At 48.8% G+C, this 140,564-nt stretch overlaps 2 protein-coding genes across 3 annotated transcripts in view; both read left to right on the top strand.

Annotated features, from left to right (window-relative positions):
• The window catches only part of ATP9A (ATPase phospholipid transporting 9A (putative)), a 45,083-nt gene extending 19 nt beyond the window's left edge, over positions 1-45,064 (top strand). The window contains exons 1-28 of one of the 2 annotated variants that reach the window (XM_058035980.1): positions 1-128; positions 5,989-6,133; positions 6,446-6,559; positions 7,975-8,083; positions 13,040-13,098; positions 13,953-14,004; positions 14,543-14,637; positions 14,952-15,032; positions 15,223-15,298; positions 17,324-17,400; positions 18,005-18,165; positions 18,839-18,981; positions 19,713-19,825; positions 21,753-21,962; positions 27,107-27,268; positions 30,667-30,759; positions 31,696-31,779; positions 32,020-32,190; positions 33,909-34,007; positions 34,263-34,352; positions 34,922-35,066; positions 35,574-35,638; positions 36,390-36,545; positions 36,895-36,959; positions 37,680-37,788; positions 39,030-39,087; positions 40,952-41,155; positions 42,305-45,064. The exon at positions 1-128 is cut by the window's left edge and continues 19 nt beyond it. In XM_058035980.1, the coding sequence (XP_057891963.1) occupies positions 61-128; positions 5,989-6,133; positions 6,446-6,559; positions 7,975-8,083; positions 13,040-13,098; positions 13,953-14,004; positions 14,543-14,637; positions 14,952-15,032; positions 15,223-15,298; positions 17,324-17,400; positions 18,005-18,165; positions 18,839-18,981; positions 19,713-19,825; positions 21,753-21,962; positions 27,107-27,268; positions 30,667-30,759; positions 31,696-31,779; positions 32,020-32,190; positions 33,909-34,007; positions 34,263-34,352; positions 34,922-35,066; positions 35,574-35,638; positions 36,390-36,545; positions 36,895-36,959; positions 37,680-37,788; positions 39,030-39,087; positions 40,952-41,155; positions 42,305-42,441 (3,141 nt within the window). In that variant the 5' untranslated portion in view covers positions 1-60 and the 3' untranslated portion in view covers positions 42,442-45,064. Of the gene's footprint in view, positions 129-5,988; positions 6,134-6,445; positions 6,560-7,974; positions 8,084-13,039; positions 13,099-13,952; positions 14,005-14,542; positions 14,638-14,951; positions 15,033-15,222; positions 15,299-17,323; positions 17,401-18,004; positions 18,166-18,838; positions 18,982-19,712; positions 19,826-21,749; positions 21,963-27,106; positions 27,269-30,666; positions 30,760-31,695; positions 31,780-32,019; positions 32,191-33,908; positions 34,008-34,262; positions 34,353-34,921; positions 35,067-35,573; positions 35,639-36,389; positions 36,546-36,894; positions 36,960-37,679; positions 37,789-39,029; positions 39,088-40,951; positions 41,156-42,304 lie in introns of both variants that reach the window. The other variant, XM_058035979.1, reaches the window with a different exon arrangement.
• A 16,913-nt stretch (positions 45,065-61,977) lies between these two features.
• Positions 61,978-108,011, top strand: NFATC2 (nuclear factor of activated T cells 2). Its single transcript, XM_058036528.1, has 10 exons — positions 61,978-62,137; positions 69,672-70,698; positions 72,045-72,213; positions 82,497-82,699; positions 84,509-84,681; positions 93,862-94,002; positions 104,269-104,324; positions 105,087-105,213; positions 106,532-107,224; positions 107,845-108,011. Exons 1-10 carry the CDS (start codon positions 61,978-61,980, stop codon positions 108,009-108,011), a joined length of 2,916 nt encoding a protein of 971 aa, XP_057892511.1.
• Positions 108,012-140,564: the final 32,553 nt, after the last annotated feature.

The raw sequence follows: 140,564 nt of genomic DNA, 5'->3' as shown, positions 1-140,564 counted from the left end.
CGGCCGGGCTGGGCGCTGCCGGCAGCCGGAGCATCCCCGCTCCGCCCCGCAGCCGCGGCCATGACCGACAACATCCCGCTGCAGCCGGTCCGGCAGAAGAAGCGCATGGACAGCAAGCACCGCGGCGGGTGAGCGGCAGCGCGATCGCGGGGCGGCGGCGGCGGGGCCGCGCTCGGGATGCGGGGACGGGGGCGGCGGCGGCGGCCCGATCCCGGGCGGGAGGAGGAGGAGGAGAGAAGGAGGAGGAGGAAGATGAGGATGAGGGGGAGCAGGCGGGAGGCGCTGACAGGTTGCTCCTGACGCCATTGCCGCGGCACGCCCGGCGCACGGCAGGATGCGGGCGGGCTGCGGGAGCGGGGACAGCCCCGGCCGGAGCGGCCCGGCCCGGCCCGGCCTGCAGCGCCGGCAGAGCGGGCACGGCGGGGCAGCAGCGCCCGGAGGGGCCGGGCCGGGCCGTGCCACCGCGGCCGTGTCACCGCCGCACCCGCCCGGCTCGGCTCGGCCCGGTTTATGCTTGTCATCGTCCATCCCCGCTGTGGAACCAGCCCGGGCTGGAGAATCCCCGGCCTCGGCTGGGAGGAGCGCAGGAGCATCCGTCGGCGGGGCGTGTAACAAAGGCCCGGCTCCCATTTACTGTATCAGCTCGGCAATACAATATCCTTGGTGGCGGTGTCGCCGTAGCCCGGGCGTGCGATGCGTCCCTAAAGGAGACGTAGGGAAGTGTTTATACCGGTGTGCCCATGCAGGAAGTTGAATAAGGAAAATGGTTTTCCAATAGTCTTCCATTACGAAACCGCACCGCTGTGCAGACAGGTTGGTTGGCACACAGCAGGGTGTACGTGGTATCCGAGTCACCTGGCTGTCAATTAGCACAGCATTTCATTCGTCCCTGGAGAATTTGGGGTTTTTAAATGTGGCGAGTGATGTTAGCAAAACAAACCAAAATATTGAAAGAAATCTTCGCTATTAGAGCAAGGGGAAATATACACGTTTGCCTTGTTTCTGTTTTTGGTTGTTAGTTTGCGTTCAGAGCCCTGTAACTGACATTGCTTACACAGCCCATTCAGCATTAGGTGTTTTCCTTGCTGTCGGGTTGTTGCTGGTGCTGTGGCAGTACCCAGGGCACGGAGGTGTGTGTGATGCAGCAGCAATCCCGGTGCCTGTGTCACATGCACCGCTGAGCAAGTGCCACAAGGTGCAGCCGCCACGGCCTTGCCTTTGGTGACGTGATTGAAGGGAGCAGGGAGAGGTGAGGGCCTGGGAAATTTCTCCAAGCTGCTCGAATGGATTCTGTTCCTGGAGTTCTGTAATCTCCAGCAGGAGCCTCCTGGGTGTTCAGTGTGGTTAGTGCTGCTAGCAGAGCCTGCCCTCAGCTAACCCGAGCCATGGGTCATTGCCTGGGGATCCTGCCTGATTAGCAGCCACTGAGAGGCTTTCCAGTGCTGGCAAAAATTCCAGCGGCACGGGAAGGAAGCTTGCCTAGGGCTTTTACTCAATAGCAGTTGAAATAAATTGGATTTGGGGTTTGTGTTCGGTGCAGTAATTGTTTGGGGGTGGGATTTGTCATACATGAGGAACCCTTGTTTTAGTGATGTGATCTCTTGGTGTTTGATCAAGCGATGGAGAACATTGAAGTCAAGCCAATCCAAACCAGTGTTAGAAACCATAGAACAAATCATCCAGCAAGTGGAGGGGTCGCTGGTGTCACAGCCTGGAAATCCTAGGCCATAATCAGGGCCTCTTTTCTTCTGTTCCTTCTGAGGAAAAACCCACACTAAAGCATCCAATTTATGTTCCTTGATGCGTATGAAAACCAGGATGGGCAAGTGTTGATGGGCTTCACTTTGCCATAGCCCCAGCTGGTTCCTACTCTGGGGGTCCCCCAGCAGTGGGAGTGACTTTTCAGACAGATTTTTGTTGGTGTGGTCTTCTGGAGTGGGGAGCAGATTTCTGGTCACGAATGTCTCTATAGAAATCTTGGTTTCTGTTAAAATAAAAGCAAGAAATGGCTAATTCACCTGTAGGGCAGGTGCCATCCAGCAAGGCTTTCATTTCCCTCAGTTTCTGGCATGCTTTGAAAGGAAGCCAGGGAGGAGCTGGCTCAGGAGCCTTGCAGAGATGAGTGATGGCTCAGACAGCTCAGGTCTGTGCTGGAGAGAAGCCACGAGCTTAAAGTGAGTGGGAGAGTGGGGATCTGTTCCTGAGCACAGCTTCAGAGGGGCTGCCGCCAAGGCTGAGCTCTGAATTCCCGTGCTGTGCCTTGAATTCAGCCCTGCTCATCCCGGGGCTTTGCAGCTCTCTGGGGCCCTGTGAGCACTGTGAGGAGGGAAGGAGGGAGGGATGGCAGAGCTGCAGCGGCCCTGGTGGGGTAGGAGCAAGCCCGAGCTGCCCAGGGCCCAGTCCTGCCAGGGAGGAGCTGCAGGTTCCCGGAGCTCCCCGGGTGCTCTGCTCAGCACATGACACAAATTCCCCCCTAAATAGCTGATGGTGTCAGTCCTCAGTCCTGCAGGCTCCTTTTAAAGCAGCAGACTGCTGTGCTCATGCAGCTGCTGTGTGGGAAAGGCCTGGCTCCAGAGCTGCAGGGGAAGGAGAGGGAAGGAGGAGCTTTGCAGGAACACTTGCTGAGGCTGTAAAGCCATTGTGCTGCCTGTGTACTCTGGCTCTGTTTAAAATGGCAAATTCCATCTCAGAGCCAACAGAGAGGGACGGCAGCTCCTGCCCTGGGAGAGCCTGTGTGGGTGTGCCTTGGCACGTGCAGCCTGGGGCTGGCTGCCTTCCCACAGCTGGGAATTGCAGGAATTGCAGCTCCCCTGCCCTTCCAGAGCCACACCAGCTGCATGGCCTGCAGAGGGAATGTTCCAGAATGTTCCACCTGCAGTGTCTCATGGGCAGGTGCATAAAAGGGCAAGGTGGTCATGCATGGCTCTGGTTTTCTTTAGCCGTGGAAAATTTATCTCCTCCTTTTGGAATGCTGTCACGTGGGGGTTGGTTTGTGTTGAAGGTGCCAGGCACGGCCCGTGAGGGTCACAGAAAGGAAATCTGAGAAATGGGCTCAGTTTAGAAGTGACTAAATATGCCAGTGAACATCAGCACCAATTTGACAAATGCCACCTCAGAACAGGTTTGGTTGTAGGTTTGCACACCTACAAAAGTGGCACTTTTTTCCTATTGGGTTTGTTTTACATGGGAGTATTTTTTATTTGATCTTCAAATACTTCTCTGTCAAACATTTATAAATAAAACCTGCTTCTTGCTAGTGCCTGTTCACCTGGCAAGTGGCAGTCACTCTGCTTGTTCCTGCCTCTTACATCACCACTGGGAATGTGTTTTTTGAGCAAACATAATCCCAGGTGAAGTGCAGAGCAGACCTGTTCTTCAGTTCCTCCTGTTCATTGGGATCCCTCTGCAGACCAAGGCAGCATCCCTTACAGGACTGAGCTTCAGGTACAGTTTGCGTCCTGAGAGATTCTTTGCAGTGGTTGTGACTCTGTTTGAGGATTTGTGAGTTTGTTTCCCATTGTTATTTTTGCCAAGTTACGATTTAAAATGTGAATTGCACGGTGCTATATAAGCTGTCCTCGTGTATTTTTCATGGTCTTTCTGCAAGGTGATGATTTTGAAAGTCCATTATATATCCTCACTTGATAGTTTTCTGTACTTTGGGGGTTATTGCAGGATTGTTCTTCAGTCCTTCAGCTGCAAAATGGAGAAGGAGAAGTGTTTAGGAAGGTGTTCCCAAACTATTACAGAAACTGTTTACATTTCTGTAACATTGTGATTCCTCCTCTTGGAAAGTGCACGTTCATTTTATCAGCGTTTCTCAGCAGCAATGTAAACTCCCAGCTGTTTTTCTAGATAATCTTTCCCTTTCCAGGATGCAGTCTTTAGATTTCATGATGGAAAACATTTTATTATTCCTGCTAATGCAAATAATTCTCTGCCAGAAATTTCCTCCTGTGCCACTACCTTTGCTCTGAGCAGAGAATTTTATAGTAATGAAGCCTCTTCCCTCATCATCTGCATCTGTAAGCTTGGGACTTAAAAACAGGGGTGGTAGCCAGAGAAACAGCAGATCACAGAACTACACAGTGCCTGCAGAACTCTTGCAGGGAGGAATAAATAAAGTAACTGGAAAAAGCTGACAGCTCCAGTCAAAAGGATTTGTTATTTAATGGGCACCAAAGCTAATCTGAAAACACGTTTGTATGTGCTCAGAGTACTTTGTTTCTGGTGCCCATATGAATAATTTTTCTTTTTTACATTAAGGTTGTTCAGTTTCCAGAGGAAAAAGGGAAAAGGAGAACTAATAACCTTATTGATTCTTCCCCAGTGAAGTTTAAGACATCACTGAAAAGTTTAAAAATAATTAAAAATTAAGGCAATTGGCTACCTTGGGGGAGTGATAAACATCTGCCTGGAAGAATGAGCACATGGTTCTGTGCTTGAGAAATTGCTCTGTTCTGACCAAAACTTCACTTTGAAGTGATTTCAGCAGTTCTTGGGCTGGCACTGGAGCAGTTATTGTGAACTAGCATTCCTGCTGGAGCAGGGTTTGGCTGGTGGATTGCTCTGAGCCCCCCCAGCACGGCACAGGAGGGAAATCGCGGTCACAGAGTGCTGAGGGTTAAACACCAGCGCTGGGGTTGAGTTGGTGCCTGCAGAACAAAAATCCTGGAACGTTTTTGGGGTAAGAGTCAGGATTTGCTGTCAGGATTTTCCTCCCTGACACAGGAGCTCCAGGGCTGTGATGGAATGGGATTCCTGAGAGCTGAGGAACCTCCCCAGTCCCAGTGTTGCAACCCAGTGCTGGTTGTAGTATTCTGTTCACTGGGAGTTTTTAAATTAAATATTTTACAGGAAGCTCGTGCTGTAAGGCTGTGGAGGAGACTCCCAGCAGAAATTCTGGATATTCTTTACTCTGGCATCCACGCTCCTGATATTTGCCTTCAAAACTTGCTGGGCAGGAAGTTTTCCTTTTGTTTGTTTAATTAGGTTTTCAGTTTGCTTTCCCTGTAATTCAGGAGCTTGCAAAAACTGGCTCCAGCCAGGCAGGGATTTCACAAACCTGTTATTTTTACTCAGCAGATTCTCCCATGCCCTTTCTTGCATATTCTTGGAGCTGCATTATTTTTAGGCTGTTTCTCAAGGCCTGGAGTAGCAGAGCATTTGTAAATTCCCATTCTTACAGCAACAAGTGTGTTTGTGGGGGAAATGCTGCAAGGGGTCACCCTGTTGTAAATATTATGATATAGGTGTGGGGCTATTTTGCTGTTGAGTACAATCCCTGTAAGAGGCCCAGCCTCAAAAATAAACAAAGGTAAATGGTTTCAGATGTCTGATTGCAAGGACTGACTGATTTTTCCTAACTGGAAAGCACATTGTGATGAAATAGGTTGTGTGGACACCAGATTTGCTCCCTTGGGTAAAGCTTCATTTTGGAGCCTTTTCACCTTTGTGAAGGAAGGAAAAAACACATTTTTCTCCCTTTTTTCTGTAGAGCATATCTATATTCTGTTGGAATCCAAATAACACCATTTATAGTAGCTTCTATTCCAATATATTTGGGATGCAAGCGGCTATTTGTCTTAGGTCTTCACCTGCAAACACAAAAGCAAACTGCAATTGAAAGGTATCCAGCTCATAAAATACATTTCTGTAGTAGAGTTTCTGAATTTCAGTGTTTAACACCAGTTTTGCTGTTTGTCTGGTCTTGGCAACCAGCTGCCTTTCAGTGTGGATTTAATACATAAATGGGGGGGGAAAGAATCTTCTAGGTTGTTTTTTAACAAGCAAAAATATTTTGCAGAGGTGACAAAAACGGAGAGTTTCAGAGGCAAGTGGTGATACAGTGGTTATATTTCTATAAATTGTGGTTGTGTGGCCCTGCCTGGGGAGCAGCTGGGGCAGGGGCTGCGTGCAGGGGAGGGTGTGTGTGACCCCAGGTGTGTCAGAAATGAGCTCATTAACCAGTGCCTGGTCCCTGTGCAGGTGCTGTGAGTGCCTGAGGTGCTGTGGCAGGAGGGACCCCCGGCCTCGCAGCGTCTGGCTCGGGCACCCAGAGAAGAGAGAGCAGAGGTACCCCCGCAATGTCATCAACAACCAGAAGTACAACTTCTTTACCTTCCTCCCTGGGGTAAGCATGGCTAAAGTTGCTTTTCGTCGTCCCACCCCACTGCTTTCCCCATTTTCAGTGGTTTTACAGGAGATAAGTGCAGAATCTGGAGCTGGAGAAAATGATGGGGTTGTGTTTGGTGGGGTTGATGCCAAGGCTGCCTCAGGGCAGCAGCAAACCAGACACAGAAGTGTCCTGAGTGTCCAGGACAGCTTTAAAACTGCCCCAAGTCAGCATTTAGTCACTAGGAAAGCATGCAGAAATGTTTCTGGTGGTTACTTCAACATGCATAACATCCTCCCTTCTCTTTTTGTCTGCTTTTTTTTTTTCTAGGTGTTGTTTAACCAGTTCAAATACTTCTTCAACCTTTATTTCTTGCTCTTGGCCTGCTCTCAGTTCGTGGTTGAGATGAGGCTTGGTGCACTTTACACATACTGGGTTCCTCTGGTAGGTCCTTCAAGGTTTATTTCTCCAAAAAGGTTTTGGTGTTTGACAAAATTTCTTGTGCTGCCTTTTCTGTGAGGTGTAAGTTTGCACCTTCAATCATATTTTTAACTTGCTTCCTGAGGCCTGTGCTGTGCATGTTGCAGGGTTTAGCTTTCAGTGAGATCCCTGGTAAAAGCCAGAAAGAGGAGGCAGCTTTGGGACACTGCTGATAAAATTCTATTTGTTTTAAAGCCTGGATCTCCATGAATGACACATGAGATGACACAGTCAGCTGGAACATGTGGGAATATTTTGGGATGATTGTTTGAAGGCTCTTCAAACAGCTGAAACCTAAGCTGGAAATAGCTGATGCTTTTTTAGTTTTATTTTGGAAAGCAGGCAGGAATTTCCAGGTAAATGAATGAATGCATTTCATTGCTATATTAATTAATTAGATCACACATTGGGATATGTGTAAGTACTAGAAACCTGCAGTTTCTAACATCACCTTGCTGCCTTCCTAAAGTTCCCTATTGACAGAGGTAATCAGTAGCTGGTTGCAGCTTTCAGCACAAGCTGTAAAAAGTTCATTTTCTGTGGTACTTGAGGAGTGTTTTAACTGTTTAGTCTGAGCTAATAGTCTCATGTAGAAACATGACTTTGTGATACCAAGCCCATAAAGAATTGGCTTGCATTAATTAATTATTTTTTATACAGTCAAGGATGTGATGCAGGCATTTCCTCATGGCAAGAGGAAATGAAATGACTGCTCAGATGTACAGAAGAGTAGGACTGAAGCCCTAATCAGGCAAACATGTAATTATACCATGAGCAGAGCACATAAATATCTTTAGAGTGTTATTTGTGTAGGTGGAGTGTCTATGTACATGCACATGAAGGCACATGCATCCTCTGTTTATCTGAATATATAAAAAGGGGCTTATACAGATTTCTGTGCACATTTCTGTACAAAGAACTCTCCCAGATGAGTTGTGCTGACTTCAGTGGCTCTGAGGTAGTGAGCACTGGGATATGAGGGGTCTGCCTTACCCTGGATTTCTCACTCTTAGTTACTCAGCTGTGGAGTGAAATGAGATCTGGTTCTTACATTACTCAGGTAAACTCCACAAAGGTTTTCTTGGGGATAAACTTTACAAAGACTTGCTAGGGGGATTACCTTTATAAAGATGTGCTTGGAGAGAGCACCATGATAAAACTGGAAGTTTCTTAAGCAGCAAGTGTGTTTTCAAGCAGCTGGTGTGGGTCTGGCACTGGGGATTGCACAGCAGCACATCTCAGTGCACTGATTCAGGAGCATCAGCCAGAGCAAGGAAATGCAGATTGTTGCATTGGCACTGATGAATTTGGCTGTTGCTGGAGGCAGCTGTGATTTCTCCCTGACCCTTTGCTCCCGTGTCTCCCCGTGCTGCTGGCAGGGGTTTGTGCTGGCTGTCACCGTGATCCGCGAGGCGGCCGAGGAGCTGCGCTGCTACATGAGGGACAAGGAGGTGAACTCGCAGATCTACAGCAAGCTCACAGCCAGAGGTCAGCCCCAGGCCGGGACTGCAGCCCTGCTGACAGCCAGAGTGCAGCCTGGGAGGGGGCTCGGGGTCCCAGGCACGTGGCTGTGTGGCCACGGAGCCCTGGCATGGGGGCTGCTCCTGGGGGGCTCCTCAGCAGGTCTGGTGGAGACTGGGTTTGCTCAGGGGTTCATGGGAGGGGCTGGGTGGGAAGGGACCCTAAAGATCACCCAGAGCCTCCCCATCCGTGGCAGGGACACCTCCCACTGTCCCAGGCTGCTCCCAGCCCCAGTGTGCAGCCTGGCCCTGGATCCAGAACAGCCACAGTTGCTCTGGGCACCCGTGCCAGGGCATCGCCACCCTACAGAGCCTAAAAAGACCCTAAAAATGATGAGGCGTGTGTTTGTCAGCAGCAAGTGCTGTGGTTCCTGAGGATGGCAGGGTCAGCTCCTGCATTTTCCATGTCCATCCCCCTGAGCTCCTTTGGAGCCCCCGTTTGGGAGAGAGCCCAGGCTGGGCTCAGCTGAGCCTGACCCGGCTCTGGCCATTGTTTCCAGCTGTGCTGTACCTAACAAAGACATTTAAATTCTCATTTGAGCAATCCAGTGCTGCCTCACTATGGAGTTACTCCTAATACCATGACAAAGATGCTGAGGCCAGGCTTCTGTTTCAAAAAGGGAATGAACTGAATTTGAGCAAGTTTTGGTTCTTTTCCGTTTCCAGTTTCTTAGTTATAAAAGTTTATACCTCTGAATTAAGATGCAGTGATGTAGGTGTAGAAAATATAATTGCTTAAGGCTGGATATATTTCACATGCCAGGAGTTATGAGGCAACTCCAAACTGGGGAGTTTGAGTTTCTGAATATTAAATCCCCTTTTAATAACATGTTCTTAGTACAACACTTAAAATGCTTGGCAACCAACAAAAGCCTCATCCAAGAGGGGTGTACTACATCTATTTAAAGATATAAAAGAGTTGCCTTCTGGATTCTATTCAATGATCTATAAGGGGCCTGACCTCTCCTTTAGTTCTTTTCATATTGCTATTACGTTTCCCATGAATGATTTCCCTCCCCCCAGTCCTTTAACTTCTCTAATTTTTGTGAAAGAAACCAAGGAGGATTGGCAGCTGGGCACTAGCTGAAAATCTCAAGCCACTGTATTTAACATGAGTTTTGTGCAGAAACAGGAATGAGACTGTAGTATAGTTTGGAGCAGAAAATATAATAGAAAATTATTTATGATTGTCACGTGGTTTGGGGGAGAAGGGTAATTTTCTGTCTCTCAGAAAATTCAGAACTCAATCTCAGAACTTAATTTTTTGGGAGAGCTGATCATCTTCTCCACTGATTAAAACCTCAGCTCCTCTGGGAATTACCTGGGAGCACGGAAGGGCCTGGTGAGGCTGGGGATGGAAATCTGGGGGTTGATTTATCTCACCCCTTTATACAAGGAGCTGGGTTTTCAAGGGAGAGTGTCACCATCTCAGAGGCAGAAGCAGCAAATACCAAAATAAATTTGGAACAGCTGATGTGAACAATTAATTTTCAATGTAGCTGACAGTAGGACTTGGGGTTTTTACAGGCTTTTCTTTTGTTGCTGCTGTAGAACAGCACAGGTCATGCTGCAGGGCTTGGCACAGCCCTGTGCTGAGACTAATGACAAAAACCTTCACCCTAAACCTTTTTTATCTTTTTACCCAGATGATCCATTTATGTTCCAAAATGACAAAACCAGCAGACTTCTGGAAAGATTTTTTTCTTTTTTTTTTTTTTTTAGTGGAAAGCTCTGCATTTAAAGGAGAGTTGTTTGGATTGTTATAAAAAATAATCAAATTTCAATCCCCTATTCATAAGCCACAAGCCTCCCTGTGTTCAGGGGTCTGTGTTCTGATGTGCTTGATGGAAAGCTCGAACTGTGCTTGCAAATTCCTGGCTTGTTTTTCTTCTCCTGCAGCCCCCCTCCCTGGGTAACACTGCATAATGGAGAGAAACTCCACAGAAAAGTGGGAAGGGACCTCCTACTGAGGGGTGCTACTTAGGATACAGATCACTGGCATTTACCAGCCATAAAAAAACCAATATTTTCCCAAACTCTGCGAGTCCTGCTCCACAGCATAAGGCTACAAAAGCCGAAAGTTTGGTGCAGCACATCAAACAAACCCACCCCTCTTCTTTTTTTTATGTTTTAGATGCATTTAACTTGTTTTAGTAAACCTCTGTTTGGATCTGTACTTCAGTGCAGCTTTGCAGATCTATTGTGAAATTTTGACGTAAATGCTCACAGGGTAAAAAGGAGAATCTTTTCTGGCAAATATATTTATTACTTGAAATTATCTGCTTCCTGGTACATCCATCATGCTGCAGATTTGGTGATAATTTCAAAAACCATAGCTTAAATTGGAGCAAACTGTTTGCATTTTATTGTTAACTTTCTTGTCTTTAAGGAAGATAAATCAGGGCGTAGCAGAGAATGAAACAAATACCAGACAAATTTTAACAATAGATTCTTTAGAATGAGAGATTAAGATTAGTTCCTTTTAAGAAGTGATAAACACCAATTTCTATTCTGATTAACTTAAGGAAGTACAAACTGAAAGTGATATAAATGCTGAATAAACCTGTGTGTATTTAGAGGAAACATTTCTAGTTGCACTTACAAAACCAGGAGTTTATAATTACAAATTACTTAAATAGAGCAGTTGTGGGAAATGGACCAGTTGTGCTTATTAGCTGGTTTTAAACATGCATGAGAAAACATCTGATGTTTAGGTGGCAGTTTCCCCACAGAAAGAAAAGGGAATTACAGAATTCCCAAGATCAAAATAAAACTAATTCAAGCAAGTTCTTTATGGGAGTCCTGAGTGAAAGGAAACATCTGGTCGTGGCCCTTCTTAGCAGGACGTGTGTGCACACTGCAGAGATGTCACCCACGGGGGCCAGGGAGGCTGCAGAAGCAGAATTAGCTACCTAAAAAGGGCATCTCATTTATCCAGGAGTTAGAAAAACGTGTGCTGCTTAGAAAGGTCCCCTCTTTGTTTTACCCTCCAACAGCTGAGGCTGGGAGGGTTCCTGAGCAAGACAAATCTGCTCCAGCTGCTTTGGGTTTTCTCAAATTGGAAAAATTTTACAGCAGATGATACTGTTTTCAGCATAATGATCCCAAAGGCTTTTATGTACTTAATGATAGGAAATCATCATGTTACAGCTTTGTCCAGGCATTAATTTCTCTTTTGCAGAATGATTTTTTACCTTGTTAAGGAAAACCTAAAAAAGTAAGTTTGCCTGAACCCTGCAGGTAGTGCTGCTTCTGCTGATAGTCACCAGATAAATCCTTGTGATCTTGGAGAGAATACAGAAAATATGGTTCAAGAAATCCACAGCTTTTCTGCACTTTGGGCCAGGAGTGGCTGTGCCTGTGTGGGGAGAGCACTCGGGCTTTTCCCCCCTCCCTTTGCACAGGAGAATATTCAAAAGCACTTTTTGTTGCTTTGTGAATAACCGTATTAAAAGGGGAGGAAGAGATGTTATCTGTCAGACCCTTTTAGTGTCATAGTACCTAACTTTGTATAGCCCATACACAAGACTGCCAGGGATGCTTTTTTTGATCCTCTTGGAGTGCAGCTTTTCTTTTCAGGCCCCAGCGTAATGGACTCTTAATCCCCGGTTTGCTTCCTGCCCCGGCAGAGATGTCTTTAGCCCAGCATTCGTTTTGTTTACCTTTTTTTTTTTTTTTTTTTTAAACCAAAAACCCTCACAAGGCAAACTCCAGAATCCATGAAAGACCTATGAGATATTTGTGAAATGGGCCATGACTGCTTATAATTTGTAGGAATAATTACAGCATGCAAGGAAGTCTGCATTTATTAGCAGCAGTGATGAAGCATGTTGTTAGGCACACAGTGTGTCACCAAAGCAGCAGGCTGCCCCAGCCCAGAATGGCTTTCATTGTTAATTTGGAGCAGAAACACTGAAGCATATCCTGAGAAGGATGCTAATGAAGGGACTGCCAGTAGTAAAATCCCAGTGACCTTTGTACTTTGTGCTAATTTCTATTCCCCCTCCCTTCCCCCTCCTGCTTTCCCCTGAGCTGCTATCTGGCCAGTTAGCCCGTGAATTTTGAGGTACAGTAGGAGTGTTGTCCGTGCCAGGGTGAGCTCCACGTGCCTCCCCCACTTCCACTCAAATCACAGCAGATTAAAGAGGCTTTTGTTGAAATATAACAGACACGTGGAGGCAGGGTTCAAATTAACTGATTATAAATCACTAGTTAGTCTGAGAAGCCAAATCTAGATCTGGCTAATGATTTGAAATTACTAGCCAATTGTTAAATTAATCCCCTGTTTTAAAGCAACTGGGAAATGTTTGACAGCTGCACAGGAATAAATATTTACATGATTTCTGTAGGACCTGTTCTCTGCTTGTTTGGCCAGTCCTGCAGGAGGCAGAGGAGAGGTGGCAGAGCTGAGCCAGGGACTGGAGCTGCAGCAGGGCAGGAAATGAGGCTGGAATTTGGAAGGACCATTGTACTTCCAGGCCTTGGCTTGAGAGTTGAGCTTTGCATTTCCAGGCACCTGAGGAAAAGGAGTTGGATTTGATGGTTCCCTGCTGTAGCTTTCTGTTCTTGCTCTGGCACCTGCCTGATGCTGAAGGTGTTTCTGAATTCATGGGTTAGGCAGTACCAAAAGGAGTTTAAGGAGTTGTTTCAGAGTTATGACTAAGGAGTGGCTGGGGCTTTCTGCAGCCCGGGCTGGTGTCTGGAGCTGTTACTGGAGGGGCTCCAGCCCTTTTTGGGAGAGTCACCCCTTAGTGGGGACAGTGGGCTCAGAAATCTTTCCAGGGCAGCATTGCCCAGTTCCTGTGGTGGAAACATTTCCCATTTTCAGCCCCACAGTGCAGGGGAAGGAAGGGAGGGGAGGAGCAGCACACAGCACCCAAACCCTGTCCTGCTCAGGTCTAACACCAACACCTTTCCTTTGCAGGGACTGTCAAGGTGAAGAGCTCTAACATACAAGTGGGTGACCTCATCATTGTGGAAAAGGTTTGTCTTTATATTCATCTTTCCTGTGTAAAGTTGGTTGTATTTTTTTTGCAAGACCATGGAAAATGAGATCTTTTGAATTCCTACTTACTTTACAATAGGCTTAGAATATCAGGTGTTGAACACAAGTTTAAGTATTTAATCACTTTATATCCCACCTCACCAATAACATCATGATCTTTACCAATGAGGGCAAATCTGTAGGTATGCCTCAAATCTATTTTTTTACTTATAGCAAGATAAATAGCTTCCCTATCCTTTCTGTGATTGTTGGACACAGGTTAAATACCTGGAACAAATGCAGCACCCAGGTGTTCCTTTGGGTATAAGCATTGCAGTTTTGGGAGACCAGGTGATCTGTTTGTAGATACTGATATATACAAGTATATTTCCTCCCTTGTACAACTTTTAATGTGTTTTTTTAAAATCCACTGATTTGATGTTTTCCCCACCCACTCTGTGCAAGAAGAGCCGTGACCTCTAAAACCATTAGTATGAAAATACTCAGTACAAAATGAGAAACTTGGTAGCTGCAGATTCCAGATACAACCTTTCTGCCAACATGGAACTCCTTGAAAGGAAACCAGCACTAGTTTAAGATTTCTTCATACTTCTAGAATTACTCTCCAGCCCTTTTGTAAACCTAACCCTTGGGTCTGGTCAGTGGGAGCTGGCACCAGTTATTATCGTGCACTTGGAATTCTGCAGGGAAGCGAGTTCAGGATTCAAAGCAAACTGAATCCCAGGCTCCAGGCTGACAAAGGAATCCTCTTTGTGCCTCTGCTGCTCTGGGGAAGGCGCTGCACACGCGTGCAGGGCTGCCTGCACAATAATGGCCTTTCTTCTCCCCCCAGAACCAGAGGGTCCCTGCTGACATGATCTTCCTGAGGACGTCGGAGAAGAATGGTAAACATCTGGAACCAATTGTCAAAATAGCCATTAACCTTTCACTGGTTGTTTGGAGAAAATTATCTTTTGGAAATGTGAAAGAAATAGATAATAGTAAAATTTTAGAGAGGGGGAACCCAAGTGGTTTTATGGACCACCACTTCTCAGGATGTTATACTCTGGTTTTGTTTGCTAATCAAAGAATGTAGGGGTTGAGTCCAGGGTAAATGAATCTGGTTGCATTTTAGATATATTTACTTACTGTTCAGGCTTGCTTTGTTAAGTGTGGGATAAGGAAATATTTGATCAGAAGGGTTAGAGAACAGATTAATGGGAACATTTCAAGTGTCTTAAAAAAAGTATAGCACAGAGAATTCTGTGCTAGTGGAGGAAAAGGAATGTGGTGCAGGAACGTCATCGTTCCATTATTAACAAGTGCAAATCAGACCGTGTTTCCAGAGAAAGAAGGATGTGGGTGTCCTAGAGGGGAAGTTAACCCCTGTAGGTGTGCCTAGGGCAGAGGTGGCAGGATCCTGACTGCTGTTCCCCTCCCCAGGCTCCTGCTTCCTGCGCACGGACCAGCTGGACGGGGAGACCGACTGGAAGCTGCGGCTGCCCGTCACCTGCACCCAGCGCCTGCCCACGGCCTCTGTGAGCACCTGCCTGCCACTCTGTGCTTGGGAGCTCGGACAGGCTTTCCCTGAAAACCTGGGCATGCTGCAGCCCTGTTTACAGGCTGGGGGTTCTTTCCTGGGCACAGATAAGTCCCAGGAGTCTCTCAGGTGTCACCCCAGGAAATGCCCTGCTGCCCCAGGTGTGTTTTCTGGGGGACTCCTGGGCTGCAGTCAATTCTACACCACGCCAAGTAACTCTTGGAGCAGTATTCTGCTAAAACTCCTGTACCTTATTAAGCTGTGTCTGGCTCATAGGAGCTGATAGGGCTGATGGATGTGTCTGTTTGATAGGACCTGCTGCAAATCCGCTCCTACGTCTACGCAGAGGAGCCCAACATTGACATCCACAACTTCGTGGGGACCTTCACCAGGGTGAGTCTGCTGGCAGGGCCTGAAATCAACCACAGAGTCACCAGGGTTTATGAAAATTCTCCATCCTATAAGAAATCCCTCAGCCAGCTCACCCAGCATCCCTCCCCAAACACCTCTGTGGACTCCTCTCATCCTCTGCTCTTTTCCATTACTGACAAGTTTGTTTATTTTTCTCTTTTTCCCATTGTAGGAGGACAGTGACCCTCCAGTAAATGAAAGTTTAAGCATAGAAAACACCCTGTGGGCCAGCACAGTGATTGCATCAGGTAAGGTGGAGACCCATGTAAAATTGTTTTTAAGGGAATATGTTAACAATTTTTAAAGGTATTTCTGTGATGGAATAATAATTCTGTCAGTTGGAGAAATTAGCAGTTGGAATGAGGTTTCCCCCTTGTCCTAACACCTCTGGGGAGCTGAGCTGACATCTAATTGCCTCTTGGACATTCCTAGATGAGAAAGAAGTGAAGTGGCCTTTGGGGCCCTTCTTTAGCATCTAGGAGCAGAATAGCACTTAATTGCTCTGCACATTGACATCCTAATCTGTAACAGAAATGGTGTCAAATGGATTCTGGGAACAGAAGCTGAGATGAAAGATTTCCAGGTAAGTGCTGCCATTGAGTTTGTCCTATATACTCTTAAGAAAGGAAAGAAAATCAAGTCTTTGACAGATTTTGACTCATATGTACGATAAACTCCCGAGGCCTGAGATTAATCAATGCCCCCCTGTAGAGGCTTGTCAAAGTAAAAGCCTTGTTCCTCTCCTGCCCAGTGTGTTTGCTGGGCAGGAGCTGGAGGAGAGTGCAGTTCTGGAGTCCTGCTCCTGAGTTAAACTTGTCAAAGGGAGAGACTTGACAGTGCATTTGCAAATAGAATTTCAAAGGGTTTATGCAATTGAGTCTGTTTGAAATGGCCATAAACCAACTAGAAACACTCTTTTTTCACAGATCAATGTGTTTTCAAGCTTCTTCTAGTCCTGGCAGGTGCTTCCTCTCATTTTGACTGACTTACCAATACAATACTGGATTTTGTTTCTCCTGTGGTAATAACAAATAGCATGTTGTAGGTTATTTTTGTTAGGAGAAAATGTGGATATTATTTTTCTTCTGCTGTCGGGTTGTGGTGCCATCTCATGGGGCAGCCCCTGTAAGATGAAGCAGAGCAATGTGTCTTTCTCCATCTGCTGCAGGAGGGCTGGGTCTGACTCTGACTGTTTGCAGTGGATTTGGAGTAGCTGTGCCATCTGCTGATCTGAATTGTGATGATCTTACCACCACCTGCCATCTGGCTCCAAGGATTTGTTGTTGTTTTTGGGGGTGGTTTTTTAAAGGAATGTTTCTCAGCATATTTTTAGAAACCACCTCTCTTGAATCAGCCTTATTTAAAAATAAGTCACCTGCCGCTTGTTAAAACTGATCATTAGTGAGAGCAGGGGAACAGTGGAGTATAAAGTAGCAATGTATTGGCAGTAGTGCTTTTTTTAGAGTTGGTTTTCTCCATTTTTACAGACTCCTAACTCTGGGCAATAGCAGCTTTAAACTGTTGATGGTAGACAGCTTTTTCTTCATGGCTCTTTGCAAAGTCTTTAAGAGAAAACCCATAGGAACCCTGTATTTAATGGTGAATTATGTTTCTGCAAGAAGAAAATTGAGGACTTGGTTGCTCTCAGCTCTTTAGCAACTGTGGGACAGAGCATTCAAATTCACTGATGGGCTCCCAGCAGCTCCATCTGTTCCAGGAAGGTAGGAGTTGGTATGATTCACTTTTGGTAGGAACAGTATTTAGATAACACTTTAAGCAAATTGTAGATTTTAAAATAAGGTAATTCTGTTGTTAAGCTCTGGAATTAATTAGATTTGTTCTGATTGTTTCAACCTTTGCCAGTAAATACCCCTAGCCCAGAGCTGGTTTAATTTGGATACACAATGAAGGTTTGGTGGAAGGCAGCAACAAAGTGGAATTCCAAGTGGTGGGAGGAAATCCAAGAAATCCTCCATCACCACCAACTTTAATTTATAGTCTGGAGAGACAAGTGGATCAAAAGGGGGTCAGGGAAGGTAGAGCAGAGCTGGCTGCTCTTCCCATGAGCTGATGGACTCTGTGATGCAGCATCAAGTTCAACCCTGAGGCTGAATTACTGCCTGCGAGGATGTCTCCTGTTCCAGTCTGTGTTTGCATAGGTGTGGCGTTGCAGATTCCAGCTTTTTGAATTTCTGCTTGCTTCTGAAATTAGCCTGCTGAAAGTGCTCTCCACCTGAGGAGTGTTTTTATGGAGAAAACCTCTGTGTGTGCAGGTACTGTGGTGGGAGTTGTCCTCTACACGGGCAGGGAGCTGCGCAGTGTGATGAACACCTCCAACCCCAGAAGTAAGGTATGCTGAAGAAACAGGTTTGTAATAAATAACAAGGGGCAGAAACAGATCATTTTTTTACAAGGAGATCCTTCTAAATACTCTATATACACGCTCTAGGGACAATCTAATAGGAATAACTCATATTTTCCAGCCTGTGATTTAAGATAGTTACCAGAACAGAAGCTATTTCTCCTGGATTTCTGTAGGATTTTTTCATCCTATTATGCATATGTCATGACTTTTTTTTAAGGTTGTAAAACAATGTTTTGTATGTTTATAATGAGACAGTCCCTGTTAGAATAGAAAAGCTTTATTTTGCCGCATTTCTTCCATTGTAGCACAGCTAAGACACAGTGCAGGGGTGTTTATGCAGCTTTTGGCAGCATGAGCCCTCTCACACCTCTGCATCCTCTGCTGAGCTTCTGAGGGATGGAAATCTCACGTAATAAGCTGGCAAGAGTATTGATTATAAATTTCAATATGTTTGTAGTGTTTTGAAAGAAGAGAAGCTGACTAGTGGGAATGGCTCTTTGGATGGAGTGGCAGCTCACTTCCTGTGTGAATATTGCACTGAGCTGACACCTTCATCGGTGTGCCTGAAATCTGTCTCCTGCTCTTCTAGATTGGCCTCTTTGATTTGGAGGTGAACTGCCTCACCAAGATCCTGTTTGGGGCTCTGGTGGTGGTGTCCCTGGTCATGGTGGCCCTCCAGCACTTTGCAGGCCGTTGGTACCTGCAGATCATCAGGTTCCTGCTGCTGTTCTCAAACATCATTCCCATCAGGTGAGGGGACAGCTCCCAGCACAGCACTGCCTGCTCGGGCACCTGAGCTCTTACTGTTCCTCATTGCACAGCTCAGCCAGGCCAGAAGTAGAAATGAAGCTCAAACATAAGAATTGCTTTGTAGTTTCTGCTGAATTTGTTCAATTTATTAACCCATTCACTGGCTCAGACTGTGCATTAGGCATTTAAGTTCCCTTCTCTCAGTGTTTGAAATACTTGGTTACTGTGATTAGAACAGAGTAAAAAATGGAAAAGGAGGGTATTTTATACAGAATGTAGGGGAATGCATTTAGAGGGCAATGAAACTTTGGTATTAAATTGTACTGTGTTAGAAAGTAGATTAGTAGCTTTGGGTGCAGGACTGGGATTCATTTCAGTTCCATTTTTAATCTGCTCTCTGGTATCCATCACTGTCCTTACTCTGTCCACCTTCCCCTCAGATCATATCTGCTCTTCTCATTCAATTTTGCCTCTGTCTTTGAATGACAGTGTATGTAATTACATTGGCACCAGAGCACTAGCTTTCAACAAACTCCTGAAACTCTCCTTTGGCGCTCAGGTTCACTGTGGAACTCGTTGTCCTTTCATTGCACTGTGGCAATTCACAAAGATTTTTTCCAAAGTTTACCTGGTGATAATTTTTATTTTCCTTTTTCTCTTTCCTCCTGTGCAGTTTACGTGTGAATCTGGACATGGGGAAGATTGTGTACAGCTGGGTGATCCGCAGAGATTCCAAAATCCCTGGCACTGTGGTTCGGTCCAGCACCATCCCTGAGCAGCTGGGGAGGATTTCCTATTTGCTTACAGACAAAACAGGTACTGGTGCAGAAAATACAGCTTTGAGTCATGGCATGTTGTTTGGATTCTGTTATGTTTTTGGCCAGGAAAAGAGGATAATGTGAGATTTCTTTGGACTGGAAGAAATATGCATTTCCTGTTACTTTGACGATATGATTTAATCAGGTTTTGAAAAAAAAGTTGTGCTTTTTTTTGTTCTGAATATGTTATAATTAAGGTAGGACAGGAATATTATACTACTTGAAGGAATACTTAAAGCACACTATTACAACAAAGCTGAGGGTAAAAATAAAATTAAAATCAACTTTTTAGAGCTGGTTTTCAAAGGCAGGTTAAGATAACTCATATAGGCAGAAGCTGTCTGCTGCTGCCCTTACACTTTTGAAGCTGAGCTTGAATTAAAGGCCTGAGCTGTGATAAAAAGCTTGGTCTGACATAAAATCCTGGTCCCACTGAAGTAGCTTCCAATTTTTTTGGTTCCAGTGGGACCAGAACTGTGCCTGCAGCTCCTGTTGGCATTGACTGTGGGGTGAATCTCACTGTTATTTATACACCCCCAGTTCCCAGGAGAATGAACCCTCAGGTCTGTTGATTTTGGGTTTTTTGCCAGCCCTGGCTGTGCTGGGAGTGCTGCAGTGATGGGTTCAGCTGCTGGCCCACGTTCAGGTTTGTGTGCTGGGGGCACAGCAGGGACAGGAGGTGTGCTGGGCAGGGGGTGTTGATCCCACCCCATGGTGCTGTTTTCCCAGGGACTCTCACCCAGAATGAGATGGTTTTCAAGAGGCTCCACCTGGGAACGGTGGCCTACGGCCTGGACTCCATGGATGAGGTGCAGAGCCACATATTCAGCATTTACACACAGGTACAACCAGCTGTATTCCCTGGCTCCCTCTGCCCAAAATTCTGCATCACTGCACCAGTGGGGAATTCATGTGGTAGGGATCTGCTTATGAGCTGCTTTTGGGAAAGCCTGAAGGTCACTGGATGCTTAATTCATAAATAATCTCATGATTGCTCATTGTGTTCTGTGGGTTGTTCCACATCATGTGCAAGTGGGTCCTGTTGCTGAGGTCTGAGTCTAAAATAACTTTTATTTCAACATCCAGCTATCTCTTTTCTTTCTTCTTCTAGCATTTAGTTCTTCTCTTGTGTTGAGACCCTTAAATGACAGAACTGTATTAAAAAAAAAAAACAAAAAACCCTCAGACTTCAGCTTTATTTGCCTTCATTTTATACTGAATGTCTAGAGAAAACTTGGCTACTGATGAATTATTTGCCAAAGTGCCCAGTATTTGTCAGGACCCTTTGGGTGACTGACTAGTCCAGTGTGTGAGCAGTGACTGCACTTCAGCTGAGGGTTTGCTGTTGGATTTTGGCAGCAGTGCTGATGGGCAGTGATACTAAATTTGAAGATCTTATGGGTCCTAATCACTAGTGTGGAAAATAACATGTGGAATTAGCCTGGTAATGGATATATGTCTCATAAAACTTTCATAATTACCAAGTGAGATTCCTTATAATGAGAAGCATTTGCTGGCAATGATTCATTTTGAACTGTAGTTCTTATTCTTTGCTCTTATTTTTACCATGTTGTGGCCCTTTGACCTGGAAGTGAAACTTTTGTCCTCTTGACACTAAAGGTTAACAGAGCAGGAAACTGGATCACTGTGTGTCCCTTCTTCAAGTGGGATAATTTAGTAATTGTGCAATTATCTGAAGACTCCTATTCTGATACTAAAAATAGTATTAAAAAATAAATGAATGTAATTAAGATTTTCTAGCTCCATACCAGTCATCTGTTTTGTGTTTGCACCAATTATATTCTCTTGCACATGAAACCCAAGTGACTCTAAATTTCCCAAACCACTGGTCTTTTGTGGAGTAAAAAAGTGGTTTCGCTGAGTCTTTTGAGGCTGGTGTGTCCCCTTTTGGTGGATTTGCAGCTAAGGGGCTTTTTCTTGGTGTGCCGTCCCAAAACTTCAATCTTTTGGGGCCCATCAGGAGCAATGCTCCAGGAGGAGCACTGAGGTGTTCCCAGGGTACACTTCTGGGACACTCCTGAATGGCCTGAGTGAGGGGTGGTACTGCAATGCTGTGAGGGCCCCGACAAAGGAGGAATGATGAGGAGGACTCCATCAATATCAGAAAGCTAATTAATTACTTTATTATACTGTATTATGCTATACATCTAAAACTGAATCTGCCAAGCTCTCAACCCTGCACACACTGCCCAGAATCTCGTGACTGTCCCCACACACACACTTGGCCCTGACAGGCCAAGGAAACAAAACACCATGACTTTGGGTAAACAATCTCCATGTTGCGTTCCTCTTTGGCCCAAACACAGGCATAGCAAATGATAAGAATTGTGTTTTCTTTCTCTGAGGTTCAGAGAATGCAAAACCCAGAAATATTCTTGGGAAGAATTGTGCCTTGCTCTTATCTGTGAAGAGAATGTGGGGCTGCAGGGTGGGAAGAGTGTGCCTGGTCTGTGGAGACACGGACCTGCACAAACTGATCCCAAATGTCATTTTTCCCCCCAGTAAGAGCATGCCTGGTCAGTGGGGACACAGACCTATACAAACTGATCCCAAATGTCATTTTTCCCCCCAGTAGGAGCATGCCTGGTCTGTGGGGACACAGGCCTGTACAAACTGATCCCAAATGTCATTTTTCCCCCCAGTAAGGGCGTGCGTGGTCTGTGGGGACACGGGCCTGCGCAGTCCGTACAAGCCGATCCCAAATGTAATTTTTCCCTCAGTAAGAGCGTGTTGTGTGTCCCCCAGCAGGCACAGGACCCCCCGGCCGTGAAGGGGCTGTCTCTGGCCACCAAGGTGCGGCGCAGCATGAGCAGCCGCGTGCACGAGGCCGTCAAGGCCATCGCGCTGTGCCACAACGTCACCCCCGTCTACGAGAGCAACGGCGTCACCGACCAGGCCGAGGCCGAGCGCCACTACGAGGACTCCTGCAGGGTGTACCAGGCCTCCAGCCCCGACGAGGTCAGTCACAATGTCCCTGTGACCCCGCTGGCTGCAAAAACCCCATGGTTCCTTGGGGAAGGGCTCAGGGTTAGTGAAGGGCATAATATTGTAATGTGTTTGTTGCTCTGATAAGCTGGGAATAGGCTGTCAGTGCACTCTCAGCTGTTCTGCCTCTCTGCCTGAAGCTCCAGGCTGGTATCTGGCTGTTCTGTAAGCCTCTGCATCACAGAATTTTGTCCCTGTTTCTGCACCTTTTGTCCTAGATATATTTCATTTTGACTCTGGGACTCCCTTTGAGCAGGTTTGGTAAATTATGAGCAATCTTATCTCGTTTGGGGGAGGACAGCTTGTGGAAGAGGGTTGCAATGCTCCCTCAGCTCAGCTGTGCGAGGTGTGTGACCTTCCAGACCAGGGAGAAGCTGGGAATCGCTGTAACCATGGCACATCCCACGTGCAGGTGGGCAGAGCCAGTGCCCAGGTTAGTTCTGGGGAGGGAGTGAAGTGCACAGGGTTATTGGAGAGCAAAGCCGTGCCCTGCCATTCTCTGCCAGCTCCCAGTGCAGCCAGGGCTGTGCAGGTGGCACAGTGGGGAGAAGCTTTGGAGCTCTCCAGACACTCACTGGAGACCTTTACTGAGCATTTGGGAAATCACGTTCAATTCAGCACTTACAGTTTAAATGCTGTTTGCTACCCTCTGCAAAATCTGGGAAATATAATTATAGTGTTGTTTCCTTCTGTGACAAAGACAGGAGGAATAAAATGTGGTTTCATATATTGGTTATGCTTCTTGGATACACCTTTTAGTGCAACAAAAGTAACACATTTTGCTTTCTATCAATATATATAATTACATTTGCTCTGTGCTGGAGAGACACTGAAGTTTGAGATTTCCCCTGAGAACCCCACTGACAGTGTGAGATCAAATCACCCTTTTGACTACATTCAAAGGGCTTTTCCACGTATTGCCTCAGCCAAACCAGCTTTGCCTCTGCTAATAACCTTCCCACCTTTGCCATCACAAGAGAAGCTGGCTTGCCTCATTGCTGGAGAAATGGAATTCAATGCACTCGTTGGAAGCCCAACTGAGTGAGGATTTTGGGGCTGTTGTGCTGCTGAAAGACTGGCGCAGAGCTGGTTTGCACATTTACATACATTCAGAATTTCCCTATGGTGTTTTTCTCCCACAGTAGGCAATTCATTTGTTTCATATATATTTATATATATTAATTTTCTTCTGTTTGTTGTGCAAAGGCTGCATTTCTGCAGTGCCCCTGCATGGCTGGGCTGCAGTGAGGTGCCAGCAGCACCTCCTCCCTGGGCAGGGTGTGGGTGTCCTGTCCCACGTGGCTGGGGCAGGGTTGCTCTCCCCTGACAAGGCAGTGTACAGAAAGCAACTGCCTTTGCACTGAAACGAGTTCTGAATAATTTCCAGATGGTCATTTTTGTGATCTGCATCTAAGTTTTTTTTTTCTCCTAAAGCATTTACAGGCTATTTTTGCACAGATTTCTGTTTATTTACATGTATACTGTGGTATATGGTGAAGTCAGTGATTTTTCTTTTACTTTTCCTCTTTATACTGTTCTGTCTTTAAAATATTTACACAGCAATTTGTCTGAAATACCCAGGGGATATTGTTTATTTGTTTTACTATAGCATTATAACTAATCCTTCCAAGATTATTGTTTAAATTCTTTTTTCTTTTCTTAAGTAGAGAATTACAGCAGGTTCAGAAATCAGATATGCTTTGCTGCACCGAGGAAATCTTGTCTGTAGGTCTTGGATATACAAATATTATTTAGCCGTGCTCTGTATGTCATCCTAGATGGTACAAAATGCAGGAGCTACACAAGTGGAGCCCTTGAGAAGGGAGTAATGCTGTTAAATAACATTCCCTGTAGGGGAATGGCTTTGGACTCCTGTTAAAGCCAGCCTTTGAAATCCTATATCAATAAAATATTGCCATGGCAGGGAAGGTCAGTTTATGAAATGAGTACAAAAACTTGTATTCTCTTTACTTTAACAGCAAGGGTAATTTCTACCAGTTGGCATAGGATTCATTTCCTGTAACAGAAAGCAGGATTTCCTAAATTTGTTTCCTGTGCACGCTGCCATTTAGAAGTCTTGAAGTATCTTTATTCAGGTATCAGTTACAGCCTTGGGGCTCTGCGAGCCAGTTGTCAGTTGTAGCCATACAGTAACTAACAGGGGAAATGAAATAGATATAATCTGATCAGAGATAAGAGGGCTGGGATTCCTGGGCAAACAGTCTTTAACCCTGACAAGGGCGGCAGCTGCCAGGACATGAAAGGGTGTGGGATCGATTGGTCTCTGCCTGCTGTCTGCCTGCCTAGGCAACCCAGGGGGGGCCCTGCAGAGCAGCTCATGGCACACAAGGATCAATTTGTCTCTTTAGAATGAAATTTATTAGTCGATACTCACTTCAGTGGTGGCTTGGGTAATTTAATTGTCGGGGAGAGCAGAGTTGGAGGGTACTGTGCTGGGCTGCTGGGGCTGCTGTGCTTTGAAATGCTCACATCTGTATCAGGCCTGTCCTGGCTGGAGCTGCAAATGCTGGCAGGGACTTCATTGTTTTCCCTCATCAGTGAGCATGGGCTCCCTTTAAGGTGTTCGAGGGATTTCAAGCCTGCTTGTAATTCTCCTTCCTCTAAGCTGTAAATACACTTTTGCATCTTGAATATTTCTCATCTTTCTGCTGTGGCTGAGAGCTCTGCCCCCTTGAGTTTTACAGGGGGCAGAGCAAACCTGTTCTGTCTGACCTGGAGCTGGGATGTGCTCCCCAGCCCAGCCCAGTGCCCAGACATGGCAGGAGAGCTGGCAGTGCTTCTGGTGCCACGGGTGCTGGTGTCCCCTGTGCCATGGGTGCTGGTGTCCCCTGATGCCATGGGTGCTGGTGTCCCCTGGTGCCATGGGTGCTGGTGTCCTCTGGTGCCATGGGTGCTGGTGTCCTCTGGTGCCATGGGTGCTGGTGTCCCCTGTGCCATGGGTGCTGGTGTCCCCTGGTGCCATGGGTGCTGGTGTCCCCTGTGCCACGGGTGCTGGTGTCCCCTGGTGCCATGGGTGCTGGTGTCCCCTGTGCCACCTCCGATGTGCTGCCCATCCATTTGCCCCTCTGCATGAGGCTTTGCTTTCAGAGCTGTATGGGATGGCAGGGAAGGAGAGAGGAGGTGTCTGTGCAGAGGAGATCTTTACCAGGCTGGAGCAGAGGTTTGTAGCCGAGGCATTTGGAGCTCACCAGCACAGGCAGAACAGCCAGGGCTGTTCACACACTGAACGTCATGCAGCATCATGCTGGCAATAATTCCCAATAATTATTTATTAACCAGAGCATTAGAAAGCCAAGCTCCATCTCTGCTCTGGGAGGCTGCTCTAGGACGATTATCTAACTGCACACTTTAATGCACTGAGGATGGCTTGAAGAAACTTTTGAGAAAGATAAGCTTGAAAGAGCCTTTGATTTGTCGTAATCTTTGGGAGTAAGCCTGCACAAACTTGTTAATGTTAAGCCAAATATTGATTCAAAATGACTTAAAGGTCTTTCAAGGCAAAGCCAACTCAATTACATTTTTTTTTTTAATCTGACAATTTAAGACTACTTTATGAACGGAAAAGTTTGGTTTAGGGTTCTCTTTTAAGCTTTTGGATGAAAAGGAGCCAAGTTCACAAAAGCTTCTTCAGTTAGTCCCAAATGTATCAATTAATTAATAAAATCTCAACGCAGTGCAAGTATTTACAGGTTCTGATTTCATTTGTATCTCTGGTATGGGATTTTCCAAAATCAATTCCATTTTTAACTGAGGTATTTGTGGTCGCTTGTGGCAGTAGAGGCAGAACCTGAAAGGCAGAAGGGATAATTAACCTTCAAGTCGACAGCAACCATGTGCCCAGCACTCTTGTGCCTTTGAAAATGTCACTGTAAAACACTTCCAGTATTTCATGTCTGTTTAGGGAAAGTATCCCTTGATCCTTTCTGGGGGCCAGTGATAGATGGGCTTGTGTCAGCTGCTGCTCCATCTGTTACTGCCCAGACAGCTTCTGGAGCTAAATCTCAGCAAGCTCAGGCTGAGATGGATGTGTCAGCTGAGCTGGGCACTCTAGGGGAAGCAAAATAAAGGCTTTGGTTTGGGTGCAATTGAGTGAAAGCTTGCAGAGAACTCAGTTTTTTAGGTCCTGAAATAGAGGCTGCAATCAAAATGATGCCCACCTCAGTTCAGTTAAACCTTGAACAATCTGGGTTTTTTTGGGGGGCGTTTTTTGGTTTTTTTAATGTTTAGGGAGAAGGGTTCTCTGCTAAGAAGTGTCAGAGCCAGCCTTCAGCTGTCTTGCTGATCACTGCAAAATTGCTGAAATTTGTTGATGAGCTGTTACTGCTGAACATACAGAGAATACCACAGAGCTCATTTTGTTTGGGTTTTTTTAATATGAATTTTTAATGTGCTGCATTAGTGTCTCTGGCTTTGAAATTGTAAATCCAGGCTGAATGTGTTGTTTTGAATTCTTAATTTAATAGACAGCAAGCTGGGAAATGGCTCTTTCCAAAAGTAAGTGTTTGTAAAGGGGTTTCCCTGATGTCCCCATGGAGGTTTGGGCACCCTAGGGCTGGGTGAGGATTGCAGTGCCTGCCCCATGCTGAGGGCTGTCCTTTGGAATGAAATCATGGAATCATTTAGATTGGAAAAGCTCTCCCAGCCCATTGTGTCCAAACTCTGCCCAGTGCCCCCTTGTGCCCAGCCCAGAGCTCTGAGTGCCACCTCCAGGAATCGGCGACACCTCCAGGGATGGGCACTCCAACCCTCCCTGGGCAGCCCCTGCCAAGGCCTGAGCACCCTTTCCATGGGGAGATTCCTGGTGTCCAGTGGCATGTGGCAGTCAAAGGCAGGAGGGGACCATGGACACATGGGCAGTGCCACAGCAGCATCAGACATGGGCTGGGCTGCCCAAAGCCTGGCAGGAAAACTGGGGATTAAATGGGGGAAAAGCCACTGGGAAAGCCATGGAGGAGCACCTGTGTTTGTCAGTGGATGTGTTTGATAGCACTGCTAATGACTGGTGAATTAATGACTGGTGAGTTCTCTGCAGCCACCTGCTAGCCCTGCCCTCGGGAGCTGTGGCAGGAGCCCTCACCACGCCCTTCTCCTCTCAGGTGGCCCTGGTGCAGTGGACAGAGAGCGTGGGCCTGACCCTGGTGGGCAGAGACCAGTCCTCAGTGCAGCTGAGGAGCCCAGGGGGGCACATCCTCAACTTCACCATCCTGCAGATCTTCCCCTTCACCTACGAGAGCAAGCGCATGGGCATCATCGTGCGGGTAAGGGCTGCCAGTGCCGGGCACCTGGGGCCAGCCACACCTGGGGGCAGCCACACCTGAGGCAGCCACACCTGGGGCTCACCTGGGCTGGCCTCCTGCTCTGGGGTGTCACCAGAGCACAGTGGGACAGCCCGCCAGGGCTGGGCTATCGGCAAGGCAATCCTCTCCCTCCCTGGGCAGCACGAGGGGAAACACTTGGAAGGCTCTGGAAAAGGAACATGTGGCCAGGAGCAGGGATGGCAGGGCAAGGGGGATGAGAGGCTGAGCTGGTACAAAGTAATCACTGTGCTAAATCTGGGAGTTCAGAGAGCCACAGGGTGCACTGAACAGGCACTGAGTGTTCCCACAAGCACCTTGGGCTGCAGGGGATACCTGCAGCAAGTGCAGCGTGTATGCAGTGCAGCAAGAGTAAATTCTTCAAATCAACTACTTCTATAATGAAAATTATGGGAACACTCTGGGCAATCTTTTCATGGCCTAGAATAAAAATATTATTACTAGAAAAGGGAGGACTAAAGAACCTCCCTCCCCACTGCTTTTATTGCAAGTGTGAACTTTTGGTGAAATGCTCTTTTATTGAAGGTGTAAGAGGTGGACAAACCATCAAAACCAGGGTGAGCTTCATTAAATTGTGGTTTTATGCTCAACAGAAGTGAATGCCCTGAAATTTTTCTTATTATGAATGTAAGAGTGTTCCTTTTTCTTTCCCCTTCTTTGGTTTGAAGTTTATTCCTTTTAGATTACCTATTATTTCTCTTCTCCTCCCTCTAGGAATAAAAAGGCATCTAGTTTGTATTTCTCTGTTTGATTTTGCCATTTGTATTTTCGGCAGAAGCAGCAAAACTCCCACTTGTGGTCAGTGGGAGCAACATCAGGCCTAGATCCTGACTGTCAATACCTTTAAAGGAGCATTGGTCCCTCTCTGTGAATTGTCTTTGTTTTGTAGCCGTTCGGCGGCTCCAAGCCACTAAAATCAGCTCTGTGTGTGCCTTGTGCAGAATTAGGGTTGAGTAGCAGACCTTGACTGCCTGGGTATTGCTTTGCCACATTTCTGTATATTCCAAAATCGTATCTTCAAGCAGAGTTTTAATTTCCATTTTAAAAAAGGTATTTATAAATAGATAGTTTTTAAGTAAATTTTGCTTTAATTAGACATTTATTTGTGATTGTGTAGGCACTCCATTTGGTTTGATCCACAGCTTGAAGGGTGTTCACCTTTTCAGTGCATCTCCTAAACCGTGCTGCCTATTTAAAAAACAGAATGAAGCATCCCAAAGAAAAAACCCCCAGGGAGGGAGATGAAGCTGCCCCCAGCACTGCAGTGAGCGAGACCCAAAGGGAAACATTCCTGCTCACCTGCACAGGGATTGCCTGTCCTTACAAACTGCAATTTTCAGGCCCTTGAGAGAATGTGAGGATTTTGCCAGGCCTCCTGCCCAGCCTGGGGACAGTGTGAGCAGTTCCTGTGTCCAGCCCAGCAGTGCTGGCCCTGCAGGCAGCATCTCCCTGCACATCCTGTCTGCTGTGCCCCTAGGAAATGATCTCCTTCAACACAGCTTCCAGTCAATAAAGCAATAGTTAATAGTGAAAACAAGTGGCAGATGCTGCCTGCTTTGGGATATTTTTACAATATCTGAGTGTTTCCTTGCACTCAACTGTCATTTCTGTACCTGATTATTTCAGTTCTGAGAAATCCTGTTCTACCCAAGCAGCCTCCTCACCATAGTGTGCACTGACTTATCTCCCTCTTTGAAGAAGGCCTGTTTGTTTGACCACAATATTTTCCATTCTTCGTTTGCTTTGTTTTTTTCCCCTTACCCATGTGGAATGATCTTTGTTGTAGAGCAGAGATAGTGCAATTGTCATATCTGGAATTGAAAAGGAGCCTTTGAACTGTGGCCAGAGGCAGACCATGGTGGAAAAAGATGCTTCCCCAAAACAATGTAACTGGCAAATCTGTGTGCAGATTTATAGAGTGATCTTGCCATGATCTGAGAACGCACTAACCTCCTCCTGAACTCGGGCAGAGGAAGTGACTAATGCAAGGAGATAGCTGATACAGTATTTATATTGGACAAAAAATCTAAACTATCTTAAGCCAGCTCTGCAGCACGGGAAGTGCAGTCTTTATTCAGCTTCCTACAGAGATGTTGTTAGACACTCTTTAATCAAATAATTTCATAGATAAACCTTTACCTTTGGCTACTGCCAGAAGTGGTGTGTTTTATTTAAACAGATTCTGGTTGTTTTGGAAGAGTGACACCCATTTTCCTCTGGGGATGTGGGATGTGTATCACTCTGTGAGGGCTGGATGTTCCAGGACATTGAAAACCACACTTGGACTCAGTTATGAGCATCTTCCTTGTGAATATCTCTGTGAGCTTGGCAAAGATATTCAGCAAAGGAGCTTCATTATCCTTGGCTGCTTCTTCATTTCCTCAGCAAAGACACTTTATTTCTTTGCAGTTTTAGTGTCCACATCAGGTGCTACGTTTTGCCAATTTTTCTTTTTTTACTATGGATTTAAACTCTGTTTTGCCAGTGCCACAGAACCTGGGGCTTTTAACCTATCCATGTGTGAGAACCTCCACCAAGTTAATTTCTGTAACGGTGGAACAGACTGACCCAAATATTAGGTGAGAGAATGAAGTGTCCACTTTGCTTTTCTTATTCCTGAAGTTCTTTGGTCCCTTCATTCACAGCTATTTATTTCAGACCTTCCTGGGCTTTTTGGTTTTGCATTTTAAGTTTGTTTTCCTCCTGTCCCTGGTGGCTGTCAAGGTTTACAGAGCAGTTTGTTCCTTGCTCATAGTTTTGTCTCCTTTGAGGAAATTGCCAGTGTTTCCATTAGCTTGTAGTACTCAGAGCTGTGGCCTCCTTGCGTATCTGCCTGCTTAGAAGGGACCTTTTAATTTGTGGTAATGTAAATATGCTTTGCTTGCAGCCTATAAACTCCTTGTATCAGATAAGGCAGGCAGCAGTCTAAGCTTTCTGTGGCAAGCACGAGCTTTAATTATGCATATTCCATGTGGTGTAACAGAGCAGGTAAATCACAGTGATTTTTACTCTGCTAAGCTTTGTGCATCTGTCCTGTTGTTCAGGTAAGCAGGGAGTCAGGTTTCAAGGTGAGGGCTTGAGGTTATTCTGGAGGCACAGGCACTCAGGGCTGTCTGGGCAGGGTCTGTCTGTGTGGAGATGCTGGTTAAAAGCTGATCCCCCTTGTCTAAAGCAGGAATTCCTGCTGGGAGGAGCTGGGTGGGCATCTCCTCCTGGCCCCAGAGCAGGAGCTGAGCTGGTGGCCCTTCACTGCCCCGAGCAGACAGCTCTGTGCCTGCTGTGCTGAGAATTCCTGGCCCACTTTGCCCCCCAGCTGTGTGAGTGCTGTGTTGTGTCTGCAGGATGAATCCACAGGAGAGATCACGTTCTACATGAAGGGGGCAGACGTGGTGATGGCTGGCATCGTGCAGTACAACGACTGGCTGGAGGAGGAGGTACGGGGGGCTGCTCTGCTCTGCTCTGCTCCAGGCCACTGCAGCAGGGCTCAAATGTCCAACTCACTGCTGAAAGGGCTGCAAGACAGAAGGTTCTGATCCTGGCAGTTCCTTGGATGAGTCCTCAGCCAGATACACCCACAGGAACAAGGGTGTCAGTGGCGAGTTCAGCATAGTTAATGTGGAATAAGTCCTGGGAATAAAATGGGTTTGGCTCAAAACTGACTGACACCCACCAGATTTGTCCTGGGCTTGATTCTGTGTTTGGATCTGTTTTGGCCTGAAGGGTCTGATTTCAAAACTACATTTGGCAGCTTTGTGCTGGGGTGTGTTTGTCAGGTTAGCAGTAATGGTGGCACAGAGTTCATGGAATCCCAGAATGGGTTGGGTTGGGTTGGGTTGGGAGGGACCTTGAATCTCATCCCATTGCACCCCTTGCCATGGGCAGGGATACCTTCCACTATCCCAGGCTGCTGCAAGCCCTGTCCAGCCTGGCTGGGACACTTCCAGGGATCCAGGGGCATCCTCAAAAGTAGCTTCACTTACTGATTCTCCGGTGTTCAGAGAAATAATAATAATATCTTAATAATATATTTGGCTTATTTTAAGGAGTTGGTTGCCAAAGATGTGAAGTCTACAAACCCCCTTTTTACTTAGACACAGAGAAAATCCAATCAGTGGGGTTGGTTTTGCCCCCCTGGTGTATCAGTCAGGACATTTTTCTTCCTGACCACTGGACTAGGTCACAAACCACTGTAGCTCCCTTCTTTCCTCTCAAGTTTATCATGCACTTTATCAGATATTGCAGACTCACTGGGGTTGCTCAAATGGGATGGTTATTTTCTTAACCTGCTATCTTACACTGCCATCTCCACGCTGCTGTGCATAAATCATTTCAGTGCAGTTTATGGTTTACAATGTGATCCTTCTTTGCAGTGTGGTAACATGGCTCGGGAAGGCCTCAGGGTTCTTGTCGTGGCCAAGAAGTCTCTGACAGAAGAGCAGTACCAAGACTTTGAAGTAAGTTTTTATTTGTTTTTAAACAGTCACTGGAGTGATTCTCACAAAACTCTTGTGATAATGCTGCCTTCTCACCTCCCAACTCTCTGCTAGAATTGCTGTTCTGAAGTGTCTTGATATTCTTTTTATCAAAGTTGCTTTTCAAGTGATAGGTATGAAGTGTTTATCCCAGGAAGACCCTCCAAAGCAGTTCCTGAATCCTGAATAACCAGAATATAACCCAGGCAACTGTGTCCCCAGGCACGCTATGTCCAGGCCAAGCTGAGTGTCCACGACCGCTCCCTGAAGGTGGCCACGGTCATCGAGAGCCTGGAGATGGAGATGGAGCTGCTGTGTCTCACTGGGGTGGAGGACCAGCTGCAGACGGACGTCAGGCCCACGCTGGAGACGCTGAGGAACGCTGGCATTAAGGTCTGCCTGGCCCAGGGCTGCTCCAGCAGGGGCACTGAGACCCTCTGGAGCGCGTGGCACTGTCCCACGGGCAGTGCATTACATGCTGGGGGGCCCTATGAGGGTTTTAAACATCACTGTGGGAACAGAACGTGCTGCAGGTGGTAAATCTTAACACATGAGTGTGGCACCTCTGGTGCTTTTCATCTCTTCCTGCACAGAAAGGAATGGGGTGGGCACAAGGAGGGTCCAACAGGAGATTTAGGGGCAGTTCTTCTTTCAGGGAGTTGCATGAAACAAGGCAGGTTTGGGCTGTGTTTGCTTTGTGCTGCATGAACCCCTGTGCTGGGTTTGGAGCTGTGGATATCCACATTTCAGTAGCCACTAGAGGGGAGTCTGAGCCAAGAGAATCAGGGACTGGAATTTTTTTTTCCAGCTTTCTGGGCATCTGTGACTCCACACCTACAGCCCAGCTGTGAGGGAGCTGCTGTGGTGCCTGTGTAGGTTCTCTCTCTGAAAAATTTGTCAGGCTTGCAAAAGGGGGAAAAAAGTGGATTAAGTATTCAGATTTGGGTAAGCAAAGTAGGTGAAAGGTCCTGGTTGTGGTTTCTCTGCTTTAAGTTGCAAAGTGAGCAAAAATCCAAAGCTGTGCTGTGAATGCAAAGCAGGGCTGTGTGTTGGGGGCTGAGGTAGGACAGGGAATTCAATACTTGGGATGAACTTCCAAAAGTGCTTTTTGTTTGGGGCCACCCCTGTAAACAACAGAGACTTCAGCAGAGAGGTGAGACCAGGGGAATCAGAGCTCCTCAGTGATGTTGGAGTCCTGGCCCAGCACTCCAAAGAGTTTTCCTGCTTCCCTTTCTCCTCACCTTGGCTGGAGCTGGAGGTGTGGGATGTGCTGAGCACCCCTTGCACTGCAGTGTTCTTCAGGGCATTGCATGTGAGGAGTAAATCCAGAGTGGAGGAGGTCTTGCAGTTCATGACTGTCTTGTTAGGATCAAATCTCTTTCCAACCTCAGATTATTTAACAAATGAATGAGTCTTTGTGTAGGTTTTTTTGTTGATGTTTTGGGATTTTCTTAAGGTTTTTGTATTTTTCATTAAATATTCTTGGGCAGTGTCTTAAAAGAATAAAAACACCAGTGGAAAAAACCAAACTCACTGTGATATATTTACACTGGAGAAGGAATTCCCAGCCATTGCTGCTGACATTGCTTTCTAACTCCCTCCCCTCACCAGCACAAAATAAAAGGAGCAGTGTAGATTTAAAAAAAAAAAAAATAAAAAAACCCTCAAGCAAGTTAGTGTGTTCCAGACGTACACATCAGCACTGAGCTAACCCCAGTTGCATCATCCACATTTCAGGCTGGGCCAGGAGGGATCTTTCTGCAGCAGGGCCCGGTTGAGAAATGGCCGGGGAGGGACACATTAACACACAAATACACATTTTTTTACTTGCATTTCATGGGTTTATCAGCAGAATCTTGAAATATTGCAGGTGGGAAAAATGTTACCCAGAGTTTGTAACTTCCTTTGTGTCTCAGCCTCTGTAAGAGCTTTGCTTTCTTCCGCCTGTGAGAATTTTCTTGCGTGTTTTAAAATAGGGGTTTTTAGAAGAATAATTTGTACGTGTATTTTAACAGTCCTTTTATAAACCTGAAGGGGCAGATGGTACTTGCAGAGGTCCTGCAGACGTGGTTGTTGAGCTTCACTTAACACATGAAATGTTTGGATTTTAGGTGTGGATGCTGACAGGGGATAAGCTGGAGACAGCCACGTGTACGGCCAAGAACGCTCATCTGGTGACACGGACCCAGGACATCCATATATTCAGACTAGTGAGTGACACCCACAGGCCCTGCCTCAAGGGGCCCAGGCTCTGGGACGGGAGGGCTGTGAGATCACAATTGTTTTCCAGCAGGGTATTTTTATTCTTTTGCCCCAACTTTCTACCCTGACTTTTCATTTCTGTGACTGCTGCCCTGACTCAGTGTGCTGCCTGTCCTGGCTGTGTCACTTTTGATCCCTATGGGGCCCTTTGCTGTTTTCTCGCCCCAGTGGAGCACACCTTGCTCAGTTCCATCCTCCCCCAGGTGACAAACCGAGGAGAAGCCCACCTGGAGCTGAACGCCTTCCGCCGCAAGCACGACTGTGCCCTGGTCATCTCGGGGGACTCACTGGAGGTACTGATGCCCCAAGTGTCAGCTTTCATATTTTCCAGATTCTGCACTGCATGGTGTGTAACTCTGAACTGCATATAAAGTGCTAGCCAGTCTATATGCAGTTTATATGCTAGCCTCACAGCTCAGTCACACAAAACAATCCTTTTCCAGCCCCAAAGCCAATGCAGCTTCAGGCCCAAAAAGTGTAAACAGCAGGGAATTGAGAAGAGTAATCTGGGAGGATGGGACTGCTTAACCTGGAGCTGGAATTAGACAATTAATCACAATATGGAAATGGATCAAAACTTATCAAAGTTTGAAAAGTTGTGACTCAGGGTCCATCTTGGGCAGAGCCATGGCCAGGCTCTTGTGCTACCCAAGGTGTGTCCTTTGAAGGCCTTTTAATAAATCCCTACATTATTAGAGTATTTATTGAAATAGTTTATTTAGTTTATTTATAGTTTAGTTTATTAAATCCCTGCTGTCTAGGCTCTGTTCTAGGTAGCCTCTCAAGGCAGCAGTAGGGTGGGCTGGGGAGAGGCTGGTGCCCGCAGAGCAGGTGTAACCCAGTGTGTGCTGCGTGTACCCAGGTGTGCCTCAAGTACTACGAGTGCGAGTTCATGGAGCTGGCGTGCCAGTGCCCTGCCGTGGTGTGCTGCCGCTGCGCCCCCACGCAGAAGGCGCAGATCGTGCGGCTGCTGCAGGAGAGGACGGGCAAGCTCACCTGTGCCGTGGGTGAGTCACAGCAGGGCCGCGCGCACGGGAATCTCCTCTCTGGGTGAACTCTCACTCATCTCACACCCCTGGAGATGGTTGATTTAGGGAGTGGTGGTTCTGTGGGGTCACAGAGAAAATGATCGAAATCTTGCGTGTGGAAATTCAATACCAAACTCCTCGTCACCCTTTCAGGTGGCATCTCTGCAAAGCAGAGCTTGAACCTGATCAGGTGAAGTGCCACTGTTAATCTGAGCTGTGTTTCAGCATTGTAGATGTAATGGTGCCACTTGCTTTCAGCATTGGAGATGTAATGGTACCATCTGGGACTGAGATACATCAATCACTGATCTGGGGCTCCATTAAAACAAAACTTAAGAGCTTGAATTCATGATTTCTGTTTAAAATCTTGCTTTTGTTGACTGGGTTAAGTGTTATAATATTCCAGTGTGGTGCAGATGACTTTGGTGGGGTTGCAGGTTGCCCCTGTTGCTTAACTCCCAGTTTTGTTTGTGCTCTGCCCTGCAGGTGATGGAGGGAATGATGTTAGCATGATTCAGGAGGCTGACTGTGGTGTTGGAGTTGAAGGAAAGGTGAGATTACCTCATCTTTAATGAGAATTTCTGTGGCCAGTTTTCAGGCAACTCTTAAATGAATCCTCAGATATTTGTGCAAGAAAGGGAACAAGCTCCCACAAGAATCATCATCAGACCAGTAGCCCTATAATGAGAAATAATTTGGCTGTAAAGGAGACTACCGGTAAAGGGAGTTAAAGTTCATTATTTGGTTCTTGACAGAATCCCTGAATTTGTTCTCTCATGGTTAGTTTTGGGGGTTTTTGATGCTCCAGGTGCTGGAGTTATAATTACACTGATAAGATATACCCCACATGCACAATTAAAAACTGCTCACATTAGTTTGCAAAACAAACTCTGGGTTGGAGCTCTGATTCCTGCACCTGGGGCTGTGTGGAGCTGCAGGACTGGATTGGCAGCAGCAGACACTCTCCTTGCAGCGAGCCAAAATTGTGTGAACTTTTGAGACTGAGAATTTGTTCAGCACTGACTTGATAGGAGTGTCACGTTAACATGTGTGTTGTGAATCAGAATCCAGAGCTGCTTAGAATTGGAGGCCAAGGTTCAAATGGGAATTCTCCTCATATTTTTGCTCCTTGCTTAAAACCCACAGTGGAAGGAGAAGTACTGAGGCAATGCTCTCCCTCACCTAGCATAGTGCAAATATTCCTGGAAATTCTGTCAGTGATAACTCAATAATAATAACACAATATTCTTTGTTTCCAGTGCTGAATGATCTCACTGTGCCTTTCCTTGCCCTTGTTCCCAGGAAGGGAAGCAGGCATCACTGGCAGCTGATTTCTCCATCACTCAGTTCAAGCACCTGGGCCGTTTGCTCATGGTCCATGGAAGGAACAGCTACAAGAGGTCTGCAGCCCTCAGCCAGTTTGTGATCCACAGGAGCCTCTGCATCAGCACCATGCAGGTAAAGGGGCTGCCAGGAGGGGCTTTCCAAAAGAGGTGGAGAAGCCAAATCATGAAGGAAAGGTCCTGTGTCTCATTTGCTATGCTGCTATTTCTTCTCCTGAAAATTTTCATGGGTTAGGACTTGAAATTGTTACTTTGATATGAAAGCACATGAGAAAATTCCTGGTGTTGGACAAATACCAGCAACTGCTCCAAAGGAATAGAAGAGGTTGATGTTCCATTAGTCTGTCATTATTTCAGGAGTTGGGAGAACCTACTGCAAGAATGTTCCAGTTTGAACAGTGTATTTTTAGGCTGTTACTTTTACTGCAGTATCTCAGTGCCTAAAAAGCTCATTTCTTTTCTAGGCTGTTTTCTCATCAGTGTTTTACTTTGCATCAGTTCCTCTCTACCAAGGCTTCCTCATCATTGGGTAAGAGCTCATTTTTACTGGTAATGAGGAGAACCTCTGCACAGTGAACACTTTTGGGCTGATGAACATGCAAGCCATGCACATCTCCACTCTGCTTCAGGAGCTGGGTGCGAGCCTTGTCCCCTTCAGTGCAGACAAACCTTTCCAGCAGGATGGTTTGTCATGTTTGTGAAGCAGCCCATCCTCCAGGAATGTTCTCTTGGTCCCAGTAAAAGCAGAGGGGCAGCTGTTCTGGGCTGGTGTCTGCACAGCAGTGAGAGGCAGTGCCAGGAAGAGAGACAACCCAACCTTAGTTCCTGCCCAAAAACTCTCTAAAACAGGGCATTGCAGCTGTAATCCCAGCATGGCTTCTTATATTTTCAAGTACATAATTTAAAAACCAGCAAATTCATCTCCATTGCCTTCTGATGCAAACAGAATCACACCTGAGCTCTAGAGCAGACTTTGGATGGGCGCAGGTCAATCCTTGGCTCCATAAGAACCCACGGCAATATTTGAACCAGTCACTTTTGTCTGAGTGTTCCTGATCAAAACTCACTCAAAAAGCCAATCCTGATGGCTTTTCCCTACCTGCAAAACTCTGGTGTGCTCCATTTGCTAGTTTTTATAATGTGTACATTATTGGCTACTTAAAGAATATGGTATTTCCTTTCTGGAGCCTAGCATTTGTTTGCTCATGTCTACCTGAGATAATTTACTGATTTCCTGCCTTCTTCCCAGGTACTCCACAATTTACACCATGTTTCCTGTGTTTTCTCTTGTCCTGGACAAGGATGTGAAATCTGAAGTTGCAATGTTGTACCCAGAGCTCTACAAAGATCTTCTTAAGGTGTGTGAGATTCTTGTCTGTGTGTTTTGCTTTAAGGCAAGATCCTCATCTTGATTTGAAACTGTAAATGTGTAAAGTCAAATATATTGCCAGGAGATCCAGAACTTTTTCAGGCAAAATTGTGTTAAAGTCAAATTTGAATCCACATATAGAACCAGAATTTCTGGCAGTTGTTTATTGAATGCTGCATGAAATGCAATTTATTAAAAACGGCTGGGCAAGTAGAAGTTCCATTCTGTGGGAAATTCTGGGGATTTAATATTACCAATTTGTTCCATAATAAAGGGAAAAGAGAAATTGTTGGGGATTTGGCACTGTCCTGAGGCCAGAAAAGGGAAGAGGGGAAGGGATATGCTCATTTGATGGAGGCAGGGGCTTATCCCAGAGTTTCTGCAGTAGAAATTTGACTGCAGCATGATCTAAAGGTTTGCTTGCTGTGCCATTTTTGTAGCTTTAGCATCTATGTCAGGCCCCTCTCCTTAAACAAAGAAAACTTTATTTTATGTTTACCATAGAAATATGAGGAAGGTAGATCTTGCCTTAGGTTCCTTTTTAATTATTTTTTTCTTCCTCCCTGGAAAATGTTTTGAATAACTGGGGTATGCAGCCTGGGAACATCTTTCTTAGTTGGAGGAGAGGGTGGACTGAGTCTTCCCCAGCTCCTTTCCCTCAAGGATTGCTGTTAAACAGATACTCTGAGAAGCACTGCCTGTTTTTCCAGAGCCTCAATAAGTCTCCATCTGGTTTCACTTGGATGTTGTCTCTTATGTCATAAACCACTAATTCTTCAACCATCCTTAGGCCTGGTCTAAACATAGGGGGTTTTGTGCTGGTATAGCTGTGTTGGCTGGAGATGGGTTTTTAAAATCTATCTGCCTTCAATATGAGGGTGATTTGTGTGTGTCTAGAAATACAGTATTAAATGTATTCACATCGGTGTGCATACACACATCTTCTATTTCATGGTGATTCAACTCCTGAGGCATCTTTGCACTGGATTAATTGTGTGTGCACTGAGGGCCAGGTTGTGCTGGGGAGCCCTGAGCTACCACAGCCCCTCCATGCATACAGAAAAATGAGAATAAAGGGACACTACCTCAGCATTGCTTGATTTGTTTTATTTTCTTTTATTTTTTCCAAAGCACCTACCAGTTCTTTTATTGATTTCTAAGTTGATCAATAAGTGAATTTTCATAAAAGAAAACCCCAATGGAGCTTTGTCTTTTTTTTCCCCCACCCAGGGACGACCGTTGTCATACAAAACATTTTTAATCTGGGTCTTGATAAGCATTTATCAAGGTAAGAAATCAACTTCTGCTTGTGCCTTTAGATGTTGTAGTGTGTGTGGCTATCTGAGTTTTGGTATTGCAGAAGTCAAGTAAGCCATGAAATGAATTTCCCAAAGCATCCTTGCGGTGATGAATATATATTTTTTCGTCTCGGAAAATGTCGGTAGTGTTACCAAAGGAAAAAATTATCTAAACCCAAATATTGGCAGTAATTGGTCAATGCTGTGATGCAAAATTCAAACCATTGTGCCTCTTCCTATCTGAGCCATCCACTGTCACTCTGTGCAAGCTCCTTGCAGTGCTGTAGTTACCCCTCTCATATATATATAATAAAGCAGAGCTCATTACTCTCCCTCCCCTTCTTTTGGGAGAAGTTCTCCAATCTATGGATTTTATAGTTTTTTGTCAACACGGAAGATGCAGCCTCTGTAGCCTTCTGTATTTTATCCAAAAATGGAAGTGCCAAGAGTTCTGGTTGCTTCACAGGTATCTGTGATTCAGGGTCACAGCCGAACTCACGTTCCTGATCATATCTCATACACTCTAATTAGGCTGCTAAAGCAATTAAGTAAATGCCTTAATTAAAATGCATTTCAACAGTGGATGTAGTAATTTGGGTATGTATCTAAGAAGATATTTTCTTTCATTTTGTCTTTTTCTAAAATCAAGTGCCCTCAAATTCAAATGGTCTCTATAGGTATTAATCAGGGAGTTGTAGAAAATAGGTCAATAATGTGGAGCTAAAAGCTGAAGTGGCAAAATTCCCTGTTTTCTCTTTATCAACAAGAGTGAGAATAAGGAGTCAAAAGAAGCAGGTAATTCTTACAGATGTAATTAATGTTGCCATCCTCAGGAGGGAGTGAATCTAGGAGTGTAAAATCTCCATTAGCTTTATTTTCTGAAATCTATCACAGGCATCCTACAACAGGGATCAAGGGCTTGGGATGCTGAGTAACACAATGGCAAAGCCAAGGCATGGAGAGAACACTCCCAAGTGGTGGAAGGCTGCAGCCAGGGGGTGATGCATGGGGGGAAAGATTGCTCCTTGAGCTAAGAGCCCTCTCTGGTTACAGGCTTTGGTTAAAGTGACTTCACCAGTGCTGTGCTCAAGAACCAGCAAACAGCGGCCAAACAACGGGGCCAGTTGCTAGCAGAGATGAGCCCGACCAAAACTTGAGCAGCCCAAAAGTTTGGAAAGTTCACAGCTGGGTTTGAACTCTGTGGCTGGAGCTGGGTTCCCTCACAGGTTTTCCCTTCCGGAGGCGGCCGAGTGATGGATGTTGGTGTGGATTACTCATGCTGCTCACATGAGTTATTTGTGCAGGTGGCCTGCACAGCCCTGGCCAGGCAGCATCGGAGCACAAACAATGCCTCGTTAGCAGGGCTTTAATGGGATCCTCTTAGGGGAGGTGTAAAGGGGAGAGATCTCAGCTCAGGCAGCGCAAATTGAGCCTCACTTGTATCCACTGAGCTTTTCAACACTTGGCTGCCTCTTGGCATGAGGCAGTGTGGTAGGATATAGAAGAATTTGATATCTTTTAGCTTCTGAGTAGTGACCAAGTGCTTTTGTGGGAGAATAGGGTTTCATGATGTTAGAGATCTCCAGTTGCCAAAACAGCATGTATTAATTTCCTATCTCCATGTGTCTATGAACATGATAGACTGTTAGAAAACTTTGGGTACCTCTGCTGTAACTTTTCCCTGCCTTCTCATCAGTTCTGTCTCCTAAATAGTAACTGATTTGTTGTCATTACATTCATCAGGTTTCATGAAAAACAGCCTCAAGATAGGATTGTTTCAGCCTTTCCAGGACCTAACTGTGGGTTTGAGAGCTGAGCCTGGTGTTTGACTGAAATAGTTCCATTCCCTTGCAGGTAGCATCATCATGTATGGAGCTCTCCTCCTCTTTGAATCCGAATTTGTGCACATTGTTGCCATTTCCTTCACGTCCCTGATCCTCACCGAGCTGCTGATGGTGGCACTGACCATCCAGACGTGGCACTGGCTGATGATCGTGGCTGAGCTGCTCAGCCTCTCCTGCTACATCGCTTCCCTGGTCTTCTTGCACGAGTTCATTGGTGAGGTTTCACGCTCTCCTCCACTCAGTTCATGGCCTGGATGGTAACAGGACTGAGCTGAGCAGAAGGCTCTTGGTGGGGCCAACAGCAGGCACAGTGACAGTGGTGCCACAGTAAGCTCTGTGGGATTTGAAGGCATTTGGAAGATATTTTATGGGTTCTTCCCACAGCAAAATGCTAGAGAAGGTAAAGGTGGTCAGGAGGGAGTGCTGATACCCAATGAATCTCATCCATTCTTTGAGCTCCAGCACATGTCAGCTCTCTCATGTAGCAGTGACCTTTATTTCCATGTGGGAATTTGACATGAAAGGTTGAAGTCTCTGCTGTTGGATTGAAAGATTTGGTCTTTTAAACTGGGAGAAGGAGCTGCCTCCTAAAACTTACCTTATTGTATCTGTTCACTGGGACCATTCTCTTACGGGTTTGGTTGTTGGTGTTTTAGTTGCCTGAAGCAGAGCTAATTCTGTTCCCTGGCTAGAGGAAGAAGGGTGAGGAGTTCCAGATTCCCCCAGTAACTGTCGAGTTGCCAATATCAGACCCATGGGCTTGTTCAGTGTTCATTCAGGAGCCACAAGATGTCACTGCTTCTTCCATAAAGATCTTTCCTAACTGAAGACAACAGGGATAACTACCCCTGGCTGGATCTGTCTCTTGCATGTGGTTATTCCAGTTCCATTTTGAACGATGCTTTAGCTCTTTTTGTAAAGGTTCTGAGATGTTTTGGGTCAGGAGCTGTGTTTGCTGGGCTCAGCCAGGCAGCAGGGGCAGCTCCCAGAGCAGGAGGACACTCAGTGCTTGGCAGTGCCAGGAGGATGTCCCTGCTCCGGGTGGGGTTTGGGAGGGCAGTTACCTGTGAGAGCCACATTCCTTACACCCCACTGCTCAGCACATCTCTGCATCTTCTGGGGAAGAGCAGGGCAGAGGAGTGAGGAGCCAGGTATCCTATGAGCTTTGATCTTGGAGGTGGGGCAGCTTTAAGAATTGTGAAATTCTTAGAATGGCCTGGGTTGGAAGGGAGCTTAAAGATGATCTGGGTCCAGCCCCGTCCCACAGGCAGAAGGAAGCAGTGGGGTATTGAGCTGCATTTCCACACCCCTTCCCAGAAGGATCTCCCTGTGGCTTTGACTCCGTGCTCCTTTCTCCACACAGATGTTTACTTCATTGCCACCTTGTCGTTCCTGTGGAAGGTCACTGTCATCACCCTGGTGAGCTGCCTGCCCCTCTACGTCCTCAAGTACCTGAGACGGAGGTTTTCTCCCCCCAGCTACTCGAAGCTCACGTCCTAGGGCCGCTGCTGCTGGCACACAGAGACAGGCATTGCCCAGGGCCCCGAGACACCCCGGCTGCTCCCCAATGAACAGTCCTGTCCCTCAGGGCCCCGTGGTGATCTCTGATACCTGCTGCTGTGGTGAGGCACTTCCAGACTGCCCTGGACGGGACCCCAACACCACAAGGGACTGTTTGGAGGGTGGAGGCTCTGAGTTCATCCGGTTCTTGGCACTTTTGTTCTACTTAACTGGGGTCAAATGCATGGAACTGCGATGGCAATGGGTTTCTCTTGCATGGTTCAAAGTCTGTGGAAGCTGCTACCTGACCTTGGGATTTACATTTGACAATTTGAAGTGAATTTTTTAAGTGTCTACGCTGTCCTTTGCATTGTGTTACCTTTTGTTAAGTTTATGTTATTCGTCTTTTTTGATTCAAGTAGTTACATTCTTTTTACATCTTGGAAATCCCTTAATGTAGGTGATGCACTACACTGCTGACAGCTGATTCCTGATTTATGGCATGTTGTTTCCATAATGGGGCTCCAGCCTGTCGGATCTACACACACTGGAGAATCTGAGCGTGTCTGAGATTTTCCTTCCGTTAAAATGTGGTCACCCCAGTGATTTTGGAGGTATCCAACCATTGATAAAGACAGAAAAGTGGTAGCTCAAAACGAGAAAATTCAGTTTTGTTTAGCTTTCGTGCTTCCTCTTAAAAGGAGCAGTGACATAATAGTTTCACTCTGTATTTATTTGTGTAGGAGAAAATTATCTAAACTAAGGCAAATCCTCTTTGGAACAGAACTTTGCAGTTGATCATCCTTGAAATGTGTCGACAACGTGAGAAGAGTCTCGTACTGTTCTGCAGACAATGTGGCAGACGTGTCTTGAATCCTTGGAGACTGAAAGGAGAGGTCACAGAGCTGCTACTCCTCACAGCTCCATGAAATCTGTTTCCTGTTAGTGTGAAACTTTGAGGATGAGCTGCAAGTAAGCAGAGGCACTCCTAGGTGGATGTTTTAATGACATGCTCCCTGCAGAGAGGAAGTTTTTGGAGCCTTGCACTTGCTTGGCTCTAAAAACCAAACCTGAATCACAAGAGTGGGTTCATACAAAGGCATTAGGCTGAATGCAGAGCAAATTTATGTGTTTTTCGTTCTCAAAAATTAAACTCAGTGAGTTCTGTCATTATTATAATTATTTAGTCCACATTATAATTTCATGAGGAGAGCCACACATACTTGGGCTTCTCAGTAGGACAGAGACTTACAGGGACCTTTTAGAGCTGGGCTGGTGCATCAAGCACGGATGGGCTTTAAGAGGCAGCCATCCTTGTCTGAGGCTCCTCAGTCTGTGCTAAATTAGCTGCTTGCTGTCTTCTTCCCACATCAGAGAAACCACGGGCGGAGCTGGCACTGCTTGGGACCCTTGTTCCTTGGCTGCCCAGGGGGAGAGAGCCCAGGCTTGAGCTCCTGTCCCAAGGCAGAGCCAGGGCCTGAGCTCCTGTCCCAGACCAGAGCAGAGCCTGAGCTCCTGTCTCAGAGCAGGGCCAGGGCCTGAGCTCCTGTCCCAGAGCAGAGCCAGGCCCCCCTCTGGCAGTTGGGCTCACAAACTCCTGTGAATTAATTAATTAATGCCGTTTTGCCAGAAAGGTCCTTAAGGCTGTCTTCATCATGAGAGGATAGTGTTGGCCATGCCACTGCTCTGGAGTCCCCAGACAGCGTTTCACAGAATCATGGAATGGTTTGGGTTGGAAGGGACCTTAAAGCCCACCCAGTGCCACCCCTGCCATGGCAGGGACACCTTCCACTGTCCCAGGGTGCTCCCAGCCCTGTCCAGCCTGGCCTTGGGCACTGCCAGGGATCCAGGAGCAGCCACAGCTGCTCTGGGAGCTTGTGCCAGGATCTCACCTCCCTCCCAGGCAGAATTTCTTCCCAATATCCCATCCAGTTTGCTTTCATTAGTTTAAGTACAAGAAGCAAGAATTCCTCTTGGCCCCAGGTGGTGACTGGGCAGCCCAGTCCCCCTGGGCTCTGGTGCCCAGCCCTGCCCCTCTCCTGTGTGTTGGTAGCTCAATGTCCTGCAACAGCAACAGTGCCAAGCTACTGTGTGTAAATATTTGAGACATATAAATGGTAGAATTCACTGTTTCCTCAAGTCAATACAGTTTACACTGAGTGGACCATATTTGCAAACTATTAGCTTACACCAAGAAAGGGAGTGAACTGTGATTTCATTTGTATTTATTGAATCATAAGTTTAGTAGCAATTTAGTAGAGTTGATAGTGATCTAGAGCTGTGTTTTGGGGCGTGGATTATGTTCTTTGCAGTTTGTGTTTTTGCACAAGGTAGTAAATCCAGAAGTCATTTCTGCCTGGATATATACTACATCTTTTCAAAGCAGTCAGAGACTAAAACTGCCATCTAACAAACAGCAGGAAAGAGGAACACTTCTGTTTTTTAAGTTTAGCACTTTATGTTTGCAATCCATTTCTCATAAGTTATTTAAAAATGTTTTTAAAAGCAAAATTTAATACACATGTTCCTATTTACTGTACATTAAAATAAATGGATTCTCTGCTTGAAATTTCATCTTTTCCTCTAGTATGCTCATAATTTGTACTTTTGGGGAGTGAAGCATTATTTTATTCTTCTGTGCAGTATCTTGTTCGTGGCCTTAGTGTTCTTCCTATTCCTTTCTGTGTGGGTTATGTGCTGTAGCAGTTCATGTGTGACCTGTGTGCTTTGGGCTGCCCAGGTGCTGCCCCTGGCTGCCAGTGCAGTCTCACCGTGCTGAGCTGCTGAGGGTGAGGTTTTGTGGCACACTCTGCAGCAATTCCAGGTGTGTCACACCCTCCCCATCCCCTCACCTCTGCAGAGCTTGTCCTGTTCACCTCTGCAGACATTTGTTCAGCTCAGCTCGTGGGGCGGTGGAAACCCAACATTCCGTGTCCCACAGACTGTGCAGGGTCTGATCAGGGCTGTTTGAGGTGAGGGGTGCTCAGGACCGTCCCTGGTGTCCCTTGGGGTGAGCACTGTGTGCTGGGTGTTCTCCTGTGCTCCCAGAGCCGTCCCAGCCCAGCCCAGGACAGCCTGGGCCTCTGGAGCTGCCTGGGAGTGCTGCTGGGGGGAGCTGGCTTTGTCAGGGAGCCCCAGGTCAGGAATCCCTGCAGCTGCTCTGGGCTTTCTGTGGGGGAAAGCTGCTGCAGCTCTGCTGCCCCACGGGGCCCTGGTTTGCACAGCAGAGCTCTGCCCCAGCAGGGATGTGAGCCCTGCCTTGTGCAGCTCAGCGTCCTGAGCTGCTCCTGTGCCACTGGGCTCGTCCCACACTGTCTGGGGCCCATTTCAGCACGATGGGCTCTTTATTTATTATTAGTTATTTCATAAGTGTTAAACTCTATGATTTGCATGAAATCCTGTGGTTCACAGCTTTGCCAATATGGTCCATTACTACTGCCTATGACAACTTGTGTACTTATATGCCTTTGAGAACGGTTTTCATTGTTAAAATTGTTTAAAAACTCAGTGTTAAGTTAATTTAATTTTTAATGGGGAAATGGATTCTGGTGTCAAACTGGTATTTACTGTGATGCCGATGTTTTGTACCTGTCATCCAGCTAAACAACCTGTAAATATCCTGAGTCAAGAGAAACATGAATGCCAATTATTTATTGTTCTGTGGAGTTACATGTCGCAGATGTGTAAGACCTTCAAAGGGAATGTTGTAAAACAAGGTGGAAAAAATAAATTTTATGCAACTTCTTTACTTCATCCCTGTATGGTGCAACTGGTTAGTCCTGGCATGGGCAGTCCCAGATGTGTGGGGATTGTCAGGATGCAGGGAGGTTGTGCCTGTGGGTGGGAAATGCATCTCCAAGAGGTGATCAGAGCTGCTGTGTTAAATTCTTTCTAGAGCCAGCTTTGGTTTAACAGGAGTGGTCATTGCTGCTGGCAGCCCCTGCTGGGAATGAGCAGGGAATTGTCACTGAACACAGACTGGGAAGAGCAGGGGTGCAGCAGCATTAGGAGCAGCTCTTCTGGGCATGTTCTCATCCCTTGCACATTTGAATCCATGAGTGGCTCTGCACGAGGGCAGCCCCAGGAGCAGGACCAGGAGGAGAGGCAGGATTGAACACTGAATATTCTCCACAGGGAAAGCATCAATAATTGTGAGTACAAACACACTACAGCAATTTTCTACAAAAATGTAATAGAGCCATAAACACTCCTAAAAACAAGAAAATTAAGAGTGCAATTGGATAAAGTAAATCTCTGACGTGGGAGACTGTTGGAAGCAGTGATGAGCTATCCCTGGGATCACTGGCCATCTATGGAAGTGTTTCTTTTAGATTCTATAGGACACAGATGCCCTTTTTAATGACTAACTCTTTTTTGGTATAAATTAGTTAATGCAAATATTAAATAAACCATTTTTGTGATGTTTGCACACATCAAATGAATGGTCTAGACTCCAGAAATCACAGGAACAGACTTTGCTCCCAAGTGTTACCAATTTCCCACTCTAAATGGGTTACATAAGCCCTGGCTAGTGGTTCCTTTAATTTATGGACGGTTTCTTTTTAATGGTGAAACGTGTAATTAAAAAAAGCTAGAAATAGTTTTTCTAAACTTACTCTGGAAGGGAAGGAGAATTTCAGCAAATTTTTTTTTCACCCAAACATTGCATAATAGTAGAAATGTCAAAGATTTCCATGGGGTTTCATTTCATTCTTCATGTGGCTGTGGTCATGCAAGAAGTTTGAAGACTACAGGGGCTGGCAGATTTTTGGAAGATCACACATCCTGGGGTAAGTTTTCAGCCTGGGTTTACCAAAGAATGCCAGTGGCCTTGTTTTCCAAACTGGGGTTCTATTAGACACTGGTGTGTCTGGTTTTCCTTTTTCTGAGGAGAAAGAATAGGTGCTGGCTGGAACTGGGTGTCTCGCTCTGGCCCTGAGCCTGATCTGCACATGAACCATTTGGGGAGAGGAAAACCTCATTGAGCTGCTGTGTCCTCACCTTCAGCCCCTGCCTCTTCTCCCCTGCATTGCTGTGGCATTGAATAATTGCTGTGGCAGTAAATAATCATCTTACATCTGCACTAGAGGGAGGGAACTTCTCCTGTTCACCTTTCCCAGGTAGGAGAACCAGTGGTCTGGGCTGGCCCCACGGGCAGAGCACAGGAAGCAGAAAAATATTTCTTTTTGGTGATAAGATTTTCTCAGCACTTTAAACTTAGGAGTCAATCTTACAGGAAAGTTCCTTCTTCCACAGAGTATTCACATGTCTGGTTTTAAATGAGAAATGTGATTGCAGGCACCAAAAACCTTCTGACTGGGAGTGTTGATTATCCCCAATGCAAACATTTCAGCGGATTCTCTTCCGTGTCCTTCTGGAGCTGCAGATGCACATCACTCCTGTGCTGAGTGTGAAGGTGAGTGCCACGGGAGCTGTGGGGCTCTGTGTGCAGCAGGGAAGGCACGCAGCAACCCTGGGCAGTGCCAGCACCCAGTGCTGCTGCAGACCTGCTCAAGGGCACTTCCAAAGCTGGTGCCGAGGCCTCCTTAGGCCATGGGCATTTGATGGCCAAAACTCTGGGAGCTGTGGGGTCTCTGGGTTACATGGTGCATCTCTGAAATTTGCTGCTGTAATTAAAGCTGGAGATGATGAACTCTTGCAGCATCTGTGAGAAGAATGCCCTTCCCTCTGCTGCTCTTCCTCCCTTCGTGGCCAAGACCTGAGTGGGTTACAAAAAGGGCTCTAAAATCACTGCATTCCCTCCTTAAAGCCTTCCACTCTTGGCTTGCTGGAATTGTCCACGTAAGGCAGAATATTGTCTGCTCTTCAGATTCCCTCAGAAAGGAGGAGTAACAAGAACAAGCTGTGCAAAAGAATTTAACGCAGTAAAGATGGGGGTAATAGCCATTCTCATTTGTCCTTTTATGTGAAACAGATTTTGTGTTAAATGTACCCTCTGAGTAGCTTAACCACATCCAGAGCGTTGTTTAGCAGGGTGAGAGCAGAGTTACCCCCGGGATGAATTGAGGGCACGAGTGGAGGTGCCCAGTGAGCCCAGAGCACCCCTTGGTGGCCCTGGGACACGGGGCTGTCCTGCCCTGTGCTGCTGGCAGGCAGCAGATTCACTCCTGAGCCCCACATCTGCTCCACAGAGCTGTGCTGGAGCTGTGGCACTCCTGTGCCTGCCCTGTGCTGCCTCTGCTGCCTTTAAACCTCACCTCAGGTTCCTTCGGTGCACATTCCACCAACCTGGGACAAAAAGTGATGCAAATTGCTATTGAGCAGGACTCCTATTAAAAATAAAACAAATCAAATGCCCTGTGATGGTCTCACTGAGGCATTTCCCTGCTCCAGCAGCAATGTCACTGCCACGGGGAGAAGCTGTGCTCAGAAAAGCTCTGGGAAAGGCAAGGGATGGTGCCCACAGAGGCAGAACTCCACTGCACCTTTGTATTCTGAGATTAGGGTTTGGAATAAAAGGCACATTTATAAGGACCAGCATTGCCTCTGTCAGATTTTAATACCTGATTTTTCCTAGAGAGGCTCCAGAAGACAAATTCTGAGTGAAATCTCTGTTGGCAGCACTGACCCCTGAGGAGAGGAGCTCCCAAAGCAGATGGAATGTGAGCACAGAGTTGGTGTCTGCTGCAAGACCCGGGGCTGATGGAAAGGAACAGGTCACCCTCACCCACCCCTCGGGTTTTGCTCAAGCTGAACTCTTGCCAGTGCTAATTGCTGGAGCATGGAGCTGATCCTTACAGTGCTGTGCTCTCCATGAACCGCCTCCAAAGGAAAGGAAGCTCTGTGCTTGACAGGTGGGTGCCAGCATCCCTGGGTGTCCCCCAGGAGCCCAGAGCTGGTTCACCCAGCCCCAGCTCATCCTGCAGCAAAGCCAGGTGTTCACATCCCCCAAAGCTGCCACGCTTGGCTGGGCCCGGCCCAGTGCAGGGCTGTGTGGAGGCGGCAGGTAAGGACGAATTCCAGCCCCTGCACTCCATCACAGGCTGAGCTGTCAGCTCTGCTCACCCTGGGGCTCTCTGCCCCTCTGCATAACTGCATGCAGTTGGCTCCTAAAGAAACGGGGAGAGTAAATCTGAGGTGCTGAAAGAAATACTGCAGCAGAAATTACACTGTAGGGAAGGTTTTATACGTGTTGGGGTGAATTAATGAATGGGTTTGGGGTTTTTGGAAAGAAAAAAAACACAACAAACTTTGTGCACAAATACACAGTTTAAAATATATTCTCTTTCAAACGTCAGCTATTTTAACAACAGTGTAAATCAGATTTTACAGACCACATATTTCACGTATGAAGTTCATTAAATGTGTGAAATTCTAGATTAGCTGCCGGGTGTGGCCAGAGCCCCAGTAATGAATTGTAAATTCTGTTCAGGATATAATATCAGATTCCCTTGCCCTGGCGCTGATATGAAAGGACTAAAGGCACCTTTTCAAAACAGTCATAACCTTTCTTTATTGTCTTCATTTAGTTTAGCCATCATATGATATAATGAATGACTGCATCAGTGTTTCCATCCTGAACCTAATGCACAGGTGTTTAACCTCATTAATTTGTGGGGTTATTATTATTAAACCAACTTATGTCTCAATGTAACTGAAATAAATGCTATCAGTTTATGCACTGCCCTGCCAGGGGGTGGCTGGCTGTCTTTAGATTGGAGAATATCACTCTAAACTACAATTCCCTGGGAATTTATGTGAAACAAAACTGATTAATGAACGATGCTGTTCTCCTTCCATGGGAGAAAGGTACCAAAGGGAGCAGCTCTCCCTTGTGCTGCTGTGTGCAGTGACACTGAGGGACAGACCCCAGAGTGTCCAGCTCCACTGGGCAGGGCAGGCAGGACAGAAATACAGAAATCTGGGTGCAGCTTCAGGGCTGCCGTGGGTTCATCCAGCACCTCTGGACCTGCAGGGCCTGGCCTTGTAGTTTGCTCCTCTCCCCTTCCCTCCTGCACCATCCAAAGGGAAGGAGGAGCTTCACAAGCCAGTTCTAGTCCTGATATAACCAATAATGGGAATTTTCCAGGTAGCTGGGCCTGAAAATCCAGGGCTAAGAAGAAGAATTGACAGCTGTCTCTCATGGCTGTTGCTTGCAGACCTCTTCCCAAAGCAGAATGTCCAATGGTGGATGAAAAGCCAGCTCTCACTGGGAGGAAATTGGAGCAGCTCTGGTTCCAGACTTGAAGAGCTTCATGTGGGTGGATTCCCTGGGCCAGCGGAGCTCAGTGAAGATCCAACACTGTGTAACTCAGCCAAGAGAGTTGAGAAGAATGTCCTTCATTGAGAAGAGGTAATTTAGACAGGTGTACAGGTGATTTAGACAGTGCACGGGCAGGAATGAGCCCGAAGCAGCCCCAGGCTGTGAGGATGCTCCGGGGCTGCTCAGGAAGGGGCTGCAGGAGCCAGAACCTGGCACTGCTGGGGCTGCAGGAGCCAGGAGGGCAGTGAGGGCACAGCCCAGGGTGGGAATCCTGCTCAGCCCCGCTCTGCAGCACACACAGACGTGTGGAGGCTGCTCCGGGAGCCTCGGGTGCGAGGGACACTCGGGGAGAGCACTATTTACTTTGGAAGGGCCAGCAGCTTTTGTCAAAAATACTTATTGTTGCTGTGAGACTGAAATACCTTTTGCAAGTGGAAAACAGAGATGTCTCCATGAAGTCTCTGATGATAAAATCCAGGCAGCTGCCCCAATGGCCTGAGAGCACATCCTCAGGAAGCCTTGATGCCTTATCTCCCAAAGAGCATGAGAAATAATAATAGTCATTTTTTAAAATAATGGGTTGTATTGCCAAATGCCTGCGTGGAGCAGGGCAGGGAGGTTCATCCTCCAGCAGGGTGATGCTGTGGGCGGCTGCCAGGATGAGTCAGGGACCCCCCTGGGGCTGGGACCCCCAAGCCCCCTGGGCTCCTGCAGCTCTCCCTGGTCTCTCCTGCAGCTCTCCCTGGTCTCTCCTGCAGCTCTCCCTGTCTCTCCTGCAGCTCTCCCCGTATCTCCTGCAGCTCTCCCTGGTCTCTCCTGCAGCTCTCCCCGGGCTCCTGCAGCTCTCCCCGGCTCCTGCAGCTCTCCCTGTATCTCCTGCAGCTCTCCCCATATCTCCTGCAGCTCTCCCCGGTCTCTCCTGCAGTTCTCCCCGGCTCCTGCAGCTCTCCCCATATCTCCTGCAGCTCTCCCCGGGCTCCTGCAGCTCTCCCCGTATCTCCTGCAGCTCTCCCCGGGCTCCTGCAGCTCTCCCCGGTCTCTCCTGCAGCTCTCCCCGTATCTCCTGCAGCTCTCCCCATATCTCCTGAAGCTCTCCCCATATCTCCTGCAGCTCTCCCCGGTCTCTCCTGCAGCTCTCCCCGGGCTCCTGCAGCTCTCCCCGGTCTCTCCTGCAGCTCTCCCTGGGCTCCTGCAGCTCTCCCCGTATCTCCTGCAGCTCTCCCCGGTCTCTCCTGCAGCTCTCCCCGTATCTCCTGCAGCTCTCCCCGTATCTCCTGCAGCTCTCCCCGTATCTCCTGCAGCTCTCCCCGTATCTCCTGCAGCTCTCCCCGTATCTCCTGCAGCTCTCCCTGGTCTCTCCTGCAGCTCTCCCCGGCTCCTGCAGCTCTCCCCGGTCTCTCCTGCAGCTCTCCCCGTATCTCCTGCAGCTCTCCCCGGTCTCTCCTGCAGCTCTCCCCGTATCTCCTGCAGCTCTCCCCGGTCTCTCCTGCAGCTCTCCCCGGGCTCCTGCAGCTCTCCCCGTATCTCCTGCAGCTCTCCCCGTATCTCCTGCAGCTCTCCCCGGCTCCCGCAGCTCTCCCTGGCCGGGCACGGAGCTCCTTGCTCGGCCTCCTGGGCTGTGAGCCCGGGGTGAGCCCCAGCCGGGCTGTTCCCGGGGACAAGTTCAGCTCCCAAATCCTCGCCCCGAGCCGGAGCTGCTGGGGTCGGGGCCAGCAGAGGCATCTCTGCCCTGTCCCCAAAGCCAGGCACCTGCCGGGCACATCCCAGAGGGTGCCGGGGGCGTGGGGGGGAGCTGGCTCGGTTTTTGGGGGGTAGGGATGCGGTCCAGAATGTGCCCCTAAAAGGAAGAGGAAGTATTCTCCTAAAGAGGGAATAAATAGCTAAAAATATTAGCTATTAATAGCTCCCTACCTCCAAAAATAAAATCCCTTAGTGATACCAAAATAAGAAAGCAAAGGAAAGTCGGAGGTATTTGGCCTTCCTTTGAAAAAGGAAGCTAAAAATAACTATATATATATAAAAATCTCTCGTTTCTAGGGAAAGTCTCTGCCCCCGCATCCAGGCTGCACAGTTATATAAGACTTGAACCGCATCCCCCTCTCCTCCGGCCGCTCACAACGCGCGGGAGCCGCGGCCAGATGGAGAAAGGTTCCGTCAGGAAAGTTTAACTCAGCGGGGAAGCTGCAGCCAGTGGAGGACACGATTCTCTCGCTGAACTCTCCAAAAGCCTTGGAAATCTTACAGTTGTGTCATATGCTGGTTTGGGGAATGCTAGTCCGGAGGCAGCCGCCAGCCCTCTTTCACTTCTTTATTTATTTATTTCTCTTTTTTTTTTTTTTTTTTTCGCGTTGCACTGAGTTTAATTTGGGCAGCAGGATTCAGCAGTTTTAAGTTGGAAAAAACTTAGTGGAAGAAGATATTTTAGGAAAAGCCTGTCATGTGAACTAGCGGGAGCCGATCAACCCGGGCTATTAAAAGAAAGACATTGTATTTTTAAACGGCGCAGCCCAGGGCAGCCAACCTGCGTGCCCGGGGCCGGCAGCTCCGCGTGGGAGGCTCCAGGCCGAGCTTTCCGTCGGGGTGGCCCAAAATCCGCTCGGGATCCCCCTGGCCAGGTGCCCCTGGGCTGTGCCCCCCCCATCCTGCTCGCCCCCAGTTTGCCCTGCCCGGCTCCGTTCAGTGCCCCCGCTGCCCCAAGGCCCGTCCCCACTGCCCCCTGTGCTCCCCAGGGCAACTCTAACTGGGGGTACTGGGGGCACTGCCCAGGGCACAGCCAGGCTGAGCTAATCACTTATTTCTCCTGAATAGTATTTAATGAAAATCGGGGTTTTTTCTCCACACAAAGCAGCAGCTTTGGGAAACCTCGGTTTCCCTGAACTGTTCCCAAACAGGATTCCCGTGATTGCTGTCCAGCAGCGCTTCTGACTGTGCTGCTGCCGGCGGTGGATGCGCTCAGAGCCGGCGGGGAGCTCAGGTGTGCCCCCTGTGAGGGAGTGTCAGGTGTACCACCTGTGCGGGGATGCGGGGTGTCAGGTGTGATACCTGTGCTGGGGGGTGCGGGGGTCTCAGCTGTGCCACCTGTGCCAGAGTTTGGGGCTGTCAGGTGTGCCACCTGTGCGGGGATGCGGGGTGTCAGGTGTGATACCTGTGCGGGGGTGGAGGAGCTCAGGTGTGATACCTGTGCCGGGGGGTGCGGGGGTCTCAGGTGTGCCCCCTGTGCCAGGTGCGGGTGTTTCAGGTGTGATACCTGTGCCGGGGGGATGCCGGGGCTTTGCGGGACCTCGCCCGTGTTTCGAAGCTGCTCTCGGAGGGGGCTGTGAAGGGAAAAGGCTCCAGGTCCGAGCCTGAGGGTCCGGTGCGGCTTTCGGGCCGTGCCATGGCAGGGCTGAGCGGCAGCATCCTCACGGGACAGCGGCTCAGCGCTGCGGCCGGGCAGGAAAGGGCTCCGGGCCCCGGGGTGCGAGGGGTCCCGCTGCGGGGCTCGGGGCAGCCTGGCCGGAGGGGTCCCCGGACCGGTTGCATAACGGGGCCGGGGAAGGGATTTCCGCCCCGCCGTGTCCAAAGATGACAAAGGATAGGAAAGTGAGGTGCGCTGAGTTTCCCTGGGCTGCTGCAGTTGCTAGCCTGCAGGACAACAAACGCGAGCAGCAGAAAGTTTGATTGCGATACCTCCTTCGAGCGGGTTTGGGGAGCGAGGGAGCGAAGAATGGAAATGCGGGGCGGGCGCCAGGCAGCCCTCGGCCGTGACTCACCGGGGCTCCGCTGACCCCGGCCGCTCTCCCCGAGGGGCGCGGAGCTGCCCCTCCCGGGGAATCCTTTCTGTCTGTGACCCCGCATCCCGGCAGGAATGAGCTCCGCGCAAGTGCAGCCGCACGGAGACACCGAGCCGGAGAGAGGCAGATGCTCCTCACCCAGCGGTGAAAACCATACATTGTGAGACCGCCGCGGTTCATGACATCCCCGGCTTTATTTTCCTGTTTTCTTTTGCTTTATTTTCCTGTTTATACATCGGACATGCAAACACACACGGGTTGTCTTGGTTTCGGAGGCTTCCTTGGCTATTTCGTTCTTGCTAAGCTCCACGTGTATCAGTGGAAATCCATGGGGTTGCTCCTCTCCTAAATTGATCTAAAAATAGGAACAGAGAGAGGTCTGTGCAATGCCACCAAACAAATTCACCGATTCTTAATTTTTCTTTTCGTCTTTGTATGAAGAATTGAGCCAGTGGTAATTAGAAGCCAAAAGCGGTGCCAGTAACAAGATGGGTATTAATAGAGTGCTGCTGAATTTAAAAGACATTAAATATAAGCTGGGGACTTCGCTTTTCTGAATGATTTATTCAAAGGTAAATGCAGCAGCAGCCTGAGCTTGTCTCTGCTGGGAAGAAGGAAAACTTCTGCACAGAAGCCCCGTTGCTTTGAAAGGCTTTGCAGTTCCTGCAAGTTTTGTTTAAAAAGCACACACTGGGATTTTTAACATCATCCATATTTCTTTCTTACTCGCTCTCTAACTTTCTGCTCAACAATTAAGTGCTTGTGCTGCAGACTGAGAAAGCCGCAGAGCTGCCTTGGCCCGGAGCTGGGAGACGTCATGGATTCCTGAGTGTGAAGTTGCAGGAAAGCCCTCAGTTTGGGAGATGGAGCCGATCCAGGGGTTTCCATGGCACTGGGATAAACAGGAGGAAACAGTGAGGGAATCCCGTTATTTTACAGCATTCAAAGACTATAAACACTCGGAGCAGGGAAGGAAGTGGCCTTTCCCTCTCTAGTAACCCTCATCTCAGAGCAGAGAACTGACTTCACTTCAGGAACACGCTCAGCCCAGTTCGGATCCCTCTTTGCACCTCCAAACACTTACTGAGGAGGCGAGCAAGAGGGGTTCCCTCTGTCCGGGCGGCACTGCTTGAAGATGGTTTAAAGGCGATTTTTTCCCCTTTTTTTTTTTTTTAAATTTTTTTTTCTGCTATAGATTTTTTTTTTTTTTTTTTTTTAATTCCTGATGCAGCGAGAAACTGCCTGCAGGCTGGTACACTACCACCACATCATGAGGTCTATGGATCAAGGTAGGGTGTTGCGCTGTGCGTCCGGGCGCTGTGCGTGTGTCGCTCTGTCCTGCCGCGGCTCCGGCCCGCTGGCAGCCGGGTGGGCAGGAGGGGTTCGCGGCCAGGAGGGCCCTCGGGGAAGGGACCGGGCTGCCTTTAGGTTTGCTTTGCTTTGAAGAGATCCGCCACGGCGATACAAATCCGTCTGGAGCAGCGTCCTTTAAACTGCAGCCAGAGGGACTCTCCTCATCCAAGCCATCAGCCCGGAGTCTCGCTGACTAACGCGGCCGCTTAACCCTTGCGGCCCGGGGGCTGGGGCCGGGGGCGCTGCCGGGCCCGGCGGGGGCAGCGGCAGCCCGGCCGGGGCTGGGCTGGGCTGGGCTGGGCTGGGCTGGGCTGGGCCCGCCCGGGGTGCGCGGGGCCCGGCGGGGCCGGTGCCGCGGGCGGGGGCGCGGCCGGGCCGGGCGGGGGTCGGGGCTGGGGGCGGCGTGCGGGGTTGCGGAGGAGGCAAGAGTTAAGAGTTAAGGGCTGAGAGCTGAGAGCTGAGCGCGGCGAGAGGAGGAGCCTGCCCCGCTGTCAGGCACCGGGCGCTCCGCAGCGCGGCTGTTCCCCAGCCCGGGACGGGGCAGCCTTCGGGGATGCTGCGGCTCCCTCGGGCATCCTCCGCTGCGGCCCGGGGCAGGGCAGGGCAGGGCAGGGCTGGGTGCGGCGGAGGATGCTCGGTGCGGGGCAGCCCTGGCCGCCCGCAGCCCCGTCCCGCAGCGCAGCCGAGCAGCAGCGAGCCCGGCGCTCCCCGGGCGCTCGGAGCCGGGCGGGCTCGGCTGTGACAGCGCTGCCGGCGTGGAACAGGGGCACGAGGGGCAGGAGGGGCACCGGGGAAGGCTCTTCCATCGGGCCGCTCCGTCCCGCATTCCCCGTTCCCCCGCCCGCTGGCAGCGCCGCTCGGAGCTGAGTCAGAGGCGCGGAGGCTGAGCGGCTCCGGGGCACGGGGCAGCGCGGCACGGCCGCCTTGAGGGCCCTGGGGAGCCGCTGTTTGTTTTCCCCTGCCGGAGCGAGCTCCCCGGGCACCTGCCAAAACACACTCGTTAACACCTACACCCAAAGGGGATCGTCCGAGAGCTCCGATTCTCGGACAAGCCAATGGAAAGGCTCTCGAGTGGCTTTATACCGCCTCAGGATCAGGCCATCGCCCTGCCTCGTGTCTCCTCGGCTTTCTCCAGACAAAACTCCCTCTCTCCTGAGCGCTCCAGCTGCTCTTAGTCACTCTCACAACAGCCATGGAAGTTATTTTCTGCAGAGCAGCAAAGGGAACAGGAGAATCCGTGCTCCTGCCAGGGACCTCACCTGCTGCAGGACAGCAGCATCAGAGCTCAGGGCAGCACCACGACCACCACAGTGCTGGGCGGCTCTGCTCTCCCCAGGGCCCTGCAGTCACACCAAGAGGGAAAAGCATTAATTGTATTTTTTGTTTCCAGATGGAATATTTGAGACCACAGTAGCCAGGGGAGCAGTGCAATCAGTTGCACAGAGAGCCTTGAGATGCTCCAGAAAGAACGTGCTCCTGGGCCCAGAATGTATTTTTGCCTTATGCTTGCCCCTGTCAGTGGTGCAGCAGTGATTGGAGCAATCCCTGCCCCTGACTGTCCTCTGTGTCACAAGGCTGCTCCCAGCATTTCCACAAGGAAAAAGCAGCATGAAACTGCAAGGGGTTAATAATACATGGCATTTTTGGGATCAGTCTCTGCCTCTGGGAGGATTCCTGCACCCACAACAAAGTGTTGGAGTCTTACTAATGCAGGGTGTGTAAATGATGATGTGTTAATAATTTTAAGCCCTCATCCCCTTTTATGATTGGAGCAGGCTCGGGATGAGGAATGAGGGCTCTGCACAAACACCCTGCCAGCAAAAAGCTGCTTTGGTGGCTTTGCTCCCCGAGCTGGGCTTCAGCCAGGGCAGAGACCTTGCCTAGGTGCCCCTGGGTCCCTGTGCCACCCTGGGCTCCCAGGGCTGCCACTTGACCTTTCTCTCCACCAGCCTGTCCTGTGGGACAGCAGCCACAGCCAGCAAATGATTGCAGAGTCCTTCGTGCAGGGCAGGAATCACATTCACAGATGGGACCCTGTCAGAACTGGAGCACTCTTTTATAATATTCCAGCAGATATTCTAAGTGAAATTTCATCACTCATTTTTTAAAAAATAGCCAAGGATAATAATATCCTAGAACTTCTTTTCCACTACTGGTCTAATCTATTTTTTTATAAAAACTATGATATGTGCATTCCTTTGGTTTGCCCAGCAGACTTCAGAACTTAATGGGAGTGTGGAGATATGAGCAATTTTTCCATTGTCCTTTCTTGCCAAACCACTTTAAGCTTGAAATTGGGGGGTAATATCTCTGACTCAAGCTGACCCCAAAATTGAAAAGTAGCGTGTGTGCCCATGCCTCTCAAAGGAACTACCAGATATTTCTCTCTTCTCTCTCCCTCCTTTTTTTTTTTCTCTAATAACACTCCCCACTCTCCAGACCAAGCAACCAGTCACTCACAGGCTGAGCTCATTTTAAAGAGCTTGGATTAAGTCCATGTGCAAGTTTTAGTTGCCTGTTAAATTTCTAATGCCTGCCACATACACCATTAGAACACTTAGATTTTTAAGACAGCATTGACTCATATTTTCTTTGGGGTTTAGCAGCTAAATAGACATGCAGCTTTCTTAATCCACTTTCTCTACCTCTTTTTCTCTTAAAAAGTTTAATGTGACAGTATTGCAGTATTAGAGGTCCAGAGTAAATTATGTATCATGTGGGACAAATAATAATTAGCACAGACATTTCTGAGATCAAACAGAATTTCTTCACCTCAGAGCATGCTCTGCTCCCTTGCATTAGTGAAGTTATTGGTGCAGGGAACACGGGGCAGTACTAGTAGAGACTGAAAATAGAAAATGAGAAGTTACATTGGCAGTGCATTTAAACACTGAGAATGACGTGGAGCACTCTCTAACTCCCAGTCAGTATTACACTAGAAGTGCTCTCTGTAGCTCTGTTTTTGGATTCCCCGTCCCCCAGCACCTAGGTAGCCCAGAATTCACATTCTTCTGAAGTTTTATTGAAGTGCAGCCCTGCCAAGGGGCAGCACGGATCCAAGTATGTGGAAAAGGGCTGCTCCCGTGCTGCAGTTCCCTGAAATGGCAGCACAGTGATTTCCAGCCCTGCTCTGTGTGCAGCCTGCTGCAAGCATACGTGGCTGCAATTTCTGTTAATGCTGCCAAGGACAGGCTTTGCTTCAGTCCTTCAAACACCTTTTTGGCTCGTGAAAACAGCTTTATAGAAAAAGCCCAGAGCTAGGGCTGACTCCTGGATCCCAGGGTGGGTGCTGAGAGCATGAGCAGAGCTCCATGACCCTGGACACAGGAGAAATGCATGGAGGATCCTCGGGGAAAGGAAGGCTCTGATGTGAAAAAGATTGAGATTTAGGAACACCAAGCAGTATTTCTGTGTTTTGGGCACTGTACTGCAGCCTTTCACTCCAGCCCTAGTGAAAATCAAGCTTTGGGAAGCATTTGTCACATTGTTGGGGTTTTGTCTTTGATGTTTCTGAGTGTATATGCCGTGCTGAAGAGCCCACACTCTATTTAAGTCTAGGAGCTTCCCTGCCTTTCCTTCACCACTAATTATTAATGACAGACTGTGGGCAGTATTTGTCAGTTATGTAGTTATTAAAAGCTAAAACTTAATTTATAATGTTTTATTTTCACTGTGGGCTCAAACTCCACTCAGCCTTTGGAAAGCTCCACAAACTGCAGCTGTCGCTTGAGCTGGATTCTGCCGCTACCAACGCCTTCATGCCTCTCTAATATTTAGGCCAGATCTGTGTTTTGTGCGTTTGTAATATTTCTGCTGGAAATACCACACAGGTAGGTGCAAACCCAGCCCACAGAGCACTCCAACCCACATCTCAGTGCTCTCAGAGCACGTGGGAGCTCTGTTCCTGCAGGCTCTGAGCAGTGACCATATGGAGGGTGTCCTGGTGTGCCCTGCAGGGAGGAGCAGCAGGGACACTCTGCATTACAGCCTGGTGCCTCCTGCTCCCTGACATCTGTCAGGCTGGCTGCTGGGCAAAAATCCCCGAATCCTATAAGCTGAGCTAATTCCTGCGTTTCTCTGGCACTTTTCTCACTGCTGTCCTGTCACCCTCGCTCCTGGGCAGAGGCAGGACTGATGATTCTGTGTGTCAGCACTGACACGCTGCTCTTGGAAAGCAAAAGGTACAATTTCCATTTGTGGGGCATTACTAATCACAGGAGTAGCTGAGGAAAAATCTGAAGCTTCACATGGGAAGTAAAGGATGGGATAGAGCTTTAGCAGAAGTCAGGGTCATCTCCCCATGCCCTCCTGCCAATCACCTGTATCTCACTTGAAAAGCCCAAAGTTTTTGTGCCATTTCTTTCGGAGGCCAATCCAATTGATGCTCTCCAGTCGTGCTCCGTGTGGTGTCAGCTGTGAGGATGACAGCTCTCTTTAGTGCTAAGCCAAGATCAGCAAGTAGATTTTGCTTTTCTAATGAATTTTAAATAGAAGAGGCGATGATAAAAGGCCAGTGCTCAGCACAGGGTTAGGATCACTGGATAACAGATACAAACAATCCAGTTTAATAGATGTTTAAACAATTCAGAACAAGCCAGGCTGTCAGAGACAGCAGCACAGGTTCCCCAAAGAGCTGCCAGTGAACACCTCAGTGAACATTCTGTCTGCAGGCTCACCTGCCCTTTCTGACAGGCACTTCTCCCTATCCCCTGGCACCTTCCAGTAACAAATTAATGCCACAAGGCCTGACTGGTGTGAGTGCTGCCCACCTGGCCTGGTGCAGCCTCCCAGCAGGTTTGGCTGCTCAGCCCAGCCCTGTGTGGTGGTTCTGCTCACCCAGAGGTGCCCCAGGAGCTGCAGGGGGACCTGCCAGTCCTGGGCTTCTCCAGAACTCAGTGAAGGACCTGACTGCAAACTGCAGGGAAAGTCTGAGTTCTTGTCCTCTGGATGAGCACAGGATGGAGCAAAAGGGTGTGATGAGAATGATTTGTCATTACTTGGCTCGACACATTAATGAGAAAGGCAGTAGGTTATAAACCCCACTGCAGAGATTCTGGTTCATGTGTGCTTTAAAACAGACTTTCTGTGACCTTGCACAAGTAACGTAACTTAAAGATTTGTCTTGCAGTTAATGCTGCTGTGCTGACAGGCTTAGCAAATAAAAACAAGCTGAAGTAAACACCAAAATACTTTTAAAATTATCTTGGTCCTTCTGCCTTTGCCTCCCTGCCCTGTCTACAGACTGGGAGCATTTTTCAAACTCACAGACCTGATGACAGCCATCTGCACACTCATAAAGGGCAGCACACAGACAGGTAAGCGAGGGAACCGCAGCTGGCTGAGCACACAAACCAGGGTCCCCTGTCACCCACGAGCGAAGTCAGTGCTGCTGGTAGGGCTGTCCCAGGGGCAGGAGGCTGTCGGGGGCAGTGGCCAGCAGCCTGTGCAGGGCCGGGGCACACGGGATGAATGCAGTCAATGTGGTGGAGGCGCCTGGGGACGTGGGGGAGCTGGCAGCACCCGGCTGTGGTCAGCAGGGACCGCGGCGAGCGCCCATCCTCTGAAACGCTGTTTGTGAGCGAGGCAGGAGCAGAACAGAGCCCTTGTGCACGGCGGTCGGTGCCTGTAAAGGTGCCCCGGCTGGGAGAGGCTGTCCTGCGCTCACAGAGAGCACATGGCGCGGCGTGCGCGAAGCCCGCACAGGCAGGGACACTGCGGCCCTCCGGAGAGGGGCTGGGGCAGACAGCCGGGCACAGCGAACGAGGGGCACCAGGGCGGAGATGCTCGGCCAAGGGAGTTTGTGGAGCCCCCGAGCCGGGCCAGCCCCGTCATCCCGGTGCTGCTGCCGCGGGCGCGGGGCCCGTGCGGTGCTGCCGGGCCGGTGCCGGCTCCTCCCCGGGGGCGGCCCCGGCGCAGGTGGCTGCGAGGAGCAGGAAGCTGCCCCGCTGCCGCCCGTGCCGTGCTGTGCCGTGCTGTGCCGGGCCGGGCCGAGCCGTGCCGCCCGGGGCTCGCCGCCCGCACCCGCCGTCGGGGCAGCGCGCCCGCCGCAGCCTCCCCAGCCAGGGCATTTATTTCTTGGCGTTTCCTCGCGTTGTTCTCTCCGTTTCCCGCTGTGACCGCCCGGCTCTCGCTGCCGGAGGCTCCGCCGGGTCGCGGCTCTCGGGGCAGCCCCGCTCCCGGGCCGCCATGAGCGCCGCGGGCCCCGGGCCCGGCCCCGGCCCCGACCCCGGCCCGCAGGAGGGGGGCCCGGGGCTCGGCCCCGGCCCGGCCCGGCCGGACAGCCCGCAGGAGGAGCTCGACTTCTCCATCCTCTTCGACTACGACTACGACTACAAGCCGATCGAAGGTTGGTGAGGGGCCGCCCGGGCGCGGCGGAGCCCCCGGCAGCTCCTCGGGGCCGGCCCGGCAGGCGGGGCTGGGCCGCGGCCGTCGGTGCTGCTGGGCCGGCAGGTGCCTGCACCGAGCGGCTCGGTGTGAGCCGGGCTGGGGCCGAGCGGCTCGGTGTGAGCCGGGCTGGAGCCCAGCGGCTCGGTGTGAGCCGGGCTGCAGGGTCGGGCCGGCCGGGCACATCGCCGCTGTCCCCATGCCGTGCAGCCGGCAGGGCAGCGGAGGCGCTCGGCACAGCCCGGCCGGGCTCTCGCTGCCCCCGCACCGTGCCCAAGCAGCTCCCGGGCAGCCGGAGCGCTGGGGCGTGCAGCCCTCGGAGCTGCTATGAGCTCTGTGCAGCCCTCGGAGCCGCTGTCAGCTCTGTGCAGCCCTCGGAGCCGCTGTCAGCCCTGTGCTGCCCTCGGAGCTGCTGCCGGCCCTGTGCTGCCCTCGGAGCTGCTGTCAGCCCTGTGGTGCCCTCGGAGCTGCTGCCGGCCCTGTGCTGCCCTCGGAGCCGCTGCCCGCTCTGTGGTGCCCTCGGAGCCGCTGCCCGCTCTGTGCTGCCCTCGGAGCCGCTGCCAGCCTTGAGCCCGACCCGCCCGCAGCCGTGGCTCCAGCTTGGGGGCAAACAGCACCAGCTTAAGTTAAAATTGAGGAAAAAAAAAAAAGGAAAGCTTTGCAGGCTGTTCTGCTTTTCTGGGCTTATGCTGTGATACTTAAAAGAGCAGCGGCAAGTGTTCCCTGACTTTCTAAATTTTAGTTCGGTCTGTTGATGGTACTAAACAGGGATACTTCCCATAAAGTATAGATTTGTGTAAACAAGACAAAGCCGGGAGGACCCAGAGGAATGATTTGTTGGGATGTTGTCTCTAAGATACATTGGTTTGGGTTCTGCTCAGTGGAGAGCTGGTGTTTCCCCGGGGCATCTCAGAGATGTTGTGTTCCTCCGAAGGAGGAGACCTTTGAGCCCTGAGTCGTGGTGTCATCAGTGAAATGGAGACTTGTTGCTGAGTTTTATTCTCTCTGTCCTTGTTTGAGTGTACAAATGTGCACCAGCATCGAAGCTTACTGGGGATGGTCCATGCCATCAGGTGGACAAAGCTGAATTTTCTTTCAAGGTTTCATGTAGATCAAAAGAAGCTACAATAAATCCACGATGGGGAAGGGTTAATGGTTTTAATGAAAATACACTGAATGTCAGTGAAAGCTTCAGATGCTGGTGTGTTCACATCTTTACAGTACACAGTGCTGCTGTTAAGCTTTTAGTGGGAAGTTCTACAGAATATAATCATACGTAGGTGGGGGTAGAAAGTTTAATCTTCAAACCACATAAATGCAGAGCAGTGTGTGCTTGTTGTAGAAGTAACTTCCTTCTTGAGCCTGCTTTCTTCACTTTTGAATGACTGGAAACCATAATTAGTAGTAATTTTGTTCCAAAGATGGAAATCATTAGCATTAAAACAAAAAAAAAGATCCCAACCATATATATGAGCATTGTAATCTGGAGAACATTCTCCCTGGCTTTGAAAAGGCAGCAGCTCCAGTCTGTAAGCAATCCAGGATACATCCGCAAGCTTTAATGTACAAAAGATTAAAGCGTGTTTACACGAGAGCAGAAAATGGTCAATTTCTGAGCAAGGGCTTTGTCCACATGCTGCTGGTAACTGATGCTCATTGTTCATGTGCAGTCCTGGCCTCATCTGAACTGCACTTGGGCAAACAGTCCTGCGCAGAGCAGGATTCAAAGTGGAACCAAAACCAAAGGAGTGGGTCCCAGCTCTTCAGTCTGCTTCCTGCATTTGGTTCCTGCCTCCCAGCCTGGGCTGCTCCACACACTGCTCATGACACATCCTGAAATAACACATCTATAAGCATGCTAAAAGCGATTTTTGAAATTTAAAAAATGCAGGAAAATGTAAATTTGTGGCTCTAGGAATGGATTGGGGTGAACATTTATTCCTGATAAACAATTTTTTGAAAGGTTGGAATTTGGCAGTATTCATCCAAAGCTGTGTTTTAAAAGTAGGACCTATATCACAACTAGTTGTCATGGGGATGCCAGAATATCCTTCCTGAAAGTGCCTGGCATTCAGTAGTGCTTGTGTGTGCCATGGACTGATATAAAAGCAACAGGGAAATGAAGGGTCAACAAAAACCCTGCAGTCAATATTGTTAATATTAGATGTTCCTCTTGAAGCCAGCCATTTCCAAAAGCAGCAGTGCTGTTGAGAGTGCTTTTTACCTTTACTTGCCAGACTTTAATTAGCAATATTCTCAGGATTTGCAAACAAGAAACATCTGCTGAACTCAGGGGCCTGTCCAGGTGAACAGGATCTGGGAGTGTGGGCAAGGCATGCACTGCTTTCAAGGGGAAGCTGTGATTTCATTTGGCCATTGAGGATGCTTTCTGTGTCCTTTGAGCACAAAAGTGTGGGATGCATTCCCTGCAGAGTTCCTGTGCAGGTGTTGGTAGTGGTATCAGCGATAGCCCAAATTTCAGCTCGTTTCTGACATGCCAGGTGAGTTAATGAGCGTTTCCAAATGAGCTCCTGCAAACAGGGCTCCCAGAGGAGCGAGTTCTGATGGCTGCTGGGTGTGCTCTTCCCTCACACCTGTTGCTGGCTGCTGAGAGACAAAATGCTGAGCTGCAGACAGTGCTGTGCTCCAGCAGCTCCCTCGGGTTTGCTGTGGGATGATCTGCTGAGAGGTAAAGCTGCCACTTCATTTTTAATGCTTGAGCTCAGCCCTTCTGGGAGCTGATGCTCTGAGGGGTGTTCTGCAAATCCAAACAAAGCCTGTGTTTAAATAAGATTCCAGATGAAACCCTGCCCTGACAGCAGGTAAGCATGCAGATGGGAAGGAGTGTTTTCTGGAGGCTCAGGCCTTGCTGTAGCTGATTAGACTCTGAGTCTGCATCTGGTGATATGGATCTACAAGGCCTGTGTGTGTAGGGAGGGGAAGCAGGGAGCATCCATAAATATTAATATGCTTGTTTGTATGTAGACAGACTCCCAGGGACATTGCCACATCTTGTAGGTGTCAAGCCCTGAATAATTTGCCTCGTTCCTTTTTTTCTTCTCCCAGATGCAAAGCTATTAAAAGGAAAAAAAAAATTGAAAGTGCATGCAGTTGGGTCCTGGGGCTGGCTCAGGAACACAGGAGGCAGTGTTCAGCGCTGCCATAAGGAAACAAATATGCACATCTACCAGAGAATTCCAGATTTCACTCAGGAAACCAGCTCTCACTTGGAGCTTCCAAGCAGTTAGTGTAAATAACAGACAGCTCAGCTTTTGAAAAATGCAAAGAAGCTCTGGGCTGGCCATTCAAATGACAATAAGCAAGTTAATTAAAAAAAGCAAATGGACTCTTTTCCTTATGCAAATAAGGGACTCCAGTTCAATCCGGGAGCTGCAGCCAGCGGATGTGAGGTCAGAGCCCAGCTCGTGCCCCTGGCCTGCACAGGGCTATCTTTAGCTTTTCCTAGAGCGTGGTTTGGATAAACCCGGCGTGGAATGCAGCTGCTGGGTGGGCCTTTATTCCCTCATTTCATGCTAATTGTCACATTTGGCTGAGTGGTGGCTTTGAAGGCGCTGCCTTGTTTCAGACCAGCGCAGGGTGGCCGTCCCCAAGGCATGTGTGCTCACCCTGCTGTGGCCCTAGCCTTGGGCAGCCTCGGGAGCCTTTCCTTTCCACCATTTAGAGATGTGCGAAAGGCAGTTTGGTAAATCAAGGGTCACGTCCTTTGGAACTGAAATCCCTTGATCTCTTTCGCCTGTGGTTCAGCTCTCCCTGGGTTCCTGAGGGCACTCCTGAGGCTCTTCCCCTGGGGAGGCTGCCTGGCTTCCCCAGGGCTGCTGGGGCTGTGTCTGCACCCTCTCTGGGCCTGGCCAGAGGAGCTCTTTGGTGGTTATTTGCAGTACAGGAGCATCCAGGGCCTGCTGTGGTGAGAGGTACAGTCATGGGTGTAAGATCTGTGGGGAAAAGGGGCAGTGAGAGCTGGCAGCTTGTGGGCAGCTTGGGTGGGATCGCAGAGGGCTTGGGCATCACACTGCTCTGGGAAGAGGAGTGAGTGACACAGGGAAGGATGTTTGCTGACAGCAGAGCTGACTGAGAGCACGAGGAGGTGCCAGTGCTGCCTGGGTGTGAGACTCGCTTTCCTTTACCCCCCTGTGACAGCAGAAGGATCCTTTGGTACTGAATCGGAAGGTGAATCAGCAGTGAAACCTCGGGCTGGGAAATGCTTGAGTGCAGGGAGGGGGGAAGTGCTGGAGCTGCCTGTGCTGAGGGCTGTCTGTGAAACACCCATCAGAACAGCAGTGGAGAGAGCAGTGCTTTGCTGGAGTATTGCAGTCTGTGTTCTGGGGTGCTATATGCAGAAATGGATGAACTCTGGATGCTGGCGCAGCCTTGGGAGCAAAGCTTATCTCTGAGTTGCTTCATTCCTTGGAAAACACCTTTGCTGGGCTGATCCATGCCGTACCTGTTCTCTGTGAGGGCTCTCCCTCCCTGGGAGCCCAGCTGGAGGGTGGCAGGGCTGTTCCTGCCATCCCAGTGTGGCGGAGGGCCAGCACTGTGAGGTTTGCTGCCCTGAGCTCCTATCCAAGCTCACCTTGGCAGCTCAGGGAGAAGCTTGAGTGGTGCTGGGGCCATCTGCCTGGAGCCACTGCTGTGTCCTGGGCTCTGTGTCCCCATGGCAGCCGCAAGGGCAGGGAGAAAGCAGCCGAGCTGCTGGCCAGCATCCTGTGCCCTCACAAAGGCAGGGCTGGACGCTGCTCACAGAAGCAGCTGCTGGTGATGCTCCTCTCCCGGGGCTGCTGGCTCTGCCCTGCCCTTTCCTCGAGCAGATTCCTGACCTCAGCCGAGCTGGCCGGAGCGGAGCAGCCAGTCCCCTGCCGCTGAAGCAACAGGCGGCATTCCTGCTGATTTCCATGGAAGGGCGTTTATTTGTGGGAGCAGCCGTCGCTGTTTCAGCGCGGTGCCCGCATCCCTGCGCGGTGAGGTCAGAGCCGCTGCAGCATCCCCGGCGTTGCCGCGGGGACAGAGCCGTGGGCAGAGCAGCGGGACAGTGCCGGCATTGTACAGCCCCAGCCCAGCCCGTGAGTCAGGCCCGGCCTCTCCCGGCACGGCACGGCACGGCCCGGGCAGGGTGTGTGCCCCGCCGTGCCCACGGGCAGCGCTGACAGCTTGCCGTGCGGGCACAGTCAATAAACATCGCTGCTGCTGGAGCTGGGGGTGCTTGCTGGGCTGTGTCCCGCTGCCAGGGCAGGCTGCGGCTTGCTCCGTGTGTGTGTGTGTGTGTGAGCGTTGTTATTCACACCTGCAACGTGGGGCAGTGCCAGGCTGAAAGTGCTCTTTGGAACGCGCTGTTTCAGGGGGAAGCCGGGAAAACGTGGGCTGTCTGAAGCCCGGGTTTTGATGGGCTGTCACTGTGAGTAAGGGGTGTGTTCTTTATTCAGCAAACTTTTAAAATTACACATGCACATACAATACATTTGCGTTTCCCATAGCCAACATGAGCCTCCCCCAGCTGACTTTGCTGCTGGCTGTGTTGAGTTTTGGTTCTGTACCTGTTGTACCTGGCGCAGCTAATTCAGTTTAAGGTGTGGGGAGCAGCTTTAGCTGTGGGTGTGCTGCACAGGGAGCTGACAGGCTCACCTGCTCCTTGAGGTGAAGCTGCTCAGCCTGGAGAGGTTTCTGCTCCTGCTGGTGCACAAACCCTGCATCGAGCCTGGCGTCCAGCCTGGCCCTGCCCGGGGCTGGTTTTGCCCCTGGCATCAGCTGGAAAGGGGCTGGTTGTCCCCAGAGCATGCTTTGAGGCTGTGGGGGTGTGTTTCTCTGCTCAGCGTGCAGACATGACGAGTTCTGTTCAAAGGGAATCTCAGCAGCGATCTCGAGGCTCGATGTGTCAGACCTGAGTGATGGGGATGACACACTGCTCCTGAGTGCCAAAGCTCTGAAATCAACGGCGCTAAAAATACGTTTGGCTCGCAATTCAGTGACTCGTTGCTGTTTTCCTATCCCCAAACCAGCTGTGTGCTGGGATTAAAAGCCAGAGGGAACCTTAAGAAATGTGCAAGCTGGGCTGTCGTGTGCAGCTCCCCTCCTGTCCCAGCCATTCTGTGTGTTGGTTTGTTTGCTCCTCTTGGGGTTTCCCACTGAACACAAAGGCTCAGCAGTTCCTAAAAATGAACAGAAGCCCGCTGAAAATAAGTCAAAATCTCTCTGCATGTAGAAATTTCACTGGGAACTTCTGCTGCTTTTGCAGAAAGCACAGTCAGCTCCTGCCTGGCTTTCTGTGTGGTATTTTCTCATGGGAATTGCTGTCTAATGTCATGTAGGAGTTAGACAAAATGCTGGAGCAGTAATTTAAATATTTAAATGAAACCCTCTGCCTGTGACATGCACTGATCTGTGCCCAGAGTGAGCAGATAGGGTGAATTAATCCCAAATTGTGGAGCTGTTTTTGGTATTGCCTGCTGGAAACACTGAAATCTTTAAAAACATATACAAATCCTGGTAATGTTTTGCATGTTTTTGTGTCATGACAAATATTCTTCAGCTCCAGGGGCTGATGTCCATGGGAATGCCTGCCATGGCTCTGCTCTCTGGGATGCCATTGCACATCCTCAGGTGCTGGGACCAGGCTGGAGCTGGGCTCTGCAGTGCTGGTGGGAATTCTGTGTTCCCTGGAAGCATCCCTGTGCTCTGCAACCTGGGCAGAGTTTGCAAAATGGGAATCTCTGAAAATTGAGGGGTTTGGGTACCAGCAGAGAGGGAGCTCTACTGAACACTTGTTATTGTGTATTTTATAACCCCTGTCTGAAAATGTTCCCTGGGCTGAAATTGGAATGGGATTGCCCTTAACCACAGGGCTGGATTCTTCCTCCCTGTCTCTTCTCTAACAAATATTTGTGAATGTGTTTTCTGACTCACATGAAACCTGTCACCAAACTTGCTGTCATGATGCAGAGCCAAACAAATCATCACACAGAACTGACTTTTCAATGTAAGAGATTGAGCTCAGCTTGGGTTCGTGAAGCCTTTCCTGGCTGGGTTTGGCTGTGTAAGGAAGGTGTTTCTCCCTTCTCCAAAAGCTGTTCCTCGACATTTGGTTTTATGTAGACCTGTTTGGAAATGATTTTGTGATGTGCTGGTTTCAGTCCAGCTCCTGGTTGGCAAAATGTGACCAAGGTCACAGCACCCGGGGTGTCCTTGGCAGGAGGCTGTGGACAGAGGGGCTGACACGCTGCTCACCTGCCCAGGGGATCCCTCAGGTGAGGCTCAGGCTGGAGGTGTTTGCAGTGCTTCTGTCCATGCTGCACCTGCCCTGAGCACTTGAGCTTCCCTGGCTCTTAATCCAGTACTTCTCACAGGCATTAACTGCAGTGAAAAAGAATGAAATAATAAGCTAATATCAGATCACAACCGGTTTATAAGTATGCATTTTTTTAATCCGTGATTGCTCAGCTTCTGTAACAATATTTACAGTCTGAAAGAGACCCTTCTTTTTCCAGAAGAACCGACTCCACATAAAACCAACAGCCCACCCTCTGGAGTTACATACGCTCATGATGTCTTGGACTGTGGCCTCAAGCCATGCCCCCTGCCTTTTCCTAGCCTTGCTGCAGATCCCATGGGCAGATACGGACAGCCAGATAGCATAGGGCCAACACCTACAAACCCTGCCAGCGCTGCAGGGGCCGCTGCTCCGAGCCCTAGGATTGAAATAACTCCATATCATGAACTGATCCATTCGGGGGGGCCCTTCCGCAGCAGAGACACAGATGTTCTGTTGGCAGAACATCAGCCAAACTCAGCCACCACTAGCCCCAGGGTTACCCTGCCTGTCCCTGGCTTTGAGGGCTACAGAGAACCACTGTGTCTGAGCCCAGCTAGTAGCGGCTCCTCTGCAAGTTTCATTTCAGAGACAAATGTATCTCCTTGCACGTCTCCATGTGTTTCACCAAATAATGGTCCTAGTGATGACCTTTGTCCGCAGTTTCAAAACATCCATACTCATTATTCTCCTAGAACCTCTCCAATAATGTCACCACGAACAAGCACCACGGAGGAAGCCTGCTTGGGACGCCACTCACCATCTCCCTGTCCCAACTCAAGGTCCTCGTCGCCAGGTGCAAAGCGGAGGTTCTCTTGCACGGGGCTCTACGGCGCGCAGCTGCCCTGCTCCTCGCCCCGGCAGTCCCGGAGCCCCTCTCCGCAGCCCTCTCCCCGCCTGCCCCCGAGGGAGGACACCTCTGCAGCCACTTACACGCAGCTGGCCAGCGCTGCCCTTGCCATGGATGCTATGAGCAGCCTTCCCACGGATCCCTCCTGCGGCGTCCCCACCAAGATCTGGAAAACCAGCCCCGATCCTTCGCCCGTGGCTTCCCACAAAAACAGCATTCCGTGTCACGTCTTTCAGACTGTCGACTTCCACGGGCCTTGTGAGCAGGAGGACAGGAGAAACTCGGCCCCAGAATCCATTCTCTTGGTTCCTCCATCCTGGACGAAGCAGCTGGTGCCTGCCATACCAATCTGCAGGTATGTAATGCTTCCTGTGGGTGTCTTTTCCATGTTTTTTCATGGTTGGGTGTCCTCTGTCATGGCTGATGATGCCTAGGGAGGGTTTTCTTGGGCAGATCCTGCTGCAGGCCAGAGCTGAGCCCAGGGACAGCACTGGTTAATAGGAGCCTGGTCCATTAGGATTCTGAAAAGAAAAAGGGCTCTGAAGAAACATCACCAAAGAGGTTCATTGATAGCACAGTACACTATAAATTTCCAAATGATTTGTGTAAATAGATTGCAGACAGCCTTTGACAAAGGCTGAGCACTCTGGTGCCATCCTGCTGCTCTTAAAATTTGTAAAGTCACTTCTTAATGGAAATTTGTGATAAAAATGCTTTAAATAATGCCTGATTCTAAACAGAGCTCACTGCTCCAGGTCAGACTGAGCATTTGGTCAGCTCTGGTGACTTAGCATTGGTTGTCACTTTGTCAGTTGTCCCTTAGCCCAAATCTCAGCCCTCCGTTGTCTGGCTCTGTGGCATCTGCCAGGACCGAGGGTGCCAAGTGTGTGACTCTGCTCCCAGTCCCTGCTGGCACCCTGTCAGTGCCATCCTCCTGGCTCTGAGGTTGGCCCAGGGTGTTCCTGACCTGCTGAACATAAACTGTGGGTGCGAGAGCACAGGCTGTGACTTCCTTGGCTTGTCAGACCGGTCCTGGCAGCAGCCTGTGCTCACAGAGTGAGAGTGGCTTAAAATCCAGTGCAGGCTTTAGTTGTACCTTGCAGTGTATTCATGTCATGTCATAAACCCTTATGTATTTTCATAACAGGAAAACTAGTACCAGGTAAGAATGTTTAGCATTTTATTGATGCGCATTTTCATATTTATGGAAATCTTACAACTTGTTAATTTACACAACTGGTAGGTAGTGGCAAATGGAGTTAATATTTCACAATATGTATGCTGTGATCCAAATTGGAGACACACAGCAAAAGTTAGATAAAAGAGGGGGATCTTTTAATAAACAAAAGCTAGGTAAAGAGGGGGATCTTTTAATAAACAAAAGCTAGGTAAAAGAGGGGGGTCTTTGAAAAAAGAAGAGCTAGGTAAAAGAGGGGCTCTTTGAAAAAATGTAACTGCTACAGATATTTCTGTTTAAAGAACAGAAATATCTTACTCTCCCAGCAAGGAGATGGGCCCACAGAAGTTGCCTTCTCGGCAGAGCTTGCAGTCAGGTGTGAGCAGTCCAGCAGAAGCTCACGGGAGTTCAAGCAGACCCCTGAACGTTTCAGGTGGGGCGCTGGGAGGAAGGGGGGACCGGGCTTTGGGAAATGCGGTTCTCAGGAGTCTCCCTGTTGGTGTGTGACTGTCTCTGTGTCCCAGCCTGCCCGTGCAGTCCCTGCCTCCCCTGGAGTGGCCCCTGTGCAGCCAGTCTGGCCCCTACGAGCTGCGCATCGAGGTGCAGCCCAAGCCCCACCACCGCGCGCACTACGAGACCGAGGGCAGCCGCGGCGCCGTCAAGGCTCCCACCGGGGGCCACCCCGTGGTCCAGGTAAGGCCTGGGGGTCTCCTTCAGGAAAAGGGGGGGCAAGTTCATCTCTGAGATGCTCGCTGGGGGCTGGGCCTGAAAGAGGAGCGCCCTGTGAGCTTTTGGATGTGCTTAAAGGGTGTGAGCTGAGCCGCGGTGAAGTCCAGGACTTTGGGAAGGTTGGTTTGGATTGGCTTCTGAAAGCTCAGAAATGTGGGTGATGTATTTGCTGCTTTTTCTGGGCTGTATAAACCTCGTGTGATCCCCTGGCATGACTGTCATGAGGTGCCTGGGAAGTCACTGCTGAAGCAAGTGAGCAAAATTCAGGCTGCCATGGTGGAGAGAATGAATTCGTCCCCTTGCTGACCTGAGAGCTGAATGAGCTGAACCCTTCTTCTGTTTGGAGTGTGAACAGCTTTTCCTTCACCTTTCAAAGAGTGGTATAAAATACTGGCTGAGTAGCTGCAGCGTGGCCAAGTGGGGGCACATCAGTCATTTCCCTCATTTCCCCTGTTTTCAGCCCATGTTTCCTGAAGGAAAGCCAAAGCCAGGCTGGGGTCGGGGCTGTGCTGTGTCACTGGGAGAGTGCTGGAATGATGTGTGGAAGCTGAGCAGGTCAGCCACAGCTTCAGCCCTCACTAAACAAAGTTGGCTGCACCCCACAGATGTTCCTGACACACTCAGGGCTTGCAGGAACCAGGAAAACATTAACATTTATGTGTAATTTCAAGCATGTGATCAATACCACTAATTTCACTGGGTTGATTTGTGCTTAACTTCAAGCATATGTTCAGTATTCCCCTGCAGGCTCACCCCCTTTTAAAATCAAGCCATAAATTGTTAAATCAATGAATTTGTTTGCTTTGATGGAGCTGGACTTACATGTATGGCCTGGGTATTTGAGTAGAGGGTGCAGGGTAATAACAAACAGCAGTCCCATTTGCCATACCTCAGAAATGCAGGATTTTGGTTTGGGTCTGACAAGCTCACAGCCTCCTGTGGTGCGTTTGAAGCTGCCTAGAAGCAGGAATGATAGCAATCAGCACTTGCTCCTTTCTCAGTTTGGCTGCAACTACAGTATCACTTACCCTCCCCAGGTATTCCTATCAACAGGGTCCTTATTGCAGTGAAGGAGTTTTTGTGACATGGGCAAATAGAATTTGTTTCCTTCCTGCAATCAATATCAATCAAAGAGGCATTTAGATTTTCTGTTGAGGACAGGAACCAATATTGCTGGTTTTATCATAATTTGCCATCAAGCTTCAGGATCTAAAACTATAAATTCAAATGTCCACTTGAGTTCCCTGAGCAGATGTGCTTCTGCACAGCTGGGCCTGCATCTGGGGAAAATATGGACAGTTTCTTTCTGAAGGTTTCTTGTAAAGCTGGAAGTATTTGTTGAATTTGTGTTCACTTGAACATAACCAGGTTCATATGGATGCCAAGTAATGAGATAGTTGCACCTGTATGGTTTATGACATCTCAGACTGGGGGAGGCTAGTAAAATCCAGAGTTTTCATGTCAGAAGTTATTTGGCTTCAGGGGATCTTTTCTTTTCCCCCTCTCTTTCCTTCCTCTCTGTGAAGTTTAACTTTTGTCTTCTTGTTAGATGTAAACAGTATTTTTCTAAAATACAATCCCTTTTGAAACAAATCTGATTTTAAAAAAGCCTTCAATTAACCCTCCACGTGACTAATTACCCAGCTGAACCTGCTGGCAGAAGGGATATTGGCTGGTTTTTGCAGCACGGTGCTGCCCTGCAATATTTACTTTTTGGAAAATGCATTTTGCATGCAGATTTCTTCTTTTGGGTGCTCTGAAGCTGCAGACCAGCAGATCTCATATCCTCCAAGCCTTATCTTGTGGTTTATCTTTCTGATGCTGCTTCCTCTTCTTCACGTGTCACGGCTCGAGTTTGCGCTCCAGGCTCTGCCCTCCAAGCATGGCAGGAGAAGGGCTGGTGGTCAGAGCCTCAGGGCAGCTGGACACGGGGAGGGGGCATTGGCTGTGCCAGGAGCAGGGGGAGAAGCCCTGCAGGCCATGGAATGCTCACATGTCTCATTTCAGGCTGTGGAGAGTCCCGTGGAGGAGCACAGGCTCCCAGCTCAGGTGTTTGAGTCGCTCCTGGGAGGAGTTTACAGCCCGTGTTAACTGCAGGGAAGCTCAGGTTTTAGGGGTGTGAGTATCCCCAGGGTGTTAAGGTGCTGAGAATAGCCAGGAGATGCTTTGTAGCCAGGACAAAGCTGAAGTTTCCCTGCTCCTTCCATCCTGCAGGTCCCCCTGGTCACTGAGACCACAGAGGAGGGGGAGGCACGTTTGGTTCCCAGCTCTTTTCCCCAAAGCTGCTTATTTGTACCCAACTGCTCCAGTCAGGGCTGTGCAAGAGCCTGTCCATTGGGAAAGGCAGTGGCTGCTCCTGTGCAAAGAGCTGGGATAGAGGTGGCAGAGCAAGCACACCCTGGAGTGGAATGGCACAGGTTAAATTCCCACTGTTTACCTCGGTATAACATCCAAATGCAGAGCAGGGCTGCCAAACCCCAGTGCTCAGGTGAGGGCAGGGGCAGGCACAAGGACCCCCAGCCCCTCACCCCTGTGTGCCAGGCTCCCCTTGCTTCTCTCCAAGCAGGAAAGCTGTGCAGAGAGGGGCTCCTGTTCAGCACAGCCAGCCCAACGCTCCCCTGGGTTTAACTTTAAAAATTGTGGTGGCTTTCACTGCCTCTTTTTATTTTTCTTATTAAAAAGAAGCTGGAATGGCAGAGTTGTTAGTGGAGCTCACAGGAGCTGCTTTACAATAACAAACGTATGTTCCACTTTCCTTTTATATTTGAATTTTGCCGTCTGTGTTTTCTTGTGGTTTCGCAGTCAAAGGAGACATTGTTTCTTAGCCTGGGCTTCCCATGGGGCTCTGACTTTTAACTGTATGTGACTTCCAACATTCAGCTAGTTCATTGGTGTGTTAGTGAAACCAGAGCCTTTGATGGAAACTCAAAACCAAATCACAGCTCGTGGGGTGATTCGCACTCTCACACGTGGGGCGGGCTGGAGCTGAGCTGCTGAAACCCTGTCAGCCGGGGGGGTTTGCTGCCCAGGGCACATCCCAGAGCTGGGTTTGTCCTTTCCCCACCTTCCCCAGGCCCCTGGGCAGGGCAGGGCCAGGCCAGGCTGTGCTGGAGCTGCTGGTGCTGCACAGCATCTTTGTGCCACCTCTGGCCTGCTCTGGAGCTGGGCTTGGCTCCTGCAGGGGTTTGGTGTGACAGAGCACCTGCACCCTTCACACCTGATTTACTGCAGGGCTGCAGGGCTTGTTTGCTCTGTGGGATCCTTGCAGGGGCCTCTTGAGCTTTGAGCTCTGGGGCCTGGGTTTATTTACTGCTGCAGGGATTGATGTGCAGTGGCCAAACCAGAGATTTCAGCTGCATCTGGGAAATCCTCTTCAGAACCAGTATGCCGTCAAATGTGAGGGTAGGTCAGCAGCCCCATGCTGTGCTGCAAGCATGGCTGTACTTCTGAGTGGAGGTGAATGAAAAGCTCTCACTGAAACTTCTGAGCCTGATTGAGAATACATTGCTTTTGATGGAGAGGAGTTCAGGCAGAGGTGAGGGGAAGCAGCGTGTACCAGCTGGTTTGAGGGGGATGCCTGTGCTGTGCAGGTTTTGTGGGTCACAAATACTCCTGGAAGAGGCAGAACCAAGATTTAGTTATTCTTTGCTGTAGGTTCTCACTGCAGGACTGTGCATATGGACTCAGTGTGCTGTAAAGCAAAGCTGGAATTTCAGATGTGGGCACTTCCAGCACAGAGCTCACCCCATCCAGAGCCTGCTGGAGTATCCTCAGGAGGATTCACACAGGGTGGACAGTGTAAACTCCCACCAGAGCTCTCTGCTCACGGGCTTCCCTGCCCAGCTGAGCCCCCAGCTCTCCCTTGCTCTCTCAAGACTGATGTCTGTGCAGTTGGAAGTGCCCTTGTCACCGTGGCTGCTGTCAAGCTTTGTGCCACACCAGGCTGGCACAGAGGGATGCTCCTGGGGAAGGATGAGCTGAGTGTGGCAGAGGAAGGTGAGGTTTTAGAAAAGCTCTGCTTTGCCACCCTCTGCTCTGCTCCAGCTGGGCTGGGGCTGTTCTGACAGCTGGCAAGGGTCCAGCCTTGCTAACTGGTGCCAGAGCCCCGTGCTGAGGGACTCCCCCAGTGTGATTCTGTCAAAATCATCAAATTTTCACCCTCTGGTTTCCTGGTGGCACAGTGAGTTCTGTCGTGCTGGGGAGGTTTAGCTCCTTTGTCATGAGTGTGCATGGAAGTGCTTTAATGGCACAGTTGGTTTTCTTAGCCAGCTGTGAAGATGAGAGCTCCAAACCCTCCTCCCTGTACACGGACAGATGCATTGTGCCTCTTCTTTTAAACTCATCTGAGATAGCCAAAGCATCCTGAAAACAGGAGCAGCTCTTCGCAGGGGCAGGGAAACTGGAGCCCAGAGAGGAAACAACTTGCTTACGCTGTGGTGTGAGGTCAGTCAGGAGCAAACCCTCCTGACTGCTTTCTCCAGGGGCTGCTGTCTCTGTGTCCCAGACAGAGACATTAATTATTATTATATTATCCCCATCTGAAAGCAGAAACCCCAGTAAGACACTGGGAGTCTGGTTGTCATTTACTGTAAGGAACAGCAGAGCAAGTGAGATTCAACCCTTGGAATTTTGACTAAACTGTCACCAAAATAAGAAACACTTAAAAAACTGAGTATCAAAAAATTATAATTTAGCAGAATCAGATGTTCAAAGGATTGTCTGCAGAGGGTTTTTTAGACAGCTTTGGTAGGGAGCAAAAGAAACTAAGGCAAAGATTTCCTTCTGGTTTGCGTTCTTTTGCAGTGTCCCAAGTACATTAAATTGAACAAAACCATGTGAGAAGATTGGGCTTTGTTGCTCAATGTCAGCCCTAAGTGAAGCAGGCAGAGGAGCTGCTACATGATACAGTGGCTGGACGAGGTCTTTGTTGAATTCCTGACAGTTATTGATATGCCACTCTCCCTGAGACAATGCAGTGACATTTTCCATCTCGCTACGAGCATTGTTGAGCAAAGACCTCCGCAAGAAAATCCTTGTGGTCAGCGGGTATTAAAGATGGGGATTAACGACCCAAATCCGAGGCTGGAGCTGTTTGCAGCAGGCAGGGGGGACAGGAACGGGGCAGTTGGCCCGGAGCATCATCTCGGAGGGTCTGAAGGGCTCGGGGGCAGCCCTGGGGCCGGCTGGCGGTGCCGGAGCGGAGCAGGGCAGGCAGGGGGACCAGAGCATCATCTCGGAGGGTCTGAAGGGCTCGGGAGGAGCCCTGGGGCTGGTGCAGGGCCGGAGGGAGCAGGGCAGGCAGGGGGACCAGAGCACCATCTCGGAGGGTCTGAAGGGCTCGGGGGCAGCCCTGGGGCCGGCTGGCGGTGCCGGAGGGAGCAGGGCAGGCAGCCGGGACCCCGCAGCCCCGCTGGCCGGGCAGCCCCGCTCATGTCGGGCACGGCAGCAGGAAGGGAGCCCCGGAGGAAGCGATTTCTCACGGCTTTGTGCTCGCTGCTCGCCCGGCTCTGGGATGAGTGTGAATCACCGAGCTGGCCACACACATGCACATCCCCAGTGACTTCCAGGGGACTCAGCCGGGGATCCACGGTCACGGACCAAACCCGGCTTACCCTGAGCTCAGAGACCGGCGAGCCGAGCGCTTTCGAGCAGATAAAAGCCCCAACCCTAGAGAATCCATTCCCCACGTTTATACTTTGCTCCTGGCCACGGCTTGCCTTGTCTAGACAGGAAAGTGCTTTAAAGATGCAGCTTTGTCCATCCCAGGGAGAAAGACCGACAGGCAGAGCTCTGCTGGGGTGAAAGGGAAATACATGACTCCCTTGTACTCTCTAGAGCAGTCAGGCTCACACAGCTCTTACTGGGGCACTTCAAGCACACAGTACCAGCTGCAGATGCTGCTGCTTTCAGCGTGCAAAGCCAGCTCTGCACGGAGCATTTTGATGTGCAGCAGCCAAACCAGAAATCCCCGAGAAAATTTGGCTCTGCAGCCCAGCAGTGAAAAGGCAAAGCGTGCAATGCTGCAGGGAACTGAGGTGCTGCAGCTGCTGAGCGGTGCCTGCAGTGCCAGTTTGGGGTGCTGGCAGGACAGGGTCAGCATTCCCTGGCAGCATCCCCTGCAGCAGGACAGGCTGTGGTCACCATCCCCTGCAGCAGGGCGCAAGGCACCACAGGTTTCTCGCTGAGCTTTGGCTGCTCACCCTCTGCAGGACCTGGGAAATCACTGCCCCTCTCTGGCCTGGCTTCTGGGTAAGAATAAAAAAAGTTATTTATTTTCTATGAACCTCTCTTCTTCCCGCTAATAATGTAAATCTATATAAATTATAATAATATTTAAATTCAAGAAAGCATATCCTAGATTGAAAGATCTAAATTTCAAAATTGCACTGATTTCCCCCTGTATAGGTATGTTGTTGTCTACAGGCGATCACCTACAGATTCTTTAAAGAATTTGCCTTGCTTTCTGGCTCTGCTGTGAATGTATCCTTTGATTCCAGCACAACTGAGCCGTGTTGCAGCCTTCCCCTGTGCAGAGCTCTGCTCTTTGTGCAGCCCAGCACTGACCCTGTGTTTCACATCCCCCCGGGCAGGGGCACTGCCAGTGCATGGGTGCAGGATTTGGGTCATCTCTGCACTGGGCAGGGAATGGTTTAGAAGGGAATTGACACCTCTGGGTTTAAGTTCTGTGTATTTGGAGCTGGAGTCTCAGTTTGTGAGGAGACCTGAGTTTTGGAACCGGGCAGGAGAAGCGTTTCATGTGCCTGATGTGTGCTCCCGATGGCTGCAGTGCCAGGGCCATCACAGGGTGGTGTTGGGTGTGTGGCTGAACAAACTCAGCAGCAAGGGCACATCTGCTCGTTTTTGCATACAGAATTGCACAGGTGCCATCTGCAAATGACACTCAAATCCTCCCCTTTCCCAAATTTGACTGGTATTGATCCATGGGTGGAGTGCAGAATGAGTTTGATTTCTGCAGAGGTGAGATGATGCTTTTAATCGTGCCACACATTTCCATTTTGTTTAGAAACCCAATCATAGCAGCAAACCAAACAAGAAAAGTCTCCTTGTTTTTGGAATGATGTTATTTGTTTATCTGCCAAAGTGCTTTGCATTTCCTCAGGTCACAGACCAGCCTATGTCTGGCTGTGTTAATATTGTAGGAGTTAGGCAAAAGCAAAGTTTAAGAAAAATCTTTCAACTGAAAGAAATAGGATCTTAAAGTCCCAAAATAGAGTATGGAAAGGTACACATCATGTCTGGCTTCTCTTTCCCCTTGTGGCAAATGTGACTCAAAGGAGTTGGGTTTTTTCCAACTCGATCTGTATACAGTTTGGGGGAGTTTTATTGTGAATAGGTCACCTTATAATGCACAAAAATATTTCCTCCCAGAGTTCTGTATTCATAAATCTTTCTTGATCCTCACTCTCTTGAAACTGAAATCCAGATTTTGTTTTCTTCATGGAAAGAGAAGTGAGAAAGAGTGAAGGCACACCTTGGTGTGGGGCTGGTGCTCCCCTGACAGGGCTTGGAGGGAGCAGTTCTGATGAGCAGAACAACTCTGAAACACAGAGATTTTAGAGCAGCTTTGTTGTTGCTAAGGGAGGAAAAAAATTAATTTCAAAGTTAGAATTTTAAAAAGTATTTTAAATCTTCACTTCTCAAAGTTTGTTTAAGGGTCAAATTTATTCCACCTTTGCTTCTTCAAAGAAAAGATCAGTGCTTTGGTTAAATATTAAAGCAACTGCCTGGTGTAGTGGAGGTGAGTGTTTATTGACAGTGACAATCCTCAGCAGTTCAGTTTTAAGAAGAGCTATATCTCTGCAGCATGGCTCTGATGGGTTCTGTCATTCTAGCTCACAGAATTTTCTCTACACAAAAGCAGCACAGGTGTTCTGTCCCTGTTGAGCAGGGGGAGCATCACTATTCCCTGGTGCTGGTAAAGAGAGAGCTGCTGTGACATGACCCCAACTGTGCTAAATTGGTGGTGAAGATGAGTGTAAAACTCTGATTTTCAATTTCCTGGAGTGTTTCCCTGAGCTGTTCATCTCCGTTTTTTAATTCCTTAGTCATCCTGTTGTGTTCATAGCAAGTGAAAGGTAGATGGAAATGGTTATGGTAAATGATCACCTATATTAGCCCTGAAAATGCAGTCAATTAGCTCAAGGATAAACCCTTTTAAATGGGGACACTGGACTCTTTTACATATATTTTTTCTCTTTGTATTTGATTTTATAATGCTATTCTGATTTTACAATTACATCATCCCACAGCATTGCCATAATACCATAAATTACAAAAAAAGACCAAACTGATTTAAAATCTGGTTCTGTGGAGGATCAGGAGGCCTTTTACTGTGTGTTTTATGCCCCTGGGCCAGCAGATGATACAGACAGTGCCAATGAACAGGGAATCAATTCCTCTCTTCTTTAAGTCTGTATGCATTCATACAACACACACCCACAGACATGCACATTATTGGACAACCATGAGCAGTTTTGTCTTGGGAACTCATTCTGTACATGAGCAAACACACTTAAAATGACTTTTAAAGGTGGCCAGTATGAAACCCTGTGTATGTAGCCAGTTCTGTTGCAGCTGCTACTGACTGTGCTCACTGGGGGCAGATTCTCAGATTCAGATTGTAATTTATTATCTGCTTTCCTCCCTTTCAGCCTCCCACCCAGAACTCTGGGATTTTGTTCTGCGAGGGCAGAGGGGAGAGCAAAAGCTGCTTTGCTGTCACTGTAATAACCCCTCCTGTCCAAAGGATGCTCTCCTTGTTGTAGCTGGCTCCACCAAGAATTACTCTGTCAGGCATGACAATAAACACACTCAGTGCTCAAAAACTTCTCTTCCCTCACTCCTTGTGCAGACAGGATGGCTTTTGGTGATCCAAGGGCTTTGCTGAAGGCCAGGAAAGGCTGGATTTTGAAAGCCCTGTGCTTAGGGTGAGTTTCTCTGTGGCTCCCAGTGGATCTGGGCTGTGGATCAGCAGGGGCTGTTCCTCCATCAGTGCCTGTTCCCAGCAGATCTGTCATTTGGGCCTCTGTTTCTTTTCATCTCCCATCTGCTTTATCCATTTCTGAATGTGCCCGTGGCTGCTGCTGTATTTCTCACATTCCTGGCCATGCTGTGCCTCCAGTGCCAGCCCTGGTGCTCTGAGCCCGGCTCCCTGCTCCTGCCCTGGCTCCCAGAGGCAGCTGAGGGTTTGCACAGAGCCTCCTGCCCCATTCCCCTCCTGCCCATCTCCAGAACACTGCCAGTGAGGTGTGGGATGCTCTGGGCTGTGCCTGGGCTGGGCTCTGCAGTTTGCTCTACAAAACCAGGGCCTGGTGCCTTCAATGGAGCTGTTCATGGAGCTGTCCGTGCCAGGGCAGGCTGCTCACTCAGCCCTGCCTGGGGGTCTCTGGGGCACAGCCCCTGGCTTTGCTGCCTCCAGGATGTGTGCTGGGTGAGTGGTGGCTCTGCAGAGTGTCACTTACATCTGCCACACTGGAGGAAGGCTGCCAGCACTGCATTGATGCTGCATGTGGTCCCCTTCCAGGGGGGAATTAATCCTTCTGTGCAAGGATACCTCCTGCTGACTGGTGAAAAGAAAAAAAAAGGAAAAAAACCCTGGTTTGGCCATGAATACCATTAGCTTAATCTTCCTTTTCTCTGATCTTCCAGTACTATTTGCTTTGTATGGCTTCATCAAGGTTTTGTGTGTGGACAGAGTAATTGAAAACAAATTTAGCATGTCTCAGACCATAAAGATCCCTTTCAGCTCGATCCCTGGCTATGTGGTAGATAAATGTCTGGTTCTCATTTTTGGTTATGTGAGAAATTTAGAATGGTTTGATTTGTAATTTTGAACGTTAATAAGGAAGGAGAAATTTCGTTGTCTCTTGCTCTATGGAGGCATTCTGGTTTCCTTGCAGCAAATGGTGTTTATAAAAAAAAACAACAAGAAGACAGAATAATGTGTGTCCTTGAGGCCTAGAAACCCCAGGCTCTGAGGTCAGCTAAGCCATCCTTGTGCTGTTCAGTCCCAGACCCAAAATGCCATCTCTACCTGTACAGGTGCTGTTTTAGTACAGTGCCAGAGGAATGGTTGAAGGTGAACCAACACTGGGGGAAGGACGAGTTTCCAAGAGCAGTGAATCAGTGCAGATACCTACATTTATCTGCACATGTCTGCAAACCTCCTTGGTGTCCTGAAGGCCTTGCAGGCCCAGTGTGTGACAGCAGTTTCCATGTCTTGCCAGCTGCACGGCTACATGGAGAACAAGCCCCTGGGGCTGCAGATCTTCATTGGCACGGCGGACGAGCGCATCCTGAAGCCCCACGCCTTCTACCAGGTGCATCGCATCACCGGCAAAACCGTCACCACCACCAGCTACGAGAAGATCATTGGCAACACCAAGGTGCTAGAGATCCCCCTGGAGCCCAAAAACAACATGAAAGCAACGTAAGTAGATTTCTTTTTGTTAGCAAGGTTGAGGTGCATGGAGTTGGCGCTGAAGTTCTTTCTCTTTGGAAAGGAGATTAAAAGAATAGTGATCACTTAAAAGAATAGTGATGCTCTGGAGGGACTCCCCTTTCCAGCACGTTGGGGTGGTTTGTGAGGGCAAGATCCTTTTACAAAACCAGCTACAAGCACCTGGGTTAAAGCTGTTGGGAGAGTTCCCATCCAGCAGGTGACCATGCAGGCACTTCTGCTCAGTGTTCCAGTTTCTGCAGTGACTGTGCTGTAATCACAGAATGGTTTGGGTTGGAAGGGACCTTAAAGCCCATTGAGTGCCACCCCTGCCATGGCAGGGACACCTTCCACTGTCCCAGGCTCTCCAAGCTCTGTCCAACCTGGCCTTGGACACTTCAGGGATGGGACATCCAGTGTCTCACTAATTCATCATCTCACAGTCAGAATGGGTTTGCAGTGCACTCAGGAAAAGAAGACTCAAATCTCAGGTCCTTGTGCTTCAGGGACTCTGTGAGGAACAGGGCTGGGATGCATTTTACAACATTTAATGGAATACAAAGCATCTCTTCTGAACTCGGTCAAGTGCTCTGGCCATGAGAGCTCCTCTTGTAATAGGTTAACAGAAAAGCAAGTACAGGCACATCTTGTCTGTATTACTCCTTCCAGTTTTATGGAGGCAGAGGGATGAAGCGGGCACCAGTCTGAAAACTTCAGGCTTGAATGTGTGCCAGGCATGAGAGTGATTGCTCTGCAGAGAGAAGAGCTGTATCTCCATCCTTCAGAGGAGCCTGACAAAATTGGCAGAGCAGTTATGTTTTTAAGCCCCCCTACTTCATTGCAAAATCCACATTCTTTCTTCATATTTTTTTAGAAAATATACCTCATTCCTAACAAGGAACCCTGGAATAATAAACCCCTGCACATATGCAAGGGCAAGGAACAGTGTGGGTGTAGGAAGCAGCTTGGGGCTTATACCTCCCCAAACGTGATTTTAATTCATATCAAGAGAAGAGAAATGATGTGTTTTTAGAACTGATAACAAAATGGGCTGGCAGTGCCTGTTTAATAGCAGTGCTCACTGCCTGCTCTGAGAACTATTGCTGAGTTTGACAAATAATTGTCACATTTTCCTAACACAGGCGTGTTTGCAAGGTTACACTGGACTCTGGAGAAGCCAATCTGCACTTACACCAAATTTAAGTTGCAGTGCTGATTTAAGCAATCCTAATCCTTTCATTGCTGCTCAGCCCCATCCTGCTCCCTGCACCCTTCCTTTGTGCAGGGACACAACGAATGGGAGAATGTTCCCAGGCAAGGCAAGAGCAGATATTCAATGTCCCCGGGCTTTGGAGGATGGCACAGTGACCTGGGCCAGGCTGCAGCAGTCAGGAGGAGAGAGCAGTGTGGTCCCTGCTTTGGAGCTGAATTCCACGTGCCTGGCTGGTGCAGGCAGTGTGGATTCTGTACCCAGCTGCCTGAGCCGCTGTGATTGCCCACGGGTCTGAGCTGCCCTGCACGGGCGTGGGCAGGGAAGGGATGCTGGGCAGGCCCTGGCAGCTGGGCTGATGGAGGCTCCTGCCCTGGGGAGGGCTCTGCCTGCTGCTCTCCTGTGCTTAGCACTGGGAAACAAGATTTGGGGATTTAATGCTTGGAGAGCAGCTCCGCTGTGGCCAGAGAGCGGGGAGAGGTCCAGCAGCACCTCGTTTGGGGTTTCTTCCTGGGAATGCGTGGATCCCAAGCCCCGGGGAGGGAGCAGGTCCCGGGCAGAGCAGTGAGCGGGCTCTGTGTGCGTTGCAGCATCGACTGCGCGGGGATCCTGAAGCTGCGCAACGCGGACATCGAGCTGCGCAAGGGCGAGACCGACATCGGCCGCAAGAACACGCGGGTGCGCCTGGTGTTCCGCGTGCACATCCCCGAGCCCAGCGGCAGGGTGGTGTCCCTGCAGGCGGCCTCCAACCCCATCGAGTGCTGTGAGTATCCCTGCGCTGCTCCTCTGCTGTCCTCCGGGCCGGCAATCCCCGCTCATGGCTCCCTGTGCCAGCTCTGCCTTCCCTCCCGGCACTCCCTGCCCTCGGAGAGGTTTGGGGGGCTTGTGAGGACAGCAAGCTCTGCGCTGCAAGTCTGGGGGCCTCTGCAGAGTTCATTTATCAGTGCATTGCTGCTGGCTCTCCTAGGAGCAGCATAGAGTGTACGTAGGGCCACACCTGTGCTGTCCCTGTCGGTAAACTGTGCAAGCTGTCTGTTTTCCTGGCTTTATTTTGAGTGGAGGCACAATCAGAACTCGTCCTCCACGAACTGACAGGTGGCTGGAGGTTTGAATTCACACTGGGCTGGCTCCAAGCACTGTAGCCTGTGCCAGAGGAGTGACCAGGCTCCTCTGGTCTGAGCTGTGGCAGCAGCACAGCTGGAGTGGAGGGACAGCTCTGGTTCTGAGGAGCACAGCTGGAGCGGAGGGACAGCTCTGATTCTGAGGAGCGCAGCTGGAGCGGAGGGACAGCTCTGGTTCTGAGGAGCACAGCTGGAGCAGAGGGACAGCTCTGGTTCTGAGGAGCACAGCTGGAGTGGAGGGACAGCTCTGGTTCTGAGGAGCACAGCTGGAGCGGAGGGACAGCTCTGGTTCTGAGGTCAGGTGCATTCTGGTCATTGTTTTTTTCTAGCTGTCAGTGCCAAGGGGTGCACAGCTCAGGAGGCTGAAGCACACACAGGTGGTTCTGGTATTCCCCTGAGGGACAGAAGAAAACTGGCAGTTTTGATTTCTGAAGTGCAAATCCCATAAATGTGTGAGCTTGCAACCTGCACCTCCCACTCATCATAACTGACTGGATCCTGAGAAAGAGAGGCCTCTGATGAGGCCCCCCCGTGTCACAGTCATTTCTGGAAGGGTTCTACCTACTTTACTGGTTCCTGTGCATCCTGTGATGCTTTTTGTTGTTAAATGGTGCCTTTTTGTGGTTTGGGGATTTCACAAATACATAATGAACAGTTTTCCTCTGCCTTTGCTGAATGACTCACCCCTTTAGCAGAACCTGTCTTGCCAAAAGTCATGTGAGGAAAGCCATTGAGTCTCCCATGTGTGAGTTGTATTTATTGAGATGCAGACTTTACTTAAATACAGCTGCTTAGAATGAGAGGAGCCAGTTCTGGGTGGGAAATTAAACTGGCTGATGAATTATTGGTGGCAGTTCTAAAAAAGCAGCGCAAGTGAATAACCCAGGCCAGGCTGGGAGAGGATGATGGCTATGGATGATCTCTTGGCAGTGTTTCTGAGAAGGTACCAACTCTCAGAGCATTTTAGCAGCTGTGTGAAGTGTCTGGGCACTGTGCTGGGGAAGGGACAGCAGTGGGAGCAGCCAGCGCCTCTGTCCATAGGAAATTGTCCCGTTCCTCCCTGGGAGCAGGTGGCTGCAACAATAGTGGCCTCCACCCCAAACTGTCCCTGCTGGAACAAAGGTCCATTTGCCAAAGGAAGCACTCAGAGAGGAGCTCCTGGGCTGGGGAAGCTCCAGGTGTAACTCCTACACCCTGCAGGCAGGAAAACAGGGGAGGCTGGCCTGGATCCCACAGGGAGCCCCCACACATCACCCCCACCTACTCAACTTCTCCTCAGGAAAAGCAAGCATGAGTAAGCCAGGCATTCCTGGAGCCTTCCACAATGGCACCTTGTGTTTGTGCCCATCACTGCGTTTCAAGCAGAAATCCAGGCGTGGTTTGCAGAATAAATCACATTTTTCTGAGCTGTGTGCACACACCTAATTTGCCTGTGCAGTGAGTGCTGTGGCAGAGCCTTGGTTAAGGTGTTGAGGCATTTATTCTGAGATGTCTTTGCATTGATGAGTCTTAGGGGTATTAAAAAGCCAACAGTGGAGATACCAGTATGAGTGGCTTATTGTTAGTGGAGTTTTTTATAATTAAACTATTAAAATATTGCCTGCATAGAAGACAGCAAAGCTCCTACAAGAAGAAAAAAGTATTTTTTTTAATACTTTTATATTTTGATCCCCAAGGAAATAAAATGAGAAAGTTTTACTTTTGGAATAGTAGATATACAGGCAGTTTGGGGAGATATGTTAAGGACTGTGCTTTTCTGCACTCAAGGAAGCAGGGAATGAAGTGATCTGGAGTACTAAGCCTCTGCCTTTTAGTGTGTATGTTGCATATTTAGCACTGGTTTTGCATTTCAGTAGCACTTCCTATCTCAGCCTGGTTCTGGGCAGATAGTTAAAACATCAGGGGGCTCAGGCAGCATTAGCAGTGCACCTAGATCTCACTGGAGGTGTGACCTCAGCCTGTCCCAGCCAATCTGCAGGACAGGCTCGCAGGGCTCCCAGGCAGTCCCAGGTAGGCTCAGGTGCCCTGCCAAGAATGGGCCCTGGGGCTGGGGGATGTTTTCTTCTTGTCCCACCTTCTGTGCTGCCGGGATTCACTTTTTCCCCCTTTGTTTTCTGGTTTGTCCGGGTGTTTTTTGCCCTGGCCAGCTGAGAACCCTAATGCCAGGGGCTCTCCTCAGGATCCCCCTGTCTGGTAGCAGAAATGCTGTCCCTCTGGGAAGCCTTGGTGAGCAGCAGCTCCAGGATCACGGCCCATTTCCCTTCCCAGGATACCAGCAGAGTATCCGAGCTCTCTCCTCCCCAGAAGCTGATCCCCAGGAATTCCCAGCAGTGTCAGCAGATCGTTAGCTGCAGTGAAGCAAGAACTGTGAAACAGCTGCTTTTCAGAGGGCTCTTTGATTGCACCTCGTCTGTGTCACATTCAGCACTGACAGATTTTCGGAGGGGATTTCACAGGTTCAGAGCCTCACCCGGAGCAGGCTCCTCCCCAGGAGCTGTGTGGGAGGACAGGGGGTGATGTGTGGTTAGGTGAACACTTGTGCCTTAAAATGGACCTCAGACCCACACAGGCCTTCAGCACTCAGCAGCTTTTCTCTGCTGTTGCCTGTTGGTTCATCCAAGCCCCTGGGGAGGCACGGGCATTTGAAATCCCTCTGAGAGCTGTGGCACCATGGCTCAGGCAGGCGTGGGACACCATGCTGCTGTAGGTGTGTGCTGGAGAGGTGAGGGCATCCCTTCTCCCGGTGTGCTGCAGGTGAGCAGCGAAGTGCCAGCCCCAGGGGGATGTGGGGACCCTGAGTTGGCCTGGCTCCTGCCCCATCCCTGCCATGTCCCCAGTCTGTCCCTGGTGGGACAGCTCGCTGCTCTGGGCTGGCACCAGCAGGTGCTGGGTGAGCTCTTGTGGGCCAGCAGGGCTGTGACAGAGCTGTTGGTGACATTGCAGGTGAGGGTGACTGAGTTCACCTGGCCCTTCCAACACAGCCATGTACAAAATCACCCCTGGAGAGGTTGGACACTGCAGCCTGTTATTTCTGAGCCGTGAGGATGATTTCTGTAACATCAGCTCCGTTCCTTTGCCTTTCCCCAAGCGCTGGAGCTCATTCCTTGGGGAGTGGGTGGGCTCTGGTGTTACAGAAATTGTTAACCCTGGGCTGCCTCTCCAAGGGACAGATTTGTCATCACCTCTGGGAGTCAGGCTGGGTGCCCCAGCTCTGTTTGCACTCCTGGACTGCATCATCCTGGAGCAGAGGAGGAGCAGGATGGAATCCAGGGTAGCAGGGCAGCTTGTTGTGCTCTGTGCTGTCAGCAACCCAAAACTGCTCCGTGCAAATGTCTGAGTGTGAGGCTCAGGGTGTCCTACACTGCGCTCCAGTTTTTATTCTAATGAATCCTGTTAAACCTTCCCAAAGTCTGTCACAGCTCCTGCTTTGCAGAGTCCATGTTTGCTGACTCTGAGCTGTGCTCATTAATCCCCTAAAATGCAAACTTAAATTGCACTTGGCACGAGAGAAGGGGACTAAAATCTTGTTCTTATAATAGATGTTCCGAGGTGGTAAAAAAGCAAAACAAACAAAACTTATTGCTAAAGAACCGTGTGTCCATCTAGAGGAATGTAAATAGTTTCTATTATTGACCGTATTTTGTTCCGTTAAATTGGGTCAAATTTCTTATTTCCCTTTAATCAATTTCCCTGGAAGTTTCCTTTATTTTTCTCTCCTTCTAGTAGATTTTCCCATAATATGAGACAATCTGAGCCTATGATTTGTGACACATTAATAACTACAGAGGAAAGAGCTAGTCATGTACAAGAATGTTGTCTTGGCAAGGCAGCGAGTGCTTTTCCTCAGCTGGGAGTTGTGCTGTTGGAACACAGCAGCAGGCAAGAAGGAGCCCTGCTTTATTCAGATAGAAAAGCAGAAACAAATGGTCTCTTTGCACTTGGGAGATACCTTTTTGCAAGTTTAACCATAACCCTGATTATTATGGGAGTCTCATGGTTTCCAGTTGAATTAAATTAATTTTTCCCACTTTCATTTCAACTTCAGGACAGTCACACAGTTGGCTGCCAGTGCAGCTGACAGAAAATCTGGTGCTTTCTCTAAAGAACACCTTCTCTCTCTTGAAGCACAGAGTGTAAAAGCTTATTCTGACAACATTTGCCACTCTGAACGTGCAGCTGAAATATTTCAGACTTTAAAGCTGGAGTCAGAGTGAAGGGGATGCCAGCCTTGCTGTGGGTCAGCTCCTGCTCACTTGTTGCCTTTAGTGGTACAAGCAGACAGCCCAGCACACAGAGCAGCATTCCAGCAGAGCACATGCAGCCCAGGGACTGAGGGAAATGCTGTGCATGCCCACAGGGATGAGTGACAGAGAAGGGAACCCAGGCCATGGCTGCCCTGTCATTCATCACACGCTGGCTTGCTGAGCTGGCTGCAGTTCATAGAAAGTTTCACACTTATCTGACACTGCTGCCATGGCTGCTTGTCACTTCTCCTTTGCGAGGACATCATAAATTATCTGCAGAGGAGGAGGTGCAGAAAAGCTCTCTATTTTTGGTGCTTTTTGCTTGGATGGCTCTGCACAAACTGCTGATTAAGTCTTGCTGGCAGCAAATTAGAAACTTTTGTCAGTCACGCTGTGTTCTTCTTTTCAGAGTGTTGAGACCACATTCTCAAGGTTTCCCCACGAGGGCTGGAAATTAGCTTTTTTTACTTGGTTTGTACATCTTCCACTGCTCCACACTCCTAGCAGGAGGGAAATGATCCTGTCGTCCTGATCAGAATGTGCTCCTCTCTAGGGTGCCTTGCTGGTGTCTCCCTGGCTGCTGGAGATGTCTCCTGCCCTTGGTGCATCCCTGGCTGCCCAGCTTTGTCTTTGCTCCCACTGCAGAGCCCAGGAGGCTTCAGGGAGTGATGGAGGGGATCAAAGTCTCTCAAACATTAATTGTTGGATGAGTGTTGAGCACAGCAGCCCTGCTCCTATCAATCCTACCACAGGCAGCTCGTGGTAAATAAACCCAGTGTGGCAGCAGGAATGAAATATTTGCTTTGGCTCATTGAGGTTTGCACCGAGGTGGAAGAATTAATCCCATAACAAATTACACCTCTGCTCTTGCTTCCAGGGGTCAGGGTTTCTTTAGCAGCAGACATCCTGCTCTAGCTGCTCTTCTCAAGCCCAACAGGAATCAGGGGCTGGACCAAGAGCCTGTGGAGGTTTGCAAAGACATGTCAGGGGTGGTGGGTCCCAGCTCAAAGGCTTCCAGCAGGCTGGGGTGAGCTGGGGCTGCTCTGGGCAGGGTGAGGACAGAAGTGTCCAGAGAAGATCTGAATTATTGTTCTGGTGAGGCCACTGCTCTGGGGTGCCAGTTGTGACCCCACCTCTCCTAAACTGCCACAGTTTTGGTTTATTGGCTTGTGAGTTAGTCACAGGTAGCAGTGGCTTTGTCCTCACTGGGCTGCACTGAGCCTCAGCCCTGCTCCTGATCAGGTGTCACAAGGATCAAATCTCTGCTGTCTCACTGCCAGCAGTGGGGACAAGAGAGAACCTGAGATCTGGAGTCAGTCTGCAGGTGTGGGAGAGAGCAGGAGGTCATCATAGAATTAGAGAATGTCTTGGCTTGGAGGGGGCCTTAAAGCTCCTCCAGTCCCACCCCTGCCATGGGCAGCACCTTCCACCAGGCCAGGCTGCTCCAGCTGCCATTGTCCCTTGGCACCTCCCAGCAGCAGTGGGTGACACCCTTGTGGGGGACATTTGGAGCTGCAGGAGACTTCTCCAGGTCATCACTTCTCTCAAAATGCCCTTTTCCCCTGAAAGGCAGACAGACCTCCTCTCTGCTGAGGAGGAGAGGGATGGGTGCTGTGGGCAGGGGTGGAAGCAAGCCCCACCTTTGCCTGCCTTGGCACAGTCCCTTGGTCAGCTGTGCATCCCCATGAGATGTTCAGCCTGCTGCCCACCCTCAGCTCCTCTGCAGCTGCTAGAACAGGGTGGGGCTGGCAGCAGTGGGAGCCTGGGGGCCGTGGCAGCCCCTGCTCCCTGCAGGCTCAGCTCCCTGGAGGGGCTGCAGGGCTCAGACAGTGCCTCCCTTTCTGCCTTGTGTCACTGCAGGCATTGTATTTCTTGGCACCACGAATCCATGACATCTTGATTTGCAAACAGTCAAATAAAATAGAAAAATAATGTCCCCTGTTAATAGGTTGACACACTGCTTCAGGCCAAGTGTGAGTATTTCTATAGCATTTGCTTTGCTGCCTTGTGTCAGTAACTGTTGCTATTGAAAGTAAACACCCCAACTGGTTAAATCAACAGTGTTTTGTTTATTCAAAGCTCATAAACTCCAGTAGCTGTAGGTCACTTTATGAAGTGCCAACCCCTGGGGGAAGAGAAGGAATAGTGTGAAATTATTGCATGCAGTGCACCCATCATGAGCCTTAGAGGAAGGGGATTTATTAGCAATTAATATTTCTTGCAGAGGAAAAAAAAAAATAATCCTATTGAGGCAGCTCCACACTGAACCTTGAACCTCTGTGCTGGTGGAAATGGGGAAGGTGGTGAAGCCTTCTTACACACTTGGGTGAGAAAAAGAGACTTGGAAAACGAAAAGGGGCTGGGGTTTCATTATTGGAAAAGGATTTCAGACCACCCAGAGGGAGGAGAGGAATTCGGGTAGAACAGGGCAGGGGAAGCCCTTCGGTGGTGTCTGCGTGGGGAGCTCAGGGGGCTCCAGGTGGGGTTGTTGTGCAGCACATCTGAGGCACAGGAGCCTTGCACACCCCCTCTGTGTCAGGGCAGGCACAGCTCTGGGGTGCCCAAAGCCACGCCAGCTCCAAATGTCACTGAGATGGGTCAGTGTCACTTCCAGGCTAAAATCTGTCCTTCCTCACACTGAAAAAGCCTTGGAAACCACTGATCTGTGGGGTGGCAGGTACCAAGCTCTCTGTTAACACAACAAAGCTGGAAAGAGATGTGGGTTAATCTGGAATTGCGATGACTTAGGATGTTTTGGAAGTGAAATTTGGTGATTGAATAGGAATAAAGAGCATCCAGGGCAATGCTTAAATACTTAAATGTTTTCTCTTGACTGCTGTAGATATGCTTTTTAATGATTGCTATTTACTCTTAAGCCTTTGTGGTTACAGATCTGTCTTTGTGATAAATCTAATTAGGAACTCATCAAAAATGTTAGTATTTTGGGAAATAAATTAATCCTACAGCCATGTGAAAGAAATTAGCAATGTCTTTGAAAGTAATCTGAATATATATTTTTAACTGGCAGTATATTAGCCCAGATGTTACATACTTGAAAAGAACAATGAGTCCTAAAGTAGTTTCAAATAGATTTCAAAAATGCCTCTCAAATGGCATAAGAAAGCTACAACTATTGAATTACCTCTATTCTTTAATAAGAGTCAAATCTCTGTCTGGTGTCTGAAGGGTTCAGCAGAGCTAGAAAAGTTGCTGTGAAAGGTTTAATGCTTGAGTTTTCTCAGCAAATACTCCAACATTTTCTCCAGGTGACGAGAGAATTTGGTGTTTGCGAGGGCTGCAGAGCAGCAGAGCAGTGCCAGGTCAGGTCACAGCCTGCCTGGGTGTGAGTCAGGGCCAGCCCTGCACATCCAGGATCACATTCCCTCATTTCTGCCTCCGCGGCCAGCGTTCAGTGAAGGCACCAGTGCTCAGGGTCTCTGTCAGGGAGAGCTGAAATCCAGCCAAGGCAGCTGGGAAAGAGATGAGCAGGAGCCTCTGGAGGCCTTTGCAGTTGGGCTGGATGGATCTGGAGGAGTTGGAGTGCAGGTCATGAACTCACAGTTCACCAGCCCCGAGCTGCTGCCCACCTGCTCTGCTCACAGGGAAGCTCCTGATGTTTTCCAGCTGTCTGTGTTTGCAGGGAACAGCTCTCACATCCTCACTTCCCTCAGCTCTCACCTCTCCATAGCAAACACTTGGGATGGCTCTGCAGGGATGGTCACCAGGGCTCTCCAAGGCTTTTGTGACCATGCAGTGGCTGCTTTAATGGCATCAGAGAAAGGCAGGTGGAGAGATGGTGCTCTCCTGATTTTCTGGCCAGGGAAAGAGAGAATAACTTGATTCATGGCCAAGAACAGTAAAGACCTTAGAAAGCCTTGCTGCCGTCCGTGTCCATCTGGATCCCAGCCTACCTTTGCTTGCCTTGCCTGTCACAGTCAGGCTCAGTCTGTGACACAGGCCCTGCTCCTCAGATGCTCCTGCAGAATGTGCTTGGAAAGCCCTGGGCTGCAGCAGTGCTGGTGTGACCCCTCCTGCTCACATCTGGGGTTCGTGGCTGTCCCCAGGGCTCGGTGCCCACACTTGGAGCTGGAGATGGAGCTGCTGTTGGCAACCCCTGTGCAGGCCTGCCCTGTGGGAAGCACTGGGATTTGGAAAAGAGGTTCATTTTATTTTTTCCCCCTCTGAAGGAATTCAGTGTTATTCAGTGGAATCCTCTGTGCAGGTGGAATTTTTGGGCTCTAGGGCTGTAGTGTGCCTGCACTTGAAAATTTGGCCGTTGATTTGGAAACAGGCATGGGCAAGTTTCAGCTCATTCATCCAAGCTGTCCTTTCTCAAGGACAAGGAGCAGGGCCAGCACAGCTGAACCACTGCAGCCAACTCCTGAATGTTTCCAAATAAAATGCCTTGAGTAAGTTTATTTTTCCCTCTCGGACCTAAATTTAGCGCCCTGGAGAAGCTGCTTTGGCAGTCAGGGGATGGTAACGATGACAAGATCAATCTGTGGATAGTTCTGGGAAGATTTGGAAAGTCCTGGTAAAACAGAGCTGGTTTCATTCATGTTTGCAATTTGTCCACAGCCCAAAGGTCTGCTCATGAGCTTCCAATGGTTGAAAGACAAGACATTGACAGCTGCCTGGTTTATGGAGGACAGCAGATGATCCTCACTGGACAGAATTTCACAGCAGAGTCCAAGGTGGTGTTCACAGAAAAAACATCAGGTAAGGCAGGTTTTTCCTAACTTTCCCTAACGGGATAAGGCAAAGCTGTAGTGCCAAATCTCATCATAAGGTTTGTGTCACGATTCTCAAGTGAGTAGTCCCACTCAAGTTCATGTAAGTAAAACCATGTGAGTAAAGTTAGACTTGGGAGCAACTGTTTGTGTTGTTGCTTCACGAGAATCCAGGCACTGGGAATCAGCAGGGACAGGATTTGTTAGCAGAGAAAGGAGCTGAGCACTACATGATCCTCTGTGCCTGTTTAATCTCATGTTTAGTGAATGCTACCATAGAAATCATCATTGAAATGAACATTTTTATTGATGTGAGCCACAGGCAAAGATTTTTTCTTCCCTCTAGAAATCTGTGGCAGAAAAGCAAACATAATGTGTCTTTTTATATAAAATTATTTTTATACATAATGAATCAATCCCTTCTCCTTCCATATTTTTGATTGTAAACTTTGTGTTCCCTTTGTGCTGTTAAGAAAACCTGGTCCTTGGAAGTTTTCTGTCAGTGAACTGAGGTAGAGGTACCTTAAGTGATATATCCAGTGACTTGAAGGAGTTTGAGATTGCATTGTCCAAGCGAGCAACACGTGCATGATCTGTGGGGTGATGCCATTGGAAAAAAGTCAGAATCGAGCCAAAAATGAATGTACATTCATGAACATACATGGGCACCAGCTGGTGACATGGGTGGAAAAGCATCCTGTGGGTGCCAGCTCCTTCCCCCTGCCAGCAGCAGCAAGCCAGGCTGTTTGTGCAGGTATGGAAGGCTCTGAAGGGCTGTGGAGATTCAGATGAGCCTGTGCAGTCAGAGGATTTCTTTTGGCACGCTCTGTTTCCTTTCAGCCCATGGATTAATTCCTTCCCCCTGGGCTGCCACCGTTCCACCATGTCAGCGCCTGGGGAAGGTGCTGGGGAACATCTTGGCAGTGCTACCTGTCCCAAGAATGCTCTGCAGTAGCTGCAGGAGATGACCCACTCACAGGAGGCTCTTGGTGCCATTTCGAGGAAACATCCCAAACGCCCTGCCCCTGTTTCCATAGGAGAGCAGAGAAGGCTCTGGCTGCAAGGGATGTTAGAAAGTAAAAAGAACAACAATATTTTCCACACTAAATCTAAAGCTTTTCTTCGCTGCTGGGGAAACTGCAGGGTTTTTTCCTCTTTTTTTCCCTCCTGGTAGGGGAGAGACAGGACTTATCCCAGCAGCAGTGCCCAGTCTGGAGCAGGGATTTGCTTGCTGGTGTTCCATATCCTGCCTCTCCCCAGCCCTCGGCCTCTGCAGGCAGTCTCAGTCTGCTGGACTCTGAGTAAATGACTGGCAGAGGGGGATTTGGAGGATGGGAGGTCCAGAGTCAATTCCTCAGGCTGAATCAGAGGTCTGTGTGGTTTGCAGTGGGTTATCTGGGGGACTCTGTGCTGAGTGTGTTCCATAATGCAGCAGCACCTCTGGCAGAGGTGCCTGAAGGGCTTTTAAATGAAGATTGCTTTGTTTAATAGGTGTATCCTAAGGTGAGGAAGGTTAAGAAGCTGAGCTGGATGTGCAGGTCATGCATGGGCTGAGTGCAGCAAACTGACAATTGCTTTGTGCCTGCCTTGTCAGAGGCTGATGAGTGTCCCAGCTCACCTGAAAATCAGGATCTTGTGCACCTGAGCCTTTCAGCCTCCCTCATTCTGCACTGTAGACCATTCTAAATATCTCTGTGGATAGTTGCCATTGCCTTGGGCTGCAGGAGCCCAGAGCAGCGAGCCCAGCTGTGCAGCCCCAGGCGTTGGTGGAGCAGTGCCTGGGTGGAAGGAGGAGCAGTCACCCACCCACGGCTCCCCTGCCCTGCACAGCCCGTGCAGAAAGTGCTGATGAGCTGCTCAGGGGCAGGGCAAGCCACAGGCACCGTGCTGGGGTGGGTGGCAGCGCAGCTCTGCTGACCCCAGCTGCAGCAGGCTGTGTCTGCTCCCGAGCGTGCCGCAGAGCCCCTGAGACAATCACACCTCTGGCGGGGCAGGAAGATGCAGCAAGCTCACAGGGGAAGCTTGGTTTGTTTAGAGTTTCATTTTAACAGCTCACAAGCCTTGTCTGTGCTAGCAAGTGCTGCTGCATTTCCCACTTGTGCCACCAGTTTTAGCTGTGCTGGTAACAGTGAGGGTGAGAGCAGCGGTGAGGGCAAACATCCCACAGCTTTGGGCACACCAGGCTCCACAGAGCTCCTTGGCTTGGGTGTCCAGGGTTTAGGGTGAGAGGGCTCTTTTCCCCCCCCCCCAAAAATCTTTCTTCAAGTATTTTAGCACAGCCAGATTTTGTGCTGTTCATTGTTCCACAGACTCTGGGTGCCCTTGGATCCGGGTGAAGCCATGCTGGGAGGGCATCACTCGTGTGCTTTACAGAGCTGAGGGAGCTGCTGCTTGGGGTCACAGTTGTAAATTAGGTTTCATCCCTCTGGGGAACACTGAGAACCTCTGTCCATTTCCTCTGGATCTTGTAGACAATTCCTCACCCACCGTTAGGAAGGCAGAGGAATGTGGACCTGGTCACATTTGTGACAAAAATACATCTCCGTGAGCAGTAACGAGCAGGCTTGCTTTGTCGTTTCACAGAAGTGCAGATAGCACATTTTTCCATAGAAATACCTGGAACAGAAGGACAATTCCTGCACTGTGGGGGATGTCAGTGTGCAGTGAGTGGCGTGTCACGCGAGCCGCAGGCGGTGGCAGGAGCTGCTGGGGACGGGGCTGGGACAGGCTCGGGCTCAGCCTCACGACAGGAAACGCCAGCAGGAAACAGAGAAGGGGCTGGAGCTCAGTGCTCCGAGGGTTAAGTGCTTGTGTTTGAAATGCTGATGCATAAATAGAATTAATTTTCTGAATGCTAAAGTTTATCTGCACGCAGGCCTTACAGTTCTGAGTTCTTCTAATGGTTATCTCGTGCTGATGCAAGATCATAAAGTGTAGCTGCTGTGAGCAGGGGAGCTCATGAATTCCCTAAGCCCAGCACACAAAGGCAGAGTTTGGCTGATGGAGTTTGAAGATCTGAACTTGGAGACACGTAACTGAGCCCAGCTAAGTTAAAGTAGGTCAGGGAAGTAACTGGATTGGAGTCTATTCTTGTAATTCTGATCTGGAAGGCAAAGCTTGAGAAGCAGTCTTGGAGCTATCAAGGACTTGGAATAGGGTGAAGGTCGAGGGTGTTAGTGTTTGGTTGGGGCCCAGATCTTACAGTGCAGTTAAAAAAAGACAAGATCTGGAATTCCCCCTTTTATTTATTTTAATTGTCATGTAATAATTTGCAAGTCAGATGCTGGTTGCAATGTGTTTACTCCCAGTTGTGTACTGGTTACTGCTGCTCAGCTGTCAGTGATAGAGGAGGTTCGTGTTTCTCAGGGAGAAAAGTGCAAATGGGCTGTGATTTCCCCTGCCAAACTCTTCTGGTGGCCACATGGACGTGGTGAATCATCTCTAGGACAATGTGGGTGGTGGAGGAACAGCCCAAACACAACGTCCATCCTTGGAGAGGCTCCACCAGCAATCTCCAGCTTGGGCCAGGCAGGGTGAGGAGAGGAGGTGCTGCTTGTGCCCTCTGAACTGGGGCAGCTGCCAGGGCCCCCAGGTGTGCACATCCACAAAATAACAACACAAATGAGACAAGGTAAATCTGGCCAGCTCTGGAGCCCAGCAGAGGTGCTTGGACACCCCTGGATGTGTCCTGGCTGCAGGCTCAGGCTGCAGGGTTGGGCGCTGGTTGAGGTTTTGTGTGCCCAGCGCCCAAACGCTGCACCCCACGTGCTGGAAACAAGCCATGGGACGTGTGCCAGGGGATCCCAGGAGTCCTGCAGGACAATGCACTGCAGGACACGGTGGTGGGATGGCATCGGGGCAGGTTTAATGTGGAGGGAAGGTTGCTGCTGTGTGGGTTTGATGGTAGGATCGTGTTCTCTGTGGGAGACACAAAAGGAAATTCCTACTCTGTCTACAGCAGTGTTCCCCTTTTTGCTAGGTCAGATCCTCACTGTGCTCCAAACAGGGAGCTGAATCCCTTTTTGAAGTCTGACAGTTTCATGAATGATACAAAACCTCCTGGGGAGTGCAGAAAATAGCAAATGATTTTCAGCAGTTAACTCTGTGAACCTAATAGTGCAACATTAATGATGCAATTTCCTCAGGCAAATTCACGATAAAATAGACAGAAAGCTTTTTAAAAAACTATCAGTGTTTTCCCAGGTTCATTCAAAAGAGACGTTTGCTACTTGAGCAAATAAACAATTTTGAATATTGAATGTGAGGGTAACAAGTATTAATCAGAAGGATAGGTTTGCCAGGTTCTGCTGTGCAAATTAGAAAGTTTCAGGGTAATGAGGCACCTTGTGTCTCTCCTTGCTGCTGTAGCTGCTGAAAGCCAGCAAACCTTTCTCCCCAAAGGATTCCCCCTGGCTGGGACATGCTGCCTCCCCAGGTGTTCTTGTAATCCTACGGGGCATTCCAAAAAACCAGGGATTCCAAAAAAACACTGCAAAACAGGAAAAAATCCAGGGCTCACCCAGAGAAAAATGCAGAAGAGTGTGGCTGCAGAAATGGAGTTGCCATAGCTGTTGGAGACTCAGCGAGACAGGGTGGAATCCAGTGTTTTGGAAGGTTTCCCCGTATGACACAAGATTTTGGAATTTTACAGCTGGTAAATCCTTATTAACACAGGCAGCCACTGCTGGCCTGGATTCCCTGGCTCACTGTTTACTATGGGGGCGCCTGATGGAAGTGTGCCTGGTCCTGATTATTCAGCTTAATTGTTTAGGGAGAATATTAAAAAATAATCATAATTCTTGGCATAAACAAAAGGCAGAGAGACAAGCTCCCATCACCTGTTGACAGAAAATTGATCATGAAGAAAGCTGGCATGGGGAGTGGAATTCCCTGTTCTCCCACTTAGTCATCGCATCCTGGTGTGACTCATTTTATTACATGGAGGTTCCCAGTGGTTTTATTTTGAGAGAAGCTTTTGTTTAATAATTTATATACACACACACACAAACACACTTATAATCTTAAAAAAACAACAAATCTATTCTGATGAATTGGCATAAGGAATCATTTGGAAGAGCTCTGGAATGAAATACTGTTCCTCCTGCTTTGCTGTTCAACTACTGTATTTATGTTTTATTTTAATGGGAATTGAATTCCTCAACAATAGATGGGGAGAATTCGCCTCTAGACTTGTTCTCACTGTGCAAAATGTCAGATTTGGGGCTGGGCTGGCTGGCGGATGAGTAATCCATTGCCCTTTTACCTCCCAGACCTTGCCTTGTATCTCCAGCCCTGGTGACTCAAACTTGTGTCCTCAGTGCAGTGAAGGCACTGGCCTCTGCTCTCAACAAACAGAGCTCCATTAACTGCAGTGGGCAGTCTTGCTTCAGAAAGAAAAATAAATCCATGAAAACGAAGCTCAGGAATAAATTTAATGGTTCTGCTTTTCGTGAGTTTTAAATACACTCATGCTGAGTTGCTGTAAAGTTTGAAAATGGTTTTGAAGTAAGAGTTTAGAGGGAGACAACTGCTCAGGACCAGATGCTGAGCAGCCTTGTGCTGGCCTGAAGCAGAGTAAGTTCCCAGCTGAAATCAGAATTTGTCCCTGAATTTGTCTGGAATTTGTCCAGAGCAGCAGAGACTCTGAGTGAGGGTTCCTCATAAGGTTTCTGCTGCCCAGAGTGGTTTTGTCCAACTGGAAACCATTCACTGCCCTCCCTTTGTTCTTGGGGTGGCCCTAAAAACCCTTCTTTGTGTTCCAGAGATGTCTGTCATCTACTGATAAAAGCTGACAGAGATAATTGTGCTTTTCTGGAAGTCCTTCCAAGAATCAGAGTGAATGGGGACAGTTCCTGCAGGCCCAGGGGGAGCTATGCAGAACTGAACTGTGCAGAAATATTCAGAAATGTTCAGAACTGTGCAGAAATGTGCAGAAATGTGCAGAAATGTTCAGAACTGTGCAGTCAGAGCGCTGCCCCTCTGGTGACCAGGCTGGCTTTCTCTGGGGAACCAGTAACAGGTTGTTCATTAAGTAATTTGTGTAATGCTTGACTGAAAAGCAGTGTACCTTTGCAGGCCCAAAATCACATGCAGGCGTGGAATCCCATGCAGAATCAGCACAATAGTACATTTAGTCTTCAGCTGCAGAGAACTGCAAAGAACATTTCCTGAGCCTCTCAGTCCATCAGTCATGCTTGTTCAAATAAAGCAGTGAGTTTGTTTCCCTGCTAGTTACTGACCCCAAAGTCATGAGTAAGGGATCCTGAATAATGTGTAAAGGCTGTAACTGGTTCAGAAAAGCTTTAATTGGCTAATTAAAAAGGGTCCTAGAAGGGGCTGCAGAGAATCACCCAGAATGTTCCTAATGCAGCCTGACGTTTTGATTTCCCCCAGTTTGAAGCAGGACTTTTGGTATGATGGCAGTTTGGGTTAGGAAGGGTAGAATTACTTTCTTCCAACAACTCATTCATTCCCCAAAGAGTGCTGACACAATCAGATCTCTCATCAGGGTTTAATGCTAAGTCTCATAGCCCTGAAGCAGCACAAAAATCTCTATTTCCTGAACATTTCACTGACCTGTGGTGTTAAAGACTTGCCAACTAAGACAAACCATTAAATGAGCAGGGAACCACAACAGTAAAAATACTGCATGAGGCAGCCATGGCTGGTGAGAGCTCAGGGTCTAAATCCAGGAATATTTTATCATCCTGAGTGCTGCCCTTTCCAGAGGCAGGGCTTGGATTCCATGTGCTGGAGGCACAGCTTGAAAGGCACCACACACACAGACCTGGCCCTGGGCTCCTCAGTGATCCTTACAGCTTTCTGTCCTGTCCATGTTGAGGCAGCTTTAATTCTGTGCAATAAGCAGCTATCTGCACTTGCAGACTTTGGGTTAAATTATTAATCAAGCTGGGTTTAGTCTCCTGTGTTTCCAAGCAGGAGCTGTTTGCCCCATTGTGGCATGTATGGGGTAATTGAGGCCAGAAGGGATCTCTGGAGGGTCGAGCACAGCCTCCTGCTCAGAGCTGAACATTTCTGGTGGCCAGGCATCACCTGGGTTCAGGGAAGGGCCTTTGCTGTGACAGGGGCTGTGCTCCACTGTCACATCAGCCTTGGGATTTTCAGTACATCCTTACAATCAGAATCCTGGCTTTCTTGAGGACTTTCTCCAAGCCCCCACTTTAATTTCCTCCTAAAAAAAATTGCATTTATGCACATTGTAAAGGTGATAAATGTGTTGACAGTTTGGTGCAGGTTTTCTCTATTCAGAATTTCCTGAAATGATCCTGAGACTTCTCAGTTTATTCCTCCTGCTCTCCATTAGCTCCCAGGGTATGCATAATCAGAAGCTTTCTTTTCATTACCCAGAAAAAGAATAGGTTAAAGTAGAGAGACTTGTGAATGCAGTTGTATTTTTCATTTTCCTCACAGCCTCCCTCACCCTCCTGCCAAAAGCTCCCCATAATGTGCACATCCAGAGCAGTTAAAGGAAAAGCAAATATTGATTGTCTCGAGCTGAAGTGAAGCAGTGAGACAGATGGAGCCACATCATCATATTGAATATAAAGGTCAGGGAGTGAACTGCAGAGTGCTTAAATCCAACAGGGCTCAAAGCACAGGGATTGCTGCTGCTGTCTGATTTGTTAGAAACCTGTTCAGCTGCCACAAATATGAAATATATCCAAACAGAAGCATCTATCATTGTTGGAATGATAGCCCCAAATACATTTACTTCTTGTTTGCCTTTTCTCATTCTTACTTTTGACCCACACGGGCTTTGGACTCAGCCTGAACATCATTTGATTTTTATGGTTGGCTTCATTAGCTTTTAGTGCAGTTTCAGTGGCTCAGTTACTAAATCAAATCCCCTGTGGTTGTGGTTGCATGTGTTCCACAGGCTCCTTGGATGTGGCACATGACTTGGAGGCCGTTTCTACTTTAGTTTATGCATTTTGGACCAGCAAATCCTTTTGATTTCCACCTTCTTTGTGAAGTTAGTGCTGTTGTATCTGCACAGACTGTTTGAATTTAGCAGTACAGAAACAAAGATGAAAACATTCTGCCTGGAGCAAAAGCAGAGTCAAATATTCCTGCTTGACTGTCCTTGTTGTCAGGACATCTTCATGTGGCAGTGCTGAGACAGCTCCCATGTGTGTCTCTATCAGAGCTCTTCCTTTATTATGTGTCTTCTTGTTTCCTTTTCCCTCCTGTTTTCATCAGAGAACTCTAAAAAATTATCCTTTGGGATTGTGGGGAGGTTCCTCACACACTGTGCTGGTTTCTTTTCTCAAAGCTCACCTAGAAGGGGAATCTCCCCATTGAGCATTTGCTGCCTCTCAATCAGACAAGGATTTGCTGGATTAACCCCTCAGTTTTTGGCTCCCCCTTCCCTGTTTGTGTCTCAACAGCAGCAAGGATTTGGCTGCATTAACAGGGGTACAGATGGAACATGGCAGTGCCCAAAGTGCAGGCTGATGTTAAATGACATTAAATAATGGGATCTTTTCCATGCCTTTGCAGCAGTCCCTGGGGGTGGGCAGTGACACAGAGCTCTGCTGAGGCCATCCCAGCCCCAGCAGCCTCTCAGCCCCACGGTAGAAAAGACAACTCGCAGGAGGGAACTTCACAAAAGAGAGAAAATTCAGAGTTGTTCAGTGTTCCCTCCTTGCAGCTGGGAGCCTGGGATCTCCTGCTGGCCACACTCCCAGCTCTGGGCTCTCCTGATAGTGCCACACTCCCACTCTTTGGGCTCTCCTGATGTGCCAGGCTCTGGGGCAGCCTCTTCCCAGCTGCTCCCTGGCTGTGCCCACTGCCCAGGGAGGGTTGGCTGAGGGAGCCCACCAGGGCTGGTGCCCCACAGCAGCCCCAGGAGCCATCCCAAGGGAGGGCTGAGAGCTGTGAGCTCCAGGACAAGCTCCTGTCCCCGTGGGTGTGGGCAGAGCTGTCCAGGTGTGGGACAGGTGAGTTCTGTCCCAGAAGGGACCCTGGGGCTGTGTCCTGGCACAGCTGGGCAGAGGCTGCCCCAGAGCCTGGCACATCTGTCAGCTCATTGTCTGGGCCCAGCACAGAACAAAGAGCACAACAACACAAGAAATGCAAAATGCATTTAAAAATACTCTTTCATTTCCCTTTTTGCCAGAAGCAGAAGTGCTTAAATAATAGAGGACAAAAGCAGCTCTTGCAGAACTTCCAAGAGTTGGGAAAAATACAAAGCTCTGTGAGAAGGACTGGGTTTAGGAGATTTTCCCCCTTGTCCTGCCCAGTGTGGGGACCCCAAAGCAGGCAGCAGCTCGTGGCTGCAGCACTCCCAGCCCATCAGGTCCTTGGGATATGTGTCCCCTGGCCAGTTTAAAAGCAAGCTTTCAGAAAGGTATGAGGCAATTTGTTTCCCTCCCATCAGTATTTTTCTTCTGCAAATTGCTTGGCTGAAAGGCTCAATGGAATATGAAAATCAAAGGCGTAAAGATTAAAATCTAAAAAAAAGAAAGAAAGAAAGCACTGCAAAATATGTTTATACTTAAGGAATATTTTTCAGCAGAGGAAGCAGCCAGTCTGTAAATGAATGTCCTGTCACTGCTGATCCACTCTTACAGCACAGGGGTTACTGTGGTGCTACTCCATACAGGGGGATCACATTTTATTTTCTCTATAAATGTAATTTTGTGTGACTCAGGATGGAGACAGGCTGCATGGATGCAATAACTAAGGGCAGCAAAGCTTGCAGGGGTTCAGGGCAGAGGCTGTCCCACGTGCAGTGGAGTGCTTTTGCACTGAGTACAGCGAATATTTGGTGTTTTGCCACGGCTTTAGGGCTGTCAGGGGCATTCTGTGGGAATCCGAGAGGTCTTGGCTCAAAGCAGCAGAGTTTGCTGAGCTGCTGACCCAGGGTGACCATTCACAAGTTGTGTGACCTCCTGGTGCCCTCCACCAGTCAGGCTGGCTGGACTCAGGCCTGGTAAAAAGCAGGTGTTGCACCTGTGCTAAATATTTCATTCCTCAGTGTGGCTAATTTCTACATAAACATTGAACTTTAATATGTATGTGAGCTCTTTCCTGGCAAGAGAAGTGTTCAGTGATGTGTTTCAATGAAGCGCTGGGGCTTTCAGTGAGGTGCGAAGGTGCTTGAAGTCAAGTCCATCTTGAGAGCTTTGCTAACTTAATGCCCTTGATTTGTATCTCTCTCTTTTTTTTATAAGTTCTTTGATTAAAAAAAAAAAAAACCCACAGTGAGGTTAATGTTGTGGTATTCTTGTAGATGGGCAGCAGATCTGGGAGATGGAGGCAACAGTGGACAAAGACAAGAGCCAGCCTGTGAGTATGAAACAGGGGTGTCCTCTCCAGCTCCAGTGTTCAAGGGGAGCCTCCAAGGAGCAGATCAGGAGCAGAAAGAGCAGCAATGCCACAATGAACAAGTGCCAAATGCTGCAGGAGGGATTGATTCCTGCAGCAGAGCCCCCAAGGAGCCCCTGCTGGATCCTGCCCTGCACACCCACAGTGCCAGCCCAGGCCCTGCAGGATGCTGCCCCTGGCCAGCCCTGGCTGCTCTGGCACAACCAGGGTTTGCCCTGCAGGATTTCCAGTGCTCTTTGGCGGGAAGGAGCCCCTCTCTTCCCTTGCTGGGACCTTGCTTGGGCAGGCAGAGCTCTCAGGAGCCAGCAGTGCCTCTGCCATGGGCTATGCCTGCCCTGGAGGCAGCAGGGTCTGCCTGTGGGTGAATCCAAAGCCTACAGCATAATTGAGTTACTCTGACAAAAAGAGGGAATTCTGCAGTGCACACTCCTTTATCAGGCACTGTGGGATTAGCAGAGCTTCTGCATTTGTCACCATTTCATGCTTTATTTGTAGCTGAGACTTCTTTCCAAGTGCAGGAGGGATACAGTCCATAGAAACCAACTTGTCAGTGCCAAAAATCATCTGGGCTTCCACCATCTGCCCCTTTCTTCTCATACCCTTCTTTATAGAGATGAGCAGGGAGTTCCCCTTGTCGTGGCTGGAGGTGTGGCAAGGGGAGCTGCCCTGCAGCCCCTGGCCAGCCTCAGTGCTGATCCTTGCTGTCCCCTGTATTTATTTCAGAGCATGCTTTTTGTGGAAATTCCCGAGTACAGGAACAAGCACATCCGCACAGCCGTCAAGGTGAATTTCTATGTCATCAATGGCAAAAGGAAAAGAAGCCAACCCCAGCATTTCACCTACCACCCAGGTAATTCTCAGGGACAGACTTGTTATCTGAGTTCATGAGCAGGATCTGATTTTCTGCTCTGTTGTTTTCTTGCCATTCTTTGAGGATCTAAATGTTGCTAATTTAATTCAGCCCTCAGCAGCTGCTTGGTTTAAATGATGCCTGTGATTTATGATCAGGAATTTCCATCAGTTTGGGGTGTCAGTGATCTGTTATTCTGGCAATGGGCTGATGCTGCCTCATTCACTTGGTGGAAGTTTGCCAAGAGCCTCAGTGGGAACAGGCTCAGTCTGGGACACGGTGTGACCCTGAAAACCATCAGTGTTGCCTTCTCTGACGTGTCCAGCAATAAGAAAACATCAGATCTGGGAAAGGGCCTGGGATGGAGGAAGGCAAGCAATATAGAGTCTTCAGAGTGAGGCTAGCTGAGAAAAATACGAATGCTTTTGTGATGTTCTTCCTCTGGGGGATTGGTGAGCCATGTCACAATAAATGCAACAGGATTACTAATGAGATTCCCAGAATTTCTCAGCTTTGGCTGGGGGAAAATCTTGTGAGAAAACCAGAGTATTGTGTTTGTGGAAAGCAGAAAGCATAAAATAACCCCACCAGATTTTATGCAAGCTTCAAATGATGTCTTAATTTGACTTGTCTCTAAGGAAAGGCAAACATTCATTCAGGAATTTTGCATGACCACTGCATGGTTTCCATTGTGTGGTGTTTCTGTAGTGAGTTTTGGGGAAGATTTGACCAAAAAATCATTGGAAATATAGAGGACCATCATTTACCCCACCAGGATTCATAGAACTCTTACTAAATCATGATCTTTTAAATGATGGTGTCAGATAGGTCTTCAGCTCTCAGCACTGAGGGAACTTTGTGCAGCAGAAACAAAAGCTCTAGAATATTCAGCTCTGCCTTTGGTCACTGGTTGGATGTTTGACAGGAAGATGGGCAGTTGTTTATGTCCTGGGATTTCTGTTGATTCAGTCTCCTTTGAGATGGAAGTACTGCATGAAACACCTATCTATGACTCCTTATTTTGTGTGTGTTGCAGAATGGCCCTTAAATGAATTAAAACAGGAGCTGAAGTGTTGAATTTTTCAGCTTCAGCAATTTGTCGTTCATTAGTGCATTTAAGATTTTTTAAGAACCTCTTAGCTTTGAAGAATCTTTGCAGTGGTTGCATGTGGGTGATTTATTAAACTCAGTGCTTGTGACATATGAATTTAGACACACAAATCTTGTAAAAGACTTAAATCTCATATTGCTTCAAGGAAAACCTGTCTGTTTCTCCTCAGCTGGTTACAAATAACATCCTTTGCATGCTTTATTCTAGTACCATCCATCAAAACAGAGCCCATTGATGACTATGATCCAGCCCTAATCTGCAGTCCAGTGCACGGTGCTCTGGGGACAGTAACACAGCCTTACTATTCACAGCACACGCTGGCCACCGAGTCGCCCTCGTGCCTCGTGGCCACCATGGCCCCTTGCCAGCAGCTGCGCTCAGGCCTCTCCTCCCCCGACTCGCGGTACCAGCAGCAGAGCCCGGCTGTCATTTACCAGAGGAGCAAGAGCCTGAGCCCCAGCCAGCTGGGCTACCAGCAGCCGGGCCTGATGGCCACGCCGGCCGCGCTCGGGGACGGGCACAGGTCCGTGCTGGTGCACGCCGGCTCCCCGGCGCAGAGCTCGGCCGTGCTGCAGCCCTCCCCGGGCCACCAGCAGCCCTCTCCCGTCATCCACTACTCCCCGACCAACCCGCAGCTGAGGTGTGGCAGCCACCAGGAGTTCCAGCACATCATGTGCTGCGAGAGTTTCGCGGGCGGCGCGTCGAGGCCCGGCCAGGCGCAGGGCGGCCCGGCGCCGAGGCTGAGCCCCGGCTCGTACCCCACGGTGATCCAGCAGCAGGCGGCCCCGGGCACCAGGGCGGCCAAGAACGGGCCCCCGGGCACCGAGCACAAGGACGTGCTGCCGGCAGGAGTCACCATCAAGCAGGAGCAGAACCTGGACCAGGCCTACCTGGACGATGGTAAGTGCTGTGCCCCTCTCAGGGCTGCTCTGTTGGAGGGTGGGCTGAGGTGGGAGTTCCCAATGCTGCTGTTGCTTGGCGTGGCCCCCTTGGTGGCTGTGGGCATTTGCTGTGCTTTCAGGCTGGATTGGGTCTCTCGTTAGGTGCGTTGTTGGTTGATGGCAAAGCGCTTTGGCCGCTCGCCCACAGGACCCCTCTGCCTGCTCTGTGCCACCTTGAGCTGGTCCCATTTTGTCTCCCTTTGCCAAAGGTCCCATTGCCGGTTTGGAAAATGGCGGATCTGAAATTACTTCTTCATTATTTTATTATATTTTTTCATATCAGGGCAAAGTCCACTTTGTAAAATGCTCTTGTACATTTTGTACCAAAAAAAAAGCCCATTGAGCAATCTATCAAGGCCTGTAATGAATGGGGTAGTGCTGCAGGCAAAACCATTGCAGATGTTCTAGATGAACAGTGGGACATTGATAAGTTAAACAATGCTGTTCCTTTGTTGTGAGCCAGCTGATTTAGCCTTTAGGAATGAACATAAGTTAGAGTAAAGCTTTCTTTGAACATATCCTGCTTATTCTTAGGTAGGCAGCCATTGGCAGGCTTGTTGATTGGTTCTTTTATTAAAGCATGTTTCTGGCAGGAGGAAATCAATGCAAAATTAATAGTGGAGCTGGACACGGCAATCACAAAGAGCAGCAGCAAACCCAACATTGATTTTAGTGGGAGCAGAGTGAGGCTGCTGGAAACACTGCTGCAAATGCAGGATGTTCCTGTGCAGGAAGCACAGACCTGATTGCCACAGATGGTGGCTCTGCTCCCCTCTCAGTGCAGGCAGTGTGGGCTGGATCTCCTGGTGTGCACCAGGATGTGCTCCAAGCACCCAGCAGTTTGGGATTTTTACTGCACTTACTGGGAGTAATGGTGAAATTGTGCCTGTGAAAGTTTTGCTTTCCTCAGCTTGGGTCCCGAGTGCTCTGTTCCGTGTACAGCCTTCACTGCTGGGTTTGTGGGCAGAGGTGGGATGGTTTCTCTGTTACTGTGTTTGCAGAGGGGTGATGCAGCTCTGGTGCCATCACAGTAAAATCTGGAGAGCTTTTACTGGCTCTTTTCTCTGAGCAGGAGATTCATTTAACTTGGGATATTCACTTTTCATTCAGGGAACTGGGCATGATAACAAGGCAAGAGAATCTTTCTGACAGGAGAACAAAGCACTGTTTTTTAGGGTAGTTTTAATGAGAAGCTGAGAGATTTTTCCACATTTCTAAGAATACTTGGTACACACCTTGTAAAAGAAAGAAAGGAGAAAAGCTTTTACTTCAAGGCTCTATCTTCAAAGTCAGGCCATAGTCCACTTAAAAGAACTCCTAAGATAGACTGCAAAGTTAATTTTGCTGAGTTTTGCATCAGGCCAGTGACACCCAAGGGCAGCACAGCTCACCCAGAATGCACTCACCCTTCCTGCTAAGGGAGCCTTTAGGCAGAACTGCAGCAATTAATAATGAAACCCCAGGCTTCTCCTTGGCTGGCTGCATCATCTTCAGTTGATTTCAGCCACAGATTGCTTTATCAATCATGCCACCCAAGTCAGGCCAGGCAGGATGGGCCACATGCAGTCTCTTTACTGACCTCAGTGAGTTTATATCAGCTGGAAGTGTGACTTGGAGAATTGTGATTTACTTTAGGGCTTTGCAAAGCATTTCATTCTGAAATGTTCGGGGCTTGAATTGAAAAGCCACATTGTTTGCTGCTGGGGAAAAGTGACTCAGAACATAACAAAAGCCATGTTTTTCCTGACTAGAAAGTTTGGGTTTGTGCTTTATGGTATTAAAAGAAAGCAAACTCAAAGGATTATAGAGGCTTTGCCCTTAAATCCCTTTTATCCAGAGAGCTCTTGTGAGATAAAGTGAGCTGTGAGGTCTTGCAGTGATTTCCACGGACAGACGCGGAGCTGCTGCTGGCCCAGGCAGGCTTGGCACGGGCCAGTGCTGCTGCTGCTGCTGCCCTTGGGCAATCTCTCACTTCCCTCTGCTCTTCCTGCCTTCCCCCATCTTCCTCCTGCCCCTGCCTTGTTCTCCTTTCTCCAGGGTTCTGCTGACATCCAGCTTTGTGCCTTTGCTCTGGTGCCTCCCCTCAGCAGCCCTTGCTCACTGCCTTGGTGGTTAACTCACAGCCTCAGGGTTCTGGGCTTTGTTTCTACCCTGAGCTGTGTGGAGGGGCCTGGGCATGTCCCACACTGGCAGTTCCCCATTCCTGGAGCTGGTGCCTCTCAGGGTGGGCACACTGAGGGTGCTGGGCTGTCCTGGCAGTGCCCAGAGCATCCCCAGCTGACACCACTGTCGTTTCTCTGCGCCCCTCTCTGCTCCCTGGAGTCACTGCTGCCAGCACCCCTCATTGTTGTCTTCTCCCCCTGCTGTAAAAGATGTTATTTGTCCTTCCTGAGAGCATGGCTCGGTTTTGCTCAGAGCCTTCACTGCTCCACAGGGCACAAAGCACGGGGAATGCAGCACATTGAACCTGCCTTGAAAAGGTGAGAGCTGTTCTCCCCTCTGCAGGAGGACTCCAGGCCTGGGGGCTCTCCAGGTTGAGTGCAGCCAAACCAGCCTGGAGCCCCAGGCAGGTGATGGCAAGGATTTACCACGCTCTCAGATGGGCTTTGCATGTGCCAGCAGTGCTTGGTGCCCAGCTGGTGCCCTCCCCAGCCCCTGGGGACCATTTCAGCAGAGCTGTAGCTGGTTCCTGGCCCCGCTGCAGATGTGCAGAGCTGCCACTTGCTTTGTGAAAGGAGACTTTGGCCCCTCTTCTCCTCTTTCTGTGCAGCCTCAGCCCAGGCTGTGGTGCCTCCTGCAGCTTCCCAGCCCTGCCCTCCCAGCCAGGGTGCCAAACAGGCTTGCAGGAGGGAAAGCTCCACTCCCCAGTCACAGAGGGTGGATTTGGATGTGCACCCATCAGGGACTGATGCAAGTTCAGCATTGCCACACAGGACTGCCTTCACACACATACCCCTCCATATTTCTGTGTAAAATAGATAGATCTGTAACTTTCTGATAGCAAATCCTGGGAAGAGTCCCCAGAGGAGGGGGCTGTTCATGAAAAAGTGACAGGGGATCCTTTGTTACACAGCTGTGCCTCAGAGATTCATTCCCGTGGAATTACCTGGGGAGTGAGGATAGTGCAGGAGTGTCCCTGAGTGCCAGGGGGTGCCTCAGGTGTCCGGGCTAGAGCTGGCAAGCAGGGACCAGCCTCAAATGCAAGTGAAAGCCATGGGGTGACGCAGTGATAAGCTCCTTTCAGCCGAGGCCTCATCTCAATATTGTTCATAACCAAACCGCCCACGATGGTAAAAGCTGCCCAAACAACCACATCAATATGTTGACAAATAGAATGTAGTTCCTGCAGCGCCCTCAGAGCACTGAGATTAACTCTCTAAAGCACAAACCCAGCCCCAAAGGTAGTTCTTTGCAGCACTGTCTGCAGTCCCCTGGTGGGGCAGGGTTGAGAGGGGTGACCCAGGGCTGGGGCACTGACTGTGCTCCTCCTGCCGAGCCTGTTCCCCCTCTGGGACACAGACACGAGGCTCAATTCCACACACAGATCATGGTTGTGTAGCTTGAGTGTTATCAGCTTGCCTGCCTTAGATTGAGATCTTTGCAAAGAAAAACAATTGTCATTATTCAGATAGTGACTGCCTAACCACATCTGACACTCCCAAGTCTGCTGGATACAGCAGCTCTAAAGTATTTTTGGTGCACAGTGATGTCCTTTGGGGAGGAGAGGAGCAAGGCAGATGCTGTGTAGTGGTTTATCAGGCTGCTGATCAGAGAGACGTTTTATAGTGAGCTCAGGTATTTCGCAGAAAACTCGAGACACGTCAGATATTTCTTTAGAAAGCGGCTGTGCAGGATGTGTAGTGTGGTCCTCACACCACCCAGCACCTCAGATCCCCTCCACGACAAGCTGAGTGTTCAGTGTGCAGTTCTGCTCATCCAGCACCACTCTGAGTGTGTTACATCTCATCCCTGCATTTCCTTCCTGTGTTCTTTCATTCAGTGCAAGAAAACCTCAGTCTGTCCCCCGGTACAGTGACATGAAATCCAGCAGGAAGCTTTCCTTTCTGGGCAGCTCTGTTCTCCCTGGGCAGGAGTACCTGCACCAAACCCTGTGAGAGCCCAGAGTGCTGCTGCAGGGCTGAGCTCCCTGTGCCAGCCAGTGCTGGGGGCTCTGGCACGTCCTGGGCATCCTGCTGGCCCTGCCCTGGATGCAGGGGTGGCACAGGCAGCTCTGGCAGCTGGGGGGTCCAGAGGGAACCCTCTGAGCTCTGGAGCTGCTCTGGCAGGGTCCTGCTGGCTTGTTGTGGTGTGCTGTAATGTCCCATCGATGGTGAAGAGAAAAAGGAGAGGATTCTGCTGGAGGGTTTAATGTCCAGAGGTTTATTCCATGGTTACAGAGGTCTGAACGTGAGCACTGGCTGACAGCAGCTGCTTCTCTCTCTAAACCCTGTCCTGAGCCCCTGCACAGACAGCACAGAGGTTGGTGGCTCTAGGGGCAGATTTTAGCTTGGTTTGTAGCTGTTTCCATCTTGTGTCCATGCACAGAGTCAAGCAGCAAGGCAGGGCAGAGGGGAATGTTCTTGTCTGCTGGCATTTTAGACAGAGGTGAATTTGAGTCCTACAAATGGGCTGGGGTTCAGTTTCTAGCAACAGCTTGCATCTAAAAAAGCCATGCTCTGTTTTTAATTAGAGCTCCTTTTCATAGAAGGTGTGGTCACTTCTGCTCAGGCAGAGTTTGACTAAGAGTGAAGCCTGTATATTCTCCAAAACATTTTGCTCAAACACTCTAGCAAATCTATGTATTCATCAGGCTCATTCCTGGAGCTCTGACTCAGATTATTACAGATTTTCTGTTCTCTGCTGGGACCTTGCAGCCCTCCCTCGGTACACTGCAGCTTTATTTTTGGATCACTGCTCTGTGGGTTTGTGTCAGGATCTCCATGCCCTGTCCTGTGCCTTGCTTTTCTAGAGGCAATGTAAAAAGAGGAAAAGCCTTCGTTCTGCTCCCAAACCCCTCAAGTCTGTTGGCAGGAAGCAGAAGGATCAGTCTGGGAGGAGGAAGGTCTGGGTTCAGTCTGAGCTTGGTCTTTCAGCAAAGTATTTAACTTCCCTGCACTTCGGTTTACCATCATTAAAAAGTGCTTTATCCTTCCCTCTTGTACAGTTAAGCATTAATTAATTTGTGTTAGTAACACACACATGGATTCTCAGAAAAATCCCTACACTTGCATATCTGAATATGAATTAAGTATTTGTATTGTTATAGCAGGCTCCATCTGCTCCTCTTCTTCACCTCTAGCAAAAGTTCTCTGTTTAAAAGTTCAGACAAATCCAGCCCCATTTGGAGACTGCCCTTTCCCAGCAGCCTCAAAGCATGCAAACCCAAACAAAGCGAGGAAAAGAAAAACCCTTACATCCCAAATCAGCACTAGAGGAAGGAAGAAAATGAACGCAGTGATTAAAACCATCGTTCCACTGGCACCTCTTTGTTCTGGAGCTCAGGAATCTGTAATTGGTGCAGGCAGTGCCCACAGGCGCTGTGTGACAAAGCGTTTCCTGTGGAGCACGCAGGAACATGCAGAGCCCAAGGAGCCCAGGGCTGCACGGGGGCACCGCTGCCTCTCCCTGGGCACCAAAGCCCAGCTCAGGGGTTTGAGGAGCAGGGCACGTCCCCCTTTGGAGGCTGGCTGTTATCACTGAAAGCGCTCGGCTTTTGGGAGGCAGCGGGCCATTTGCAATGATAGTTTTGAAATGCTGGCAAAGAGTTACTTGAAAAAAAGAACTTGTTCGTGCAGTTGGGAATTGAAAGCTTCTAAACCACAATAAAGTCCTTTCCCAGACTTGCTGTCCATTTAGTCCAGGCTCATGGCATTCCTTAGACAGTCTGAATCACAGGCAGCAGACATCTCTTACAAAGGAGACCATAGACACCCATCTGTTGGGAGGCATCTGCCAAAACAGACCGTACATTTACTTTGATTCCTTCAATCCACTTTCAATTTAAAGGGATAATAACAATAACATTTTTCACTCCAGTGAAGGGAAATGGTAATGGATTAACATTATTCCACTGCAGAAGGAGGCAGACAGGCTTGTCCCCAGCTCTCACAGCTGGGTGAAGCAGGATCAGAGGTTTTGAGGGACGTGCTGCAGCTGAGGCAAGAAGTCAGTGGTGGAACTGTGGCTTTCCTGGAGAATCCCAGACTTCCAGGTGCCCCCAGGTGTGCAGGAGCTGGAGCAGCACTGGCTGTGCTGGAGGTGGTTAAATCCCATTGTGCTGAGGGGAGGGACAGGCAGAGCTGCTGGCTCCTTTCTCTCCTGTGTGCTGTACCTGTCAGAGAGCAGGAGGTGCATCCCAGCAGTGAGCATTGCTGGTGGGTCACTGCCACTGGGGCCAGCCTGCAGAAACATTCTCATTTCTTGGGGATGAATCTGGAGACGGAGCAAAGCTGTTGTGTGAGCAAGTGCAGGTGTGAGGAAAAGGGATCTTCTGGCTGCTTCACACACAAATTCTTTCAGTGCAGTCAGAGTTGTACCAGTTTTGACAGCAATTTTTAAAAATGGGGACTGTGGTGATGAGAGGTGTGCAGCTAGAAAATGGTTTATAACAAAACCATGTGAAGTAGGAAAGGGGATGAACTCATTCTGGTGCTGAATTCTCCATTTTGCATTGAGCCAGAGAAGTGCTCTCTGCAAACCTCGAGCAGGGCTTGTGTTACACTCCAGCAGCTCACCACAGAGCTGGGCTGGTTAAGGTGGTTGGGTTTTTTTGGTTTTTAATTTTATTTTGCTAACACAGCTATTCTGGTGAAAAGCCCTGCAGAGACACAGCTCTGCTGGTGTCAGAGCCTGGGATCAGCACAGCCAGGGAACTGCAGCAGGGCTTTGTGCTGGGGTGGCTGTGCACGGGCAGGGGGCTGGTTCCTGCTCCTGGGGTAGCGGATAGGGTAAATATGGACATAGGGGAAATAAAAGGGATTTTTCTGTGGCAGTAATTGCAGAGCTCAGCCTGCTTGGTCTGTTGAGCCCCTCAGGATGAATGCCAGTAACTCCCAGCACAGGTGAAGCCCTGAGCTGGATTCATGTCCAGGAGCAGGCTTTGCTGAGGGACTTGTACCTGCAGCAAGGGGGTGTTTGCCCTCACAAATAGGGAAAATCCTAAAATCCTCTTAGCTCCCCTTCAGAATGAGCATGATGTAATTGAATATTAATCAGTGAATAGCTCACATCCACATGGCAGCTCGAGGCTTTTGCTAATTCTTTGCAAATTTCATTGCAGTTCTTGGAATATTAATAGCAATTTAAAAGTCCCTGTGTAACTTTTCTTACCCATCTTCTTACGTCCTATCCAAGAAAAAACTAAAATGTTAAAAATACAAGTGGCGTGTTTTGGGCTTTCAAAATTGAGACAGACAAAACTGATGCAACTTTGGGGCGGGAGGTTGATTGCATGATTGAAAAACCAGTCTCATGATTGCTGCAGGCCTGACTCATGAGCCCTGAGCGCCTGGGCTTGGCATTGCTGCTCCTCACAGCTTCGTTTGGTACAAACTGAGTTCATGCTAGGAATGTGCAGAGGTGGGAAAGGGCTTTTCTCTCCTTAAAGCTGGATGTAATAATGGGGAGGATTCAGCTCCTCCTGCAATGGCTCCTGAAGAGGACTCAAGTCCTTTTTGAGCTGCACTTTGAAATGCTGGGAGCAGCTGCAGAGCCTTGCTGCTCGGAAAAGTTTGGAAAACATCTGCACATTTTTTTTAACTGTTGTGAAATAAAATGCTTGGCAAGAATAACCATCTTAAAGATCTACAATCTTTTTATGGTGCAAACTGAAAGGCAATTATGGAGTCTTCTACTGTAGAAAAATGCCTGGATTCTCAGCATTACTTGCACAAGCAGAATTTCTCAGCTCAGGTCACCTCCTGCCAAGGAGTAGGGATAGTTGGTGGAGGACTTTTTGTCTGTATAGACCTCTTGTCTCACAAGAATGGAGACCTAGAATTGATTAGCTTAAAATCTGGTTTTTTCCACCTGATTTTCATAGTTTGTTATAAATAATAATGTAATTTATTTATAATTAACTATACATCTAGAAATATAATAATAATTTGTAATCAGTATTTATTGATAAATCTCTGGCCATTTTTAAATTAAGAAAATGAGGATGAATCATCTGAATTTCCCATCTGAGTTAGTTTTCTTGTGAGAACTCAGAGCAGTGAGAGCTGCTTTTCTGCCCAGCAGAAGCTGGTATGGCCTGACACTGCCCAAGCCTTTTATTGCTGTTTCCTCCCAGCTCCAAGAGACTTCTGTGCTCACATTTGGATGCAGTGAGTGCTTAGAGGCATTTTTAAAGCAAATGTACAAGACCATCCTGCACTGGCTGTGCGAGGTGCTCCGTGACCTAATAGGTCACTGCAGCTCCTCTGATGTGAAAAGCAAGCAGCACATCCCCCGTGCCAGGGGAGAGTCAGGGATCAGTGGGGGAAGAACAAATACTTGAGACCATCAAACTTGAGCTGCTGGTTTGGATTTTCAGGCAGGCGCTGGCTTTCACACTCTCGCTCTGTAATACAGCTTTTTCTGTGTTTACCAAGGAGAAACCTAAAATGTATAAACAATGCAGTTGTGTCTGAATCATCACTGAGTCCCCATGCTGCAGTTTTGCAAGCACAGAAATCTGGGCATGCATCCAGCTGGGGATTTCACAGATGACTTCTCGCTCTAAGAGGGGTCTGTGCAAAAACCTGAAATCCAAGGATTCCCAATTTTGCAAGCATTCGTATCCTCCAGTTTGTGTGCACATATCCAAGGGATGCTGCGGTCTGTTTGGAATTAAAACTCTGATCCCTACAAATTTGCATGACTAATGGTCTGCAAATGACTGAGTTGGTCTCAGTTGGATTTAGCCAGTGTTAGGTATAAAAGAGTTAAATCTTCAGCTACTGTTAGCTGGAGTTAAACCACTGAGGATCACAGAGCTTCCCCACGAGCAGCTCTTGGTGACCCAGTGACAAACAAGGCTGACACTCCTCATCTTTTTACACGTTCTCCTAATCCACACAGTTCCCATTTTAACCAAGCCATGTCCTTTTGTGGATTTTTAGTTTGGAAACTTTGCACTCCAAAATATAAACTAACTTCTGCCTTCAGCTGAACAAACACTGCTTCTAGAGTGAGATTACAATTCAGATGTAGTGAGAAAAGGATGATTGACTTCTGCCTGTGGGTGCTGGAGTGCTAGGCTTGCACCTGAGGGGGAATTCTTCCATGTGGATAATTGTCAGGTGTGGAAGTAAAGGGCAGAAGGGGCTGTCCCTTGCTCCTGGCTGAGGCATTGGACAGGGCTGGGTGTGCACCAGACCCTGAGCTCTGCATGAAGCTGGGACCCTGCACAAGCTGTGCCAGCAGCGTGGTCCCTCCTCAGGGGTGACTTTGACTCTCTGCAAGGAGGGCAAAGGCAGCAGTGAATTAGAGAAGTGTGAGTTTGCAGTCATTCCCTGTGACCAGCTCTGCCAGGGCAGTCTAGTCAAAGGTTCCCAAATTGTGGTGTGGTGTGGTTTGGTTTGGTTTCTTAATGATGGATGACTTCATCAGCCCTGAATGAATGGAGTCAAATGTAGGACAAATAGTGAGACACAGGAATGACTCCTGTGACATTTGCAATGGATGGCTGCTGGTTTATTTAGGTGGTTTTTAAGTTTCTTTGGAAAGAGTGAGAGTGACTAAAAGAAGGGGGAACCACTTCATGAGTATGGGGGTCGGTGGTGAAAGTACTGGGACATTTAAACCTCCCTGGGCTCAGCATCTGTCATTATGAGCAGCTCTTTGGTGGGATCTGGGCTCCAGAGACTCCCCAGCCATGGGGCCAGAGGCCTGGCTGCTGGAGCAGACACTGCATCCCTTTGGGGTCAGATTCCTCCCTCAGCTGGGTTTTCATCAGCCACTTGTGGGCCTCCAGTTCTGCCCCTGGTCACCAGCAGAGGAATCTGAGCTTGGGACTCAGGGAAGTGCCCCAGCTCAAGGCACTGCAGATGAAGTCATTCTAATTCTGTACAAATAATGTTTGCAAAGGCTGGAAATAGCCTGGACACACCAGACATCAGGCAGATCCAGGCTTAAATCAGGACTGAGGCAAACATGAGGGGAACTTTTAGCAGCTGCATTTTTAATTGTAGTTTCAGTTGTGTATCTTTCTTCCTTAAAATTGCATTACATTTTCTCTTATCTGATTTCTTCTTTCGTTTGCTTTGAGTGGGTGCTGTCTCTGAAAGGAGTCCAAGATTGCAGCATCTAAGATTCCAGCAGGTAGACCCTGATTTTCAGCTAGGTAGGTTGGGTTACATGAGGGCTCTTCTGAAGCCATCCTGCAGCTTCATACCCTCAAATAAATTAGTGGTGTTGTAAGATATGTTTCCTTTTCTTAAAAATGCCATTGTTTTTTATAAAAATTTTTCTTCAGGACAATTTTTATAGGCTGTTATTAAAACACAAAACTAGTGCTATGTCTGTTTTAGAAATTAGTATCTCTGGGCCTTTGTTTTTTTCTTCGTTACACTTAATAGCTTTTCAAAACCAATGTAAATTTTAGATCAAGATTATGGCTTCAGAGAACTTCAGGCTGTTCAGATAATAGTCTTGGTTTAGATGCAGCACTGAATGCTCCTGCAGTCTGTCATGCAGGGACACATCTCTGCTTTCAGAGGCTGCTGCTGAGCACCAGTGTCAGTGCAGGGGCTGGAGGGAGCCTCTCCTGTGGGGACATTGCAGTGCTCGGGGCCAGAACCTGGAAAATGATCCCACAGGGACATTGCAGTGCAGTCCTAGGGGCCAGAACCTGGAAAATGATCCCACAGGGACATTGCAGTGCTGCCCTCGGGGCCAGAACCTGGAAAATGATCCCACAGGGACATTGCAGTGCAGCCCTCAGGGCCAGAACCTGTAAAAGGATCCCACAGGGACATTGCAGTGCAGCCCTCGGGGCCAGAACCTGGCAGATGATCCAGCCCTGATGCCAGTGAGGCTGCAGTGATGCTGTAGTGTCAGAGTCTGTGTGAGCAGCACCAGGCACTCGTGCTCTCCTGAGCGAGCACACAGTGCTGGTCCACGTGGGTGCCCGAGCTCAGGCTGGCAGCATGGGAGCCTGCAGGATGAGGGGTAGCACAGGGCACAGCCTGCCCAGCTCCTGAGGGCCACAGAACCTCTCAGGATTAGCAAAGGGCAGCCTGCACAGCCCCTGAGTGCCTCTGGGGTCTCTCCCACCACCCCTCAGGTGCTGGGTTATCTGGGGAGCCCCTGTCCGTGGCACGGAGGCAGAAATGCTTTGGCAGGGCAAGAAGTGAGGAAATGAATTTTCTTGTCTTTGAAAACAGCGTGGCCATCCCGGCTGGACAGCTCGAATTTGTTGTGATAGCAAAACAAGTTCTATGGAAACCATTGTGAGCCCCGAGCGAGGCTGCCCAGGAGAGTTGGGGAAAGCCGCTTTTGTTTGTTGTGCTTGGCATCGCTCTGCTCTGGATGAAGATGCTTTAATTTTGTGGGGAGACCCAGGAGAGCATTCCTGTTTTTCCATAGCAGAGAGCCTTCCAAGCTGGCATAAGCGTCCCCTCTTTCCAGCTGCTCCTTTCCAAACACACTGTGCCTCCTAAAGATAGTCTGTACAGTGGCTGGGGCTGGTGGAAAACATGAAGCCTGCATGGATTAGCCCAGGAATTCATTTGGGCTGACGAATTGGGTTTCCCTCTATAAACAGCAGTAGTGTTTTCATCTTCTGGACAGCACAGCCAGCTTCACGTCCTGCTGCTCCTCGCCCAGCCCTCTGCCTGTGTGCAGCCCAGCTGGGAGCACAGCAAGGCCTCTGCTGGGGATGGAAAACAGCCCGTGCTCTACGGGGTGTTTGCACCTATCTCCCCTCTCAGACAGGTTTTTTCCAGTCCTTAGAAAAGGTGGTGGGGTTATTTTGTTGGACTTTTTTTTTTTTCTCCAGTTTATTTTTCTTTCCAGGTAAAAGGGAAATTAAAGTAGTCCCTTCTCCCTGGCTCAGTGACCTTCCAGGCAGCCCACACTATGTGTTTTCTTTTCTACCTAGTTTAATTTTAAGTACAGTGTGCTTAGCATCGGCAGGAGTTGGGGATTCTCTAGAGGGGATTTTGCCTCCCTTTTCCCCCCAGGGCCCTGCACAGCATCACTGCCTCCAGCGCCATGCTGCCCCTGCCAGGGGAGCACCCCCAGCACAGCACTGCTCCAAATGTACTTTGCTGTCACTTAGACTTTCTTCTATAGCTTGCTTAGTAAATAATGAGGAGTTATAATCACCCCACATCGTTCCTGTGGTTGCTCAGGAAAGATGTGAAGGCCAATTTTGTGATCATGCTGCAGTTAGTGGCGGTTTGTATTTACCTGGCTGTTCAGTGCTGGATGGCTTTGTCCATGTCCCTGGGTAACTGAGTGTGGAATTGGAGCTGTTGTGGATAAAAGTAGGGGATTTGATATTCAGCTGTCAAATGGAAGAATTGTTCAAGTGGTAAAGCTCTGTCCCTTAACTTAACCTAATCACGCTGTTTTCACACGTATAACCCACACCCCGTTAAAGATTTGTTCCTTGGAAATAAGTCTCACCAAGCCTCCACCTCCTCAGAACTCTGCAGTCTGCCCTGCCCTTTCAAGGCACTCTGATCCAGCCTGTCCTCTTTCTCAATCAGAGATAGCATTGCTTTTCCCCATCACAAGATGGGGTTTTAAAAAACCAGCTGCAAAAAAGCAGAAAACCAGCAAGTGGGTACCAATGCGTTAATGGTTTGCAGTTTCATTGACGAGTACGTATTTGTGCAGCCTCCCCACTCCCCTGGTGTGACTGAGGGGAGTTTAGCCCCATTCCCACCTGAGTGAGGAGGGGGAGCCCCGGGGTGCTCTCAGGACAGCCTTTCCTGTCTGGGTCCTCCAAGCAAACTCTTTGGCTGCCAGGGTGTGCAGCTGGAGCATCAGCCGCACGAGGCAGACAAAGGCCAGCAGATTTCCTAAAGGCTGACAGCTGGATGCAGATGGCATTCTAGAATTAACACAAGCCCAGAGCAGTTGCTCTCTGGCCCCTTCCCATGCAGGGCCAGGCTGGGCACCTCACACCCCTGGGAGGGAAAGAAAACACCTGAGGGTGTTTCTGAGCACCTAGAATGAGAAGGGGGAGCCCCCAGTGGGGCCAGCCACCCTCCTGAGTCACAGCAACTGTGGCCAGAGGGCTGCAGCCTCTCTCTCCTGGGGGTCATCCCGCCCCCAGCCAGGCTCAGCAGTGACCAAACCCTCTGGGGACTCTGCTGGCTCTGTCCACTCCCTGTGGTGATTTCCAGCCCAAAGACAAGCAGGGTGATTATTTTCAGTGTTGATTAGTCATGCTGAGGGGTTGCTCACGGTGCTGCCGAGGGGACCCAAGGAAAGCCCCGTGTGTGACCCGTGTGTGACCCAGGCAGGGCAGAGCACACTCCCAGCCCACCAACAGGATGTTGGCTGCTGACTTGGCCATGAGACATAGCCCAGCTCTGCCTGAGGGGGCTCTCCCAAGGCCTCTGCTTGCTGTCAGTTCAAAACAGGGGAAGTTTCCAGCTCTGTGATGCTCCTGCCCTCTCCCGGCACCCACAGCAGCATGAACTTGCTCTGAAGTTTCCAAGGCTTAACCACCCACTTCAGCTTGAGCAAATTTCAGCTTCTTGGCCGAAGAGCAGGAGCACACAGCCTCGGGGATGGTTTTTCCCATCACTGCCATGTTTAGGTCTCTTGATGTGGCATTTTTGTAGTACCTGGGACATTCCCTCCCCTTCACCAGGCCTGTTCTGGCACAATTCCAGTGTGGTTGGAAGCGTGGCATGTGCTCCATGCCAGGCAGGCCTGCAGTGCCAGGGGACAGCCAGGGCTGGCTGGGACAGGCTCTGCAGATGGCCTGCAGCCCATGGCCAAGTGTCTGAGCCTCTCGAGCTGGGGGGGCACAGCTCAGGATGGACACGTCCTGTTGCTTTCTTTGGCCATCCCAAAGGATGTTCCCTTAGGCCATCCCAAAGCTGTTCCCTTAGCCCATCCCAAAGGATGTTCCCTTAGGCCATCCCAAAGCCATTCCCAGTCCTGCTCAGGACTCCCTGTGGTGTTCCTGGAGGTGCTGGGCACAGCCTGTGCCCCATCCTGAGGGTGACACGTGCTTGTCCCTGTGTGTGTGTGATGTGACACATGGCTGGGTGTGTGACCCCAGTGCTCCAGTTCAGAATGAGCTCCCAGGTCCCTTCAGGAGCATGGCCTTGCTGCAGGCTCCGTGTGGTGGCCCTGCTCTGTGTGTGACCAGGCCATTTCTGTCCTGCTGGCAGCCTCTCTCCTGCCAGCACTGCTCACAGGGATGGCTGGGGATGTGCCCTTGGCCCTGCTCTGTGTGTGACCAGGCCATTTCTGTCCTGCTGGCAGCCTCTCTCCTGCCAGCACTGCTCACAGGGATGGCTGGGGATGTGCCCTTGGCCCTGCTCTGTGTGTGACCAGGCCATTTCTGTCCTGCTGGCAGCCCCTCTCCTGCCAGCACTGCTCACAGGGATGGCTGGGGATGTGCCCTTGGCCCTGCTGCTGCTGTGTGCTCCAGCTGTCCGTGGCTGGTTCCCTCAGCAGGACAGACAGCATTCCCATTGAATCCCCATTCCTGGCCGGCCGACTGCTGCTGAGTGTGTGCTGGGCTGCAATGAGATCATGTCAGACCTAAGCAAGTTTGATCTTTCTCTTGGGCAGAGGGTGTTTTATCATGCTGTGGTTCCAAGGCCGCTGTTGGTGGGTTGGAATTCTCCCAGGAAGTGTAGCAGTGCATGGTTGAATGCAGAGTAATAGGTTCAGTATGAGGCACAGAGCTGTGAGCTGGCTGAGCGCACTTGTGTTTAAAGGAGAACGTGGTTACACAGCTGGGGAGGGATCAGGATGGGCCTGCCAGGTAGCCCAGACCTTGCAGCGTGCCCCTGGGACACTGCCTGAGCACAGGATTCACCTCCTCCTGCCTGGCCTGGGGTCCACACAGCCCCCAGACCTCACAGCTGGAAAACTGGGCATGGCTCATCATGAAATCCCAGGCAGGATTCCCTGGGGCAGTCTCTTTGGGTGGTGGTTCCTACATCTTGATCTGGAATTGGGATATCTGAACTAATTGAGGGAGATCTGGAAATAATTGAGGGCTAATTTCTGAGCAAATGTAGGTTATTGCTGTTGTGGTGAGGTTGGGAATTGCCCAACCTCAGCAGGATGGGCTGCACTTCAGCTGAAGGTGAGCCTCAGCTGGACATGGAGGAGCTCATTCTGTTTCTGGTAATTGGTAGCTCTTCTTTTCTCTTTCCTTTAATGCTTTTTCTTTTCTTTAATCTTCTCTTCATATTGAAAACAAAAGTTTTCTTGTTCATGCCATTGATTCAGATTGAAAGTTTGAAGGCTTTGGATGATGCAGATAACATTTTTCTTGTTCTCTCAAGCTGTTTACTCTCAGATGTTCCTGGCCTTCTTGAGGCAAGATGTAAAACCAGTTACAGTATCTGGTCTTTTGCACTCCTTTTTCCAGTTATCCCTGTCTCTTATAATTAGGTCTGTCTCGTGGTCTCTGATTTATACATACACCCCATGGTATTGTATAGTATTTTTATTAGTGCATTATTTTATGGTAGAAACCCCAGCACTCTGTTGTGGCAGATGCTGCTTTGACTCTCAAGTTAAAAAAGCAGTTCCTCCCTCAAAGGAGTTCCAGTCAGAGTGCAAAATAAGAGCAAACAGCTGGATGTGGGCAGACACACAGTATCTTGTATGTGGCACCTCCTTGACATTATTAGATGTGAATTGTAACACTCTGTCAGTAAGCAGTTAAATATTTCATGGTCTGGATGCTTTCCAGCTGCCTTGGGAGCAGTAAGTGCAGCCCCCAATGCTGGATTGCTGTTGGCAGGACTGCAGAGCTGCTGCCCATCTCTGCCCTTGGAGGCACTTCCAAAGGGGGGAAGAATCTTCCCCCAAATATTCATTTGTGGAAGGATGTGGGGGCATGACAGAAGAAATAATGCGTGTGTGAAAGTGATTTTGTGTGTTCCCCTGCTCAGAGTGGTGCTGTGCCCATGGCCCTGCTGACAATCAGGCAGATAGGAGCTAATGCCTCGTGCAGGTTTCTGGGCTGGGGCTGCTTGTCCAGCAGAGGAATTGCAGGCACAGGGAGATCTGCTTGTCTGGGTTTGCTTGGCAGAATTCCTCACAGGCCACTTGTGCATCTTCCCTGTTACCTTAGGACAGGGATTTTCTGCTGTCCTCCCCTGAGAACCAGGCTCAGGATTCAGGTCAGACATGTCAGGAGGGAAAGCTGGAGTGGGGAGAGGCTGGGGTTCTGCAGGGCTCTCAGCCCTTCCGAGGGGACGTGTCAGAGTGAGGACACAGCAGATAGATGAGATGCCAGAGAATCAGAGCCAGTAAATAGTTTTGTGGATTAATAGACATAAGCACTAGAGCTCAAGGGAGGGAAACAGATTGCATTATTGACTGTTCATCCCCTGCAAAACTGCCTAAAGGGAAGGCTTAATATGGTTTGCTTTCCCTTAATTAAACATTTGTTACATGGTTTGTTTCCCCTCAATTAAATATTTGTTCTGGTTGTTCCTTTGTGACAGAAATAAAAAAGCAGCAGCATTGCCTATCATGTACTTTCAGCTAATCCTGAACGTTCTGCCCTCCCCCCAATTATTTCCTGTAAAAATGCCTTTCTTGCATCCATTCCCTTTTCTCTCTCTGTTTTTGAATCACTTTGCTGAATGACTCATCCTGCCCCAGTAAATAGGTTAACTTTAGGAGAATGATGAAACTGCACAGTGACATGTGGATAGAGAGGTGTTGCTCGTGGGCTTTCCCTGCAGTTGCTGTTTTAGAGGTGTTGTGGTGTCCAACACCAATTTCATCAGGTTTTAAACCATGAGATGCTGCTGCATCACCAGCCTCCTCTGCTTGTGCTGGTTTTGATCTGAAAGAAATGTGTCTTAGTACAAATGGCACTGCTTATCTCAGCAGCTCTGGATCAATCCCTGAGGTCCAAACCATGCCCAATAAACCAGACAGGAGCAACTTCACCCTTGTGCTTTGCAGCAGCACAGTCAAGTCAAGAGTTAGCAGTGACAAAATGAGGGCTCTTGCCTTGTGCTTCCTAAGCTTCAGTCCATCAGCCTCATATTTCTGCACGGGTTAGCCAAGTTACATGGTTTATAAAATGAACTCCATCCCCTTCTGGTATAAGTTTTTGTGTATTTATTTATTATGTGCTCATTCTACTTGGAATATTTTACTTGGTCTTGTTGCATGTAAACTAAAGCTAAATACAAACTTCATCTTTTCTCAGTAACTCACTAAGTATCAAGGAGGGAGAGCCAACTCCATGACTCAAACACGTGTCCCTTCCCTTGCAATTGCAGCCAAAACTCTCTGGCATCAGAGTGCTGCAGAATGAAAGTCAGATCTAAATATATGTGAGCAGAAAGAAAGTCAGTTAAAAAAAGACTTTGTTATGGAAAGCTACTACAAACCAAATCCACGGTGGCCTGGAGTTCCTCATCACACCCAGGCTGATCTAGTTTTCCACTTTCAAGGTACTCTTCCCAAAGCAGCTGCTGACACTGGTGGAGGAGCTGCACAGGGCCAGCTCAGCTCCTTGCAGCCCCTTTCTGCCTCTTGTGTGGTGACCAAACACTTCAGGGGTTTGCCTGATAAAGCACAGGATATTTATCACCATCCTAGCAAGCAGGAATACAGGAGCTTTCATTTCATGCCATGTAGTTCTGGCATTGATACTCAGAGCCAGTCCTTGGTCAGTAGCCTGGGAAGGGCCTGGGCAGTGCCTGGCCCTGGGTGCCACCCTGAGCACCATCCTTGGGTTGGTGTCAGTGTCTGCAGTGCTCTGTGCAGAGAAAGGGTGCAGAGAATGAGATTGAAAGAAGCAGAAACACCCCAGTTTGCTGGGGTGCCTCTCCCAGCTGTGCTCCAAGTGTCTGACACAGCCCCCTAAACCCAGCTCAGGGGGTCTGAGCCTGCAGAACAGCTCCAAGGGCTGCCCACAGGCATCTGCTGAAGCCTGCTGGGGCAGGAGGAAAAGGACATGAGCTTGTTCCTGAAGGTGCCCCTTCCCTTCTTCCTCCAGTCCATGTGTAGGCAGGGCTTGCACCAGTCTCAGAACTGCCTGATGAAAAAAGTGGTGACAAAATGCTGAAATCCATCGAGAAAACAGGAAATCACACTGGAGCAGGAACTGCTCTTTGTGGTGCTGTTGCAGCCAGCAGCCAGGACAGAATCCCAGCTCGTGTGGGCATGTGTGTCCTGCAATATCACAATTCCCTGGGGCATGGAAGAGTGCCTCAAAAACTTAACTCAGTAGATTCAAACAGGGATCAAATGGGTGAAATAACTGAAAGCACCACAAATGGCACCCATCAGCCTTAGCACTGTTCCCTCGAGCTCATAGGGCAGCCTTTGGCAGCTGTTTCTGCAGGAGAACTTGTCATTTGTGCTGTAATTCTCCTACTGCCCCATTCATTTTTGTGTCATTTGTGCTGTAATCGTCCTCCTGCCTCTTTTCTGTGTCATTTGTGCTGTAATCGTCCTCCTGCCCCCTTTTCTGTGTCATTTGTGCTCTAACTGTCCTGCTGCCTGAGTGAGCTTGGCACCTGATGGTGCTTTGGGCTCTCAAGGGTCTCAGGTCCTGCCTAAGGACTTTAAAGCGCTGCTGCAGGGCTCCTGGGGATGCTGCTCTCTGCCCCATCCCCACGCACAGCAGAGTGCATTTGCAGAGGGTGTAGCTCATCCTGTGGAGGCCGTCACCTCTCAGGCTGTTTTCTCTCAGCTGAGCAGGATTGTTGGAGTTCCAGGAGTGTGACCTCACGGCCTTTGTGCGTTTTGCAGCCCAAAGCAGATCTGCAGCAGGTCTGCTCCTTCAGGGATGCTTGGCCAGGCCCTTTGGCAGGATGATGACAGAGCTCCCAGCCTGGAGTCCCCCATTGCCCTCTGGGTCACTTTTCCTGCCAGCTTTGAGGCTGTTGATCTTGTCTGGAAGTACAGTGACAATAATGAAAGTGCTTAGAGAACCCTTAGTGTTTCTGAGGTGGTGTCACAGACAGATTTGTGTTTTGAGTACTTCCTTCCTGCTAGTTTTGATCTACAGTGTGTTTAGGGCATTGCATTTTTTTTTAGCAGAAATGCTATCTTTATTTTTTGCTCTTTTCTTGCAGACACACCCAGCTTCCTGTTAAATTTGGGTAGGACAATATAAAGATACCAATTGTTTGATTTTTGCACCTCACTCTGGCACTGTGCTCAAATATAAGGGAAGGATATTGAAATGTCATAGTGCAATCCAGATCCTGTAAATCCAGAGCAGTTCAGATATTGATTTCAGTTGGGATGGGCTTTAGCCAAAAATATGCATTTTATTTAGATGCTGTTTTCATCAGATATCTGTATTATGTTGCTAAATTCGTGGAAAGATGCCAATGGGATTGGAGTCTATTGATACTCCCTCAGCAAAAATGCATCCTGGGACGTGAGTTGCCACTTAGTTTGAGGTCAGAAACCTCTTCCAAGAGTTTGGTTAATTAATGAGGGTGAGCTGATTGCTGCTGGGCTGGAGGGTGTGGAGGAGGCTCTCAGGTGACACAGACTCCATGGGTTACAGAAAAGGTGACAAGACAGATGCAGGGTGCATCTCTTGGCATTATTTCAGTGAGGAGGGAGCCCTGGGTTTGATGTGTAATTGAACCTTTACACTGAGAACATCTCAGTGATTGTGTATCCCCATTTTCCAGAATAAAGCCTTGAATTGCTGTTGGTTTCTAAAACAACCCCACCACCCCCAGTTCTTTCCCCAGCACAGTTTGTTGGTTTGGGCTCCTGTGCCTGGAGCACCCAAAGTGGTGTTTCCCAGCCAGGGAGTCGCTGTGCTCTCCCTGTGTGCAGGAGCTGATTTTCCAAATGCAGAGTATAAAATAGGCTGTGTACTGAGTGGGAGGTTCCAGGGCATGATACGTGGCTGCACAATCCCTGGGAGCCAAGCAAAATACTGCTTTTCTATATATAGGCACCTGAAATCCAGCAGCAAAGACACTTCTGAATCTTGCACTCAAAACTTAGTTTTTAAGAAGCACTTTTTGCTCCTTAATATTGCAAATTTTTATTATTTTTTCCACATGGTTTTGCAGGACTGCTAAATGCTTTCATGGTGAATTCAAAAGAAATCTAAAAAGATTAAGCAATTTTAAAAAGGCTGAAAATTTTAAATACTGCCTTTTCCTGAGGAAAATAATTCATCTTATTTGCATTTGAAGCAACGACTGTAACTTTCATGATTTCTTTGTCCAGATCTTTCCAGTTCTGTACAATTAAGGCAAAGTCTGATTTTCACAGCCGCTGTGGTTGGATCTCTCAATTGAAAGGAACTGACTTTGGGTCTTGTTTGGGCTCTGGGGTGACAACAGAAGTGAATTTTGCAAAGGCAGTGACGAGTCTGAGTCTGACCTGACTCACAGGTCCCAGGCACCCCTGGAGTGTCAGACCAAATCATCAACTTTCCACCTTTTGTCATCAATCCAGGACTGTAAGTTTTGGAATATCTGTTTTTAGATAATATCAGCTGAGAAAAGAGGGGAAAAAAGTAAAATCTAGTGCTGGATCTGAGCAAACAGAGAGGTCAGGGGTTAAATTCTGCCTTGTGTGTTGTATATGCTGAAATGTCCTTTTATTAACCCGCAAATGGAAGAGTAGCTGAAAGCTGTAACACTTGGCCATGCAGCATAGGTCAAAGGTTACCTTTTTTCTCAAAAATGGTTTTGCAAATCTTTTTCAGAGCTGATAGATACACACCTTAGCTGGATACAAAACATTATATGAAAAAGAATGACTGTGATCTTTGATCCAAGCAATCAAAAAGAAAGGTAATTGGTATTTTTCTGCCTTTTCTCCAGCTGTGTGTTTCTCTTAACCTTTATTTATTTAGTTTTTCAATTAAGAAGTCATGCCCCTTTTTATTTGGCGTGGAGGGTTTAAAATATTTAATTTAATTTAATTTTTTTTTATTTTAATATTCTTTTTCTTCCCCACTTGTGTAGCACAGAGCTGGGGCCTGGTGGGCAGGGAAGGAGAGGTGGGGCTGTGCATGCTGGGCTAAAGGATGCCATCCTTCCAGGCAGGGCAGGTCTGAGGGCACTGTGCCAACCAGGGTCAGCTTTGCTGCACCAGCTCCTGCCCAGGGCTCGGCTTTGCATGTCCCAGGGCATGGAGCACTGCAGGGAGGAGCCGCTGGGCTGAGCTTTGCCTTCCTGAGGAGCCTCACTGCTGCAGGATCCCCAGAGGGTCAGTGCCAGCTGTGTGGGGCACCCAGGGCATCCCTGGATATGGGGTGGCACAGGTGGAGCTGTCCCCAGAGGGTCATTGCCACCTGTGTGGGGCACCCAGGGCATCCCTGGTACCCAGGGGACCTGTGGGATTGTCCCCAGAGGGTCAGTGCCACCTGTGTGGAACACGCATGGCATCCCTGGTAGCCAGGGGATCCGTGGGGTGGCACAGGTGCAGAGGGGTGTGGGTATGGCACCTTCACAGGTGCCATTGCCACCTCAAGGGGCTCCCTTTGTCCCTGGGCTGCTGGCACACAGCCAGTGTCACCCACAGGAACACAGCCCAGTTTCCAGCTGGGAGGACGAGGGAGGCCTGGCTGTCAGTGGGGCCTGGGGCAGGGCTGGTGCCCACCAGGGACACAGAATGCCCCCACAATCCAGCAGCCCCTGGGTCACCTCCCTGGCACCCCAGGGCTCTGTCCCACTCCCACAGCAGCAGGAGGTGACACAGGACACGCTGAGGGTGCCCAGGCAGGCGTTTCCTTGACCTGCATGGCTGCTGGCAGCTGTGATTTCAATATCTTTCTTTATGATTTAATCTTTCATTATCTTTGCATATGTGCCTGTGGCCTCGTTTAATCAGTTCTCTCATTAACCAGATCAATAGTGGTGTGCTCCAGGGCAACCAGTGCCAGGCACCTTAAACAACAATGTTTTATTTATTAATCACATCATCTCCTGTTCCTCTCAGCTAGAAATGAGCAAATAATGACAACTGATACTTGAGATCCATTTTAACCACATTGCCAAGAAGAGAGAGCTGGGAGTTCAGAAGAGCAGCTTCAGCACATGCTCTGGGCTTCCTCTGAGGTTTAGGCACAGCTCAGTTTGCTGATTTGCTCCAGGCAGATTTGGTTCAGGCAGATTTGGTTCAGGCTCAGTTTCTGATTTAGTCCAGGCTCAGTTTCTCATTTGTTTAAGCCAGATTAGGTTCAGGCTCTGTTTGCTGATTTGGTTCAGGCTCAGTTTGCTGGTTTGGTTAAGCCAGATTTGGTCCAGGCTCAGTTTCTGACTTGCTCCAGGCTCAGTTTCTGGTTTGCTCCAGGCTCAGTTTCTGATTCGGTCCAGGCTCAGTTTCTGGTTCGGTCCAGGCTCAGTTTGCTGGTTTGGTCCAGGCTCAGTTTCTGGTTTGGTCCAGGCTCAGTTTCTGATTCGGTCCAGGCTCAGTTTCTGGTTTGCTCCAGGCTCAGTTTGCTGGTTTGGTCCAGGCTCAGTTTCTGGTTTGGTCCAGGCTCAGTTTCTGATTTGCTCCAGGCTCAGTTTCTGGTTTGCTCCAGGCTCAGTTTCTGGTTTGCTCCATTCAGATTTGCTCCAGGCTCAGTTTCTGGTTTGGTCCTGGCTCAGTTTCTGGTTTGCTCCAGGCTCAGTTTCTGGTTTGGTCCATTCAGATTTGCTCCAGGCTCAGCTCCTGCTTTGGTGCAGCCCTCTGTCGAAGCCCAGGTCTCTGGGGCAGCCCTGGCTGTGGGCACACGTGCTCTCAGTCCTGGAGCAGATCCCCAGGGATGTGTGACCTCACTGGCCTCGGGCTGGAGGTGATTTCTAGCCGTGCCTTGGGATCATTGCTGTTAATTCACATTTTGTTTGCCTTTAGGGACTCTGTTTGTAGGGTTTAGTGCTGGGACAAGCCCTGACACACTCTAGTGAGGCCCAGCCTCACCCGCACCTAACACTCCTCTCTTGGACTGGATTGGGGTGAAGCTCAGGGTGACTGTGGGACATTCAGGCCAGGGATAACAGGGAGCTCTGGACACTCAGGTTCTCACAAAAAGCCCAATTTTCCATGTGGGAGAGCTGGCAGGAGCAGTGCTGGGTGTGCCTGTCCATGGGGCTGATGCTCACACTGTTCCCCTGCAGCTTTCAGCCCTGCTCAGGCTGCAGCCCCCGGTCAGCTCAGCCCACAGAAGCCACTGCTGGCCTCAGGGGAGGGAAAGTGAAGTTTGCAGGCTGAGTCAGCGTTTCACCACAGCATCCCACCTGCCCAGAGCCGGCCCTAAAGAGGGAACAACCAAAGCTGGAGCCTCAGAGCCTCTTCAGGGAGCTCCACTGAATTATCTGCTGTGTTTCACTTCATGTTTAACCCTTCCTAGAGGCAGATGACTGCTGGCTCTGCTGTTTCCATGACTGTATAGGTAAAAGGAATAGGTAAAACTCATCTGTGGTATTTTTGGTAGCACAAACGAGTGTGTTGATAAATAAATTGCCTGTAGCCTCAGCCCACTTGTTTCTCAAAAGGAAATGACCCTCCAAGAGTGGGTGCCCACTTCTTTTTACCTCACTGCTATTTTTAGCCGGGGCTGTGAAAACTTTCCATTGAAGAGCTGCTCCTGTCATTTCCTGGGTAGAGCGGGCAGGAAGCTGTGAGCGAGCAGAGGAGGCTCTGCTCAGGCTGGACCCACCTCCCCTCCCTCTGGCTGCTGCCCTGCACTGCAGAGAGCCCTCCCGAGCCCCCAGACCCTCCTTCTGTGCCACAGCTCACCCCAGAGCCAGCAGCTGCCACTGGCAGCTGGGATGCTGGGCAGGAATTCTGCTTTTCTTGCCCAAATCATCTCGATCTGGCTCAAATCGGGCATCTCCAGCTGGAGTTAGGCAAAGCTGAGCCATGGACTGTTACTGGTGGCATTTCTGAGCATGGAGTTCCTGGAGTACAGCCCCCCACATCCAGGAGCTTTGCAGAAATACAGATTTAACTTCCTCAGAGACAAATCCCAGCATGCACAGAGGAAGGGGATTTCAAACCATGAATTGTAAATACTAAAAACTAGTTCATGTGCTCCCCTTCCCAGAGACTTGCCAGAGACTGGGCACCAGGTCTTTTAGACAGGGGGAAGTAGGGAAATTCTATGTTAATTAACACTGTGTTAATTAACGTTTCTCATAAACATTTATTAGAAATTGGATAGAATATAGAGGAGTCTTAGAGCTGCAAACCTGAGGGTTAATCAGTCTTGGGTGAGGGCCTGCTTTGGTTTGTTAGTCCCTGTTTCAGCCCTTAAATATCAGCAGGGAGAAATCATTTAGATCTGGGGTCTGAAACCTAGAAAATGTAGTGTTCTTGTTTAAAGGCAAATTAGTCAGAGTAACTGAGCAGTTTCCATGTGATGGATACAGCACCAAAGGGCTGCAGGTGAAATGGAGCCCCAAAATTGCAGTTCTGGGTTCTGCATCAAATGCTCGAGGTTTAGGGCTCTCCTAATCAAAGTGCAGAGATTTCTGCACCTAAATTCTAGGGAGCACCTGAATTCTAGAGAGAGAATTGTTGTTCCAGGAGGTGCCAGAGGGTGCTTTTGGCAAGTGAGTGTGAAAAGCTGCCAGGAGACATTGGCTGTGGTAATTAAAGTGATATTGTTCTGACTTTTAAACAGACAGCAGCGTTCTTCAGTGTCTTCCCTTGAGCTTTATTGACAAGCCTGTCCCAGCCTCTCCCACAAACAGTGCAGGGTGTTTGTGCTCTACTCTGCAAATAAATGATAATAAAGGTGTAAAGCAGCTAGAGTCTAGAGTGGGATTAAAAAATACCAATCATAAACCACCCAAATGCAAACTTTTCCACCTGAATTGCAGTGTCTGTGTTTTCATCACTGTTCCCTATATTTCCTCCACACCTGGCCTTTTTCTCTTTAAAGTATTTTTCGTTCAGCCCAGTGGAAGTGTTGAAATGCTTGGATAGCTAGAGCTGTTCCTTCCTTTTCCCCTGGGCTAAGGGCAGTGTCTGTGGCACAGGCAGTGTGTGTGACAGGCCCTGGGCACACCCCTCTCTCTGTTTTATGGCACCTGAATCACATTGAACACAGTGAAACCCCCTCTCTCCCCTCCTTCCCCCTTGCCTTCCAAAAATGTGTAACCTGGGCAAACAGGACCATTATTTATTATTTAGATTTTAATAAAACTGAGTTACGAATGCAGAGGGGATGTTTGCAGCTTGACTTACCAAGGATTGCTTTTACTTTTTACTTGTCCTGATGTTGGAAGTGCTTTAATGTTTCCTCCTCTTTCTTTTATTTCCCAGTTAACGAAATTATCAGGAAGGAATTTTCTGGACTCCCTGCCAGAAGTCAGACATAGAAGAAGAGATTTGTGAGACAACTTTTACCAAATCCTTCCACAAGTGACCTCTTAGATCCTTCCAGTGCCCCTGCAACCTCTGGCTTCCTTTGCAGTTCATCTCCAGGCAGAGACTCAGTGCAAGGAACAATGAATTGGCACCAAGGACAGCCTTGGCTGAGCAGCTCGCCACCTCTGTGTGTAAACAGCACGCAGGACACCCTTCCTTCCATCCAGAGACCTCATTGTTCTCCTGGAGCAGAGCATCTGTCTGAGGAAACACTTCGAGCCTGCTGCAGCCCATCTGTCCGTGCGTCCATCCATCCATCCATCCATCCATCCATGGGGGGAGACAGGAGCCTGGGCTGGGCACTGGGGGTGGGAACAGAGTTATATTATATGTATTCATGGAATATAACACCATCCTGCAGGGCACTGACAGGGATTTGCCCTCCAGGTCTCTAAGCCCTCCTGAGAAATGTTATTATTGTAGGAAACTGAGGCAGCCAAGCTCGCTCAGCCTTCAGCCAGTCCAGGATCAAAGCCAGTTTGCTCTGAGCACTGGGGTTGGTGTTTCAGACAGGAGATCTCTGCTGAATCCAGGAGTTTTCTTCATGTTTCTTGTCAGACTGGATAGGAATTTGAAGGAGAGGGATTCTCATAACCAACCAGTGAAAAGAGCAATTCAGCAGTTGTAATGCCTGCCCCAAGGTAAAACAAACCCAGGTAAACCAGAGATTAATATATAGGAGTCACAGTAAACCCAAAGATTTTATGATTGATCCTTGTTAGTATTTAGGCAGTGTATGAACACTCCTTAGATATTTTCTCTCTAACAAATCATTGCTGTTTCTTTTCATGTAGAACCTGCTCTTGGCTCATAACTTGTCTCATTTAGCAGCTGGAACATGTACTCACCCGAGCTGCAGAGGAAAATAATTGCATCTTGCAGAAGCCATACATTCCAGAGAAAATAGACACTTATTTATATTCACCGGGCCTCTTCAGCTTTGCAAAGCTACCAGCAATTCCTGGAAAGGGTCCATTTCCATGGCAGTTAGCATTTTGTTATGTTTTGCTTCGTGTGTTAGAATATCCTGTCCCGACTCCTGCTTAGCACATTCCAGGTAACCACTGCCACCTGCAGTTGTACAAGTTAGAATATTTAGGGGAGTCAGGGATAAAAGGCTTCTGAGTGGGTAACCAGTGTACAGTAAAAGATAGCCATAATATTTTAGGAATTCCATAGTAATCTTTCCTGGTTTTATAAATAAAGAATGCTGATATTTTTGGGAATGCAGAGCCTGAGCTCTGCTCTAGAGCACAGTGAAATTCATGCAGTTTTCAGTGGTGTCACAGTAAACTTGGCAGAATACCAGCGTGAACAGCAGGAATGAGGGAATGGGAATACAGCAGAGCAGCCTCAAAATTGGTTCCCCAATGTCTCAAGGAAGATTTTGCACAGTCCCTGCAGAGCATGGCTTAGTCCAACAGAAATCTCTTCAGGACCCTCAGGAAGAATGTATTTTCTGCCCCTAAAAACTGGTGCTTAAACTCTGCAAGGTCTTGGGGTTAGAGTGGGGACAGAAGCATGAGGTTCTTCAGAACACCTGACCTGGGGCTCAGCTCAAATTTGGCTCTTGAACAGAAATCTGAATGTCACAAGAGCAGCTCTGGACTCCAGATTCAGCCCAGCTCAGATCCAGAGCCCTGCACATCCCACCCTGGCATTAATGGCAGCCCTGTCCCTGCTTTGTGAGGTTCAGATCTTTCACCCCAGAATGAGTTCCTGTATCCCAACCCCCAGAACTCCTGGGGTGCCTCTCTGGTGAGCTCTGCCCTGCAGGTGCCCTGGACAAGCCTTAAAAATGGCCTTTTTTCATTTTAATTTTTTAATTGCTGATTTTTACAGAAACAGAAGTGAGGCCCAGCCTCGCTGAAGAGGGGAATTCCTGTTAGAGAGCTCTCAGCAGGACTGACTGGCTCACACGCCTCAAAAAGCTATTTTGGATTGTCCAAAGCTGTCACTGGGCCAGAATCTGACACATATTAGGGGTTTTTAGTGCAGTCTGATGAATGAGACAATTCTGACATATTCTAAAGGCCAAAAGTTGCCTTGTCAGAAGTTCTGTGCTATAGCTGAGTAAAAGAACAGACCAAATGCATCCCCCAGTTTCACACTTGGATGTTTCAAACGTTTTCCATGATCCAACCTGTAAAGTATAGGAGAAATTTAAAAAACAACCCAGAAACCCATCCACAGAAAAAAAAAAAGCTTCACATTAGTGGCAGAACCTTCTCTTTTGCTGGATTTTAAATAGAAGCTCAAAGAAGCCCAGGCAGGTCTTTTCAGATCTGTGATGTGCTGCTGCTGCTGCTCTGGTGATTGTCTGCAGCAACTACTCATCAATTTAGGGAAATAATTTTTGCATATTTATTTTTGGATAATATCAATTTAGAAAAGGATGTTGGAAGTAAAATCTAGTGCTGGATCTGAGCAAAGGAAAAGGTCAGTGTTAAAGTTCTGCCTTCTGGATTGTTGAGGCTGAAATTTAATTAATTCAATTAACCTCCAAAGGAAGGAGTAGCTGAAACCTTGGAGCAAAGGCTGTTCAGGGCCCAGGGGGAGCCAGGCAGGCACAGCCCTGCAGCCAGAATACCCCAGATTTCCACTGTGCTCATGTGTTCCTCAGGCCCTTTGCTATAGAGGGTTGGGTTTTCATTTGTTTGATTTATTTTTGGGGAGTTCCTCTTTTTTTCTTTTTTTTTTTTTTTTTTTTTTTTTTTTTGTTTGTTTGTTTGTTTGTTTGATTGGAAGTTTCTTTTTAGGATTTGGAGGGTTTTTTTCCATTTTTTGGGGCTGATTTTTTTTTGTTTGGGGTTTTTTTGGGGAAGGGGTTTTTAATGTGCTACAGGTGCTCTAGCCATGCTTGCACTGGCTGTATTCCCTCCTCCTCTTTAATGCATAGGTATTAATCTGTGTACATATACAGTGCACAATGTCATTTGTATAATGCACCCACACAGAGAGGGGCTATTTACACGGGCTGGCAGTGACAGGACAAGGGGGGCATGGCTTCAAACAGCTTTAAATCAGAAATTAGGATAAAAATCCTCCCCGTGAGGGTGGGCAGGCCCTGGGCTGGAATTGCCAGAGCAGCTGTGGCTGCCCCTGGCTCCCTGCAGGGCCCAAGGCCAGGCTGGACACTGGGACAGTGGGACAGTCCCTGCCATGGCAGGGTGGCTCTGGGTGTGCCTGAGGTCCCTGCCAGCCCAGGCCATGCCCTGCTCTCTGTGGGTGCATTTTTTATTTTATCCACGTTAGAAAGGAACACCCCGTGCAGAGCTGGGTCCCTCCTGTGCTGCCTCCCAGCAGCTCAGCTTGGAGCCTTCACCCCGTGTATTCTGAATTTTAGGGGTTCAGCCACAGCTGCACGAGCTCAGGCTCTGCTGCCCCACCTGCTTTTCCGTGCAACAGTAGTTCAATAATTCAGCTTCAACCACCTTTGTATTTATTTCCGGAGAAAAGGAGCATCCTCAGGCGTAGTGTTGTGCATTGTTGTCTCTTTAAAAAGGAAACTGATATGTTAAAATATATAGCTAGGCTGAAGAATTTCAATATATACAGCACTAAATTATTTCCTGTCCTTGCTGAGCAGAGTTTTTCCAGTATTAGTATTTCTGTTCCTTAGTACAATTTCTCTCTGTAGAAGCACGAGCTTAGCCTTGGAAGAGTTAATAGCATTTTGTGAGCAATTTGTTCTCACTTTATCTGGAAGATAGCCATATTTGCACATGAGGAAATTCTCTCTTTCCTCAGTTATCTGAATGTTTCACCACAGTGCCTTCCTGCCATTGTACCAAAGGCCTACAAATATCTTGTCTGCGGGGTGAACAACTCTAATGCATTTTCCATCAAAGTTGCACCATGTGAAGTTCATGTTGGAACTCAAAAGTTCATCTCTTTTTATTTGTCTTTTGTGTGTGTATGTGTGTATTTTTTTTAACTTCCATTTTTCCACCCGAGCTTTGGCTGCGAATACAGGATGAGCTTCTATAAACTCTGCATCAAATATACGTAGAATAAAAATCATCATTCATGATATGTAAACAGTCTGAGAGTGCAGTGGGAGTGGGCAGATATCAGGAAGATTTTTTTTTTTTGTCAGTTATGAGTGTTGGAAGTCGAGTTTGCCAGGAGAGGAATTGCTTGTGAAGATACTTGCAATAAATACAAAGTCCTGGTTTTGTTTTTCTCCATGAGAATGAGCAAAAAATGAGATCTGAGCAACAGCAGAGGAGTGAAAGTGTCTCATGTATGTTGTTTTTACTGGGAGAAAGAATGTAGGAGAGTCATGGGTTTTGCACTTGCTTTATTTGTATCCATGTAAATATGTATTCCCCCATTGTCCCCATAGGAATACAGCATTTCCTGAATGTAGAGGATTTCCAGAACCAGCACTATGTTATTCTCCAGTGTATAAAAAGCTGCTGCTTCATTACATATCTAGACCAGTCCTCAAAGTAGCTAGCATGTTTTTTAAAGTGCATTTTGTAATCCGTATCTTTACAACAAAAGTGACTGTGCTTTTTGTCTGACCAAATATGCAACAACTTTTGGATTAAGGTTTGTATTTATAAAGGATCAGTTTTCATCTTCTCAATGCCTTACTTTTCTATGCAATTGTTGTTGAATTGTTGTTGTCCTAAAAAAAAAAAAGAAAAAAAAAGATGTATTTGATAAATTTCCCAAAGACTTCAAAGACAGCTTTAAATGCTTCAGAAATATGTTTCTAAATATTTCAATCTGACTTTTCCCCCTGCATTTCTTTCCAAATTGCTACTTAATAGGGAACAATGATCTGCCAGATGGGACTCAGGAAAATGACTGTCTTAATTTCAAATCTTAAACCGATTCAGATCCTCATAATTTTTACACCACTTAAAAAATCATCTGATGTTCCAGATTAGCTGCAATTCCGAGTGTTTGTTATTTATGTTCCATATTCCTGTGCAATAGGAAGAGATGCCACTGCTGGGTCTCAGTGGGGTGAATTGTAAAATTCTCCAGAAACCAACTCTTTTCCTCATCATTTACATTGCAGTGGTTTCTTACCTGTGAGGCAGCACTCTGCCATCACACGTGGAAGATTGTAATTCTTTATTCATCTCAGAATGGATAATCCTCCTTTGGAGCGTTTGACATCAGACTGGCATCTGTGTCTTTAGTATCTGCTGGTTCTAACTGCAGGGCTCCCAGCTGGCACCAGCTTTAGCTACCAGCCAGTGTCCAGCCCACCCTGGTCTGTTCAAGGTTTTTTAGCCATTTGTGTTGTTTCAGCGGTACAGAAATATAAATTAGTACCTGCACATTGCAATAAACTTCACCTGAAGGTGCTGATGCTGCAAAGATGTCCTCAAATGCAAAAAGTTACCTTGGGGGGGTTGAGTTTCCTTCTGTAACTCCTAAAATAGCAACATTGGGCAGAAAGCTCCAGAAGTGTCAGAAATTAGTAATGTTTGTAAAGGCCAGGAGTGCCCAGATGTGCTGCTGTACCAGCAGTTACTGCAGCATGGACTCTGCTCGGAGCACCACTGTGCTGGTGGCACCTGGGCACAGAGAGCCTGAGCAGTGCTGGCCTGCCTGGCACTCACATTTTCCTCTGAGTGTGTAATTCTGAAGTGATTCCCCCACAGCCAGCCCTCCCTGCCCTGGGTGTTCAGGTAAAGCCATATTTTAACAGACACACGAGTGAGCACTCACATCATCCTGACTGATGTCTTTTGAATCAAGTTGCCTGTTCAAAAACCCAGCTCTCACAATTGAAAAGGGGTTTATATCATTCACATTCCTACAACAACGTTGTAAACCTCCAATGTAATGATTTTTTTGCTATCTGTAAAGTATTTTTATATATTGCCTGTACTATGGTAGATTAGCAATAAATGAAAGGGCATCATCTGCTGCAAGAGTGTTTGGTCTGTTCTTAAATACCTTTCCTGCCTTTGATAAATGAATATCAGGGGCTGAGTCACCCACTTGTCTTCTTGTCCTCAGAAATTCTCAGGAGTGGTTGTGCAAAAGGATTGCAGAGCATGGAGCATTCCTCACTAATGGCTGCTCAGCTCCCCTTTGGGTCAGGCCCTGTGGCTGAGGCTGCTCTCACTGACACTTCTTCATTTCCTCTTCTCATTTTCTATCCCCAAACCCCAATAAAAAGCCCCAAACAATCTACACCAGCAGGTACTGCAGAGCTTTAATAAAGCAGTAATTTCCACCTATGTAAATGTCCTTCTGTATCAGTACCTGCTTTTTTAGAGACTGGGGATGGACTCCATTTCACTTTTTTTCATCTAAATCATAATTCTGCATTTCTCTGCTGGAGACACTAAAAGAGACATTTTCATACTGCTGTGCTGGAGGGATGCCCAGAGCCCATTATGGCCCAGTGAGAGTCGAGTTTATGCAGCGTTCAATTAAAGACATTTACCTTAACAAAATCAATATTATCCTTTGCATTTAAACCCAGAGAATTCAAACCATATTCCATGCATTTGTTGGCCATGGAGCAAGTGCTTTGCCTTGCTTATTCACAAAAGCCTCAGAGCAGGGGCCATGTGGAAGTTCTTAAGTCCCAAGCCCTGCACAAAGGCTGGGAGCCTCAGGAACCAGACAGGCTTGGCCAACAAGGAAGCTGTTACTGGCTAGGAGAGAACATTTTATGATGAGCAAATATATGGCACACAGGATTTCAGCTTTATTCAGCAACAGGAAAATTTAAGTAACTTAACCTGGAAATTCCACAGCTCTGGTCTGAGGAGTTGAGCACCTGACCTGATCCTCTGGCTTTAATTTATGTCTTGGGGCTGAATTAAAGGACTATAACAGTACCCCAGGTTTTTTGTCTTAACGGGAAATTTCCTGGATTTTGTAGACTTAACTCGGTCTTTTGTAACCCTTCAACATAGCTGAGTTTTTCCCAGTTTCAGGGTAGCAGCAAGGCAGAGAAGCCCGTGTTTGTAATGAACATCTGGCTCTCGTATGAGCACTCGCGTGCTCCGCTGTGTAAATATGCGATTTACAGCTTCTTCTTCTGCCCTGAAATACAGATGTAATTTAGGCAATTTAGGGAGCTGCCTTTCAGCTTCAGAGCAGATTCTTTTCTCAATACATCACCACTGGCTTGCTCAGGTGGCCAGGCTCAACTGGGCTGCTCCTCACAGGGAATTGGGGCTCCCACCCTCACCATCCTCACCTTCCCCAGCCCTGTGCCTGGGACTGGCTGCTCCTCTGAGCTCAGCATCTCCGGGGGCAGAGGGGCTTGAATTTATCTTATTTTGGGAAGGCAAAGCCCCAGCAGAGGATCTGAGCTCCTGCTGACCCAAAGGGCAAAACTGCACAGAAAATTGCTGAGGTTTGAGGGATCACTTACCCTGAACTGCTGGGAGAGGCTGGCAGGAGCTGCCCTGCTCACGAGGGGGTCACAGGCAGGCACTGGGGTGACTGCAGCCCAAAGGCACCTCTTCATTCCACAGACCAAACTACAGGAGGGCACGGGGGCAGCCGCTAAAATAAACCCATTATCTTGCTCAGCCATAGCCACAAAGAGCAGAAGGATGCATGTCCTTGGGCTGCTGCAGCACAGGGTGGCAGTGCCACCTGCAGGGAGCTGAGCACAGCCCGGCTGGGAGCCCACCTGAGGGACCCAGGGGAGCAGGGCTGGCCTGGCCGTGGAGGGACCCACGAGGTGACAGATTATGCCCTTTTCTGACCCAGAGATGGGGCAACCGAGAGAGTTTTAAAAACTTAAATTCTAAATTCTAAAACTAAATGAGAAGGGTGAGACAATAGAGATG

Source organism: Melospiza georgiana, chromosome 17 (genome assembly GCF_028018845.1).
Source record: "Melospiza georgiana isolate bMelGeo1 chromosome 17, bMelGeo1.pri, whole genome shotgun sequence".
NCBI lineage: Eukaryota > Metazoa > Chordata > Aves > Passeriformes > Passerellidae > Melospiza > Melospiza georgiana.
Note: the sequence above shows the minus strand (reverse complement) of the source record. Positions and strands in the feature narration are given on the sequence as shown.

Bases quoted from the DNA above. Each gene is read 5' to 3' on its own strand.
- NFATC2 (XM_058036528.1), top strand. From the start codon at position 61,978: ATGAGCGCCGCGGGCCCCGGGCCCGGCCCCGGCCCCGACCCCGGCCCG. The intron at 84,682-93,861 runs GTGAGTATCCCT...ATTTGTCCACAG, and splicing joins CTCCAACCCCATCGAGTGCT to CCCAAAGGTCTGCTCATGAG. The intron at 105,214-106,531 runs GTAATTCTCAGG...GCTTTATTCTAG, and splicing joins GCATTTCACCTACCACCCAG to TACCATCCATCAAAACAGAG.